This window comes from Phocoena phocoena, chromosome 1 (assembly GCF_963924675.1).
Source record: "Phocoena phocoena chromosome 1, mPhoPho1.1, whole genome shotgun sequence".
NCBI classification, from domain to species: domain Eukaryota; kingdom Metazoa; phylum Chordata; class Mammalia; order Artiodactyla; family Phocoenidae; genus Phocoena; species Phocoena phocoena.
This window is the reverse complement of record NC_089219.1, coordinates 58,155,729-58,299,907: the sequence shown is the minus strand read 5'-3', so window position 1 is coordinate 58,299,907 and position 144,179 is coordinate 58,155,729. Positions and strand designations below refer to the sequence as shown.

Here is a 144,179-nt window from a genome sequence, read left to right as displayed (position 1 = left end):
CCTGCATGCTGCAACTACTGAAGCCTGTGCTCCTAGAGCCCGTGCTCTGCAACTGCAATGAGAAGCCCACGCACCGCGAGGAAGAGTAGCCCCCACTCGCCACAACTAGAGAAAGCCTGCACGCAAGGAAGACCCAACGCAGCCAAAAAAAAAAAAACGATAAATTGGGCTGACAGTTTCTCACTCCAAATCCACTTCAACCTCTCAACTCTGGCTTTCACCTCTTTTAAAAGGGCCTTTTTAACCTGCTCCAGAGAAGAGCTACAAGAGAGGATGGGAAGAAGATGTGGAAAGAAGCTTAACATTTACCTCCTGTGTTTGCTGTGTTTGTGACTTTTTCCTTTGCTCTTAATCTCGTCCCAGCATAAATCACACATGCCTAATAGCAAAAAGTTTGAAGTCTGGAGTGGGCAGAGGAATCGGGAAACCTGATTCCAGATGAATTATAGTCCCCTAGGACTGGAAGGAACCAATGGGTCATCTACTTTAGCCCCTAAATTTACAGATGGGAGAAAGTGAGAGGAACGTAACAAATGCACGCTCACCTAGCCAACTGTGGCCAAAGAAGCCCAGAACCTTAGCCTGCTGATGTACACCCAAATAACAGCGTGAAAACAGCCATAGACTCACAGCACCGAAACAAACACAACACCCCAAAATATATAGGGGAATAAAGAGCTGACCTAAAAGAAACAGTACACACTCTGCTATACGTTCCCCTTTTCTTTTGGATACATTCTCACCGGGCTCTGATTGAGGAAGTTAATTAAGCAAATTATTATGGTGCTCTCTCTTGTCTTTTACTGAAGTCATGGAGGGAGGTTGGCAGAAGCGCCTAGAAGGTAGAGTGGGTGGAATTGGGAAATTGCTGTGTAAGATTCAGGTTGGTGATGATTCCACCAGTTTACTATTCACTAGGCACTAGAATTAAATGTAATAGTAGCTTGCATTTGTACAGTATATTCTAATTTACAAAGGGCTTTTATGACATTACCTCATTTGATCCCACTGATAACCCTTTAAGGTAGACAAGACAGGTATAATTATCCCACTTTATGGATGAGAAAACTGAGACTTGGAGAAATGAAACAACTTGGCCAAGCAAATTCGGTTACTAAACTACAGTCTGGACTAGAAAGTAGGTGTTCTTACTTAGAGAGCTTCAATTTTACAAAGGTCACACAGCTAAGTAGGACTTGAATCCCAGTGAGGCCGCCTCCAGAGCTTATGAGTTTTACCACCATGTTCTACTAGTCATGCAAAAGACATATGTTGAGTGACTCTTTTCTTAGTTCCCTACTCATTGTAAATATAACCCATGTGCTCCTGCTGAGACAGGGACTCATTAATGAAGGCATGCTTGGAAAAGGCTTCCAAAACCCTCTCCACACTTCAGCAAACACAAGTCTGTGTCCTAATTCCAGAGTCCCCACTAGCCCTAATTTCAGGGAAGATGAGCTAAGAGGAGGCTGGTGGACAGCCCAGTGATGGCTACAACCTTCAGGCTCTGGGCTCGTGAGAAGCTGGTGTGCTACAGTTCCACCCTGGGTCCAGTCGGAAGTAAGGAAGCCAGATGAAGGCTCTTTTTCCCAGGAGTCTTCTCTGTTGCCCTCTCCTTTGCCCTGTTAGCGCCTCTTCTGAAAAACTAGTAGCAGCTGCTAGCTGGTCTTGAAACTTGCCCAACCTGAGGGGAACGTGTCACAAAGTACACAGGGCCTCCTTGAGACTGGACCCCTGGGACAGGCAGCTCAGCCAAGCAGCTCCATAAATAGCACCGTCATATGTGAAAGGGGAGGTAGGTCAGGAAAACATGCTGGCTCTCCTCGGTGACTGCAAACCAGTGAGTCTAAATGATGAGTCTCAGGAAAAAAAACAATTCCTATTACACAGGTTTAACGCTGAGGAGTCCCTTTAAGGACTAATTCCTGTTACGAGTTGTTTAGGACTTTCTATTCTTCATTTCTTCACTCTCTTTTCTTCTGTCAGTCCCTGACTAACATGCCTTTTCCATCTTGTCCGTCAGATGATATTGTATAAGAATCCAGACAGAGTTTTTCTGACTATTTATAGAAGACAGTTGTGTTGCTTTAGCACGGGAACTAAAGTTTGGTTCCGGGTTATGTTACATGTAAAAAACTTACAGAAATGTGTTTGTTCTCAAATGTTCTCTCCCACTCCTGTCCCATCACATCAGAGAGGCCTCTTTGAGAAACATATCCCTTTCCCCTGTCCTTTTTGAATTAAAAAAATTTTTTTTCTGATTGCAAAAGCAGTTCATGCCAGTTACAGGTTTCAAGGACTGTATAAATGTATAGCTAAAAATGTACAAGTGCCTCTTAGTCTCTAGCCCAGAGATAACCACAGTTAACAGTTGATGTCTCTTAGGATGAAGGCTTTTGCAATGATGCATAGGAAAGGTCAAGAATAACGATAGCAGGTTTCTATAGGAGGGGACCATACAAAAAAGTTTCAAAGCAAAATCAAGGAGAGGTGGGAAAAGAGAAAAGTAAAGGAAATCAGCCCCAGTCTTTCAGCCTGGGTGATTGGGAGGAAGGTGTTGCTAAGGGAAAGAACTAGGAAAGACGTTTAGTCTGCTAGGCCTGGGTGGTCATGCTGTGTCAATTATTATCATTGTTCTAGGAGCCACAGTCAGGAATGCTTCAAAGCCTGCAGTTGGCCTCCCAGATGTGCGGTTTGGTATTCCAAACTGAGACCACTTCAGCATCTCAACAGGAATTCAAAGCTGAGAAGGAGGGATAAAGTTCAAATGTAGAAAAGACGGACTCACCTATGTGAGGAACCTAAAGTTTTCAATCATCACCTCCAGGCAGCTGCTCGGAACATTTTAGAGCTGCCATCCACAATTTCTATAAACTTACCCACAACCTTCTCAAACTCTAAACATTCTCTAATATTTCTTTTTTAATACATTTATTTATTTATTTTTGGCTGCGTTGGGTCTTCGTTGCTGTGCATGGGCTTCTCATTGTAGTGGTTTCTCTTGTTGCTGAGCACGGGCTCTAGGCACGTGGGCTTCAGTAGTTGTGGCTCGAGGGCTCTGGAGCGCAGGCTCAGTAGTTGTGGCGCACGGGTTTAGTTGCTCCACGGCATGTGGGATCTTCCCAGACCAGGGCTCGAAACCGTGTCCCCTGCCTTGGCAGGCAGATTCTTAACCACTGCGCCACCAGGGAAGCCCTAAACACTCTCTAATTAATGCAAAATCACCTTGAACAAAATGTAATTTGAGCCAAACAAACATCTTAAGGCTAGGGTAAGAGGTAGACTATTTCTAAGTTAGAAACGTGAATTCTGTCCACCTACTTTGGGGGTACATCATCTAATAATTGACAGCAGACCAAGAGTCAAGCTTTTGACCCCATCACTCTTGACACTATTAATGTCGCTGGTACTCATTGTTGTGTGTATAACCAGGCAAATTCCCATTTTAGGACCTTGACAAACAGGTCTCACTGGTCCTTCTCTTCTGAATCCAGTATCCTCACAGAGAGCATGTGTTATTAAGTAGGCTGAACTAATGCCAGTTCCTATGCACCTTGAATGAGGCTGGTGAGGAGAAAGTCAGCCCTTGGCCCTGCTGACTTCAGAGTGGGAGGGTAATTGCTGCTGACTTGCAGATCTAGATCCTGGGAGTCTCCTACTCCCTGGATTGCTCTCAATGGGGGTGATGATTGCTGTAACTGTACTTCTCTTTCTTTTTAATTATTGCAAAAGAAAAATAGGAATGTAGAGATAATATCGTTGTTGTCACTTGTTATTTAATTTTACTTTGCTATTTTAGGCTTTATCATTGGCTTAACTAAATGGAGAGCTTAAATTTTCTCAGCATAGCCCCAAGGGATAGAACAAGGATCAAAGAGAAGAAACGGAAAAGGAGGCAAGCTTTAGCGTTTCTAAAGGCAACAATCAAAGAGTGAAGAAGCAACCTCCTGAAAACGAAGTTCCCTCTCTCTAACAAAAGTCAAGTATAGGCAGTAGGATCTTTTGTTAGGATGTTGTTCTCATCTGAATGGAAAGACCTGGGGTAAGGTCAGATGTGACTTGAGCCACAAAGCTAGTTGACAAACTAGAGAGTTTACCAGAGGGTGGCATTAATTAGGGATAGTCTCCAGATTTCCAGGAAGGATTATACTCTTTAAAGGCTCATAAATTGAATTACAAGTACACCAAGATATGATCGAAAGCTAAGAGAGACATATGTACAAAAATTAGTGTGCCATATACTCACTCCCTATGAGAAATGTAACTACACAACGTATTGGATATGTCAACCAATTAACTGCATTATCAATTGTAAGGGTAAAAACACACACATTTAGACACATCTACAGAATCCTGGAAATATACTGTCAAGACTGTGATAATTAGGGATTTTATCACACTCTTGGGTTCTCTAGGAATATAGAACCAGCCTCATAACATGTAAGACTATTGAGCAATTTTAGCACCTTTTGGAATGTGTTTCCAACTTTCGACCCCAGCTAGCTTTCAAGAATAGGCCTGCCTTTACGTGTTTAGTAGAAACATTTGTTTTGAAAGGGAAGGGTTCACAGACTCTCTCTTAGGTCATTTCCTCAGTTACTAAGCTTATGCCTTACATTTTGATTCTTACTAATGCTCTTCCCAGAGAGTTCTGAGTTGAGTCAATTGTGAAAAAAACTGGCAGCTCACCCCTCTACTGACTATAGGGTATTCAGTTATTGAATGGGAAGCTGTACTAGATGACCTTTATGGTCCTTCTCAATTCTATGGTTTTATGGTTTCATGAACCTATTCATAGGGGAATAGAGGAAGGGATAGGAAAGGTTATATAGTTGAGGCAGGGGAATAAGGAGAAGGTTGAATCTGATTTAACTAACTAAAGAAACTATTTTTACTGAGGGCAGAGATATGGAATTATGTATGTTGAATTTTCTCCACTTTCATTGCTCATAGGCACTTGCCACATTTGGCAGCTAAAATCCAAGGAGGCTCTCCTGTGAGACAAACTAGGCAGCAGCTCAAAATCGTGTCTATGCAGCAGCCCCACTGCGTAAGGGCCCACATACCTTGCACTGAATTACCATAAACACTTTCTGATTCCACACAGAAATTGGTTTGGCTGCAATTCCATTCAGCTAAGTAACTTGCTCTGTCTAGTCATTCATTTATTCAATCAACTTTTACTGAGCAGTAAGCCAGATGAGGGCAGAGAGAAATAAGTAAGATACTGTCCATTCACAACCTAACAAACAAGTAAGATATAGAAGGAATGGTTTTAAAACAGGAAATTTTGTGTTTTGCTAAAGGAACATGCAAAGTACTGGGGTATTCATAGGATGGAAAGAGTACCTCCAAGAACTGCTTTAGTTGCATCTCACAACAAATAGGTTGTATTTTTACTTATTTCTATATACTTTTTATTCCTCTTGAGATTTCCTTTTTAACCTAGGGATTGTTTAAATGGATTTGTTTTGTTTATAAGTGCTTGGAGATTTTTCGGCAATCTTTCTTTTATTCTAATTTGATTTCATTGTGGTTAGAGAACACACTGTATGATTTCAACTTTCTAAATTTTGTTGAGGTTTGTTTTATAGCAAACCTCATAGGATATGGTCTATCTTGGTGTATGACCCATGGGCACTTGAACAGCGTGTGTATTCTATTGTTGTGAGGCAGAGTATTCTATAAATGTTGATTAGATCCTGTTGGTTGATGGTGTTGTTCTCTTATGTCCTTGCTAATTTTTTGTCTAGGTGTACTATCAATTGTTGAGAGAAGTATATTAAAGTCTCTAACTATAATTGTGAATTTGTCTATTTCTCCTTTCAATTTTATAGGTTTTGCTTCACACATTTTGAAGCTCGGTTGTTTGCTGCATACATATTTAGGATTGCTATGTCTTTTTGGTATAGTGTCCCTTTTATCATTATTTTTTTGTACCTGTCTTTGGTAATTTTCTTTTTATTGGAGTTTACTTTTTCTGACATTAATATGGACAATCATGCTTTCTTTTGATTAATGTTTATATGACATATCGTTTTCTATCTTTTCCTTTCAACCTACCTATTTCATTATAATTGAAGTGAGTTTCTCATAGATAACATATTTGGATCATATTTTTAAATTCACTTTGCCAGTCTGTCATCTGATTGGTGTATTTAGGCCATTTACATATAATTATTGATATGTGAAGGCTTAATTAAGTTTGCCATTTTATTTTCTATTTATTCTGTTCCATTTCTCTGTTTTCTTTTTTATGCCTTCCTGTGTATTACCTGAACATTTTTGAGAATTTCATTTCGATTTGGAGTATATTTCTTTGCATAGCTTTTTTGATGATTGCTTAGGTATTATATATGTTATATTATATATAATATAAGTTATATATATAATATATATAACATATATAACTTATATATATTATAAGTTATCTACTCATAACATCACTTTACCAGTTTGAATAATAAGAATGATTGAATTATAAGTGAAATTTTTTCCAAAGTCTGCAGCATTTAACTACAAGACATCACCTCAGGCACCTGAGAAGGTCTTGATGTCACTGAAATCCAGATTTCAGAACTTCCTCAAGTCTCCAGAGGTGCCTGCCTGTGAAATCCAGCTGTCACCACCACAGGAAAAAGAGGTGCACTGAAATGTTTGGGAAGCTACCAATTGTCCACATTTAAGAGCAAAGGGATAGATTAGATACTTAAAATTCAGATAGAACTTTCAAAATTCCAGATTTTAGCTGCATATACCAACTTGATAAACTTTAAAGAGGAAAGTTTAAAAACAGCAAAACTACATTATTCAAATTTTACCTGACAATTTTATTTTTTTGCTAGTATTTCATGTAAAGGGAAAAATGGGTCATAAATGACTCACACTGGATCATCAGACTGCAGGTACTTTGAGTGAGGCAACATAAATTTGCATACGGAAGATGTCTAGACTTGGATGTCAGATAGATGTGGGGTTGAATCCCATCTTTGCCATTTATAAGCTATGTGACATTAGATAAATTACTTAACTTTTTGGATACCTTGTTTATGATCTGTAAAGTGTGGTCAATCATTTTTCCTGTAAAAGTGAGGATTAAACAACACATGACATATATAAAAGGCTTAGCCTAGAGGAGATGAGCGACAAAAATGAATTTCTTTGTTATGTTTCTGTTGACTTTCACAGAGAGAAACCAAATATCTGTGTTTACAAGCAAATGGGTATTTCCAAACTAGGCCTCTCTCATCAACCAAGGTTTGTATTTGTTGATACCATCTTGACATATAAGCATGAGGTGGTTATCAGAGAGCAGAGAAGTGTGCTAGATATTTAATATTTTGGTAGCATTAAAGAAGTCCCTTCTTGGGACTTCCCTGGTGGTACAGGGCCAATGCAGGGGACACGGGTTCAAGCCCTAGTCCGGGAAGATCCCACATGCTGTGGAGCAACTAAGCCTGTGCGCCACAACTACTGAGACTGTGCTCTACAGCCCGCGCGCCAGAACTACTGAGCCCACACGCCGCAACTACTAAAGCCCACGTACAGCAACAAAGACCCAAAACAGCCAAAAAAGAAAGAAAGAAAGAAAGAGAGAGAGAGAGAGAGAGAAGGGAAGGAAGGAAGGAAGGAAGGAAGAAAGAAAGAAAGAAAGAAAGAAAGAAAGAAAGAAAGAAAGAAAGAAAGAAAGAAAGAAGAAAGGAAGGAAGGAAGAATAAAGAAGTTCCTTCTTAAAGGGTTTAAAAAACAAAACAAGATTTACTGATCACTGACTATGTGATGAGCAGGGGAGGGGCACTTTGACATCTGACATCATGGCTTCCTTTCACTGCACCCACCTAGTCATCTCCAAGATCCAGAGAGATAAAGAGTCAGGCAAAAAGGGACCTGACCTGAAAGTTAAGTCTGGGATCCAGATCAGAGTTGCCTAGGTAATTGTTTGACCTTGAAGAAGTTACTTAGCTTCTTTAAACCTCAGTTTTCTCATCTATTAAGTGGGACTAGACCTCCTTTGGGGAAGCTGTAAGGGTGAATTAGGTCATGTCCATAAAACACTTGAGGTCTTCGAAAGAAAAGCTTTTACAAACCTATAAACAGCATAATTAATGTCATCATTGCCATTATTGTTGTTGATGATGGGGAATAGTTTAGCACACATGCAAATTGCAGAATAGGGAATACTTGTCACAGAGAATATGAATCTGAACACTTTTCTATGGAGTATATCTTACCCCACACTCTTTTTTGCTGGCTTAAAACATCCCACTCCTACAGAAGTACTTTTGTTCTTAGAATTGGCATTTTGTTGCTAGCAATAAAATGTCTATGTAAAAGGTCCCAAAAGCCATCACCCCTATCTTTTGCAGTGGTTAAGAGTCCCTCAGGAGTGTCTTATGTGGAACTAGAAAACTTTTCACCTTTCCTGTAATGCAATACCTTCTTTAATAATCTAAACAGCTAATATTGATATGGCACCCAGTGTATTCCAGACACTGTGCTAAGATTTTATCAGCATTATCTCATTTAAATCTTACAACAGCCTAGAATACACTTTACTCTTTCACTTTCTTTAGTCTCTACTCAAAGGGCACCTACTTATGGGGTCTTTCATACCACCTTATATGAGAATAAACTGCTCCCTCACCCCCAGTGCTTTTACTTGACTTTGTTTTTTCCATAGTCACCACCTGACATAATTAAGTTTCTTGGTATATTCTTGTCTCCCATTAGAATGCAAGGTGTATAAGGATGGGATTTTGTTTTGTTAACTGTCTATCCTCAACAACTAATACAGCACCTGGCAGGTAGGTGTTCAAAAAAATATTGATTAGCAAATTAGTGACCCTATGAGTTAAGATTATACCATTTTACTGATGATGAAATAGAGGCTTTGAGATTTGTCCATAGTTACAAAATAAATGGCCGAGCTGGTACTGGAAAGAAGTCTATCTGATTCTAGACTGGTCACTAACCATTGACCTCATGCCCCACTGCCTTCAAGGAAGATCACAAAGATGATACTTTATTGCTGTTTTGCTGTGGCATGTTTCTGTTAGAAGAGTCATGAAGGTAATAAAAATGAGATAAAGGCAAGGGATGTGTCTAAAGTAACAGATAAACTGGGGAAAATAATTAGATTCTAGTAAATTGTCCTTTTCTCCCCTTCCAACACCTTTCATATGTAAAAAAGATATATCAGTCAATTTTCTCTTTGGGTCTAGCTAAGATGACCTATAAATATGGGGCCCCATGTTTCTCCTTTCCCTTATCTACCTTCTATAACTTCTCCATCAGTGTGCTGGGGCCACAAGTTCCTATAAGGAGAAAAGATGAAATAAACATTTTAAACATTTAACGTGCATTGCCACTGACCTAGACACACTACATTCTTTATCTCTACTACACACCGATTTACAGGGAGTGGGTATTTTAAATCCACATTTTATAGATGAGAAAACTCAAGGAGGCTAAATACACACTTCAAGGTGTCTCAGCCTGCTTTCAAAGCATGCTCTTTATCTGTCTGGATTAGTGAAGACAGTCAAAGACTGGAGTAGACCCACTGGGATTTTTCTACTAGATATCATTTGATCTCCTAGAAGATTGGTGACAAATGCCAGTTCTTGAGTATAAGGAGTACTCAAAACTGCAGGGGTTGCAACACCAGAGCAAAATGACAAGATTGGTATCTCCATACTTGGCTAAGATATGTCCTCATTGTCTCTACACTTGGTCCTCAGATGTTCTTCCATGTGGAAAAGACCAGGGTCTAGGATTAGGCATCTCTACCCTTGAGCCTTTACTCTTTTCTGGGAGGATGCCTATGCCTAAGGAAGAAGATCCCAATTAAAATAAGTTATCCTAGGAGTATGGTAGAGTCAGGTGAGAAAATGGATCTGACTCTGTAAGACAGAAGGAAGGAGTGTTGAGGAAAGGCAGCCCCAAGGAAGAAAAGGTGGTTAGGCTCCAGGGACAAGATAAGAGTTGGACCTAACACTTTCCTCCCCTCTCTACTTTCTTCCCATTTCCTCTCCTAATCCCCTCCTCCCCAACCCCTGGACCACACCTATACACAGTCTGTAAACCCCCTCCACACACCACTCACCCTCCCTACAGTGCATTGTGAAAGGACTCCCTCTGACAGAAACAGGCTCTGGGGGAAGTACAAACGCCTAATAAACATTAGAAAAGCTGCCAACCTCTCTGGAAACCTGGGAAGTGGAAATTTAAAACAAAGCTAACAATGCTTGGAAGAGTTTTTAAAGCAGAGGAGTGGTGTTGTCAGAATGCATGTACCTTTGTTTGACTTGGGATTTTAATGCAGTGTATAATTCTTTGGATACATCCTCTGAAACAAATGATTCAATTTCGGGTTTTAAAAAAAATATACCAACAACTACCCTGGTGTTTTGGTGTTTAAAAATAGCATGGTATCCTTGTATATGGAAAACTAGTTATGCAATAACTAGCTACCTTTCTTTTTTCGTATCTGAAGGATTTCTTTTACCTTGGGAACTTATAAAAGAAAAAACAAACAAATGATCAGTGATGAAAAAGCAAAGGGCAAGGCATATTCTAACATGCTCAATTTATAGTTTAAGTATTACTGAAACAGATTTAGATATACATAAATTCCATTTAATATGAAGACATACCTTTGGAGTGGGACTGGGGTTAACTGCATAGCTTAAATCATTAGAGAAGTTCTAAAAGCTGAAAGTTGGTGGTGTTTAGTTTGGTTTGGTTTAGTTTTGTAACTCATTCCTGGCAAGACATAATCTGATCTGAATTCATTTAGTGGCAAAAACCTGAACTAAGCTCATATGTTATGTGGCTATTTATAGTCTTTATTTCCCACTTAGTATGAATATTCATAAGTTTTTGTGCAGAAATAATGTTTGATTACAATTACGGGTCTGCTGTATATCCCACTAGAGTGTTACATAATATACTTTATATGCACATATTATCTTTCTTATATCTGAAAAATTCTGAAAACCTCTGGCAAAGGTTTTGGATAAGGAATTGAGGACTACCTTTCTTCACCCAGGTATTAATAGCTGCAAAACATTTTTATGTAAGGGGTTAGATGTTGGACATGATGATCTCTGAGATATCTTCCTGCTTTAAGTATAACACTTCCCCTCTTTTAAAGGGTGAAAACTATTGTTTACACAGGAAGAGCCTCCAAACACACAAACGATAACTCATAAAGCTCAGGCCAGCATCACCAAGGCTTATCTCTGATTCCGGAGAAATTCAGCCAGTGAGTGGCACCTATGCTGTCCTGGCATGAATCATCTACTTTCACTGTCATGATGCTGAACCTGGCTTTCGTCCACCTTCTCTCAGAGGCTGAGAGAAGCCCAGGCCATGTGTGTTTTTTGAGAATCTTGGTATGTTTTTTAAAAATGCTAAAATAGAGTTACAAAAATTGTGGTCATGTTTAAGTGGTTTTTAGTAACAGTTTTGTTAATAATGTATGATAAAAAGCTATGCACAAAATAATTACAGAATTGTCTTATTAGGTTCATTAATTTTATTAAAAATATTACACATTACAGGTGGTATGGTCCAGCAATGAAACACCAGTTTAAAACTGCGTATGAACATAACCCACTTTCAATTCTGTAAATATACCTCCAGGACAATCAAACATATAACCTCATTTGGAGATAATATCAAAAGTCTACACGGGAGGGCTTTGAACGTGAGCCCAGGCTCTGTGTCAGGCCTCCTGGACTGTCCCTGGATTGTCTGCTCTTCTATTTTAATGCTGATCTGCCAACTGCAAAGAACTCTCAATCTCTGAAGCTGCCCAAAGTTGGGTCTTTCCAGGATGGAGTTTCCCTGCATTATGTATTTCTATTGCTAAATTTATATTATTCTTACGTTTTGTTTCTGTACACAGTAGTAATAGAAGAGAACCACACATATCAGGAGCCATGACTCTCTCTCCAGTCAAAAATCCCTCCGAAGAGTAAGTCAGAAAGAGAAAAACAAATATTGTATATTAACGCATATATGCGGAACCTAGAGAAATGGTACAGATGAACCAGTTTGCAGGGCAGAAAGAGACACAGATGTAGAGCACAAACGTATGGACACCAAGAGGGGAAAGTGGCGGGGTGGTGGTGGTGGGATGAACTGGGAGACTGGGATTGACATATACACACCAATATGTATAAAATAGATAACTAATAAGAACCTGCTGTATTTAAAAAAAAAAAATCCCTCTGAAGGCTTTGGAATGCCAGGGACTCTTCTCAGACCTGTGGTGGAAGGACAGGCTGTTAGGGACCTCTGTGTCTAAAGTCTGTTGAAAAGAAGACTGTCAGGCTTCCCTGGTGGCACAGTGGTTAAGAATCCGCCTGCCATTGCAGGGGACACGGGTTTGAACCCTGGTCCGGGAAGATCCCACATGCCGCAGAGAAACTAAGCCCCAACTACTGAGCCAGCACTCTAGAGCCCGCGAGCCCCAACTACTGAGCCCGCATGCCACAACTACTGAAGTCTGTGTGCCTAGAGCCCATGCTCCGCAACAAGAGAAGCCACCGCAATGAGAAGGCCGCACACCACAACGAAGAGCAGTCCCTGCTCGCCACAACTAGAGAAAGCCCGCGAGCAGCAACGGAGACCCAACGCAGCCAAATAAATAAATAAAATTAATTAATTAATTAAGAAAAAAAAAAGAAAGCCATTAAGAAAAGTTTAAAAAAAAAAAAGAAAAGAAGACTGCCTTCTGAGCCAAGCACTGCCCGGAAGACTCTCCTCTTACTCAAAAGCCTTCTCCTCCTGGGTTATTTCCTGCCTTTCGCTGTAACTGTCTCCCTGGCAGAGGAACCACCCGCTCTGGTTCTCCAGGGCCAACTGACCTGGGGATTTCTGTTTAACTACTCCATGCCTATCCCATGTGGGATATTACTCCCGCTCTGAAGGCAAGGAGACTTGAGGCCGAGAGGAATTATGTAACTTGCCCCAGATCTTGTAACTAGCAAATGGCAGAACAATGACATTAAAATCCAAGCTTTATTCCACTATGCTAGATAGGCCAGGTAGTCTACTCCTTCTGTCTTTTACAAAGCGTTTGTAGCCGATTGTTTAATCAGTTACAAATCACCTAACTCCACTATCCTGTGGCCCACATTTCTCTCTCTTTCCCTCAAGAAATTCATGAAATGCTTTACTAAATGCCTTGAATTCTTTATGAAATGTGTGGTAACTCCATCATAAAAAGAAATAAAATTAGTTCATACACCAAGTATTTTTTGATGACCTGCTATGTGCCCAAAAAAGCCCTGTGTCTACCATGATTTATTCCTAATCAGTATGGGATCCTAGTGATCAGTTCTTCCTCTTTTTTTTTTTTTTTTTTTTTTTTGTGGTACGCGGGCCTCTCACTGTTGTGGCCTCTCCTGTTGCGGAGCACAGGCTCCGGACGCGCAGGCTCAGCGGTCATGGCTTACGGACCCAGCCGCTCCATGGCATGTGGGATCCTCCTGGACCGGGGCACGAACCCATGTCCCCTGCATCGGCAGGCGGACTCTCAACCACTGCGCCACCAGGGAAGCTCTAGTTCTTCCTCTTTTAGTAATTCACAAACTATTCCTTGAACATGCTATCCCAGAATCTAGCCCAGGATGATCACTGAAGTATTAATAACTAAGCTGTAGTTTGCAGAATTCAACTTTTTCACTTTTTTAGAAAATCAAACTATTCATGCATCCCCCCCCCAAACCTTTTTATTCTCCCTGATACCTTAGAGAGATAACCAAAATGGTTTGGCTCCCTCATTTTTAACTTCTTTCCATTGCTGCAATAAATCTAATCGCAAAGTATACTTTATTCATATTTTGACTTTTATTTTTTAATGGTAATGCTATTATATTCTTTCAGTTGTTTCTGAGGCAGCTATACTGCCTGCCTGTTTCTCCCAGAGTCTGCCCAAAGGGGAAAAATCTCTCTGACCCCAGGGAAGCCTTACTCCCGGATCTGGGATTTATGTGTTTTATTGTATACAATCAACCTTCTGTGTGATTTTTCAGCAGAGGCTCCTTTCACAGACTTGCTATCTTTAGCATTTTTTGGTTAGGGCTAACTGCAGTTGTTCTGTGGGAATGTTCTCATGATCTATTGCTGCATAACAAACCAACCCAAGACTTAGTGAATTGTAATAACAGTTTATCATTGTTCTATGGGTTGACTGGGCTCAGCTGGGAAGCTCTCACTTAGGATCTCTCAACTGGTTGCAGTCAGAGTCTACTAGCACCAGGGTGGGCTTCATGGCTGTGACCTGTGCAGTCACACAGGACCCCATTCTTAGAAGGGCCTCATGCTTGGTTCAATGTCCTGTTGTTGCCATCTTGATTCTCTAAATACATTTTGAACAGGGAGCCCAGAATTTTCATTTTGCACTGGGCCTTACAAATTATGGAGCTGGTCCTGGCTGAGGCTGCAGTCATCTGAAGACTTGACTTGACTGGATATCCCAAATGCCTCACTTACAAGGCTGCTAGCTGATGCTGGCTGTCGGTTGGGAGCGCCACTGAGGCTGTCACCTGAAATCCCCACACATGACTTCTCTGCATGGCCTGAATTTCTCAGTGACAGTATCTCAAGAGTGAGGTGCCCAACAGATCCAGGCAGAAGCTGAAATACTTCTTATGACTCAGCCTTGGAAAAACCAGAACATCACTTACAACACACTCTGTTGGTCAAGCAAGTCATGAAGACCAGCCCAGACACAAGGGCAAGTGCATTGGACTCCACCTCTTTTCTTTTTTTTTTTTTTTTTGATTGGGGGTGGTTGCGCGGGCCTCTCACTGTTGTGGCCTCTCCCGTTGCGGAGCACAGGCTCTGGACACACAGGCTCGGCGGCCATGGCTCACGGGCCCAGCTGCTCCACGGCATGTGGGATCCTCCCAGACCGGGGCACAAACCCATGTCCCCTGCATCGGCAGGTGGACTCTCAACCACTGCGCCACCAGGGAAGCCCCTGGACTCCACCTCTTGATGGGAAGTTGGAAGATCACATGGCAGGAGAGCACGTGGCATGAGACATTGTTTTGTTCATCTTTGGAAAATACACTCTGCCACAGGGCTGTTTGGGGCACCCCACTGCTTTGCCTTGAGTGCTCTGCCTCTTTCAGGCTTCCCTGAATGCGCTCTGCCTTGTTGGCAGGCATTCATGACCAAGTGTGGCTAGACAAGACAGCTTTGGGGCATCTGCCCTGGTTTTTGGTATCTGTCTCATATGATTAAAATGGGACTTGCTCAAAATCTCTTCAAACCAAGTATGTGCTTGGGGGATGAGAGGTGTGCTTAAGGGGGGTTCTGATCTTGAGGTGGGGTAGGGGCTGCTAGGAGGAACTACTTTTTGAGGTTTTGCCACAGTTCACGTTGAGTAAAAATAACGAGCTTTTCTAGATTACATTGCTAAAATCTTGCAGTTTTCAACTAAAAGGCCTTACAGTAGAGATGAAAGAAAAGAAGGTGTAGTGTTTGATAATCCTTGGACAAATCCCAATTCCACTACCTGTTAGGTAGGGAAAACTGAGAGCTTCAGTTTCTTTATTTATAAAGTAGGACTAATGATATTCCCTTAGGGGCTATTGTGATGATGAAGTAGGATAATATATTAGCTATGCAAATAGTTACTGTTATTAATAAGTATACAACTTGTTTTTGATTTAGGTTATTACCTTTTAGGTTCCCTTTGCCAAACTCATGGTTGAGTTATTAGACCTACCTAGATCCTCTGGGGTGACTTACTGGTGTAGACATAATGAAAACACCCTAAGAGTAGCATGGTCCTGCAGCCTCTATATTAGAAGTTGCTGGTTTCGGGCTTCCCTGGTGGCACAGTGGTTAAGAATCTTCCTGCCAATGCAAGGGACATAGGCTCGAGCCCTGGCCCGGGGAAGATCCCACATGCCGCGGAGCAACTAAGCCAATGCGCCACAACTACTGAGCCTGAGCTCTAGAGCCCGTGAGCCACAACTACTGAGCCCACGTGCCACAACTACTGAAGCCTGTGCACCTAGAGCCCGTGCTCCGCAACAAGAGAAGCCACGACAATGAGAAGCCCGCACATTGCAACAAAGAGTAGCCCCCGCTCACCGCAGCTAGAGAAAGCCCGCGCACAGCAACGAAGACCCAACACAGACGAAAATAAATAAATAAAATTAATTAATTAAAAAAAAAAGTTGCTGGTCTCTACCTTTCAATGTTGAGGGCTGACGTTTTGTCAACTACTAGTGGTAGTGGGTAATTAACATTTACTGAGCAGGGTACTTAAATGTGTTAGGGGCTTTTGATTTAATTCTCACTCAATCCTCTGAGATGAGTACTGTTTTATTTCTGATATTATAGATGAAGAAATAGTAGGTTGGTGAGAATAAGAAATTTGTGCAAAATCATCCATGAGATAAATAGTGGCCCAGGATCCAAACAGAGATCTCTCTAGCCCCAGGGCCTATGTTTCACCACTGTGTTACATGGCCTCTCAGACAGATTAAAGCATTCACATATTTGAATCCTTTGCGTGTGACCTGAGATCTCAGGCTCTTTCTAGCAACTGATTTGGGAGCTTAAGGCCCTAATATTTTACTATCAAGTCTGGTTGTGAGACCTTGTTGGAGAAGAACTCCTAAAACCATCTAATTTTTAGACTGCTGGTATAAATTTCCCCGGAGGATTATCTTGTGGTAGGCCAATCCCTTGTGCTTGTGGCTGGGTAGCTTTCAGCAAGGCCTCTCATCTGACATTTGGCATTTTTCCTAGCAGGCAGCCAAGGGGACTGAGTATTTCTCTGTTTTCTTTTACTTTCATTCTTAACCATTTCCTCTCAAAATAAACAAAAAAGAACTTGGGGATTTTACTAGTGGAAATGTATCTTAAAAAGCTGTTTCTGAGGGAAATTTTGTAGCTAGAGGGGAAAGGGGGGAAAGGAGATTTAGGGAATGGAGGAAACAGAGCCCTTAAAATTATTAACAGAATTCAGAATTCCCTTGAGCTAGAAAGGTTCCATCTAATTTTAAAAGTTGTTTAAATTCCTCAAAAGAGAGGTATTCTGTAAGTATAAATATATGGTCAGGCACCTCTTAATGAGCTATGGAGAATCTCTAACGTGATTATCTATTTGTGCTGTGTCCCCAACATTTCCCTTTAGCAAATGTTTACAATGACCTTCTCTTTCCTAACATTTAATTCCCAAACTTGATAAAAAGTAGAATTGGCTTAAGTTTGGATGCTTTCTCTTCCCTCTTCTACTCATTTAGAAAGGTGTTAGCAGCTATTCATAAACCACTGAAATGATTATTTGGTTTTAGTGAACCTCCCCAAGAAAAAACTTTTTCCTCCTTTTTTTTTTTTTTTAGCATGCCTTGCTTTGTTTTAAGTGTTTTACAAGTATTAACTCATTGAATCCTCACAAACCTAAGAGATCTCTAACAATTACATCCCTATTTAACAGATAAGAAACCTGAGGCTTAGAGAGGTTAAGAACCAGGCCCCAGGTCAGTGGGGTGATGGTTTGATGCGAGGGCCTTTTTTCACACAGTCCCAGGATCAAGACCAGGCTCTGCCACCTCCCAGCATGACTGGCCAACTCACAATTGCTTATACTGCCTGTAATATGCTTGAAGCTCTCACAGTATTTCAACCAATCCCAGTGAAATCTGACATTATTCCCATGAGAAATTAAGCACATTCCAGTTCCTAATGGACTTTCTATCTTCCCTCCTTAAATAGGCTAACAACTCCTTTTGCTCCTGTAGAGGTTGGAAAGGATTCTATTTATTCGTTCCTTCACTTGACAGACACTCACACACAGGCAGTATGGCATAGCGTCAGAGTGCGGACATTGGAACCAGACTACTTTGTCTGAATTGTGGCTTTGCCATTTACTTGCTCAAGGTCACACAGCTTGTTAGTGAATCGTTCTGTGCCTCAGGTCTCTTACGTAAAATGGGTTAATGATTACACTGACCTCACACAATTATTATGAATTTAAAATGAGTTAATCTATATTAAATACTTAGTACTGTGCATGGCACAAGTAAATGCTCAATAAGCACAAAGTATCATTGAACAGCTACTTAGGAAATAGAAGTATGCCAGGCACTGCAAATAAAAGCACTTGAAATCTAGTGAGAAATATAGGGCACATTCCGTCAATAGATCCACTCATGTGCTAAGCACCAGGCATTGGGGGGTATAACAGCTAAACAAAACACCCCCACCACAAATATTTACAAACTACTAGAAGAGGTAAGTAGACAAATAATGACAGTGCAATGTAATAAGTACTGCAAATAGAGTAGAAATGAGTTATATTAGAGCATAAGAGCGGGTAGGCGTGCATGACATTTGAAGGTTGGAGGAGGCTTCTTACAGGAAGTGAACTGAAGGTAAGACTTGATGGATGAGAAGGAATTTGCCACATATTACTAGAACAGGATGTGAATTGTAAGGTGTATAAAGAGCATGGAGCACGTGCATGGGATAGAGTGAGTAGTTTTACCTGGCTTAAGGAATCAGGTGCATGGGGCAGGAGGCAGGAAGAAGGTGAGGAGGCTGGAAAGAAGATACCACCAGATTATTAAAGGCCTTCAGGGCTTTGCTGAGGACTTTGGACTTTATCCTGTAAGTAACAGGGAGCCATGAAAAGCTGTCAAGTCTGGGAGTAATATGATCAGATAATCCAGACCTGATGAGATTTGAAGTCAGGGCCACAGTGATACTCCTAGAGAGATATGAAGGCCTGCATTGCAGTGCTGGCCATGGGGATGGAGAAGAAGAGGTATTTGGGAGATAATGCGAAGAATTGTTAGAGTGTGATGACTGATTAGAACAGAATGGAAGGGCAGAATATCCTACATTGCCCTCAAAAGTAATATCTTTTTAGCTATGATGGGTACTTAGTTGGAAAAGTTTGAGGAGTACAGGTGGCATAATGGAAAGAACATGAATTTTTGGAACTGCATGCAACTGAATTCAAATCTAGTCTCTGCCATTTGTTGGTTTCATGTTTAGTGTAGATAACAATCCTACTTCAAAGTCTTTTATATAACATAAGCATGTAAAACACCTAGTGCCGGGCACATAGTACACATGATCATTGTATTCTGGGATTATAAAATAAGACACAATCAGAGGTTCATGCCAGACAGCAGTGGTCCTTAGTCTTTTGAATGTCTTAACTATTCATTAAAAAACAAAAAACTTTACTGAGATACCATCACATACCATCAATTCACCCATTTAAAGTTTACAATTTAATGTTTTCTAGTATATTCAGAGTTGTACAACCATCACCACAAGCTAATTTTAGAACTTTTTTTTTTTTTGGCCAAGTGTCCTGTGGGGTCTCAGCTGTATGACCAGGGATTGAACCTGGGCCATGGCAGTGAAAGAGTTGAATTCTAACCACTAGACCACCAGGGAGCTCCCAAATTTTTGAACATTTCAATCACCCCACACCCATTAGCAGTCACTACCCATTCGTCCCCAAGCCCCTCCACGGGTGTAGGCTGCCACTACGAATTTGCTTTCTGTTTCTACATACTTGCTCTTAAATTCTTCAAAAGATCTGATGAAAGCAAGGTCTATTCTGGGAATATGCAAAATTTTGTATGCAATTTCTAGGAAAGCAGAGGCCCCAGCTTAAATTTAAAAGGAATACCCTTAACGAATTCAAACCCAATCTCTACAGACTTGGCACTAGAGGAAGAAACTCCCTGTGGTGACCGTGGGCAGCAAGGCCTTGTAGCCCTCACTCCTGTGTCGCTGCCTAACCTGAGATCTCTGCACACACACAACTTGCTCCAAAATTTCTACACATAATCTCCACATATGAATGTCAGCCACAAGGATCCATCTCCTATAACCTCACCATTTGTTTCTTCTGGCAGCAGCAGAAACCTAAGAGAGGGCTTCCCTGGTGGCGCAGTGGTTGGGAATCTGCCTGCTAATGCAGGGGACACGGGTTCGAGCCCTGGTCTGGGAGGATCCCACATGCCGAGGAGCGACTAGGCCCGTGAGCCACAGCTACTGAGCCTGCGTGTCTGGAGCCTGTGCTCTGCAACAAGAGAAGCCGCGATAGTGAGAGGCCTGCGCACCGCGATGAAGAGTGGCCCCCGCTTGCCACAACTAGAGAAAGCCCTCACACAGAAACAAAGACCCAACACAGCAAAAATAAATAATAAGTTAATAAACTCCTACCCCCCAACATCTTCTTTAAAAAAAAAAAAAAAAAGAAAGAAACCTAAGAGATTCCAGCCAGCAATCAAGAGTTGTGTCTCTGAAGATTGGTTTAAGCTATTGTGATAACGGCTCCTATTCATTGGGTGCTTATTATGTCTGAGCATTGCACTTATAATTAACTCTTCTGATTTTTCAATTTTAGGGATACCACCTGCACATGTACTATTTCAGTTTTTTGGTAGCTCCTGGTAAATAATATGATATCACCATGAAGAAACCTTCTGCCAACAATCTTTGTTTGGTACTGTTACGTCTAACCTACTTCACAGAAGCCAAGAACAGTCAGAGTACGGAGAGGGAATTTTTAGTGAAAAAAAGCAATGTTTGAGCTCCTATGGGATCAATAAGAATGCCTTTGCGCTCTCAATGCCTAAAGTATCAGATTAAAACTTCAAGAATGTGTTGACCTGGCTTCTTTCAGAATAACAAATGAGAATTTTGATTACAGAATATTTTTAAAAGATTTATTTATGGCTGCATCAGGTCTTAGTTGTGCCACGTGGGATCTTCGCTGAGGCATGCAAGATCTTTCGTTGTGGCACAGGCTTCTCTCTAGTTGTGGTGTGTGGGTTTTCTCTTCTCTAGTTGTGGCACACTGGCTCCAGGGCATGTGGGCTCTGTAGTTGTGGCACGTGAGCTCTGTAGTTTGCGGCACGCAGCCTCTCTAGTTGAGGCACGCGAGCTCAGTAGTTATGGCACGTGGGCTTAGTTGCCCCACGGCATGTGGATCTTAGTTCCCTGACCAGGGATGGAACCCGCGTCCCCTGCAATGTAAGGCGGATTCTTTACCACTGGACCACCAGGGAAGTCCCCAGCATATTTTATATTGTAAGCTTTATTACCATGTTAGTTTCTTCTTCTTTTTTAAAATTTATTTCTTTTATTTCTTTTTATTTTTGGCTGCGTTGGGTCTTTGTTGCTGCATGCGTGGTTTCTCTAGTTGCGGCGAGCAGGGCTATTCTTCGTTGCGGTGTGCAGGCTTCTCATTGTGGCTGCTTCTCTTGTTGCAGAGCACGGGCTCTAGGCGTGCAGGCTCAGTAGTTGTGGCTCGCGGGCTCTAGAGCTCAGGCTCAGTAGTTGTGGCACGTGTGCTTAGTTGCTCTGCAGCATGTGGGATCTTCCTGGACCAGGGCTCAAACCCGTGTCCCCCACATTGCACAGGCGGATTCTTAACCACTGCGCCACGAGGGAAGCCCAAGGGATTCTTCTTGGCAGAGAAAATTAGAAGCAATCTGAAAGCACATACAGACTAAATTACCTTCGTATTCATTGTAAGATCTGTCTTCCAGTTCGCCACTCCAACCTCATGCTCATCTGGCTACACACTCAGAGATTTTTGGTTTTGCTTTTGTTTTTTGTCTTGGAATCTACAAGCTCCTTCCTACTTCACGTTCTCTTGCTTGCTGTTTCCTCAGCTTTTTCTTAAAGTCTTTGCAAGGCTGGTTTCTTCTCATTGTTCAGGCCTTAGCTCAGAGGGCTTTCTGACCATACAATCCAAAACAGTTGTCCCTTCCTCACATTATGCTCTCATAGTAGGTACCATTCTCTGAAAATGATGTCAGTGACATTTATTTACTTGTTTATTCTTTGCTTCTTTCCACCAGCATGTAAAGTCCACGAAGACCAGGGCCTTGCCTGTTTTGTTCACCACAGAATCCCTAGGACTCAGAGCAGTGCTTGACATACAGGTGGATGTTCAATAAATAGTTGTTGAATTAAATGTTTATTATCAAAATGAATAAATAGTATTAAGTGTGAAATATATTTTCTGTTTTCAAAGGGGTTTATACAGGTGCATTTGGAACTTCATTGGATGTATTTAAACCTAAAAACTTGCAATTTATTGTAATGTCCAAAATAAAATGTTTTTAAAATAGTAAGATGAAAAATAACCACCTTTTTTTTCCTTCTAAAGTTTTTCTTTGGGTTTGACATATTTAAAATTAATTTAAATTAAAAGGAAGGGGAATACATGGAACAAAAAAATTAGTTTTAAATGGATTATAGGCCTAAATGTAAGAGCCAATACTATTTTAAAAATCTATAAAACTTTTAGAAGAAAACATAGGAGTAAATCTTTGTGATTTTGGGTTAGGCAAAGGCTTGTTAGATATGACAACAAAAGCACAAGTGACCAAAGAAGAATAGATAAATTGGACTTCATCACAAAAGACCACATCAAATTAAAAAGGTTTTATGCTGCAAAGGATACCACCAAGAAAGTGAAAAGTCAGCCCACAGAACTGGGACAAAATATGTAAATCATATAACTGATAAGGCCCTTGATCTAGAATATATGAAGAGTTCTTATAACTCAACAATTTAAAAAAAATATACTAGTTAGAAAATAGCAAAGATCTAAATAGACCTTCTCCAAAGAAGATATACAAATGGGCAATAAGCATGTTAAAGATGCTCAACGTCATTAGCCATTAGGGAAATACAAATCAAAACTACAATGAGATACCACTTCACACCCACTAGGATGGCTATAATCAAAAGACAAACACACAGGATATGGAGAATTTGGAACCCTCATAATTGTTGGTGGGATTGTAAAATGGTGCACGCTCTTTGGAAAACAGTCGCTCCTAAAAATGTTAAACAGAGTTACCATATGACCTAGCAATTCCATTCCTAGATATATATCCAAAAGAAATGAAAGCATATGTCCATACAAGTTCTACAAACAAATATTCATAACAGCATTATTCATAATAGCCAAAAAGCAGAAGTACCCAGATGTCTATCAACCGGTGAATGTATAAATAAAATGCAGTCTATCTATACAATGGAATATTATTTATTCACAAAAAGGAATGAAGTACTGATACATGCAACAACATGGATGAAGTTAGAAAATATTATGCTAAGTGAAAAGAAGCCAGTCACAAAAGACCACATGAATCCATTTCTATGAAATGTCCAGAATAAGCAAATCTATGAGACAGTAAGTAGATTAGTGGTTGCCCAGGGCTGGGGGTGGAAGGAATGGGGGAGTGATAGTTAATGAGTATGGGTTTCTTTTGGGGGTGATAAAAATGTTCTAAAATTAGATAATGGTAATAGCTGCACAACTCTGTGAATATCCTAAAAACTTTTGAACAGTACTCTTTAGATGGGTGAATTCTATGGTGTGTGAATTATGTTTCAATAAAGCTGTGTGTGTGTGTGTTTTTAAGAGTACAATGTAAGGGAAAAAAGGAAGGGAAGCTTAAAATCAAGAGTATCAACCTTCAAAGAAAGTTTGAGGTGACAAAATAGAGAATGTAATATTTCTATTTTTAGCTTTGATATCCTAACTTTAGCAAGAGCCTAGACTTGAATATTGTATTTAGCATTCCATACTCAGACACGGCGGATTTGCCCTTTTCTTCATAAGAACCACCTTTATTGATTTTGTTTTAAAAATGCATTATATAGAGTACACTAAAAATCAGATTCTCTTATTTACATTTATATGATACCTGTATCCAGTGTCCCCAAAGTGTTATAATAGAATAATAGTTTTCTTTTGCTACAGGTGGTAGCCATGAAAGACTTTGTTCTCTCTATCATGCCACTCACAAGTATAACAGGCTGTGAGGTCAGACTGTCTGGATTCTTCTAGGCAATATGAATTTGGGAGAGGCACTTAACCACAGTTTCCCCATGTGTAAAAGGGGAGTAGAGTAATATTATTTACTCCATAATGTTGTTCTGAGAATTAAAGGAAATGACTCATGCAAGGTATTCAGCAGTGTCAAGTGCATAGCAAATGCTCAAACTGGAGTCCTTGTTAGTAATTACTATTATAATATAGCAACAGTTAGTAACAGAGACTTGAGATTTAGAAATAGGTAAAAAACAAGTTGTAATGTGGTTGACAACTGAGTATTAGCATCCTAAAAACAAGTGAGGGCCGGAAGGAGGTATAATATTCCATTTCTCAGTTGCATTAACATCAGGCAACTATATTGGATATTTAATCAAGGTATTTGGATAGTTTTCAGCATTTACTGCTAGAAAACTCTAGAGAGCTTGCTATAGATAAGGCTGTGAAGTTGCACAAGTATTTTTCAGAGAACAATATGTGATTCAAGCAGCACTACAGAGAGCTGATATTTTAAGCTACATTTCTAATCAGTGATATCTTATACCATGTCACCTTACAACTCCTGCCATTCATTTGAATAAGTCTGCAAGAAGTCTCCTTTTCCTTCTCTCTTGAGGTTTATTTGGCCAATATTTTTTCTATTGAGAGTAGCAGGAACTTTTAAATATTTTTAAAGACTATTTTAACTTCTCAGAAGAAAGGAAACATTTGCAAAAATAATTACATATAAAATAAAATTGTGATATGTAAAAGAATTAGCATTTGGAGCTTTATTTGTATACTTTAAAAATGGGCTTTAAGGGCTTCCCTGGTGGCGCAGTGGTTGAGAGTCCGCCTGCCGATGCAGGGAACGCGGGTTCGTGCCCCGGTCCGGGAGGATCCCACATGCCGCGGAGCGGCTGGGCCCGTGAGCCATGGCCGCTGAGCCTGCACGTCCGGAGCCGGTGCTCCGCAACGGTAGAGAGGCCGCAGCAGTGAGAGGCCTACCGCAAAAAAAAAAAAAAAAAAGTTCCTGTATTAACCAAAATTCCAGGAGAGACAAAAGGGAGAGAAGGAAGTTGAAAGTGCTTACAAATTTTTCCCGTTTTCCCCAAACGTTTATTTATATTTTTATGTTATATTAATAGATAAAGTCCCTGAGGAGCATGACTGAAACTCAAAAATTCATAGCCATACAATTTCCCTACATGTAGCACATCTTTACGTATTCTTGTTGTAAGAGTGCTTGGTGGTCGTAAAGATCTGTCTGAGGACATCAGAGACCTGTACACAGGATAAAAAACAACTAAGGACAGGCCTGCCCCACCCCCCAGACTGTGGTAGGAGTGGGTAAGTTACTTAGTCCCTCTGTGCTTCATTTTCCTCACCTTAAAAAGGCAATAATAATACCTTTCTCATAGAGTTGACGTGAGGCTTAAATGAGATCACACATGTAAAGTGCACCAAGTACCTAATAAAATATCAAGTTTTAGCTCCTGACATTTTTGTGGCAGTGGTCAGAAAGGGGTAAGAGGGGGAGGTGTAGCAGATGTCTCAAAGATGCAGACATTAACAGCCCTTGGTAAAGAGAAAGAGGTTGTTAAAGCAGGGAGATCTTCCAAATGGCACTTGCGCTATTTTCAAAGGGGCATAAAGAGTACAGTCAAACACTCCTTGTCCTTTGTCTTGGTAGGAGCTACAAGAGCCAGAGCTCGTGGAAGGAGGTGGGGTCTCCGTGTGAGACGGGAGTGTGTATGGTAGGGACTGCGGCGACAGAGAAATAGGTGACTTTGAGGAATGGGGGCTGGATTTAGAAGTAAGAAAAACACTAGGCTTGCTGCCACATGCTTGTAACACGACTCTTTTATTTTCCCTGTTAAGGAACTGATTTAAATTCTGCTCAGAAATCGATAAGATTCCATTTGGCCATGTGACATACCCTGCCTGACATGCAACAATATTTAAATCTTATTAAATACTGTAAATTAACTTATATTGACTGACTTCTATCAGAAATCAGAGTCTGGATTAAAGAGCTGATGTCAAGAGTCTCAGCGTGGAGTTAGAACACTGGGTTAACTCCTGGCACTAGCACTTAAAAAGATACGAACGTGGTAAGTCATTTCACCTCTGAAATGGTTTCATCTGTGAGATGGGAAAACCACCTACCTAACAAGTTGTTGTCGACATTAAGGTTATTCATAGCACCTGGAACATAGAGATGCATTTTTCTATATTTTGTGTTAATGGAAAAAGGTTTTAAAATTATGATAGTACACTTACAGCGTTACCAAATATGCCTGAATACGCATTGACACTCTATTACATTAATGGACTTTAATATTCTCAACTAATATCAATGCTTTTAGTAATGACAGTTAATTCGCTGATATTATTTTCCTCCCCTCACTGCACCTCTCAGCGGACCACACATTCAGATGCTCTAAAATGTTATTTCTTGAGCACTTTTTACTGACACCCAATCCTTGGCTTGCCGGACACTAAAGGACAATTGGATTGACTCTAGAAAGTGATTCTACAAACAGTGCCTTTTCGAGGCTTGCCCAGCGTCTGGTTAGTGTTGCAGTGTCAGCAGTTTACTTCAATTAAAGCACTAGTGGCAACAAGGCGTTCTTCACACAAGAAAAGAGCGCAACACTCACATATGATAGTTCAACTTGTCTTTTGGGTTGATTCTGCTGCTCGAGTTCAGTCCCCGCGAGAGGAAGCGTATTCCGCCTCATATTAAACAGAAGAGCCTCACTTCATTATTGGGGCTGCAGGAGGGCGACTCCAGCAACCGATCAGCTAGGGACTTGACACAGAGCGGGTCCTGCCTTCGTGAGGCAAGTGCGGCACCTCAGCAACCCGCCAGCCCTGGAAGTTTGTGAGTCTCCACTTGTAAGACTGGTAGTCACCTTGACCTCCCGGACAGGTGGGGAAAGTTAGCTCTGGGCCAGAGGCGGGACGTAAAAGCGAAGGCTCAGAACTTTCCCGAGCAAAACAAGCCGTCACGTTTTCCTGTTTTCAGCGCAGCTCGAGACCCGGAGAGTTTAAGGGTGGCGAGAGCAGGTGGCAGGGCTCCGCCCACCACCACTCTTCTCCTCCCTCTGCTTGCTGCTCCACTCCCTCGGTGAGGTCCCGCCTCTGAGGCGCGCGCGAAGAGTTGTCGCGCCGTGTGTTCTGGGAATTGTAGTCCTAACGCTGGGAGCCGCCTCGGGAGAGGCGACTTCGGCCTACACACCCCATGGTACCGCGCGGCGCTGGCCGCTCCCGGATGTGTGCCTGGCGCCGGAAGAGAAGACGGCCCCCCTCTCTCGGCCCGGCCATCTTGTGGGAAGAGCTGAAGCAGGCGCTCTTGGCTCGGCGCGGCCCGCTGCAATCCGTGGAGGAACGCGCCGCCGAGCCACCATCATGCCTGGGCACTTACAAGAAGGCTTCGGCTGCGTGGTCACCAACCGATTCGACCAGTTATTTGACGACGAATCGGACCCCTTCGAGGTGTTGAAGGCAGCAGAGAACAAGAAAAAAGAAGCCGGCGGGGGCGGCGTTGGGGGCCCTGGGGCCAAGAGCGCAGCTCAGGCCGCAGCCCAGACAAACTCCAACGCGGCGGGCAAACAGCTGCGTAAAGAGTCCCAGAAAGACCGCAAGAACCCGCTGCCCCCCAACGTCGGCGTGGTTGACAAGAAGGAGGAGACGCAGCCGCCCGTGGCGCTTAAGAAAGAAGGTAAAGCTGTGGTGGAAGGTGGGGGAGACCCGGGATAGAGGGAAGGAGCGAGGGGACTGGCGGCTACCACCGGCTTCTGGAGCTCCGAGGGTCCGCGGGAGACTTGGCCGCCGATTTCTTCGCGTTACCCCCGCCTGATGAAAGCTAGGTCCTGCGAAGGTGCTGGGAGCGTGGTAGCCACAAGTTCAAACCGCCACCTGCAAGGATCCTGGAGCCACCCCTTCCCGCCTCAGGTTCTGAGCGGAGGAGCGTGGTCGGGATCCTGGGAGGCTGTTGTCTTCCCGCCGGATTCCTTGGCGGGCGAGCGCATGGGCCGAGGTTCGGGGAAGGGAGCTCCTTTTCGGAGCGTTTGTTGTTAACGGGATGGCGGGGCTTCCGCGGCTTCTTCCTGCTCAGAGCTTTCTCTCAGCCCGCCGCTCTGAGGTGCGGTTGTGTTTTTTAGGCTCCTGCCCTGCCGTCTTGTCCCAGGGTGGCGTGGGGTACCCCCGAGAAAAGCTGGGGGTCGGAGTTTCCACCTACGCCCCCCCCTACGTTCGAGCCTATCGGATGTTGTGGAGCAAGGTGCCCTTTTAGGTGCTCCCTGTGCTTTATCGTTACCCCCTCGCCCGCACAACTATTGCAAACTTAATAACTTGCTGGAGTGCGTCAGGCTGTTGGGAGGGAGAGAAATTTGGCCACCCTGGATTGAGCAGAAGCGGGAATTCTGAATGAAGATTGGTGATGGCAGGAAATCCTGAAGCTCGTCCTCGGGTCACGATCTTTTTCTCCGGCCGGACCCCCCGCATGCAGTGTTACATGTGGCGTGGCGTGGCCTGGCCTGGGCCTCGTGGTGCAAAGAGTGCCGAGGCTGTCACAGCGTTAGCTGCTGCAGAGCCCTTTGGAGTGCAGCTTTTTCTCACCATGTGCGTGAAGCATGGTCAGGATTTCATTGGCGGGTAGTAGTTGCTTCCAGGTCACTGTAAACTTCGCAGGATTGTCTTGAACTTGGTTTTTGCTCTCTCACTCGTTACTGGTTTGTCTTTTGTGATGGATGAAAAAGCAAAACAGTGGGGGATTAGAAAAAGTGTACACGATCCGTAGTAAGTAGGTGTAGGACTTAAGCTTTGAAGCTTTCCTTTATGTGTTGAAAATTGAAATTTTGCCACGTGCTTCTGAAAGGAGTTCTCATTAGCTTTAATCGAATTTGATAACATTCAACTAATTTAAATTAAAAAAATCAAAACAATTGTGTTAGGTTTTGGTTTAGAATTTTTAGAAAATACAGAGAGAGCTTTGTGAGGCTTGGGGTGAAGAACCTAGGTGGTAAATAAAACAGTTGTATTAAAATTACAGGTTGGGGAGGGAAGCACGAGTTGGGGTATTAGAAAGCATGTATATACATCGTTTAGGCTAAATATTCATTCAGCTAAGTTTTATAGCAATCTGTAGCACAATGTAATAAATCTAATTTCTATGTTAAGGAACACTGGTTTGTGTATTTATTTAAACTGCTCAAGTTTACCTCCTTCATCACACTAATCCAAAGAAAGTACGTGAAAAAATGGAATCTGAAGTGTGTTCACCCCTTTTGAATTTTTGAAACATAAAGCATGGTTTAAACCCCTCATATGTTTTGATCAGAAAGCCCATTTTTGAAATAAGCTCTTAGCGGGAACCTAGTATTTTAAATTACAAAGTTAAAAATTTATTTCATAAATATATGACCAGGACCGAGTTCAACATTCAGTAGTCTTTCCTTGGGAAAACTTCCATTATTACCTATCAACATTTTCCTTAGGTCAGCATTTCAGAGCACACTTAACCTTAAATTGCATAAAACACAAGCCTATAAAAATATTGAATGAAAAAAAATCGTTTTGAGCCTTACCTCTTAGCAGTCAATTCTGGGCATTGGGGAAGGATAGACCTGTAAACAAAGTCCCTGCCTCTTGTCATGGGATTGATTGTTAACCTGATCATGTGTTCCTTGCCTTTGAATAGAGGTCCTGGCACGATCCTAGACTTGCCTTAGATGTGTGTTTGATGTTTATATTCTTTGAATTTTGTAGTTTGTCTTTTGGCCATTTGAGGAACTTGAGAATTGACACCATCTACTCATTTGTTTTTTTAATGTTAGAAGCCTGGAATCTAGTGAAAATCAAGAGACGCTTGCATTTTTAAATGTCAGTCATTGGGTGGATTTATTTGTAAGTGTTGTAGATTCTGTAAGCCTGATACTGGATATTGGGGTGGGGAAGCAAGCCATTGTTCATTTGGGTGTGTGGCTTGGATATTACAAGGACTGGTTCCATAGCTCCACCCTAATACACTACCTCTGATGAAATTTATTTAAAATGCCTTGGTGTAAGATCTAAGATTTCTGGTCTGTCCTGAGAGTATATGGAATGGACCTTAAAATTTCACTGAAGAGTTTGACATTTACCGTTTGACTTTGGCTACCAGCAGCTGAACAATTGGGGGCATCCTGGTGGTGTTACACTTTCTTAGAAAGAACCAGAGTGAACCAACTTAATTTCTTGCGAAACCAATTCCTCAGGTGCTTTTTGACTTTGTCAGAAATTGTGGTTTGGGAATTAGAGCATACCTAAAATCTTAGTCATGAATTTAACCATCAATCTACTTATTATCTTTAAGGCTACCAGTAATGCATATTGGTTGCCTTTTTGGCCTCTGACACTAACAGGAAAAAAGTAATGAATGAAGGGGGAAATCAGTAAATGCTTCAGCCATCACTTAGTTTCACAAGTTTCTATTTCTGTGTCTTGCTTAAAAGGGGTCCTTTTGTGTATGTGGTTTTTAAAGATTCTTTGGAAACGAAGATACTTGAAAGGGCAAACCAAAAAATCTCCATAATAATAAATAAGTGGACTATTTCCTGTTGGTTGCATAACAGTATGTTTTAAAAGTTAGGTGTGGTATGTATGTATATGTATACATATATATGTATGTAGACTGCAACAGGAGAGGAAAATGGTACTTTTTTGCTGTTAAATAGCTATTTTCAACTATAGAGAAAATTTTTTAAACATTTTTTATTGAAGTATAGTTGATTTACAATGTGTCAATTTCTGCTGTACAGTGAAATGATTCATCGATTATACATATATACATTCTTTTTTCTAATATATTCTTTTCCGTTATGGTTTATCACAGGATATTGAATATATCAATAGTTCCCCGTGTTCTACAGTAAGACCTTGTTATCCATCAGAGATGTAATCTTAAATGCCATTTGTTTTCCTTTCAGTTTTGTAATTACATAGAATCATCAGTCTTTTTACTGTGTTCTTTTTTTCCCCCTCCAGATTATATAAAATAAAATAATGTCTTCACGGGTTTTTTGGGGGGTCTTTACCTGGTGATTGTGTTGGTTTGCTTGGTTATTATTTATGAATGGCTAATGTTGTTATCTTTGGTATCTTTAAAACCAAAATGTATCATTTGCTTAAAATTTCTTTAAATTTAGAATTTTAAATTAAGGGACTGGCATCTTGAAAAGTGAGAGAAATAATGGCTATCCAAATGACTTCCAGGTCAGTTATAGAGAATGCTTTAGGGGAAAAAAGTGATTTGGCAAACTGAATGGAAGTTTGAAACAAGTTTATTTAAATAGGAATTTTTCTGAAGTACCTTGTTACACTTTAGAGATGCCCAGTGTTAGCCTTTTTCAGTGGGAAGTGCTAGTTAATGGACTTAAAGAGTAAATTTTTTTTTTCTTTTAACAGCCTAGGCCTAGTTTTTTGTGTTGCAAAAAATAATTTGCTTACGTGGTTTTTTTAAAATCATTTTAGGAATAAGACGCGTTGGAAGAAGACCTGATCAGCAACTTCAGGGTGAAGGGAAGATAATTGATAGGAGACCAGAAAGGCGACCACCTCGTGAAAGACGATTTGAAAAACCACTTGAAGAAAAGGGTGAAGGAGGAGAATTTTCAGTTGATAGGCAAGATTGTTTCTTAATCTCTTCATGTTTTGTCAATTATAGAGAGACATCTTAACACAGATAAATTGAGCATAATTGCCAGGAAGCAGTGTGGCTAGTTAATTTTATCAGTTTTTCTAGCGAAACGTCTAAGTGTGTGTGTTGTTGTTCTTAGGACATTTTCGTAACAGTTTTTAGTATTCAAACTTAGATTTCTTGTAATGAAACACTTCAGTTATGAAGGTTACGTGTGTTTATTTTAGTTTTTATGTATATTGGTGAATAGCAGTTTTACTAGATTATAATGTGAAATGAGTAACAAGGAAGAAGTATATGCATTAGTAGTAAAGTTTTAGAGAATGTCAAAGTAATTTTCTTACGTTGGGGAGTTTCCTAGTTTTGATTTCCTTTGGGATATGAGCCAGTAAATATGTTCCTGCATCTTTGAGCCTTTGAATTTCCCTTCTTCCTTTTACCAGAAACCTTAGAAGTATATAATATTTTTTTATTTGTTACAGACCGATTATTGACCGGCCTATCCGAGGCCGTGGTGGTCTTGGAAGAGGTCGAGGAGGTCGTGGACGAGGAATGGGCCGGGGAGATGGCTTTGACTCTCGTGGCAAACGTGAATTTGATAGGCATAGTGGAAGTGATAGATCGTAAGTCTTATATTGGTTTTTATTATACTTTTATATTTGAAGCTACTTCTTTAATAAAACAAAATTTGAATTTCTAGAACTAAAGAGTATTATGTTAACTCAGTTTTGTTAGTTCTTTTTCACATTACAGTGGCCTGAAGCATGAGGACAAGCGTGGAGGTAGCGGATCTCACAACTGGGGAACTGTCAAAGATGAATTAACGTTGGTATTCTGGTTTTTTTAAATAAATACTTCTAATAAAATTGATCTTATACCTTACTAGAGGTCTGCCCGTTAAATTTTTACTTGTCCCTGGGACAAGGATGGATGCTCTTATCTCAGAGCTACTTCCTTACAAGATAATGAATGCTTTTTTGGGTATGTTTGGATTATAATGTATCAAATGACCAGTTTTTCTACGTTTCAAAAATATATGATATTAATTTTTCTTTTAATATGGATATATAGCTTTTATTGAAATCCTATTTTGAGGTTATTTGGGTATTATGTTATTGTATGTTTCTTATTTAATAGTTCTTATTCTAGCTATTGACCCCTTTGGTGATGACAAAAATTTGAAAAGCCAGTAAGGCTTTATTTTAGAACTAACTGCTGTCATACTACTTTTTGAGTAATGTACTTGAGCTATAACTTGGATCAGTATACATTTTTAAATTATTTTCTCTTAGTGGTCTACTGGGGAGTAAATTTAGTAGGAAAAGACATTGGGAATGTGAGAATTTTAAAATATTTCTGTGAAGACTTTCAGCTACATGTACATGGACCTAGATGCCTTTTTTTTCTTTCTTTCCTTAGAGAGTCCCCCAAATACATTCAGAAACCAATATCTTATAATTGCAGTGACTTGGAGCAATCAAATGTGACTGAGGAAACACCTGAAGGTGAAGAACATCCAGTTGCGGACACTGAAAATAAGTAAGTGATTTGTGTGTACGGTAGCGGTAATGCTCGAGCATTGAAATGTTTGGAGTTTAAAAAGAAAACAACCTGTAGGCTTAATGCTATTATCTATTTGCTTTTTAAAAGGAGAGACTTTATTGTACTCCATTCCCTCAAATAGTGTTTAGAGGAGTGGTTTACAAATGTATATGTTGGGCTCTAATGGTTTGACAAATAGAAGTGGTTATTTCTATTTGAAGTTACCATTGTCATCTTAAAAAGATAGGGAAGATATGTATTTTAGTAAATCCTGTTAACCCTAAGCACAAAAATAGCCGTTTTAACCTGAGAAATATTTGGAACTCATAGTTCAAAGTACTTTGGACTCTATGTAACTATACAAATTTTATTCTAATACAGTTTAAAATGAGAAAACATGACCATTTTAAAATTAGTTTCTCCATCTCCTTGAAGTTTTTTTTTCCATCAACATAGAATTTGGAACATAGCATTAATGGCTTGTTTTAAAATGTGTGAGGAGAGCAACACCAGAATATGTTGTCAGTTCACTAGAAGATGGTTTTGAAATTGTTTGTTCAAGGGTGGGCGAGAGTTTTAAAGACTCAAGTTATGCTAGTAGAAATAATTTAATGCCTTCCTCTGGTTTCCATCAATACAAGCAGAAGTTATATGCCAGGCATTTCTTTCGGTATGTGGTTTAAAGTCTTGCATTACAGATTATTTAGGTCAGTAATTCTTAATCAGGGCATATTCAAATCATTTAGGGAGGCAATGCTTTTCTGAACTTTTCTTTTTCTACAGAAGGAGTTGTTCTTACAGTGAACCACTATTAATGATTGGAAAATCATATTTTGTGGAGTTGTTTGAATAAGGAATAATAATTTACTATTGGAGAGAGTAGATAAAAATACATGGTGTTAAGTGATGTGTAGAACTTGGTAATATAAATTAATTTATACGAAACTATGGAGTCTTAATTTTGTGTGGTAAACAATGAAATTGTGATAGGTGAGACAGATGAACCTTACGTAACATTAAGTACTTTACAAAACTCAACATAAATGTTGTTCCCTTAATGAAGAGTTCATGTTTAACTCACTTTAAGATTAAGAGTAATCTGGGGGGCTTCCCTGGTGGCGCAGTGGTTGAGAGTCTGCCTGCCGATGCAGGGGACACGGGTTCGTGCCCCGGTCCAGGAGGATACCACATGCCGCGGAGCAGCTGGGCCCGTGAGCCATGGCCGCTGAGCCTGTGTGTCCGGAGCCTGTGCTCTGCAACGGGAGAGGCCACAACAGTGAGAGGCCCACGAACCACCCACCCCCTGCAAAAAAAAGAGTAATCTGACAAGATTATAACTGTTTACCAGAAGGAAAGGATGTTATTGATAGGGTATTGGCAGCAAATCCTTAGCTCAGTTCCCAGGACTAAAAAGGGGGTATTGGGTCAAAAGACCATGATGATGACATTAGAACAGTCTTACTCCAGAATAGGGGAGAATCTGAACATAGTATTATGTCTTGCATATGCAGGTGTAAATTTAAGAAACAGCTTTGGCTGAATTTGATTAGCTTCCTTATGTATAGTTCTAGAGCTTCTGTTTTGTCTCATTTGATCCTTACAATCCTACCCTTGACGGTAGGTGTCATGGTTTCATGACATGATAAAGGTATGCTGAGTTCTTTTCTTGGCTGTGGTACAACTTAGGCGTAGCCTAGGACCTTTTTTCAGTCTTTAGTTTTCTGATATGTTAACTGACAGGGTTGGACTTTACAGTCTAGATCTCATCAATTCAGTGTAAGCTTGGTCTGGGAAGTTTTAAGATGGGATTTGTCAAACAGTAAAGAGTAGTAGCACAGACAGGAGATATTTGAGCAAGGCTAACTGAATCACCTGCTATCTTTGGAAAGCAGTGCTCCCAAAATAGCAAACAACTTGTTTGGTGACAATTGGAAATTGAGATTAAATAGTGGATTCCTAGGCCCATGCTTTGTTTCTGTAAAAAGGGAAAGGGATAATATGTAATAGTTATAGCCTGAGAATTATATTTAGAAATAACTAATTTGGTGTTAAGCATTGAAACCAGTATTTTGTAGAAACTTCCATTACTAGTGAAACTGTAGTCTCCTTTTCATATACCGATTCGTTTGAAAGTTGGAGTATATAACATTAAGATCTGTAGAAATTAAAGATTTGCCTTAAGTGTTAAAGGATAGGGGAACAGTTCTTTTATATTCTAGAATATGAAACTTGGTTGCTTATGGATGTCCTAGATGATTACCTTCATATATGTTATAAATTTTGTATTGTGAAAAACTATGGAAATTTAAAAATGTGTTTTAGGAGAAGTTAGGTTAATGATTTTAATCACATAGTGTAAGTTTTAAAAACAGTAGTATGGTTTTAAAAAATGTGTTCTAGGTTTGATATAGCCAATTCAAGATTGTGTTACTGATAGATGATCATTTAAGAGTTTATGAAGATGAATTGTATGTTCCTTAGTTATCCACGCTTTCAATAATTCAAACATTGGATTCCTGGTCTCTGCCAAGTCACATGTTAGCCACTGGGTTACAAAGAAAACTGATTCTCCTGTCCTTGGGTAATCTAGAAGATTACCAACCAGCCAAGGTTAACTTCCTTACTTATAATTGTAAGTTATGTGATTTTATAAGCCCCCTTACCGCATGTAAAACTTAAAACATTTTCACACAGGGAGAATGAAGTTGAAGAAGTAAAGGAAGAAGGCCCAAAAGAAATGACTTTGGATGAATGGAAGGCTATTCAAAATAAGGACCGGGCAAAAGTAGAATTTAATATCCGAAAACCAAATGAAGGTGCTGATGGGCAGTGGAAGAAGGGATTTGTTCTTCATAAGTCAAAGAGTGAAGAGGTAAAATGAAGTTTTGTGGTGTTTGAAAATGTTCAGATGTCTTGAATTGCATTTAACAATTTTTATGTTAAAATTTCACATGGGTAATCTGTTTATAAAAAGTTTTACATAGGATTATTTGAGGCAGATAAATTGCCCCAAGAGGAAAATAAACTGCATTATCATATAGTCTAAGAAATTATTCTTTCAAATTTGTGTAATATTTTAAAAAATCTTAACTGGGAGTCATTAAGACTTGTATTAGGTTAGGTGGCTTGCATTTTTATGTGGGAAACTGTCTGCGTATGCCATATATAATATCCAGGAATCTTTAGTAAATGGTATTATCCTTCTTTACTGAGGAGTGATGTCTTGTAAAGACCAGAGAATTAATTTATGAGTTTCCTTTCCTTAGGAAACAAGGAAATTAATGAAAATATTTGAGAAAAACGTGTGTGGCTTTTGATTTGGTAGCTTCTATTTAAGCCTTGGGGCACATTCTTAGAGGAAAATCTCACTGCTGTATCCTTTTAGGGTTTGTGTAAGTATGAGATTTTAGTCACAAAGTTAAATTGAAATGTTATGAAGGCAACCTGTAATAAAAAGATTCAATAAAATCCACATTTTAATTTTCTAAACAAAAAAATAGCTGTGAAATAAACTTGGAAATACTTTTAAATAAAATAGAGGTTTGGAGATGATTTTTTTTTTTTTAACTTTTTTTGTTGCTGTTTGTTTTTGGTTTTTTTTTGCGGTACGCGGGCCTCTCACTGTTGTGGCCTCTCCCGTTGCGGAGCACAGGCTCCGGACGCGCAGGCCCAGCGGCCATGGCTCACAGGCGCAGCCGCTCCGCGGCATGTGGGATCTTCCTGGACCGCGGCACGAACCCGTGTCCCCTGCATCGGCAGGCGGACTCTCAACCACCGCGCCACCAGGGAAGCCCTGGAGATGATTTTTTAAACATTGACTTCATGAAGGTAGTATAAATGAGGATATTGTCAATTCCTGTAGGGAAAAAAAAACATCTTCCTTCATTAGAATGCTTTTGGTTATTTTTTTGTAGTTCTTGCAGACAAAGTTGTTTTGTGTATCTGTGTAAAACAAAGAGAATTCTTTATTTAAAGAACCATGGAAGTTCACTTCGGGGAGATTGTTCATTTGAACTAATTATTAAACTGTTCAGTTTAATGTGAAAGAGGTATACTTTGGCACCTTGGAGATAATTATTCATGACCTTTTTGGGGTCCCGATGGAACTTTTCTCCAGAATAGGACATAGATATAAAATGTTTTGATATATTGTATCATTAATACCCTGAAGCCTCTTCATGCATTTTTTAGACATCAGGTTAGGTGTCCCAGCTTTAAGTATTATTTTACATTGAGCTTTTAAGAAATAACTATTACACAAGGTGATGTATATAATTAGAAATTTTAGAAAATTATAAAATGTGAAATTGGTGGTGAGTAATCTTGAAATCAGGACATTTTCATTATCAAGCCACTTTTGTATGTTTGGACCCTTATAGTTATGCTGCCTTTGTGGTGTATGTACATGAAATCCAGCCTTACGGGCATATATGGCCTTATCATTTGAATACAGATTGATCCCAACTTAGAACTTTTTGGTTTTTTGATTTTAAAATGGTGTGAGAACAATGCACATATAGTAGAAACCAGAGTTCAAATTTTGAATTTAGATCTCCCAGGCTGAATATGCAGTGCTCGCTACTCTTTTGTGATGCTGGGCAGCGGCAGCAAGCTGCAGTTCCCAGTCAGCCTCCTGATTATGAGGGTAAACAACTGATACACTTAAAACCATTCTGTTTTTCACTTTCAATACTGCATTTAATAAATTATGTGAGATATTTAACAGTTTATTATAAAATAGGCTTTGTGGTTTTGTGTTAGATGATTTTGCTCAACTATAGGCTAATGTAAATGTCCTGAGCACATTTAAGGTAGGCTAGGCCAAACTGTGATGTTTGGTAAGTTAGGTGTATTAAATGTATTTTGGATTTAAAGATATTCAGGTTTTATCAGGATGCAACACCATTGTAATTTGAGGAAGATCGGTATGATAGGTCTTCAAGTTTGTTGTATACAGTGCTTTAAGTACTCTTTCTCTTTTATCTTCATCTTCACAACAAATATGAAGTAGTTAGGGAAAGAAAGAAACTTTGAGAAATGGAGAACTGAATTATTGACAGCTGAGACCAGAGCTCTTATTTCCTCATTGTCATACAGTGCTCTAGAAAAAAAACTTTGTAAAAAATTTATCCTACTAGTTAACTTGAAGGTTGGGGATGTAACCTGAACATCCAGACTTCCTCTTTATTATAGTAAAACCTTCAAGATGTTTTCAGTAGTATATCAACTTAAGTTTTTTTGCTTCTGTGCTCTGGAAACCTATAAATGCTTTTAATTGATAAATTGATATCATTGCAATAGCTAACGTTTAAAATCAGAGACTTAGTATATATCATTGACTTTAATTTGCTAGTGATTTTGTGGGTTTGCATCTGTGTTTTATGCTCCTTTATAATATTTTAAAAAGAATCTTCTGTTGCCTTTAAAGTTAACCTAAAGGGATGACATTTAATTTGGGTATTCGATGATTAAAGGAATGAAAATCTGTGTAAAAATACAAAATATATTTGTACTTAAAAGGTAATTATTAACAGTTGTAATATTACAAGCTATTTAGAAAGAGTGAAATATCTCTTCAGAAAAGAGGATTATATGTGTATTTAGAAAAATCAAAACATACTTTAAATTAGTATGAGAAGTTTCTAACTAGAAGATTAAAACCCATTCACCGCAAGCATACAAAAGAGATCAGACATTAAGCAGTGTAAAATTCTCTGGCCTTTTTTTTGCAGAGTCCATTATGTAGCTTAGGATCCTGGGTTTCCCAAATATGATGACTTCATTTTTAAGAAGGTTCCTGTGGTAAATTTAAGGCATGGTTTTATTTGGGCACAGCTTTTCAAGGTTCCTTTCTTATGTAACGTTGTGTTTCACTTGAATTTGTAGTTCTCCAATTTATATGGAAGAACACATAGTTAAATATGAACAGAAAAGCATTTTGAGAAGTTTATATATAATTTCTTTCCCAGGTCATAGTTGGAAGAGTATAGAGCAAAAGTTCTCTTTAAAACTTAAATATTCAATAATGTCTCTAATAGAAATATATACCATCTATCCAAGTCTTCCTCAGAGGTTCACATTGGAATGCTAATCTGAAGGGCATATTTTAAATGTACTTATTCATACTTCACTGCTAAAGATGATGATTCAGTAGGTGTGAGATGGGGCCCAGCCACTTGAATAGTTGTGATTATATCTCTAATCAAGACTTGCTAATATCATCTATAATTTAAAGTTAAGGGAACATGAAATAGAGAAAAGTGAAAGGAATTATTCCTCCTAGATTACTGTAGCTGATCCCAAAGCTTACTTATTACCTGTAGAGGTGTTTCTATATTTTTTCACACAAAGAGCAGGTTGGATTTTTGGTCTTTTTAGGAGAAAACTCATTTAGAAGTGTGCAACATTACTTTCCTATTAATCATCCAGTGGCCTTCACTTAAATTTTTAGGCTCATGCTGAAGACTCGGTTATGGATCACCATTTCCGGAAGCCAGCAAATGATATAACGTCTCAGCTGGAGATCAATTTTGGAGACCTTGGCCGCCCAGGACGTGGTGGCAGGGGAGGACGAGGTGGCCGTGGGCGTGGTGGACGTCCAAACCGTGGCATCAGGACTGACAAGGTAGTTTTAAGGCTTCTTTTACCCTTTTAAGTAATTCGAGGACCTCTTTCCATATATCACTGCCCTAGGTCCTTTTGGGGACATAAGTCGAAGAAGAAAAAGGTTGACATGCATGCCTTTAAGAAATTGCATTTTAGGTTATATTTTTTGTTTTTAAAGCCACTTACGTGACTGAATAGTGCTGCCAGTAGTTAAGTTTACCACCCTTCATCGAGTACTTATCTGGTGCCAGTTATGGTACTGTGCTAAAACAAAAACAAACAAAAACCCCACCATTTTACAGAAGATGAAATTCAGGTGAAGGGAACCAAGGTAATTCTTGGTCTTTGGTAAGGTCTGCCTGAAATGCCAAATACTTACTTTGCCTTGACAAATCTTCACTGCTTTTTAGGGCTCAGCTTAATAAAACCTTTGTTTCCTTTGTATAATTTTGTGGCATTGACTAATTGTTTTTTGTTCATGAGAGCTGTTCTGTAAGTTGGGATTCATTTGTGTCCTATTTTCTGTAATCTCCATTGCCTGTACTAAGTGTGACAAAAAACAAATTCTTCTGAAATACGTTGATAGAAGCCCTAGTAATTGGTAGATTTGAAATGATCTGTTGGATGCCAAAGTCCATGGTTTTAATGACTAGATGTTACTAAAATATTAGAGATAACTTGGGTTAGTTTATTGTCTCTTATGGTCTACCTAGGAAACAACCATAATGTCCTGAATTCTCAACGCCTGATATGCAAATTGGGGGACCCATCTGCTTGATTGAGTCTGCCAATGTTTGATTATAGTGGTAACTTAATATCCTAGATTTTATGGTCACCCATAACAATAGTGATTTTTTATTTCTTTCTGTGACATGGGTTCTTTTTAAAGGCATTGTGTATGGATCTTTTCAATACTTTTTTGTATTGTAAAAATTTGTATTTTGACTGTAAATAGCCATGAATGTGCTGCTTCAATAATTGTAATTGGTTTCTTAGCCTGCTGTCACATTGCTGCCATTCTTATTTAGCAAGTGGGGAAAATAAAAGGATACTGAACAACTGAGTAAGAATCCACATACCTACCTTGTGTGAATCTGCTTGTGTGATTTATTAGAAAAATAACCCATGCTGTTACTAGGGAATTTTCTGAGATCTTGATAGAAATTTAGGACAAGGCTTATTGCAAATATTTGTAGTCCTATTCTTTTTTTTTTTAATTGGAGTATAGTTGGTTTACAATGTTGTGTTAGTTTCTGGTGTACAGCAAAGTGAATCAGTTATACATATATCCACTCATTTTTAGATTCTTTTCCCATATAGGTCATTACAGAGTATTGAGTAGAGTTTTCTGTGCTATATAGGTCCTTATTAGGTATCTGTTTTATATATAGTAGTGTATATATGCCAATCCCAATCTCTCCCCAACTGTAGTCCTATTCTGATCCATAATTTTGCCTTTCAAAAGTAAAAGCTTTGACATATTTTACTTATTGTAATAAGACTAAGTTTTTTTCAGAATTCTGTGTCTAAATGTAGACACTGGAAATACATTAATAAGATTTGAAAATCTTTAATTTTGCTTCTGTTTCTTTTTCAGTCAAGTGCTTCTGCTCCTGATGTGGATGACCCAGAGGCATTCCCAGCTCTGGCTTAACTGGATGCCATAAGACAACCCTGGTTCCTTGTGGACCCTCCTCTTTGAGGCTTGCATGCTTAAGGATCCCAAACGACTAAGAAATTTAAAAAAAAAAAAAAAAAAAAAAAAGACTGTCATTCATACCATTCACACCTAAAGACTGAATTTTATCTGTTTTGAAAATGAACTTCTCCTGCTACACAGAAGTAACAATATGGTAGTCAGTTTTGTATTTAGGAAATGTATTGGTAGCGGGGATGTTTTCATAATTTTCAGAGATTATGCATTCTTCATGAATACTTTTGTATTGCTGCTTGCAAATATGCATTTCCAAACTTGAAATATAGGTGTGAACAGTGTATACCAGTTTAAAGCTTTCACTTCATTTGTGTTTTTTAATTAAGGATTTAGATGTTCCCCCTATTACAAACTGGTTTTAAATATTGGACATAATAGCAGTTTTAATACCTGCTTTGCATTTTCACACATGGTCAACTGAGACATGTAAACTTTGATTGTCAAATTTTATGCTGTGTGGAATACTAACTACTTTATGTATTTTAACTTAGTTTTAATATTTTCATTTCTGGGGATAAGGTCTTTTTTCACTTCTCATGATAGCTGTTATATATGCTAGATCTTTATATACAGAAATATCCGTACTTGAACAAATTCAAAGCACATTGGTTTATTAACCCTTGCTCCTGCATGGTTCATTAGGTTCAATTTATAATTGATTCACAATTTTAATTACATTTACTTTTAAAATATGTCACTTTCCTGTTTTAAAAACCAATCTAGACACCTTACTGGTGAAAGTTGTTTAAGCTACTTATTGTTGATAGACACATACTGTCAAGTGAAGTAGTTTTATGGGTGTTGGGTTTTTCCTCCTCCAGTAGGGTGGGTGGAACAAGTTAATTTGGCTAATGCGTAATATTTAAACTGCTCTGTAAAGTAAGTGGCCGCTCAGTATGATTTGTATGTGTGAAAGGTCCCAAATCAAAATTGTTCATCCATAATCAACCCTTCAACCCTTGTTCTAAAGAAACCAAAGGGCACTGGTTAGTATGGTAAGTGGTGGGGGGGGTATGTTAATTTTTGGAATTTGGAAAGCAGACAGCTTTACTTTATAAGGTTGGAACAGCAGCACCATCCATGAAATACATACCAAAAATTTTACTGTTTCTGAATTTCCTATATTGCTATTCATTTTGGTCTTAAGTTGATAGATTCCACAGAAAGTGATAAGTATCTTTTACCTCTTCCTCCGTTAGAAAATTAGGTTAATAATGGATTTCTTGATCGAGAGCATCACCACTGACTAAAACATACATGGAGAGAATAATCAAACAGGCTTTCTAGGACCTTTTTTTTTTAAGTCTTCTGCAACATTTATTGATAAACAGGAAAGGGGTTTTATTTACAGTTTTGAATATCTTTTTGTCACTATTAGTAATTTTCTATCTATGGTAATGTCCAGTTTTTAAAATACTTTATGATTTAAGACTTTAAATCATAAAATGTCTGTTTAGCTGATTAGTTCTCCCCTATACTTCTAAATGAGAAATTGTACAGTACAAGTGTTGTTCATTGGGATTAGATTGATTAACCTAGTTACCTACTAGTTTGACATCTTAGGAAGGAGGTAATTGTTTTTTTTTAATGATGGATAAACTTGTGCTGGTGTTTTGGATCTTATGATGCTGAGCATGTTCTGCACTGGTGCTAATGTTTAACATAATTTTATATTTACAAACATACCTGCTACCCAGAGGCAAGTATTAATTTAGTCCATATGGACTTTTACCCCTCTTGAGATTGCAACATACACACTCCTAAACACACTCATACATAAGTGTGTTTAGACTTAGAAGTATCTTAACACATTTCTGGACATGAATGTGTTATAAACCTCCTGATTTCTAGCAACATATAAAAAAACTGCTATTAAAAACCCATCACAAGTTCTATTCATTGTCAGCCATTGCTGGCATTCTGTCACTAGAGAATACACAGCAATATCTGGTATGTTGCAAGCTTTCAAGATAGCTTGGAATTTAAAAGTTGGTCCATTAGTTGTATCTGATGGATGTAAATTTGCCTCCTAGTTCACTTTGTGTCAAGAGCTAAAACTGTGAACCTAACTTTCTCTTATTGGTGGGTAATAACTGAAAATAAAGATTTTATTTTCATGCTCACTTCTTAAAAGTCATAAAAACAATCAAATAGGAGCCCATTTATCGTCATGTGTTTTCTGACTCTGTGTGCACCCCCAAGGGTAATGCTCATATTTCTTTTTTCCTCCTTAAACTTAGGTTTTGTTTATGTGGGGTGTTTATTAAACTAGGCTGTCAACATTTGGGAGGGATACCTATTTTAATTATTATAATAAGAAAGTTCTTATAAAATGAATTTCAAGGACTGACAAGACAATTGGCATTTCTTTTTAGCAAACCATGTTTTTGAGTGTGAAGGTTAACCATACTGAATGTCGGGGGGTCGTTTGTTTTTTGGTGGCTGATAGAATGTTCTAAATATTGATACTTTTAAATGGAAATAATGCCAGAGCTTATATTTTTTATTAACATGTTTCCAGTTTGCATTGATGATTGGGATGAGGTCTCTTTTTTTATAATTAAATGTTTTGAGACCTGTGCGGAGTTATGAAAGATTTTAATATGTGTTGCTAGGCACTGTATGTCTAAGTTTACTCAGTTTTATTTAAAAAGTGGAGGCAGGACATAATATCTAGTTGTAAATACATTTGGGGCTTGTTGGTGTGGGTGTGGAGGGAGAATATTAAGTGTTCATTTTGATTGTGTTATTTTTTGAATTGCTGTAGATGGTTGTCCTGAAATAGAAAAATTTTGTTATGCTGTTAGGGAATTGCATAGGAAGTCTGAATACGGTATATTGGATTTTTAAAATATATTTTTAAGAGCACTAGCATAATATGGAAAGAATCAACAAATAGTAAAGGGCTAAATAAAAACTTAGAAATGTGGAGCTACTAGAACTGGAATGATTTTGACTTTAAGGTAAGATCATATCAGGTATACCAATGGACATCTGTATCCCAACGTTGAAGTAATTGGTAAAGCAAATTTTCAGGCTCTCAGATGCCTGTAGTTCTACTTTGTAAAGAAAATAAGTAAATGCTTAGAAAATAGATTCTAATGCAGAGATTTGTAATTCTGCTGAGATTAACGTGTAAATAAATGTTTAGGGAGTCGGAACACTTAAAAGCCACATCTCCAGGTTCACTGGAGAAAGCCCAGAACGTGATGACTAGAATGCTTTACAGTAGTAACAAGGCAGTAAAATCCCTAGTCAAATTTTCAGTTCTAGTAAATAGTGAGATAATCTATAAACATTGTAAAACTATCAGGTTTTATCATTGAGCTGTATGTTAAGTGGCAGCTTTCAGAAATTTGGGCTCAATGATATTTTGCTCAGCCTGGGTTTACCTATGACATGTTCTCTCAGCTTCAGAATCTTGCTTGATGTAAGTTAGACAAATAGAGAAGTGATTGAAATAAGTCAAGCTGAGAGGAATTCATTAGATCAGTAATATGGGGAAAGGTTGTAACCTAAAGGATAAGCTTAATTTCAGAAAGTGATTAGGATATAAATTATTGAAATCATTACTAACATTGGAAATGAGTAATGAGTATCATTTAAATAAGTGCTATGTCTAAGCCAGGGGTCAACAGATTTCAGCCTGTGGCCTGTTTTTGTATGGCTCCTGAGCTAAGAATGGCTTCTACATTTTAAAAGGATTAAAAATTATTCTATAAAGATGTGTGTAGCCCACAAAGCTTAAAACATCTGGTCCTTTACAGAAAATGTTTGCTGACCCCTGATCTAAGCATCACTCAGGTCAACATATAAGTTCTTTTCTTAAAAAAAGTTTACTTCCAGGTACAGATTAAATCACCCTACCTCCTGGGAAGTTGTGAAATTAGAAGTATTAAAAAACATTTTTTTTTACCCCTTACCTCTAATCAGAATAAGGGCAAGATACTTGATAGCTTCTTAGTAAAGAAGATCTTGTTATTTAAAAAATTGTTTAGCTTGCAAATTCTGAAAACTTAGGAAAGTATAAATTTGCTAAAATAGTATATTTAGTGCCTGATTATAGTTTTTCACATTTAGTGGCACTTAACCACTTAGTGCTAAGATAATTCTGTTGTGCTAATTTTGACTTATGTTGTATAGGTAAGAAAACTAATGTCTCTTAACTCCATAGGTTGACTGGGGCGGGAATTAATGGCTTCTGAGGACTGCATTTCTCAGCTTAACCAGGAGGTTATCTGGGCAGAATCTAGCTTTTGTGCCATTACTTCCGTAAATAACGGAGTCAGTTGTTCGCTTCTGTCTTACAAAATAACTGGAAGTCAGTTCGCTTTGAAATGGAAGGAAAGAAAAGGTGAGAAACGGCCTGTTCAAGTTAGAAAATAATTTACTAAATTACATTTTTGTTGGAGATGTTAATTACATAGGTAGTGTTAAATCAGTAACATTTGTCCCTTTTGTTGCCCATTGAGGGTATGACAGTTCTATTGCACTTGAATGTGTATTCTGGCACTTGAAGGTGTACTCTAAGTCTTGTGCTTGGAAAACATAAAAGAGATACTTGCTGATAACTAATATGACAATTCTGGTTCATAATGGGTTTTTAAAAACTTTATGGACAGTACCTAAAGTGATGAGAATTGCTCTGAACTGATCTTGCTGTGGCTTTACTCCTTAAATAGCTGCTTTAGTGTTACTGGTATGGAAATGTGAAAAGCAAAGGGCTAGTGAATACTTAGGATTTTGTTATTTGGAGAACTGAGAAGTTATTTGGGAAGTAGTTTGTTTGGACAGTATTGTTTACACTATATACAATACATAGTATAATATACACTGTATATAGTTTACACTGTCACCTTAATTGCAATTGTAGTTGATTTCTCTTACAGATTTTAGGACCTAGAAAGAGCTTCAATTTGAAGAAATGGCACAGGTTTTCATCGACCTAGAATGGAGATTTTATGTAAAGTGATGCAGTTGAACTTGGTTCTTGACATTGCCCAGAATTTTGTCAGATTGGATCTCAAGTTTTTTGTTAGCTGATGAATAATATCAGAAATTATGGGAACTTTTACATGTTGAATTCGTTGTTTCACACCTTGGGTGTAATAATCCATAGTGAAATGTTACTTTGTTTGGCAGCCATACTGACAAAAGTTAGATGAGCACATGTTTAGACATTTTGTCAAAGTGCTCGGGTTGACTAAACACATCAACGAAGATGATAGAATCCTCCCCACCCCCCAACACTATTTCATAGCTGAAAATGTGTAGGCTTACATGACTGGCAAAATGAACTAAACACAGAAAACCTTTCTGTTTAGAGATACAGTGGTTTGTCTTTTCTGTGGAAATTCTGAATTTCCAGTGAAGCTTCCACATTTTTTTTTCCCAGTAAAAGAGGAGGACCTTTTCCTAAAAACTACAGATAATTTGGTTTCAGCTTGATCTTGTGTACTTGTCTATCAAGGCTTCACTTAGGTGCTACAGTTGTAGTAGCTTCTTAACTATGCCATGGAAGACTGGATTGGATAAAACTACTTTTCATGGAGGTGTTCATTGGTCACTAATCATACGAGGAAAATCAGCATACCCAGCCACGTATATTGTGTGTGCTTCAGACCACTGTGTTTTGTTCATAACAGTATCCCTTGAAGACTGAGTGGCACTTTGTCACTGTATCGACAAAATCCAGTAGATGAAAGTGTTTAACATTGAACAGTTGGATTGGCCCACCCCCACTCAGCCCCCCATTTTGAGTTAAAGGGTAGAGCTGGAAGTCACGTTGACAGAAATAGAGAAGTGCTTTGGAGGCTGTATGATACCAGGTGAAAATATTTGCTTGAAGAACTTAAATAACCAGCACCTCAATTACAGCAAAGCATGGATGTTCCCCTCACCTTTTTTTTCAGGATCATCAGTTTCTTGCTACTTAAGAGTTATTAAACTTTAAAAATAACTGCAGATTTTTAGAGGAAAAAGTTTGAAGAGTATCTGTAGCTGGAGAAATTACTGACTTATCCTTTCTAGTTACTTTATCTATTTTAAGTATGTCAAAAGTGGGGTGGTTTTTTTCTTTTAAAAACCATCTATATAACTGCTCTGAAAGCTATCCTGCCATAGACCAGAGGGAGTCTAAAGGGAGTGTTCATAGGTATGCAAAGGAATCCAGTCATATGCAGTTGTTAAAGTGAAAGGAGAGAAAAATTAGAAAACTAGTATTTTCTACAGTATTGTGAAAAGGCAAATGGTCTTTTAACCCCCTTTGTGATGGGGTAAAGTAAGATTTCTGCTTCTAAATGAACTCTTGTGACATCCTATTTTCACCTTGAGATTTTTTGTCTAGGGATGAGGGTCTCCAGGCTCTTTGCTTTGAATAGCACAGGAAAAACCCTCTAGTTAACACAGGCTACATTCTCAGCTAATGTGCAGGAGGATATATAGTTGACATTTTAGTAAGTGAATTAGATTTTGTTTCCTAAAGGAACAAGTGTGTTTCGTTACTAATAATTTCTATCCAATTTCAGAAGAATGTTTTTGCAGTTTTCTGAACTTGAGAAAATGTTTCGGCTTGTGGGTGTTCTACCTTTCTGGTGAAAATTCAGGGCCTTTGAAAACAATTTAGTCTCTGTGAGAATCTCATAACAGCTTTTATAAGTATTTCATTGGGTCCAATTACCTATGAGTAGCAAAATATGTGAAATTGGAAAAGGGAAGGTATTACAGGCCTCACCTGACATTCTCTTGCCTAGGCAAGGCCCAGATCTCTTGTGGAAGAATTCCGTACAGTTGTGGAAATTGAAAAGTGGCCAGAATTGATGTAAAGGAACCCCAAGGTAGCACATAATAGATTTGTATGTTTCTTGGAGATTCGGAGCCAAATTAAGAATGGTTTTGCCACTTGTAAATAAAAGAAAGGACGATTAACAAAATGTGGAGCCAATTACCATAGAATGAAGGAAAGGCATTTATGTTTCAACAGTTCATACAAGCAACACAATTGAGTCAAATGCAGCCCTACTTTTTACTTAAGAAATAACCATGTTTGGAAAAAATCAGGTAAGTTGGATGGGGTTATAGTTATTTTAATTAAAGAGAGAACACACTGCTCTGGTTACTTTTCTCTTTCTTTGAAAGGCATAATGTTTTCATAGTTTTAAATACTTACCAGTTTCCTTAAAATAATGGACTTTCTCAGGAGTGTTATGTCCCTTCTGTGGCCTACACAGTGTGCCTTGTATTGTAGGATTTAGATTAGCTGGGTAGATAAGTTAGCACATTCAGGAGTGCCAGATTTGTCCTGGTGTCATGCTTTTTGGGTAGATTTCTCAAGAACCAAGAAGGCTCTAGAACTTTAGAAGTACAGAGATGCCAGTTTTTTGTTACCTAGTAACAATAGCTTCAAAGATTTTTATGGACTCACAGTTACAGTCAACTACAGTCGGAACCCTAATCTATATAAATTTGTTGTGTAGTCACTTGCACAGAAAAGAATTAAAGTAGTTGAAAATTATGCTCTAAAACCAGACCGGTATCAGGTACTAATTGTGTGACTTTGGTTAAGTTACTTGTATCACAGTTTCCTCATCTCTATAGTGGAGATAACACCTACCTTAAACCAGTCATGGTGAGAACCGTCTTACACCCCTTAAAAACTGCATGTATTAAGTACTGTGTTAGAGGTCATTGATCATTATTAACAATTCCTGTTAGAATGGGAATAAGGCAAAATTTGGCTTTTTATATAAACTTTGTATTTCAAAGATCCATTGCTTCAGTTATTACTCTAACATCCCCGCCTCACCTAGTGTGGAAGCTACTTTGTCTTTTCTACCCTCTGACTGGAGTATTAAGGGTTGAAGTGCCAGACAGGCGGAGTATGAAAGAGACATGGGCCATAAAGAAAGTGGTGAGTGTCTGTCATTAGGACCCACTGTCTCAGGTCTTTGGAAAGAAATTGGTAATATTTTATATTTCATTGACTCTCCACTTCTAAGAGTAATAAGCCTTTGTGATGAAAGGAATGCGAAAGTGTAATTTAAAAACCTGTGGCTGGATGTAGTCACTGTTAGCATTTTGGTGTATATTTAGATTTTTTTTTGCATTGCTTTATAAAAGTGAGATTCTGTTCAGCCGTTTTAACCACTTCCATGTCAAACATTGTTATGTTTTTTTTAAAAGGCTGCATAGTATGCTTTGCATCAATTCTAAGATGCGTCCCAATTTCAGTCATGTTAAAATTATGTGGAGGGGGCGGGGAAGTGTGCACCATAGCAATCAATGGCATATTACAGTTTAATTTGCATTTTTTCCCTATTCATAGCAAAGTAATGAGGTGTCCCCTAAAATTGGTGGCGTCATAGACTCCATGAAATTCAGTGTTTGATAGTATGCGTGATTTAACCATGTCCCTACTGAAGGGCATTTAGGTTCCTCTCCCCATTATAATGAATGCTGTGATAAATCTTTTATAGACTTTATGATATTTGTACTGTTCTTTAGTCTACATTGCTAGTCAAATTTTATTGAATATTGCCCAGGTGCCTCCAGAAAAGAGCCAACTAACATTCCTGTAGCCAACCGCAGTTCTCTGATTAATAGTCGCTAATTTTTTCATTACTGTTGCTAATTTGGTAAGGGAAAAATGGTACTTAATTTTTATTTCTTTGATTACAGCTGGGGTTTTTTTATGCTTATCGGACATTTATATGTATTATGAGTTGCTCACTCCATTTTTCTTTGAAGTGTTGGCTTTTTTCATATTGATCTGTAAGAGTGCCTTATTAAGTATCTTGGCATGTCTTGCAAATACTTTTATCTAACTTGGTGTGTGTGTTTTGCAAAGTTTTAATTGGAAATTTATTCCTGTGTAGGCTGTGATGTAAAAATATGACTTGTTTCTTTCTATCCTCAGTTGGCCAGTTGATTAAATTGCTTTTTTTTTTTCTTTTAGGTTGAAGAAGAGGCCTTTCTGATCTCTTTTATTCTAGAGATTGATTAATTTGAGGGTTCACCTATTAGCCTTTCATAAGGGTGGATAATGTGAGTGTCTTTGTGTCCTGCAGGCTAGGAAGAGAAAAACAGGGCTCCTTTGGAGGGCCTGAGCAGTGATACTGGGACAGATGACAACTACGTCAGGTGAAAGAAAAAGCTTGATCGAGAAAACCAAGAATCAAACATGGGGGGATTGACTAGAATAGAATGTGCCTAGTTTGGCATTTCTTTGACTGGCCTCTGGGAATTGGAGAGTTGCAGCTGTAGGCTATTAATGGAAGCTGAGAAATTGGGACAGGGTGGAGGGGAAAAGGCACTAAAAGGGAAAGAACTGGATAACACCAGTTTGGCTTTCCTATTGCCTATAAGGAAAACAGGCCCAGGAAATAGAATTTCTGGCTTCTGGAAAAGAGGGCCCTTTTAATTCAGGGTAATGATCTGTGCACAGGAATTGGTAGAGATTCCCATGAATTCATTGAGAATGAACTTGGACTATTTGTAGTATTTAGGTCCCAGAGAATTAAGGAATTTGATGTGTTTCAGTAGAGCAGAGATTTCTGGGTTGGCTTTTGGATATAATAAGGAGAGAGGATTTAAAGAGTTGCAATTTTCCTGAGGAATGAAAGCCTGGCTATATGAATATTAGTGAGCTCTACCTAGTCCTGGTAAACTAGGCAATCTGATTTGGGATTTTGACTGTGTGTGGGCAGGAAGGGAGATAATAAAAACTTTGGGGCAAGGGCAGAATGAGGTTACCCATCCTGTCATTCACGGAAAGAGGACATTTTATCTGGCAGAGTGAGCAGCCAAAGGCATGTTCAAATATGTTTTTAATATAAGAAACTGCTACATGTATTACAATAGTGCTGTCAATAAACGGTAGGGTAGAATGGGGGTTGGGAATGAAGAGATTACAAGTAAATGCAATTGTCTCAATAAAGAGGAAGCAGGCACAGCTGGACTGGCTTCTGGAATAGAAGGAACAAGGTGGAAGTGGTGGCAGAAGACATCTTTTACTTTGTATTGATAGCCTACTATGGACCAGGCATGGTGCTGGAGATTGCCATGGTTCCTGCTTTCCAGCTATTTACAGTCCACTAGAGGAAGTAAGTGCATCATGCTAGGGGAGCACAGAGGAGGCCTCTGCATCCTTAGAAGGAGCCTTTAGGGGTCAAGGAACTCTCCCTTAAAAAAAAATTTTTTTTTCACCTTTTAGGAAAGCAAGTGAGGACTGCAGTACCACCTGGAATTTTAAGGGAGGGGAAAAGGTGTGGAGGGTAAAAGGGAGACTGGGGCCTGTGTGTTGAGGCCAAAGGGGTAAGGCAGCGGTCCCCAAACTTTTTGGCACCAGGGACTGGTTTCGTGGAAGATAGTTTTTCCATAGACGGGAGTAGGGTGGGGGGAGGGGGGATGGTTTTAGGATGATTCAAGCGCATTACGTTTATTGTGCACTTTATTTCTATTATTATTACATTGTAATAAATAATGAAATAATTATACAGCTCACCATAATGCAGAATCAGTGGGAGCCCTGAGCTGGTTTTCACTTGCCGCTCACTGATAGGGTTTTGATATGAGTCTGCAAGCAATTGATTTATTATGGTCTCTGTGCAGTCAAACCTTTCTGCTAATGATAAGCTGCATTTGCAGACGCTCCCCAGAGCTAGCATCACTGCCTCAGCTCCACCTCAGGTCATCAGGCCTTAGATTCTCATAAGGAACATGCAACCTAGATCCCTCGCATGCGCAGTTCACAGTAGGGTTTGCGCTCCTATGAGAATCTGATGCCGCCACTGATCTAACAGGAGGCAGAGCTCAGGCAGTAATGCCAGCGATGGGGAGCGGCTGTAAATACAGATGAAGCTTCGCGCTCGCTTGACCGCTGCTCACCTCCTGCTGTGCGACCCGGTTCCTAAGAGGCCATGGGCCGGTCCATGGCCTGGGGCTTGCGGACCCCCGGGGTAAGGGAAGAGTGACTAAGATGGCTATCAGGTAGTCAAAAGGAAAGTAAACATAGGAAAAGCAGGTATTGCAAGAAAGAAAAGTTGGCTCTTATTATCAAGAGGTGATAGGTTGGCCTGCTTCTGAGGTGGCAGCTTTGTCATGGCCCATTGCAAACAGTCAAGGGGCTCCACATCCTGGGTGCAGACAAGCCAGTACTGAAGCTGCTGAGATGCAGGGAACCATGGTATGGGGGTGCTACACAGCAGCTAAATAGAGTAGAATGGAGATGTAAGGAAGAAGCTTAAGCTTTTCAAATAAAGCTCGGAAGAACTAAACGTGTTAGTCTGGAATAGCAGGAGGCATGGATGAAGTGTTAAACATGAACAGACAGAGCAAATGCTCATTTCAATTTCTAGAGCTCTGAGGGACATCTGGTAAACCAAAGCTGCCTCAGCTCCAGTGTTTGAGTGGGATGGTGGTAGGGTGGATGACCCAGGCTTGACAGGGATTTAAGAAAAAGGTTTCTGGATCTTTCATCCCATTTGTTTGCAAAGAGTACTATTAGCATTTAGACTAAGATTCTTCTCTATCAGCTTAGCAGAAGTGCCTATAGTTAAGGGATAGAGGCAGTGATGGGTGAAGGGAGGATGATAAGCCAGAGGCCATATCTTTAAAGTTTTCCAAGTTCATGCTGGGGAAAAGAGAATTATCTTCCATGCTCAACTTGAACTGTCTGAGGACCAGCTCAAGAGTTTTCCTGAGGAAGGAAAGCAGAATGCCTTCAGAAGGGATGACTTATGAGTGCAATCTAGGCAGTTTGGTCTTAGACCCTGAGGTAGCCCCGGTCCTAAAGGCAGTATCAGCTGCAGTAGAAAGAAGAGGAAACACAAGGGGTCAGAGAAGCTTTGGCCCACTCTTTTACAAGACATTGGATTTCAGAGAGGGGAGGCTGCTTGCCCAGGGTCCTACAGTGGGTTTAGCAGTAGCTTTCCACCATCAAGCTGCTTTCACTGAAAAAGGGTGAAGGCAAAAGAAAACAAACGGGCAAAACTAAGGAAAAGGTACATTCTTAGGCTTCTACAAATAAGGACAACCATGACCATCTTGGGAGCCCTTTTATATTGGTGTTCACTGGGGTCTTTTATGCCTGCATATGTAAAACTAGGTCGATCTGTTTTGAAGGTACCCAGTAATTCTCACTAATATGTCCATCATTTAGAGTTGTGCTCTCCAATGTCATATGTGACTAATTACAATAAAAAGTCAATTCCTCAGTCATACTAGAGATACATCCCTAAGTAATCAATGGCCAATGTGGTTAGTATCTGTTGGATCAAACAGGGCAGCTATACATGTTCACATTTCTATCTCAGGCCTATTGGACGGTACTGATCTAGACATAAGACCTGGTTTGTAGTAGCTGCTTTATAAGTTGACCCTTAAACGATGTGGGGGTTGGGGTGCCAACTCCCCCGTGCAGTTGAGAATCTGCATATAACTTTTAGCTGGCCTTCCTCATCTGTGGTTCTGCATCCATGGGCTCATCCAGCAATGGATCATGTAGTACTGTAGAATTTATTATTAAAAAAAATCTGTATATAGGTGGACCCATGCAGCTCAAACATTATTCAGGGTCAACAGTAAATAGCTGTTGGATGAATGGTCCTCTGGACTGTCTGCCATTGCTAGTAAGAGTTTTGGTTTCCACTCTTGCCTTTCTCCTTTCTGGCCAACATAGCCAAGAAAGTTGCAGGAACCCAGATTGGAGTCTCTAGGTCCACACAGCAGAGGATGTGATCTTAAGGCTCTGGAGAAGGCAAGATGAGGTATCTTGAGATGAGATTCACCCTGAGTTGGCTTGCCTGCCCTCTAGCTGCAACCAGACCTGATGGTAGCACCCAGACGTAACAACCACTGGAGCAGGTGGCTGGGGAGATGGGGCACACTGTGCCACGTGGAGGCACATCGACTTTCCAAACTTCCAAGCTTTGCCACTCAGAGCATGAGGGAGCCACACCTCATCTTTAACTGATCCAGAGTCAGCTTCTCACCACAGGAGAAGGTGAGTGGGTGAAGGGAACTCGAGGGGAAAATGGAAAGAGAGATGTGCCGAGGCAGTTCTTCCTGAGGGTCAGTTATGGGAGGCTCATGTGAAGGGAGATAATCTATGTTGGAGGGTAAGTAGCCTTCATGGGCAGGAAGGTAGTCCACTGGGAGGACTGTCGAGGGGCTGGCTGGGTTTCCCGGTGTTGAGTCGGGGCCCTTGCTCCCCAGCACCTTGTACAGATCCACCCCTTGTCCTGTCTCTGCTGTGAGAGCTCTCGGAGGTGGGGGGCTCGAGGCACTGTATCCTGTGTCTTCCTCAGAGGTATAGTGACCTTGGACTCCTTGTCCCTTTTCTGGCCAGTTGGGGTGATGGGAACGTCTGAAGGCTGGGGTCACTTGGTGAAGGACTTTGTTGATGACCAGGGTCTCAGGTTCCTCGGGAGTGGGACAGTCTGTCAGGAGCCTATCCAAGGCCAGCTGCGTCTTCTCCTGAGAAAGGGGAGGAAGAAACTCATGTGGCTATGTTGAGTAAGTAGCCATGACGACCGACTTCTCCAGGGTTCCAAAAGGCCTGGCAGCCTGCACTGCCTAGTCAGCTTGAGGTGGAACACTGTGGGCCTTTACTTTGTGAGGTAAGAGAATCAGTTAACATTGCTGGGGAGGCAGGCAGGCAGGAGCCGTGGACTCCTCTCAACCCCAGCCAGTGAGCGATTCACTACCCTGCTCAACCTTCAACTAGACTTGTTTCTGGTGAGTCAAACTGCACCAGCTGCTTTTCCTCTAGCAGAGAGGGTACGAGGGTGTGCAAAGGAAGGGCTGAGCTTGCATCTGTCTGGGGATGAGGCACAGAAGAACTTAAAAGGGTCACACTAGGGCTGAATCCTGAGAGATGTATAGTATTTTCCAGGTAAGGAGGTGGTGGGCAAGGAGAATTGGTCTATTCTGGAACCTGCTAGTTCTTTCTTAGGACAGACACACTGAGGCTTCAGAAATAGAAGGAGGTCACATGTTGAAGGGACTTTTATGGGATGCTAAAGACTTTGGGCTTTGATACAACTACTGAAGGTTTTTTGTCAGGGTAGTATCCTTGTCAGTTATGCTCATAAGAAAGAACCCTCTGGAATAACTTTTGGAAATGATGTTCATCCTTTCTTCCCTACAGCTAATTTCAGTTGTTAACTTTTCTTGCTTTGTCTTTCTCGACATCTAATTAGTTACCAGCTCTTCAGTGTCATATCTTTCCTTTCCAAACTTATTACTGATTCCTGAGTCAAGTTCAAGCACTTTATTAACATTTCTTTTTACAGGCTTTATTGGGCTCTCTTTACGTCCTTGAAACTATGTTTTATGCTGACTGCTTGATCTTTCTGAAACAGATCTCCAAAGCCTGCTTTCATGAAGCCCCTAGTGACTGTTCCCTCCACTGGATTCCTACAACAGCAAAGAAGCCACCTGTTAGGTTCTTAGCACAAGAAGCTTTATGCTGTCACTTTTTTTTTTTTTTTTTAACATGTCTGTAAGCTATCTGCAAGTAGGGACCATGCCTTAAGGGAGGAGGAGAATAACAAAAAATAGCATTAGGACAGGGCAAACCCTGAGGACTAGTCCCAACTCGGACACTCTACAGCTTGGGAAAACTCAGTCTACTTGTCTGGCCTTTGGATCCCTCATCTGTCGGATGCCAAGTTGTGCAAGAATGGTTTGGTTTGGACTGGCCTCTGATGTCCCCACCCCTGCCTTGAGCATGGCAATTGTCCCCAAAGTGAATGACGATGCTGTCTTAGGGTAGACTTCTGCAAAGGGCGCTGAGCAGCCAGAGGGTACGTGTGTACTTTTCTTTCGGGAGCCTGCTTTTTCCCTATCGCTATGCAAACTGGCCCTGGCACATTGGTGTGGCTTGGAACGTGACTGGCAGCGGCCTAAGTGCTGAGACCACTGCTATGGAAGAGATCTCACTGGATGAGGATCACGTTGTTTTCACAGTGCGAGGCTCTGCCTTCTTGAAAGCTCTGGCAGTATCAATAGAGGCTGTTCCTCAGAGCTTTTACAAAGCAGCCCCCCTGGCTGACAAGTCCTGGGGCAAGGCGTCTTGGACCACTAATAACTCAGGTACATCATGGAAACTATTTTAAGCTTTTACAAGCTCAAAATAGATAACATCCCAGTGATCCCCTTTATGACTGGGCCTTTTCCTCTACAGCTTTAAGACCCATGGCTTTTTAGCCACATTTTAAGAAGTGGTAGGGGGATGTACAGTCTGAGAACTTAAAGCACATTTTGTTGGAGGTGAAAGACTGTTGTGTTTCTGATGTCTGCCCCAGCCTGTCACCAGGAGAGCAGTTTGGGTCTTTAAAAACAGTTTACCCCTTCAAGGGTCAAGTGACATGGGGTTCTGAGGCTGCCACAAGGCCATCATAGATGGCATGTTTAATTTTTTTTTTAATTTTCTAATTTACTGGTTATTTTTGCAAAAGAAATATATGCACATAGTTTTGTAAAAAAAAATTTTTAAGTTCAAAGGGAATTTGTAATAAAAATTAAGTGGGCTTCATGCCTACAGCTGCCTCCCCAAAGGCAACCACCATTATCAGTTTCATATTTAGGCTTCCAGAAATATCCTGTGCACATGTTGGAGATTGTGTGTGTGTGTATAAAATCATCTTTTTATACAAATGAGAACCCACTTTAGACAATTAGTACAAACTTTGCTTTTTTTCACTTTTAAATATATTAGAGATGTTAGACACATACAGATCTCATTTTTTTTTAGTAGTTGCATAACATCCTGTTGTACAGATATACCCAAATGTTTAACCTAGCCCCCTGGTGGCCGGTTACGTTATGGCTTCTGTTTATAATGCTGCAGTGAACATACTCATACTGTACAACTTTGGGCATGTGTATGGCAATTTCTGTTACTTTTTCCACGTGTTACTTTCTCTAACTCTTTGTCTTTCTCAGCATCTCTTCTAGGCTTTTATGGGCTCTTCAGTGGCTCTGCATGCCTCTGTATCCCCTCATGTCCAGGCAGTGGCAAATAGAGGCCATGATGCCACAGCTACCAGCTTGGGAGCCAGGTGTCAGCGACTGACCCAGAGCTGCTTCTCACTGTGCTATTTCAGGCTTTTAGGACATGGGACTGTGGAATCTCCGCATTGGAAGAGAGAGATCTTAGAGCTCAGTTGATTCAGTTCCTGGTACCTGAATCCCCTCTAATACTAGCAGTGGCATCCTTATTGAGTGCCTTCCCATAGGTCATCACAATATTGCCACCAAGTGAGGGCCCAGTGTGTGAACACCTCTTGAGTTAGTCTGTTCAGCTCAGAGGTTTTGACTGCTGGAAACACACCCCTCACCCTGTGCTTAAGATCTTTTAGAACGTATAGTATAATGGAGGACAGCACATCCTGCTTGTATGTGAATCCAGGGTCCACTTACTAGCTGACTAACACTGGGCAAGTTACTGAGTCCTCTGTCCCTCACTTTCCTCATCTGAAAAATGGGGATAATAATATTACAATCTCATAAAGCTGTTGTACAGATTAGGTGTTAATGCATGAAAATTTTTTTTTAAGTGCCTGGCATAGAGAAAGTAATGTATGTTATGTGTATATATAAATGTAAATATATTATTATGTAATACTGTTGTATATCATATATAATTATATGTCATGTATAATCAAATATATATCAAACATCTATCATATATACGACATATACACGCATATACATATACTGTTATTATTATACTGTTCTTGCTACTGTAACTTAACAGCAACAAAACTCCTCAATAGAGAGAGGAGACTTCACGTGTAAATCTTCCTGGGAAGAAAATGAATGATCTTTGCCTTGTATGAGCCGTGTGCTTTACATGGCATCTTACTTAGTCTTCACAACAATATATATGGGAGATACTGTCAATTCCTATCTTACGGAGGATGAAACTAAGGCTCGTGTCATCGGGCAAGCGCTCAAGGGTCATTGACATAGTAAGTGGCAGAGGTGGCCTTATTTCAAAGGCATTAAACTGCGGTGACTTAACTTCCTACGGAGGCAGACATGGCTGGGACCAGCTCTTTCTCTGAGAGGCGGCTGGTACCACTGGCTTCTGGATGAGGCATGGGTGACCGAAGAGAAGAATCTTGGAGGAGGAGGGCTATATGATGCGAGAGTGCGGGGCTGCCAAGGCGCCGGGTGATGGGAAGAATGTGGACACCCCTCTCCTCCCCTTCAAGGCCCTCCGTCAGAGACAGACCCTGCTGCCCGCTGTGAGCTGCTCTTCCCTCCTAGGACTGTGTCAGCCGCTCCCTGCGTGTCCTTTACTCCCAGCATGCTCCTCTGCCAGCTGAGCAACCTCTCCTGCCTTCAAACCTTTTCCTTGCACAATGGAATGACTTACTGGCTTCCTGCCAAGACCAAAATAGTCTGGGCTCTATTTATCTGTTCTGTGCTCACACAGGACGGGGAACATCACAGTAAAGCTTCAGTGCTCTTGAATTTGGATGAGCCAATGCTCAGACTAGTGCTTGGCAAATATATTTGCTTTTAAAATTTCTTTTGAAGTGAGCTGAGGTGAGGAGAGGAACAGAAGGCATAGAGAGGAATGAAAAGTTATGGGTCTTTTAGTCTTGGTCATAAGCTTCAGAAAATTCCTGTGCATGGGAGTGATGACTCAGATGGTAACCTAGCACTTATAAGCAGCTTATCCATAGGATCTAACCACCGGGGTTTCCCTGTACTACAATGAAAGACTTAGATGTACTGATCACCAGAACCCCATCGACTGACCACTAAGGCTTTATACCTTACCTCCACAAAGTTCTTGGCCCAAGTGCTATTCGCTGGGTCTGGAATTTCTTTGCTACACCACTGAGGTCTGAGGGCCAAAAGGAGAACAAATACCCTGCAGGTAAAAGAAAACAGTGGCATTGGTTAAGTGGGCACACGGTGGCCTGGAAGCACAGTGACTTCAGTGTAGGGGTATGCAAATGAGTAAACTGTAAACACTGCAGGAGAAAGATGATGCATCATCCAAGTCTGGACTAGTTTTCTGTGAAGTTTGGATAGATGATAAAGACTCGTGGTGCAACGACTTAGGGTTTGCTAAATAAACTATGGAACTTTTGCTCGGTGTGATGTTTAGCTATCACTAAGCAGCCAAACACTCACTCAACAAACGTTGATTGAATCCTTAATGTATGACCAGCACAGTGCCACATGCTGGGGATAAAACAGCAAACAAGAGGACATGGTCGATACCCTTGGGGAGACTACTATTTATATTTAGTAAATTAGAATGTTTATAAAGAGCTTGTCATGAAAACAAAGTAAAACGGGATACAGGTGGTATAAACAGCTTGGACATAACCAATTAAAAAAAATGCCAAAAAAAAAATACCAATATGGAAATAATCCAAACTATTAAAGTAGTTGTATTTGGTGATCAGAGGGTCTTTTTATTTCTTCTTTCCACATCTCTGGGTTTTTGAAAATATTTTAAGGTGAGTTGATTATGTGGAAGAAAAAAATCCTAAAAATGTTTCTCATATGCATATGACTTAACTATTTTGACTATTTTTTTTAAAAATTCAAGACCAATATGAAGCATTTTTAAAGACTTGGCTTTAACACACTTTGTTTAATAAGAAAAGTAAGCTTCTGGGATGTGTTCAACCCTTTGAAACAAGAGATGAGGCCATGTGACTAGGTTTTTTCCAAAGAAATGTGAGCAGAGGTACCTGTGACCTAGTATAGATCATGCAGATGAGGAAAGTACCCAAGGGATGGTGGGCCAATAAAGTGGAAGACAATTCGATCCCTAAATGACAGTGTGGAGCAGAGCTGCCAACCAATCTGGATGACATACCTTAGAACTATTATATGGGAGAAAAATGAGCTATTTTATTAAAGCCACTATATTTGGGGGCTCTTTTTTTTTTTTAACAGCAGAAGCCTCCACCCTAACTGATACTATTTCCCTGAAGAGAGGATGCATGTGATCCTAGTTGACTCTTTGAGTTCAACTTTTTCAAAGTCTACCTAAAGAGAGCTCTGCTTTGAATTATCTATCACATATGGGGGAACTTCAATAAATGGAAAACATTTCAGACAGGTTCAATGACTAGTAGAATGACTTTGAGCTAGTTTTATTTTAACCTCTTCTCCTATATTACACAACATCTGAAGAAAACTATTGAATAACTAACTCATTTTAAAAATTCTCTTTACCAAATAATACATGTTTAAAGAAATTTTAGGAAATACAGTTAAATAGAACTAAAAGCGCTATGATTCTATCCCCTGTTATAACCACCATTAATATTTTAGTGTATGTCCTTGGAGCAGAGAGTATTAACTGCCGTCCAATACCCATTTTCCCCTCTTTCTTAGAAAGGGGACCCTGATTTACTGGGACAACAATAAGCCCAGCTAAAAGGCCACAGTTTTAAGCCTTCCTTGCCTCACCAAGTTCTGGCTAATGAGAGGTAACCTAAAGTGCCATGTGTGACTTCTTCGTGTGTCTTGAAAAGGTGGGTGTGGGCACCTCCCTTCTCCCTGTAGTTGTAGAATGCAGGCATGATAACCATAGTTCCTGCAGCCATTGGACCATGAGGTGAACTTGATGATGAAAGCCAATGTCGGGATAGTGAAGCAGAAAAAGAAGGAGCCTAGGGCTCTGATGACTGGGGACCTCCTACACCAGCCGTTACCTGAGTTTATTTACTTTACCTGGGTGAGAAACTTAGCTCATTTGTCATATTTTTATGTTACATACAACCAAATTAAATGCTAACTAATATACCTTGCGTGTCTGTGGGCATGTGTGTATGCACTATTTTTAAAAAATGAAAGTACATGTTTTGCAACTTGCTTTTTAAAATGTAACATAGCAAATATCCATACCATTTAATTTTCTTCTCCATCTTTAATGAATGTATAGTAATAGCATGAAATATACTGATTTATTTAACCAATCCCACATTGTTAGGCATTTAGGTTGCTTCAAATTGTTTTCCTTCTATGAACGATACTTCAGTGAACATAGTTGCCACTAAATATCTGTATATACCTATGATATAGTTAGATGGGAATTGCTAGGTGAAATGTTTAGTATTTTTAAAAATTAAACATATACTGTCACCCCAAAAAGGTGAATACATTTAGTGTGCTACCAGCGATGTAGGAGAGTAACCATTTTTTTGACCCATAGCAGCAACAGCTATTATATGAAAAAAAAAAAATTTTACCAAAGTTGGCAGGTGTAATGAGCTTACTTTTGCCGGAAGCAACGCACTGAGAGAACGCCCACCATGATGACACCCAGGCAAATGCTTGGTGCCACAAATGTGCTCCAATTGGCTTTACCTGAAACGAAAAGTTAGCATACCCTGTGACTGAGTTATCGTCAATGAACATTTCTAAATACTGACTGTTGTGTGAACCCGCTGGGCTTTACCCACAGCTCCTGGATAGCTAGACTCAGGAACAAGGCCAACTCTCTTTCGCCCATTGAAGAAGGAAGAAAGGGCCCAAAGGGGCCAATACTAAGGTTCCAAGGAAGGAGCTCCAGCCCTACAAGGGCTTCTTCCTCTAATAGGTGCAGAAAGAAAGGGAGTGTGGTATACAAAGCACTGGTTGTGAACTGGGAGCCCTGGATTCCATTCCTAACTCTGCCGCTGACTGATGTGTGGACCTCAGATTCTTGATCTATAAAAGGTGAACGATGACATCTACCTTGCAGGTTGTTGTGAACATTAGAGATGGTGTATTTAAAGGGCACAGCCATGTACTTGAACAGAGGAGGCCTCAAGAAATGGTAGCTATCAATTTTACCAAACCATTGGATAAGCCCTCTGTCTACCTAGGGTCTTTGAAATTGTTCTGATTCCTTCCTATGACATGTAAATATTTCACTACGTGTTGGAAGTTTTCATTAATTCATCCAACATTTATTGAATGTAAACCATGTAACAAGCCAGATTAGGTGCTGTAATACACAGATGAATGGGGCATGGGCTCTGAAGACAGTCCAGGAGACAGATGTGTAAACATGTAAACAGTAAACCATGATGCCACGGGATACATGTAAAAACAGCATGTACAAGGCTGTGTCACAGAGAACAGCATGGGAAATGGCTTCACGAGCAGCTCAGGAAGGTTTCCCAAAAGGCAGGATGTCAAAAGTTTAGAGTTGGATGGCTAGGAGTTGGCTAAGTGGACAAATTAGGGAAGTGCCGCCTAGACAGCAAGCGCGGAAGGAGGAAAGAGCGAGTGCTTCAGCAACCGCAAACAGTCTGGTCTTGCTTTCCAGTATGGATGATGAGTATGCGACAGACAACAAAGCTAGATGGATGAACAGGACCAGGTCGTGCAGGGCTTGGTAACAAAGCAGTTTAAATTCTAGCTTGAAAGCCCGTGGGGAACCACCGATGGGTTGCAACAGGAGGTAGAATGTCAGCAACAGGGATCTTGTAGAAAGATTCTTCTGATAGAGTGAAGAACAGGGTGGGAGGGAGGGTGACCAGGGGCCACTAGCGGCCAGAGACCTGCTAGCCCCTGTGACAGGGGCTTTTCCCAGGGCTGAACAGGGGAGTTAATGCAGGAAACCTTGTTACCACCCCCACACAATCGGCACAATCTGACATTTCGTTAGCATCTGCCTTTCTTTCTGGGCAGATGGGACGAGTCTGGGGTACCAGGAGTAGAAAGATGCTGAGTCCTTAGTCCAATTAATTGCTCACAAGTTAACTTTCATGGGAGTGCTTGAGAAGAGGGCTTGTCACTTTTCCCAGTGGAGGAGTATCTGGCATAGAACAACAAAGTCCTGAATGATTAACTTGATACTCCATGTCACGAAGCAAGAACAGCTTGTTTTATGCTTAGAGCAGATGCAAACAGGGGCTGCCAGAGAGAAAAGCATAATTTAGCCAGTGGAGAGAAACTCATGTTAGCTGGGTCACTTCGTCACATACTCAAATTTAACTTAAGAAACTCAAATCTGTGTCTGATTTGTAGTTCTGCCACTTGCCACCTCTAAGACCTTGGGTAATCTTTTTGTACCTCACACCTGTAAAAAGGCAGCATAATCTCTCATTCTTTTATTCATTTCATATTGAGTGCCTGGTAGTATGGCCAGGTACAGGCGTGTAAAGCAGGCACATTACATGGTCGTGGGCAGGATTAAACGAGTAAACGTATGTGTTACATGTGTTGAATTGTGTCCTCCCACCCCCAAAATTCATATATTGAAGTTCTAACTCAATAAGTACCTCAGAAAGTGACCTTATTTGTAAATAGGGTCATTGCAGAGGTAATTAGTTAAGACAGGTCAGGCTGGAGTAGGGTGGCCCCTAGCCTGACATGACTGGTATCCTTGTAAAAAGGGCAATTTTGAACAAAGAGAAACACACGAGGAAAACTCTAAGTGAGATGAAGGTAGAGATCTAGAAACCAAGGAATGCCAAAGATTGCCCCCAGTCGCGAGGTGAGAGGCGTGGAACAGATTCTCTCACAGCCCTTGGAGGAAGCCAACTCTGTTGACACCTTGATCTCAGACTTCCAGCCTCCAGAACTGTGAGGAAATGAATTTCTGTTGTTTAAGCCACTCAGTTTGTGGTACTTTGTTACAAGAGCCCCAGCAAACTAATGCAGTATTCAAAGAGCTTAACACGTGCCTGGCACATAACTAGCTGATATGCAGTAGCTGTATTATTTTGGGGATTATTCTCATCATTCATTGAACAGATATTCATTTAACAAGTACTGTGTGCTGGCTGCCATTCTAGACCTTGATGATAGAGATTAAACAGATACTAGTCCCTGCCTGTTGGATTCAGAGTTTTGAATAGGGGTCAAGTATAGCGCATTATGAAGGAAATATGGATGTGCATTTGGGAAGGCTTTCTGGAGGGGGCAACATTTTTGCTGAGTTTAGAAAAACGAGTAGACACTGTCTCCAAGCAGACAATGTAATGGTAGGGCACTGTGGTTAGAGGAAATAGCAAGTGCAAAGGTATAGCAGCAAGAAAGTAATTAGTGAATTACAGAAAATCTGATAATCTCCATAGCAAGTAGTGGGAGTATAATCCTGTATAGGAATTCACAGTGGACTTGCCCTCTCTAAGGGTGGTTCTTACCTTGCAGACAAAATTCTCTTTCATTTCCTTGGGGGCTTTCACCAGCAGCTGTCAGAGCTGTCATCCATAGAATGTATGTCACTCTGGACCGCAGGCTGTCTATGGGATGAGAATTTGGGGAGACTCTATAGGGAATTTCTGAAAGAAAGATAAATATAAAGGTTAAGGCACAAATTAAAGGAAATATCTGAATGTGGGCTCTTACTCATTTTTATTTGTTAATGCTTCATTTAATTTGAAAGAGAAAAGCACATTGCTGCTTTAAAGTAGTCCTAATTCATTAATACTTAACACTTTAAAAGGCCCTAGGCACTGTCATTTATGAAGGCACCACTTCACAGCATATCAGAAGAATTACATTTTTTTCCTGTGGTAAAATCTTTTCAAAGAATTTTTATTATTTTGCTTTTGAAACTATTTAGCTGTAGTAACTAACTTCTTTTATTTCCTATGACTATAATGTTTCCGACATTTATCAGGTATATTTGAGAACTCCTGGGGAGGAAATTAAATGTACAAATTATTTTCAACGGGATTTTTAAGCAAGCTAAGTTTAGCAATTAATGAAATAGACATTTAGTAACATTTATTAATTCTGACTTTCTTTTTTATTTTTTGGTAAGTTCTGGGTACTGGTCTTAGTGGGTTTAATCATTGATCTGCTTCAATTTGACATAAAATCTAAAAAATGAGAACAATGGTACTTAAGATTTATTTTGGTAGTTCAAGGCTAGACTGTCAGTTCTTTATGCTTTTAACACCCCTGCAGGTTCTCAGCAAGTAAGATTTTGGTTTTTGAGCAATGTGTTTATGCTGTTTCTTTCCTCCAAGAGATATGAATATCTGTAGCCTTTAGTAAATAGGCAGTCTCCTCCTCCAGGGCTCTGCTGGGTGTGAGTTTTGGAGTGACCTCTCAAAAACTGAGGGGGGCTATAAAATCGAGGCAAGAGCTTTGACAGGTGTAGCCTACTGGTTTGCTCAGCAGACCTGTGTGTGTGCTGGTGATCAAAGTGGAAACTAGAACTCAGCACTTTGTGCCTCAACATTATTTACTGTCTCACAAACCCCAGGGCAAGTCAGATTTTGACCCTGTGTGCTGAATTTATTTCAACAGTCACACATATTTGTTGAGTGTCTGCCCTGGACAAGGCACCAAGGCACAGAATCTGCCTCAAAGAGTTCACCATCTAGTAGGGAAAACAGACCCCTTACACTCACTGACCCCTACTTACTATGTGTGACCAGCAAGATGGAACCCTGTATTATTGCATCCACTCCACCCAAAGGAGCTGAGGCCTGAGCAGATCATTTAACAGCTGTGACTATCAGAGCAATTTCTATATTTTACATCCTTTTGAGAAAAAGTACCATGTGGAAAATTCCCAAGCCTACTTTAACCTGATGAAATTGCTTGCACAGACTTCAGCTATATGATTACACTAAAATGTCTCTTATTCCCAAGGCAGGGGACTAAAACAATAATTTGGGAGAGACTTTCTGCTCATCTTGCTGCAGCAAAGCATAGGCGAGCATCAGGGAGTCAGTCGTCCAACTGTGTTAGGGCATCCTTAACTCCAGGAGTGAATGAGCCGTTGGAACACAAGGGAAGGAGTTTGAATGATCTGTTGGGCCAAAAAAGTTTACGCGTAAACGCAGATACATGCACATGTGTATATTTGAAGAATAAAAATAGAAACTATGGGGGAAGCCAAGAGGAGGGTGATGGTGTCAGCAGTTTGGTTGGCAAATAGGTTGAGATGAGTAAAGGAAGAAAGAAGTCATGCAGGAAATACTGGTTCTGCTGCCTTGTCTGGGCTGTGATCTCTGGCAGAGATAAAGGAGGCCATTCTGTTCTTGGATCTGAAACTTTAGGTTTAAGGTGGTTAAATGACAAAGGCACCAGTTTAGTGCCAATCATCTGAAAGGTCACCAGTAAGAAGATCAAGTGGTACCAGGCAAAACAGCTGCATGGCGCCTGGAAATCAGCTTTTATCTAAACATCTGCATTGGTTTGACAAAGCCCACGGCAGTATTAACCCATTTGTTACTCAAAAAATACTATTTTTATTAAGCACCTACTGGGTGCTTGGCTGTATTATAGGTAAGGGGGAGACAATGGTGAACTAACTGCCATGGCTTCTGCCCTCATGTTGGCAAAAACAGCCAAGTGATAAGTAGAATGTGTGTGCCCATAGAGCAGTGCACATGGCAGTATCAACAAACTTCCAGAGGAGTGGCTGTGTACCCAAATCACCTGGGGAATGCAGATGCCCGACCCCAGGGCTACCCCGCTCACCTGCCCAGGCAGGCGAAGTGTTCCTACTGCACCCTGCTTGTGCTGTTAGGGGCCGTGACAGAAGACGCCTCGGAACTCCATCCTCCTTTTGCTGATGTGGAGCCTCTCTGCTTTCTTTTTCCCTCCTCCTCAACCTACTGCCCTCTACCACTCTCTAGAAATGGCACTTGTGGATTTGCCAATGATTTCTGGTTGCCCAATGCAATAGTAGGTGTCAGTCCTTGATTACAGCACTGACATATCAATTTTGTGTACATTTCCATCTCCCTGGGTGCACTGTGAGCTCTCTGAAGATAGGGAACAGGTCTTTGTTCATCTGTAAGTGCTAAGAGGGAAACCATCTAAAACTGGTACAAAACAGGGCTTTGAATCTGCACCTTCTCCCCTTTAAACTTATTTTAAAATACCCTTACACAGACTTTAGATTCATCAGATTTGGTGCAAAAAAGGTAGGTAATTTCTTCAACATCTATAAGAGCAGATTTAAGAACCATCTAACCATGTTGATCTTGTTGTAAATAAGCATCTTGGTTTAAATTCTGTCAAAATGAAAAATTGGGGGGGAGCAAATTTCATATGAAGTATTCCAAATGGCTCATGATGAGATCAATTGATTCATCACCTTTGGGGGTGCATTTCAGAACTGACCCTGACAGTGGGGAGCAGTTCTGTTCAGTGATCTGCTGTATTTAACAATGGTGGATTATTAAGCTGATTATTGTAAGATCCTACAGTGGAATACTATAAAGCTGTTAAAAAGTCCACATGGATTGATGTGGAAAGATCTCAGTATGCATTATTGAGAGGCAAAAGTAAGGTGCAGATCAGAATACAGATGTTTATCCCAAATGTATGCATTAAGTTTTTTTCTGGACGAACACACAAAGAACTGCTAACAGCCTAAGTATGGAGGAAGGGATAATTTCCACTTTATATCTTTTTGAACTATTTTAATGCTTTTACTATATACAAGTATTATTTATGTAATAAGAAATTAATTAGCTTTAAAAGTCATAACTTTTAGAGAAGCAGTACTGCAGATCTAAGGTCAAGAGAGAGGACCAATTCCTCAGGTTTCCCAGGTAAAAATCACTCTGCAGGCAGCCCTCTGACACCTACATCTCAGGCTGGCTTTGTTACATTCTTCTTGGACCTAATAGTTCTCACGAAGGAATAAAATGGTTGCTTCTTTATGATAAATGCTCCCGAAAGAAAGCCAGCTGCCTATGAAATACTAAAGGGAAGCTCAAGCCAGGAAAAACAAAACAAAACTGAGTAAATCAAAGATTAGAACATTAAATCTGGCAAGTGACTTGGAACTGCTCGGTGAACGAGTGATGAAATCATTTGAGATAATGCTCCAGCCAGAATTTAATTGCTTTAGTCTTACAGCACAATTATGGGTCATAAGGAGTTACTTAAATTGCATTTTATCCATTTAAGGAGAAAATAATATGCTATGATGGTATTTGCAAGTGTGGTGATTCGAAGATTCTCCAAATGCATTTCCTGCAAGCCTCAAGGGTCTATATAATAGTATCAAAGCACGCTTATTGCTTTTTGAAATGCTATCTCCCCATATGAGTAAGCTCCTTGAAAGCCTCGTCCAGTAACTTCATTTCTTCAATTTGCTTGGCATGTAACACATATTCAGTAACTTTGTGTGTGTGAGTGTGTGTGTGTGTTTAGATGTCTATTTTTCTTCATTCAATTAATTTCACATATATTTATGGAGCACCTCCTAAGTGCCAGGTATGGTGCTAGCACTTGCACACCCTTGTGTTTTCCCAACATCTAAACAAGAAAGACCCTGCTGGCTTTGTTTCTCACACATACCACAAAGCTGAGGCTGGGAATTGGAGTCCTGTTCCTTCCAATATATCCTGTAATGGAGGATGCAGCCCATTTGCTCCCGGGCTGGAATTTCATTCCATGAAATTAAAATGCTCCCTTTTTCCTCTGAGATGGCATTAATGTGGGGGCCACTCAGTGGTGCTGTGAAGTAGAACACAGGAGGCTTTTGTCACCCTCCAAATCCAAACCATTAAACTACAGCAAAATTGGGCAAAAGGTCCCAAGACTCACCTTTGTGTTTAGAGTTACCCCGGATGGAGTTGCATCCTCCCTGGTCCCCTGAAAGTGCATGCACACGGATTTCATAACAGATGTAGGGTTTTATGTTTTCTGCAAGACATAAAGACAGACGCTACTCCGGGTGAAACAAGGATTTAAAGAAAACCACACAGACAGCTTTTGAAACAAAACTCACCTTCAAGGAAAAACTTTGACTTTTACAAATAAATTATTTGCTGTTTACAGAAAAGTAAGGGTGGTGTTTTGCAGACATACCACCGGAACGGCTCTTCTAATTCCCTAGATGCTTATCAGGCTCTGACAGGGTAGCATGGGATGACACATTCAGGCGTGACTAATCAGGTGTGCTCAGTGCAATCTACCCCCTTGTTCCCCCCCTTCCCCCCCTCCCCCCCTCCCCCCCTCCCCCCCTCCCCCCCTCCTCGTACCATGTTCCACTCAGATCTCAGTTGTTTCACAGCTTGGAAGATTAGGAAGATACCTGGGAATGTTAATACTCCTTCCTAGCTTTTTTTTTTTTTTTTGCGGTACGCGGGCCTCTCACTGTCGTGGCCTCTTCCGTTATGGAGCACAGGCTCCGGACGCGCAGGCTCAGCGGCCACGGCTCACGGGCCCAGACGCTCCGCGGCATGTGGGATCCTCCCGGACCGGGGCACGAACCCGTGTCCCCTGCATCGGCAGGCGGCCTCTCAACCACTGCACCACCAGGGGAGCCCTCCTTCCTAGCTTTTAAAGTGCCACACTTGGCAGTTTTCTGTCAGTCATGAAGTTTATTGGCAAGTCACTCTTCCCTTCCCGAACTCCCTATTTCCATGAATCTCAGATTTCTACTTCCTGTAAAGAAAAGTCCCCTCTCATAGATACTGCCCATGACATATCTTTAAACTCCCAATGAAAGTTTAAAGGAAAAAGATTATTTCTGTTAGGTACCTAACTGTAGTCTCACGTGGTCAGGGTAAGGCCTCTCTCCCATATTGTTCAATGCCCTGCCATAGGTAGGTCTGGTCCCCTACACTGACAATTGATTAGGGTTTAACATTTTCGTTTTTGGGAAGAAGAATTTTACATCACAAAATAATTTACTAGTGTGTGTGTTATATAAAAATCCATTGTCCCTTAAATATTCCAGCAAGTAGGTAGTATATGAAGCTCAGACGTGCAACCAGTACCGTCAGAAGGGACCATGAGGAAATCAAAACTCACACCATGGGTGAGTTCCAACTCGCATCCGTGAACCGAGTGAAATGGAGCGAGGCTGCAATCAGCTTAGTCCTGTAATCCAAAGATACTTTGTGGGTAGCCTCCAGACCCAGAAGCTCCGAGGGCAACACGGAATATGGAATCATTTCATTTGGGAGGGGCTGGTGCCTGGCTGCTCTGTCGCTAGTTCTGGAAGGGACCCACCAACCACCGTGCCATGTGGGAGTTCCAGATGAGCTCATTAGGCAAATGGTTTCGTTGCATTTTGCCATGCAAAGTGTGAGTTCAGGGCAGAGGCCTTGGGGAGCTGCTGCATCAGAAGCTGTGGGTTCCTTCTTATGAACAGCCTACCCTTTGGGGAGGAGGGAGGAAAATGTGGCTCCATAACTTAGCTGACATTTTCCTTTCTATGAAGAGCAGAGCCCTGGCAAGCTTGTTCCCCAGTTCTGACCTTAAGAACTCCTGTTTTACTGGCTAATTCTTACATGAACACCCCCTAATCATTGCCTGCTCCCTACCTCAAAACTTCCTTAGCCTTTGCTGCTGGTGGATGAAGCCCATACTCTTTTTTTTGTTGTTGTTTGTTTGTTTTGTTTTTGCGGTACGTGGGCCTCTCACTGCTGTGGCCTCTCCCATTGCAGAGCACAGGCTCCGGACGCTCAGGCTCAGCGGCCATGGCTCACGGGCCCAGCTGCTCTGTGGCATGTGGGATCTTCCCGGACCAGGGCACGAACCCGTGTCCCCTGCATCGGCAGGCAGGCTCTAACCACTGTGCCACCAGGGAAGCCCGAAGCCCATACTCTTAACATTTTCATTTCTTTCTACAGTCTGGCTCCAACTTCCAGGCTTATATCTTGAAACCCCCAGGCATGCACATATACCTGGCACCCTTGGGCAAAGGCTCTGTCTTCACATTTATAAACCACCTCTTAGGTGGTTTTTCTGCAGAAAGCTAAATTCACCTATTAAGTCTGGGAGAAGGCAAACATTAAATGATCAGCAATGAGGAGTAATCGCAGAGGAAGTATGATGGGACCATACAGAAGAGGGGCCCAAATAGCTAGGCATCAGGGAAGGTTTTCTAGACACTGTGATGTCTACATATTTGTAAAAGGAGTGTCTCTATAAGGTCAGAACTGTTTTCAGCAAGACAAGACAGGACTGACAGTTTCTAGCCTAGGCCACACCAACTTATAATCCAGGAGGTGGACTTCATTGTAGTCTGCTCCAAAACACCCAACTTGGCCCCAGCCAGATGCTGAGAAAAGACTGGTAAGGATCTGATGACAATGAGTCATCTTACTTATTGGAGAGGGTTACTTTGAATTCATGATAAGTATGAGTTAAATTTTAAGTGTTTATTTCCAGAACATAACATCAACACAGACTCATAGTTGATCAAGTGTTTTCAAGTGGGAGAACAACTTGAATTAATAGTTATCTTACCCAGTATTATTCATTTTAGTCAAATGAATATGTCATACTTAGGAAACATTTTATCTTCCTAAGTATGAAAAACATTCTCTCTTGTCATCTATTTTATGCATTGTGTGTAGAATATAGAATTTCTAAAAGGAAAGAACTGTAGGGACTATATAGTTCAAACTATCCCAAAGGGGTAAATCCTAATACAGTTTATAATAAGCTTTCACAATTATATAGCAGTTTAGAGTTCAGTAAATGCCTTTCCTACCCACTGTTTCATCTGATTTGACGGGCACAACAGCTCTAAAGGAAAAATGGTTCTACTGCAACAACTCTAGGGACAGAGGACACACTGCCTTGAGGGGCAATCAACTGTCCTATTAGAGACCATCAAGTATAAGGAAAGTTCTTTCTCAAAATTGAGCTGACATCTGTCTTCTTATAATTTTTATGCAGAGGGCCTTCATTATGCTCTCCAAAACAACAAAGGACACATACTCTTTCTTATATACACGTCGAAGCCAGTAACAGCCATCAACCACCCCCCACTGCCCCAATCCAGAATTCTCTTCTATGGGCTAAGTGGTTTCCACATTAAAAGTTCCAGACCCGGGCTTCCCTGGTGGCGCAGTGGTTGAGAGTTCGCCTGCCGATGCAGGGGACATGGGTTCGTGCCCTGGTCCGGGAAGATCCCACATGCCATGGAGCGGCTGTGCCCGTGAGCCATGGCCGCTGAGCCTGCGCGTCCGGAGCCTGTGCTCCGCAACGGGAGAGGCCACGACAGTGAGAGGCCCGTGTACCAAAAAAAAAAAAAAAAGTTCCAGACCCCTAATGGCTTACTCACTTTCCTCTGATGTTCACTGGATTATCCAGGCAGCACTCTTTTTATTTATTTATTTATGATTTATTTATTTATTTATTTATGGCTGTGTTGGGTCTTCGTTTCTGTGTGAGGGCTTTCTCCAGTTGTGGCAAGCGGGGGCTACTCTTCATTGCGGTGTGCAGGCCTCTCACTATTGCGGCCTCTCTTATTGCGGAGCACAGGCTCCAGACGCGCAGGCTCAGTAGTTGTGGCTCACGGGCCTAGTCGCCCCGCGGCATGCGGGATCCTCGCGGACCGGGTCTTGAACCCGCCTCCCCTGCATCGGCAGGCGGAATCTCAACCACTGCGTCACCAGGGAAGCCCTAACTAACCTAACTTTGATATGCAAATAATACCATTTCTCTTTGGGAAAATTAAAATAAGAAGAATTTCACTAATAGGTTTTTGGTAACGTATTCATCGGTAAGTAAGGGAGGCCTATGAGTACTTTAAACACAAAACAATCTTAGAAGCTGACTGTGGGGCTTCCCTGGTGGCGCAGGGGTTAAGAATCTGCCTGCCAATGCAGGGGACACGGGTTCGAGCCCTGGTCCGGGAAGATCCCACATGCCACGGAGCAACTAAGCCCGTGCGCCACAACTACTGAGCCTGCGCTCTAGAGCTCGCGAGTCACAACTACTGAGCCCCACTGCTGCAACTACTGAAGCCCACACGCCTAGAGCCCATGCTCCGCAACAAGAGAAGCCACCGCAATGAGGAGCCCGCACACCGCAACGAAGAGTAGCCCCCGCTCGCCGCAACTAGAGAAAGCCTGCGTGCAGCAACAAAGACCCAACACAGCCAAAAATAAAAAAATAAAAAAGAAGCTGACTGTGGCTAACAGAGTAAGACACTTCAGAGTTTGTGAATTAAGAACTTGAAAAAAAATAAACCTGAGACCTTGCCGTTTAATGTTTGTTTGGCAAATGTCAACTGCCTGCTGTGTGACTAGGACTAGATCGCTCCTCTGAGAGAAGAGGTTAAGGATTCTTTTCACTGGTCAGGAATGGCAAGCCCCATTTAGGGATTGCTATGATGAAAGCTAAAGGGCAAGTGTCACACTCTGATGGGAGGAAGATGTGCACCACAGCAATCATTTATAAAAATGATTAAATGAGCCTTTGGCTACCTTATTTTCCAATTGTCCAATGTGGTTTATGCTCAGGATTGAACGGTTGACTATTTGTGAGATTTCTTTTTCATTTAAATTCATATTGTATGATACAGAAATTTAGATTGTGCTTGCTCCAAGGGTAAAATGAAATTGTAAAAAAAAAAAAAGGAAAAGGCATTGATTAACTTCTGTCCAATTATTTGAATACATTTTCAGACACTTTCTATCACTTGATTTTAACCACTGACAGATTCAGAATTTGAGGACTAGAGACACCAATTATCATATAGATAATTCTGGATTTATCACACAACTAGTAAGTAGCAGAATTGGAAATGAAAGATCTTCTGGTTTCCTCATCTGTACAATGGGTATAATAAGTCTTGCTACACATGACTGTTCTCAAAATTAAATGAACTCCCAAATGCAAGGTGTCCATCACACTGACTGGCTACTACTTAGCTCTCAGCCATGTTTGTTGGGTTCATTATTCAGTCATCTCATACGGCACTGTATCAGGCACATAAGTTTTCCATAAATTCTAGAGTTTTTAGTTAATCAGTGAGTCTTCTATGGCTGCAGTGGTGCATCCTGATGGGCTCTAGGTCATCACTATCCTTCTTCTCATGCAGCTGCCTGTAACTGAAGGCATGACTCTGGGTTCCCACCTGCAATTTCCTCAAAAAACGTGAACTTAGAAACCCTCTAGAAGGAAGGTGGATAATGAAGTACCTGAAATCAGAGCAGACAGGTTGTAGGGGGGACTCCACAACCAGCCTAGAGGGGGCTGCGTGCTGGCCCCCGGATGGAGTTCCCTCCATTCCACCACATACTCCTGCACAGCAGTGGCAGCTTTCACTGGAGGTGTCCATGTCACCATGAGGTTGTCCACGCCCTCTGAGTTTGCTGAGACCTGTTGAGGAGCCAGCAACCCTTTATGGGGAAAGAGGGGGAGGGGTAAAAGTAAAATCACAGTGGATAAAGACATAGAAAACAACAACTCAACCCAGCAAAGTTGTAGCAAGAACCGATTTCTTTTAAAGAACTTCAGGTTCACAGATTTTGTTCATCCAGCTTCTCAGATCAGTGCCAGGACCCTATGTAGTGTTATTTATGAAATTATTTTCCCCTTCACCTTCCATTTCACTTCCCATTTCTGTGTCCCCAAAGGTACCTGCTCTAGTGAATATAATATGCATCCTTCTAATCCACCTCCCGTATGTTTATTTACATATATATGTGTCCTTGAGAATTAGTGTTGCTTTATGCTGGTGTGTTGAATTTTCATGAAACATGTTTGGAGTAAATCTAATGCATTTCCTAACTTTTTATTTCACTCAACATTATGTTTCCAGGATACATCCATCCTGCTGCTATATGAAAATCCAGCTCATTCCTTCAGACTGCTGCCTCAACCCTGTCTTTGTCCAGTCTCCAAGTGACAAGCAGTAGCTTCCTTCCAACTTTTTGCCAACACAAACAAGGATGCAATGAACATTCTCTAGCATGTCCTCATGTGTGCCTGTGCAAAAGTGTCTCTCTCACCCTCCTACACTGTTGGTGGGAATGTAAATTGGTAAAGCCACTATGGAGAACAGTATGAAGGTTCGTTAAAAAACTAAAAATAGAGCTACCATATGACCCAGCAATCCCACTTCTGTGCATATATCCAGAGAAAACCATGATTTGAAAGGATGAATGCTTCCAATATTCATTGCAGCACTGTTTACAATAGCCAGGACATGGAAGCAACCTAAATGTCCATCGACAGAGGAATAGATAAAGAAGATGTGGTACATATATATTAATACAACGGAATATTACTCAGCCATAAAGAGGAACGAAATAATGCCATTTGCAGCAATGTGGATGGACCTAGAGATTGTCATATAGAGTGAAGTAAGTCAGACAGAGAAAGACAAATATCATTTATATATGGAATCTAGAAAAATTGTTCAGATGAATTTATCTGCAGGGCAAAAACTGAGTCACAGATTAGAAAACAAACTTATGGTTATCAAGGAGGGAAGGGGTGGGTGGGATGAACTGGGAGATTGGGATTGACATATGTACACTACTATATATAAAACAGATAACTAAAGAGTCTGCTGTATAGCACAGGGACCTCTACTCAGTGCTCTGTGGTGACCTAAATGGGAAGGAAATCTAAAAAAGAGTGCATATATATATATATATATATATATATATATATGTATAACTGATTCAATTTGCTGTACAGCAGAAACTAACAATATTGTAAAGCAACTATACTCCAATTTATTAAAAAATTTTTTTAAATATCTTTATTGGAGTATAATTGCTTTACAATGTTGCGTTAGTTTCTGTTGTACAACAAAGTGAATCAGCTATAAGTATACATATATCTTCATATCCCCTCCCTCTTAAGCCTCCCTCCCATCCTCCCTATCCCACCCCTCTAGCATTGAGCTGATCTCCCTGTGCTACGCAGATGCTTCCCACTAGCTATCCATTTTACATTTGGTAGTGTATAGATGTCAGTGCTATTCTCTCACTTTGTCCCACCTTCCCCTTCCCCTCCGGTGTCCTCAAGTTTGTTCTCTACATCCGCATCTTTATTCCTGCCCTGCCACTAGGTTCATCAGTACCATTTTTTTAGATTCCATATATGTGCGTTAGCATACGGTATTTGTTTTTCTCTTTCTGACTTCACTCTGTATGACAGACTCTAGGTCCATCCACCTCACTACAAATAACTCAATTTCATTTTTTTTATGGCTGAGTAATATTCCATTGTATATATGTGCCACATCTTCTTTATCCATTCATCTGTCGATGGACACTTAGGTTGCTTCCAAGTCCTTGTTATTGTTAATAGTGCTGCAATGAACACTGTAATACATGACTCTTTTTGAATTATGGTTTTCTCAGGGTATATACCCAGTAGTGGGATTGCTGGGTCATATAATAGTTCTATTTTTAGTTTTTTAAGGAACGTTCATACTGTTCTCCAAAGTGGCTGTATCAATTAATATTCTCACCAACAGTGCAGGAGGGTTCCCTTTTCTCTACACCCTCTCCAGCATTTATTGTTTGTAGATTTTTTGATGATGGCCATTCTGACTGGTGTGAGGTAATACCTCATTGTGGTTTTGATTTGCATTTCTCTAATGATTAGTGATGTTGAGCATCTTTTCACATGTCGGTTGGCAATTTGTATGTCTTCTTTGGAGAAACGTCTATTTAGGTCTTCTGCCCATTTTTAGATTGGGTTGTTTGTTGTTTTGATATTGAGCTGCATGTGCTGCTTGTAAATTTTGGGGATTAATCCTTTGTCAGTTGCTTCGTTTGCAAATATTTTCTCCCATTCTGAGAGTTGTCTTTTCGTCTTGTTTATGGTTTCCTTTGCTGTGCAAGAGCTTTTAAGTTTCATTAGGCCCCATTTGTTTATTTTATTTCCATTACTCTAGGAGGGGGTCAAAAAGGATCTTGAGGTGATTTATGTCACAGTGTGTTCTGCCTATGTTTTCCTCTAAGGGTTGGATAGTGTCTGGCCTTACATTTAGGTCTTTAATCTATTTTGAGTTTATTTTTGTGTATGGTGTTAGGGAGTGTTCTAATTTCATTCTTTTCCATGTAGCTGTCCAGTTTTCCCAGTTCCACTTATTGAAGAGGCTGTCTTTTCTCCATTGTATATTCTTGCCTCCTTTGTCAAAGATAAGGTGACCATAAGTGTGTGGGTTTATCTCTGGGCTCTCTATCCTGTGCCATTGATCTATATTTCTGTTTTTGTGCCAGTACCATACTGTCTTAATTACTGTAGCATTGTAGTACAGTCTGAAGTCCAGGAGCCTGATTCCTCCAGCTCCTTTTTTCTTTCTCAAGATTGTTTTGGCTATTTGGGGTCTTTTGTGTTTCCATACAAATTGTGAAATTTTTTGTTCTAGTTCTGTGAAAAATACCACTGGTAGTTTGATAGGAATTGCATTGAATCTGTAGGTTGCTTTGGGTAGTATAGTCATTTTCACAATGTTGATTTTTACAATCCAAGAACGTGGTCTATCTCCCCATCTGTTTCTATCACCTTTAATTTCTTTCATCAGTGTCATAGTTTTCTGCATACAGGTCTTTTGTCTCCTTAGGTAGGTTTATTCCTAGGTATTTTATTCTTTTTGTTGCAATGGTAAATGCAAGTGTTTCCTTAATTTCTCTTTCAGATTTTTCATCACTAGTGTATAAGAATGCAAGAGATTTCTGTGCATTAACTTTGTATCCTGCTACTTTACCAAATTCATTGATTAGCTCTAGAAGTTTTCTGGTAGCATCTTTAGGGTTCTCTATGTATAGTATCATGTCATCTGCAAACAGTGACAGTTTTACATCTTCTTTTCCAATTTGGATTCCTTTCATTTCTTTTTCTTCTCTGATTGCTGTGGCTAGGACTTCCAAAACTATGTTGAATAATAGTGGTGAGAGTGGGCAACCTTGTCTTGTTCCTGATCTTAGTGGAAGTGGTTTCAGTTTTTCACCATTGAGAACGATGTTGGCTGTGGGTTTGTCATATATGGCCTTTATTATGTTGAGGTAAGTTCCCTCTATGCCCAGTTTCTGGAGAGTTTTATTATAAATGGGTGTTGAATTTTGTGAAAACCTTTTTCTGCATCTATTGAGATTATCATATGGTTTCTATCCTTCAGTTTATTAATATGGTATATCACATTGATTGTTGTATATACTGAAGAATTCTTGCATTCCTGGAATAAACCCCACTTGGTCATGGTGTATGATCCTTTTAATGTGCTCTTGAATTCTGTTTGCTAGTATTTTGATGAGGATTTTTGCATCTATGTTCATCAGAGATATTGGCCTGTAGTTTTCTTTTTTTGTGACATCTTTGTCTGGTTTTGGTATCAGGGTGATGGTGGCCTGGTAGAATGAGTTGGGGAGTGTTCCTCCCTCTGCTATATTTTGGAAGAGTTTGAGAAGGATAGGTGTTAGCTCTTCTCTAAATGTTTGATAGAATTCGCCTGTGAAGCCATCTGGTCCTGGGCTTTTGTTTGTTGTAAGATTTTAAATCACAGTTTCAATTTCAGTGCTTGTGATTGGTCTGTTTATATTTTCTATTTCTTCCTGGTTCAGTCTCAGAAGGTTGTGCTTTTCTAAGAATTTGTCCATTTCTTCCAGGTTGTCCATTTTATTGGCATATACTTGTTTGTAGTAATCGTTCATGATCCTTTGTACTTCTTCAGTGTCAGTTGTTACTTCTCCTTTTTCATTTCTAATTCTGTCGATTTGAGTCTTCTCCCTTTTTCTCTTGATGAGTCTGGCTAATGGTTTATCAATTTTGTTCATCTTCTCAAAGAACCAGCTTTTAGTTTTCTTGATCTTTGCTACTGTTTCCTTCATTTGTTTTTCATTTGTTTCTGATCTGATCTTTATGATTTCTTTCCTTCTACTAACTTTGTTTTTTTGTTGTTTTTCTTCTTCTTCTTTCTCTAATTGCTTTAGGTATAAGGTTAGGTTGTTTATTTGAGATTTTTCTTGTTTCTTGAGATAAGATTGTACTGCTATAAACTTCCCTCGTAGATCTGCTTTTGCTGCATTCCATAGGTTTTGGGTCGTCGTGTTTTCATTGTCACTTGTTTCTCAGTATTTTTTGATTTCCTCTTTGATTTCTTCAGTGATCTCTTGGCTGTTTAGTAGCGTATTGTTTAGCCTCCATATGTGTGCATTTTAAAAGTTTTTATTCCTGTAATTGATATCTAGTCTCATAGCGTTGTGGTCAGAAAAGATGCTTGATACGATTTCAATTTTCTTAAATTTACCAAGGTTTGATTTGTGACACATGATGTGATCTATCCTGGAGAATGTTCTGTGTGCACTTGAGAAGAAAGTGTATTCTGTTGTTTTGGGGTGGAATGTCCTATAAATATCAACTAAGTCCATCTGGTATAATGTGTCATTTAAAGCTTGTGTTTCCTTATTTATTTCTGTTTGGATGATCTGTCCATTGGTGTAAGTGGGGTGTTAAAGTCTCCTACTATGATTGTGTTACTGTTGATTTCCCCTTTTATGGCTGTTAGCATTTGCCTTATGTATTGAGGTGCTCCTATGTTGGATGCATAGATATTTACAATTATTATATCTTTGTCTTGGATTGATCCGTTGATCATTATATATTGTCCTTCCTTGTCTCTTGTAATTGTCTTTATTTTAAAGTCTATTTTGTCTGATATGAGTATTGTTACTCCAGCTTTCTTTTGATTTCCATTTGCATGGAATATCTTTTTCCATCCCCTCACTTTCAGTCTGTATGTGTCCCTAGGTCTGAAGCGGGTCTCTTGTAGACAGCACATATATGGGTTTTGTATCCATTCAGCCAGTCTGTGTCTTTTGTTTGAGGCATTTAATCCATTTACACTTAAGGTAACTATTGATATGTATTTTACTATTACCATTTTCTTGTTTTGGGTTTGTTTTTACAAGTCTTTTCTTTCTCTTGTGTTTCCTGCCTAGAGAAGTTCCTTTAGCATTTGTTGTAAAGTTGGTTTGGTGGTGCTGAATTCTCTTAACTTTTGCTTGTCTGTGAAGCTTTTGATTTCTCTGTCGAATCTGAATGACATCCTTGTGGGGTAGAGTAATCTTGGTTGTAGGTTTTTCCCTTTCATCACTTTAAACATATTTTGCCACTCTCTTCTGGCCTGTAGAACTTCTGTTGAAAGATCAGCTGTTAACCTTATGGGGATTCCCTTTTATGTTATTTGTTGCTTTTCCCTTGCTGCTTTTAATATTTTTTCTTTGTCTTTAATTTTTGTTAGTTTGACTATGTGTCTTGGCATGTTTCTCCCTGGGTTTATCCTGTATGGGACTCTCTGCGCTTCCTGGACTTGATGAACTATTTCCTTTCCCATGTTGGGGAAGTTTTCAACTATACTCTCTTCAAATATTTTCTCAGACCCTTTCTTTTTTTCTTTGTCTTCTGGGATGCCTATAATTCGAATATTGGTGTGCCTAGTATTGTCCCAGAGGTCTCTGAGACTGTCCTCAATTCTTTTCATTCTTTTTTCTTTATTCTGCTCTGTGGCAGTTATTTCCACCATTCTATCTTCCAGCTCACTTATTCGTTCTTCTGCTTCAGTTATTCTGCTATTGATTCCTTCTAGAGTATTTTTAATTTCAGTTATTGTGTTGTTCATTACTGTTCGTTTGCTCTTTAGTTCTTCTAGGTCCTCGTTAAATGTTTCTTGTATTTTCTCTATTTTATTTCCAAGATTTTGGATCATCTTTACTATCATTACTCTGAATTCTTTTTCAGGTAGTTTGCCTATTTCCTCTGCATTTATTTTATACTCCAATTAAAAAAAAACTGACTCTCTCTCTCTCTCTCTCTCTCTAAATGCACAGAATTTCTTGATTATAGACTAAATTCACCTATTTCACTAAATACAGCCAGGGTGATCTCTAAAATAGTCAGTTGACACTCCAACAAGAAAAGCATAAGAAGTTCTCATTTCCCCACCAGCACTTGGTATTTTCTGACTTTCTCATTTTGCCAATCTGGTACATGTGAGGTGGTATTTAATTGTGGTTTTATTTTCATTTTCTGATTTCTTATGAGGCTGAGCTTCTCTTCCCATATTACTAGCTGTGTGACTTTCCCCTTCTCATACTTCACTCATTTTTTCTGTTGTGTTTCCTGTCTTCTTCCTGACTTGCAGAAATAGCTTTTATATTCTAGATATTAATCACTTGTTAGTTTTCAACACCAAATATATCTCACTCCAGTCTTTCAATCTCTGAAAACTTTATGATGTGTTTGTTGCACAAACATACTTTGATGTGGGTAAATTTATCCACAGTTTGTGTATTTTGAGTCTTGTTTATGAAATCCTTTCATTCTGGGGTCACAAAGATACTAAACTACATTTCCACCCATTGGCTTTTGGTTTTACCTTTCACATTTAGGTTTTTAATCCAAATCTAGGTAAAGCGTATTTTTTTTTAAGGGAATAAACTTTATTATTTTTTCCACACAGTGACTCCATTTTTCCAAATGTGGTTTCATCCCTGTCCCACACCAAGTTCCACACATTCATGGGTTTGTGTCTAGGTCAGCTTCTTCACCAGAACACACTGGTTACATTACGAGGCTCTGTGACACCTGACTCTCTGGTGGTTAAAGTCCCTCCTCATTTTGCTCTTCTTTTTTCAAAGTGGTCTTGGGTATTCAAGAAACTTTATCCTTCCATATAGCTTTTAGAATCAGTTTATCAGAGTCCTCAAAAATTTCAGCTGGTACTTTTATTGGAATTATATTAAATTTATAGCTCAATTTAGACAACATTAAATTGTCCCATTTATAAATATGCTGTCTATTTGAAATTATTTAGGTCTCCTTTTATATCTTTTAATGGAATTTCAAAAATTCGTCCTTAAAGTTTAATGCATTCTTTTTTAGGTTAATTACTAGACACTTTATACTATTAGTTTGCAATTTAAATGGCATCTTATTTTCTACTGCTTTCTCCAGTATTAATTTGTGTATGTTATTCTTATTCTGGCAGACCTGCTAAACTCTCTAATTAGTTCTAATAATTTGTCTATTGCCCTTGTTAAAATTTCCATGTAATAATCTTATTAGCTGTACACTTCAAATATCTTCTCTCTTCAATCTTTGAATTAAATCTTATGCTTTTTTTTTTTGCTTTTATATTGTAATTTTACAGAGAATGTTCCTACATATCTTAATTACAATGATGCTTGCTGCATGTTTTTGGTAGAAAGTCTTAGCAAAGCTAAAAAGTTTTCTTTTATTCATAGCTTTCAAATAGATTTTATTTTTATAAAATACAATTTATTTGGGCTTCCCTGGTGGCGAAGTGGTTGAGAGTCTGCCTGCCGATGCAGGGGACATGGGTTTGTGCCCCGGTCCGGGAAAATCCCACATGCTGCGGAACGGCTAGGCCTGTGAGCCATGGCTGCTGAGCCTGCACGTCCGGAGCCTGTGCTCCACAACGGGAGAGGCCACAGCAGTGAGAGGCCCGTGTACGGCAAAAAAAAACCCACCACCAACAACAAAAAAAACTATTTATTTACTAAAAACTTTGTTTTACTGAATACTTTTCTACATCTGTTAAGAACATATCCTTTTTTTTCTCTTTCAGTATTAAAGTAATGAGTTACAATGATGCATTTTTCTGATACTGATCTATCTTTGTATTTTTGGGAGCAACACCTGCTTGATCATTCTGCACTCATATTCTTTTCTCCTCATTTCTTTTTTAATAGACTTTATTTTTTAAAGCTGTTTTAAGTTCATGGCAAAATTGAGTGGGAGGCACAGAGATTTTCCACACACCGCTGCCCCCATACACACATCACCTCCCCCACTGTTGACATCCTGCATCAGAGTAGTACGTTCTATAAGATTCTTGATAAATATTTTAGAATACTTTATTCCTTTCATTTACTTTTTTTCTCTTATTGGGACTCCTTTTAGGTGGTTGTCATTACTTTTCTTTTTCTTCTTTCAGTGTTTTAAGTCTTCTCATTTTTCAAATTCTTTTCCCCTTTTGATGACTTTTCAAAGAGTTTCTCATCCAATCTTCCATGTACTCTTTCAATCTTCAGATGAGTCCTTTCTGCAATCCAACCCATTGGGTGAGTTCATTATTTCAACAACTGAACTTTCCATACTGAATCTCTATTTGGGCCTTTTCCACAACCACCTATTTCTGATTTATGTTCCTAGCATCCTCTCTTATCTTTCTAAGGATACTTATTATGCTCATTCTAAACTCTTGCTCTTTCTGTTGTGCTGGTTATACTTCCTACCATACAGGTAGTCCCATTTGCTGCCTTTCTTTCTCAGAATTTGTGCCCCTCAGATTTCTACTAATTTTCTCCTTTGGGATCATGTTTTATTTTCTTGGATTGATCAGCAGCCTTGGCCTTTATTTTTCTGTTGGGGGAGGAGTGAAAGTTTTGCCAGAGCTCATGTTCCTCCAGGTAAGTTTAGGTGGGGTGGAAGAGCTTTTCAGAGAGGAAAGCCAGGGAGCCTGTAGTGATTCACCCTAAGCTCTGCCTGTCTCCTGTTCCCCGTAGGTGTACCTGGCAGCTCCAGAACCTACCCATGTCTCTGTGGATGGCACTGCTTTTCATGGGGGGTAGGGCTGTTATTCTCTTTTATAATTGCCAGGCCATGGGATGGGTGGCAGAAGAAAATCTCAGGCACTCTTTGTCAGGTTCCAGGGCTTCCTTGAAGTTACTCTGCCCTGCCCTCCAGACTTTCCTGCCCATAGTAAAAATGCCCAGGAGATGGACATCTCAGGGCAACAAGGGGAAGAAAAAGGAGTGCAACCAGCAAGTGCTACCTCAGCCCTCCCCCTTCATCACTATTACCCATCCACAGGCACTCAGCCATTCTGTTCTGTCTCTCCTGTGGTTATCTTCAGGGAAGGTTTGGTGGTGAGAGCCTGGAACTTCTGTGTTAGCTCCCTTGTCAGGAACTTGAATTCCCCAGCCCTGGTTCTTTATCTTCATTTGCCTTGGTATCTTATTTTCTGGCTATGTCACAAGTTTGCTTTTGTTTTGTTTTGGAGAATAAAATGTATTCATTCAGTAATATGTATTGAGCACCTAGGGTTTGCAAGACCCTTTGCCAGATGATGGGCTAAAATAGCCAAAGAGCCTTTCTAACCACTGCTCTCTTTGCAGTTAGCTAAGTAAATCAACCTGGCATTGCCTAGCCTCTGAGTCACCACACTTGGCAGGAAACAGCCTGAATTTCCTCTCCATCATGTTTGCCAGGGCATGCTCTCTCCTTTAGAACTCTGCTAACAACTCACCTCTCTGACACCTTTCAAATTATTCCTTTAGCCTCTATCATTCAACTTCCCATCTCCATTTTCACTGAGAACTTCTAAATAGAGTTATGGAGTCATAAGGTATTTGGAAAACGTGCCCACCTAAGAGACAGGTGGCTTGGTTTTCCAGTCCAGCTCTGCCACTAATTGTGTATATGATCTTGGCCAAGTTACATCACCTCCTGGGGCCTTAGTCTCTGACATCTGTGTGGGCCTCTATTTATGGCTGTACTGCTTTCTGTTTCTTGCCATAGTTTCAAGAATTCTTGAGCACAGGGACTGGTCTGAAATATTAAATATGTTTTACTTGTTGACTGGTGGGTTTAGCACACATTCAATTTTCATCATAAACCAACAAAATCATTCTAGTGCTTCTTGATATGCAATGCTGTGGCATATACCTTTTACAACAAAGTTGTCCCTACTTTCTCAAAATCAACATAATTCTGCCTCTTGGGGCATTATTTTTCTCTTCCTAGAAGGAAAGCTATTTACGTGAGTAGTGTGAACATATATTGCAAGAGAGGGAGACAAAAATCATGGTACGCTATTCCTACAGATCATGCAGAATTTGCATAAGACAAGAGGGCTCCAGGATGGGACCATGTGGTTTGCAAATCTGTCCTCCAGGTCTCGCTGGGGTGCACAACTACTCTTATTGGATGGTTTAGGTGTGGCATTAGGAGAGACAATAGGCTCTTGAGATTTCTGGGAGTAGGACCCTCTTAGCCACAGCTCGGTTCTAGAGAACTGTTTCAATATCCTACTTTACCCACCCCTCCACGTTCCTCCTTATTGAGCCTCACCCTTATTTAACACCTTCCATTATGAGAGGAAGAAGTGTGTCTCTTACATCTTTTTTGCTATTGGATCCCATCATCTTTCAGCTCCCCAGGAACTTCATTCCATTAATGATCCCCTTTCCCCTTTCCCTTCAACTCTTTCCCCCCACATTTCTCCTTTTCAACTTACATGCCTGCTCAGATCTCACTTTAAAGCAAACCCTCACGCTCGCACACCTGCACTACTTTGCCTGGCTAACACCATCTTGTCTCTCCATTTCTGTTCACATGTAGCCTCCTCTATAAGCCCATGCTTCAGCTTTTCTCTGTTTCTAGAGTGCCCTGTGCACACCTCTAATATTACACTTATCCTGTACTGCAGTTTACTTGTTTATATGTCTATCCCTCCCACTGGACAAAATATCAAAATATAACTGTAGGACCTTGACTGTATTTTTTACCTCTTGTGAATTCCAGTTACCTTATATAGTAATCTCAATAAATTTTTGTTGAATCAATAATGTAGAGGCCAACTCTAAAATAATGAATGTGTCATTTTGAGAAGCTGTTTCCAAATCTAAATAAAGAAGCTGGAATGGGCCCAGAAACTTCAAGAAGCTTATATCCTCAAGACCCATCTGCACTGAGGTTTAAAGAAGTAACGTATTTTGACATACTACATCTTAACAAGAGCAGGATACTAAACAGTGGTAAGATCTCAATTTCCCCCAACAGAATTCCCTTTAAAACTTATATACATAGTACTTATTCACTGAAGAAAAAAATTTTAAATATAAAAATCACCTGTAATACCATATTGTAGATATGGTTTCTGTTAATATTTCCATGTACATTCTCCTAGATTTTTTTTACTATGTTAAAATGTGTATTTGTGTAAATATATTTTTTAAATGACATCATACCATGTATACTTTTGAAAGCCTACTTTTTCACTTATTATGTGCATATTTCCATGCTAATAAAAACATAGCTACAATATCACTTTAATGCTGGAGTGGGATTAAGGTGAGTGAGGGTCATGATATATTTAACCAATCCATCCTCTATTATTAAATATTTAGGCTTTGAGGTGTTTCATTATTTCAAAAACATTTCAACAAACATTTTTGTGCTTACATTTTTTTAAGCTCATGCCTTATTATTTGCTAGGATACATTTCTTTTGTTGTTGTTGTTGTTGCATTGGGTTTTTATTGCTGTGCACGGGCTTTCTCTAGGTGCATTGAGTGGGGGCTACTCTTCATTGAGGTGCATTGTCTTCTCATTGGGGTGGCTTCTCTTGTTGCAGAGCACAGGCTCTAGGCACGTGGGCTTCAGTAGTTGTGGCACGCAGGCTCAGTAGTTGTGGCTCGAGGGCTCTAGAACGCAGGCTTGGTAGTTGTGGTGCACAGGCTTAGTTGCTCTGCAGCATGTGGGATCTTGCTGGACCAGGGCTTGAACCTGTGTCCCCTGCATTGGCGGGTGGATTCTTAACCACTGCGCCACCAGGGAAGTCCCGAGGACACATTTCTAATGGCAAAATTTCTTGATCAAAAGATATGTTCATATTTAAAGTTTGTTAGTGTTACCAATTGCCAACTTTCTCTTAAGAAAGTTGTACCAATTTACACACCTGCCAGCAGTATACAAGGGTATATTTTCCCCACACTCTCACCAATATAGGTTATGCTAATTCTACTTACTCTTTCTCGGTCTGGTTTGATTTCTCATGTTTTTTCAAAATTTGCATCTCATTGATTGCTAACTAGGCTAAAAATTTCATATCTTTATTATTACTTTTATTTTATATTTATGTTTTGAGTAGCCTGTTCATATCCCATGATCTCTTATTTGAAAACTTATATATATAATCAATCATCTTTTTACCAAGAATGTAGCATACACTTTTCTTAAATTGCTCTTTGCATTTTAAAGCCTTATTTATGGTGTTTTAAATTTTTTTACTTTACTATGCATAAAGTTTGAGATTTTTTTCCCTATAGTTAATCCATCTTTTCCTTCAGGTTTCATGCCTTCCCCACATGAGGCAGAGATTACCAGCTACCTACCAAATACTCCCTCCTCAGCTTCTTTAGCAAGGGAACAATGTATTTCTGAGCCTCCTTTGCAGTTGGGTGTGATCAGGTGACCAGTTAGGGTCAACGACTGCAAGGGTTGTTGTGTGACCTGGGGCAAAACTCCTGAAGAGTGAGAGTTGAGGCTTCTCCCTTCTTTTCTGTTGCCTAGAAGGAAACAGCTAGAGCTCCAGCAGCTATCCTGGACCACTTCCATCTTGTGGATGGAAGTCAACTTGGCAGTGGGTACAGAAGGAAGGGGCCTGGAGTCCTCACAATGTTATGAAGCTGTCACACTAACCCTGGGCTGTCCACCTCCAAATTTCTTTTATACAAGAGAATAAATAAGTCACTGTAGTCAGGCCTTTGGTAAGAGCAACTCTTACTCCTAAGACCGATTCCTAACTCATATGCCAACCCAAGGTTATATCAATATTTATTTGTATTTTTATCTACTATATTACCTCTTCATTTACAGATGTACGACTGAAATGACATATAACCAAGGTTCGACAGTGTCTATAAGATAATCATTTTTGGTAGAAGCTTCTTCAAAATGATAAGTGCTAGACCCCCATGTGCATAAACTGTTACACTGAATTTTAAGGAAGGATCTAATTATAGAGTTTTATTCTATCAGGCATTTTTTGAAAAAGTTAGGCCAATGATCTTGACTTGAAATACTTTTATTATACAGATCTTGAGAAACAGCTTTAATACCTATTTTTTTTGACGAATTACGGGCTTACATCCTAAGTTAGTTTTCAGGGGATGCAACTATAAAATGTGTATAGTTAGTTGGGAGCTTTGCAGTGTAGATAACTGGATACATATCTAAATTTGTGTAATAAAGAGCTGTATTATAGCAAAATTGTACTATAGTTCCATAACAGCCAGAATTTCATTTTAATACTATTGGTTTTAAAACATATTTTGACTATAGGTATGGTTTTTCTAGAACTTGACAACACATATTATTCTTGCTTCTGGAAAAATGAGCCAGATAATAGCGTTCAATTTAATGTAATGAATATTTCCTTAACTAGTATTTATTAGGTACCTGCTATGTATTAGTCTCTGTATTTAATCTCACAATGACCTGTAATTCAGGTAATAAAATCCCTAGTTTAGAGAGGGGGAAATTGAAGCTCAGAGGTGTTAATTCACTTGTCCAAGGACACTCACTGGCTAAATGGAAATTTCAGATGGCCTCTGAAGGCCGTTGACTCCAAATTCTAAACTCCTGTGTTACTCATACCAGGCCCTGAGCTGGACCTGAGGTAGATAAGAGTTTAGTAAAACAATCTCCTTCAAGTAATATTAAAGAAAATTTGGTACTTACCTGCCCCACACAGGTCTGTTATGTTAATATGAGTGGGCAAGGAACTGCCTTTCGAGTTAGCTGCAGACACGGACACAGCCCAGTTCCCAGTTCTGGGAATGACCCAGGTCCAGGAGGTGCGTTCTGTGATGTTCTGTAGTGTGGCTTTTCCCCCTGCTACCTCCTGCAAGGTCACTTGATAGTGGAGGATTTTTCCTTTTGCCTCTGATAGGCTCAGATTCTGCAACAAAACACATCTCCTTACTATGTACTCTCAGACAAGGTCACTGGATGCTCTATGCTAGGACCTCGTGACTGCCAGCAGCAGGTGGCTACACTGGAGTGACCTTTTTATTTACATCTCATCTCCTCCATTGCACACTTTCATGTCTCCATCCAGCCCCGCCACTTAGAAAAAGAAATCAGTTAACATTTTTTAAAGCTAATTCTTAAAAACATATTGATTTTCCTTTCTTGCTTCAAAGTGACACTTCCTAATAGGAGAAAACTCAATTACATTCAATGGAACAAGTGAGGGATCTGGACTCAGAAGATCTGGGTTTGAGTTCCAGCTCTACCAATCACCAGCTGTGTGACCCTGGGCAAGGCATTCAGACCCTCTGAGTCTCCATTTCCGAATTTGTGAAACACACACACGTATATATTTTTACATAGAAAGTGAAATGCTGCTCCTGAAATCAAAAACAAGCTTCTTAAGAGCTAAACTAGTAAAATCCATACTTAGTGAATTGGATTAGCCATCTGTGCTAGGAAACTAAGACACTGTTTATAAATGTGTGACTAACAAGTTTTGGAACTGCAAGAATTCCAATTGAGATGGCTTGGGAACAATCCCAGAAAGTAAGCAGAAAACTAATTATTTGTACTGTAACCCTGTTTGGACAAGGACCATGGGAAACAGAAGCATTGGAAATGGGGAGTTGCCAAGGCCTGTGTTGGCAGTGCCTGTCCATGCCTAGTGCAGGGAGAGAAAGGCATTGCTCACCAGACTTAAGCATCACAGTTTTCTTGACAAGGCTCTTCCTTCCATGGGGTGTGGGGTGGCCTCAAGCCGCTGAAAGACACACCTTAGGATTGGCAAATGCCCCTTTCTCTGGTTCTCTGCTCCCTAAGCAATCTTTTAATAATTTGGTTTCCTATGTCATTTATCATCATTTATCTGTCAGGAGAGGCTGGGCTAACGTGAACATCTGGTTCACTTAAAATTTGTATTTTTCACTTAAAGTGAAAAAATTGGCCTTCTGATTATAATTTGGCTTCTGAAATAATTAGCACGCTGGGAGAGGATGTTCCTATCTGCTGACTCAAGCCTTCTGGTTGGCCCAACAGCTGCAATTCTCACTATAAATTAATGCATGAACATGCAGCTTTCTATATTTCAGGCTCTAGGAGCTTGAATAATGCAGATCATGCCCTAGGTACCCTTCTGGATCCACAAGGCCCAAGACTGGATCATAAACCATGGTCAACACACTGGGTGAATGCCATGTTGTTGGGGGCATTTTTGGGCGCACGTTCAGCCATTCCCTAGAAGACATCCTGTTGTCCTGGCAAGAACCAAGAAAGTTAGCGCTGCAAACGTCCATCACAGCTGATCTCATAGGCCCATGGTGTGGATTAAAACAAGTGAGTGCTTTTGACATTGTGATGTTCTGAACTGTTATTAATAAACATGCCTTTTGTCATAGGAGAAAAAACAAGATAAATTAAAGCAAAAGCTGGCTAGGGAAGACCATTCCCTCAGCTCTCTCTCACTCCATTCTTCCCTCCCTGTCCCTTGTACAGCTCCAGAGGGAGGACTGTCACCCCTATCCCAGGCACCCCACCCAAAGGCACTCCCCAAGAGTTAACTGGGCTCACAAAGCTCCCCATTCTTGCCAGGAACCCAAGGGGCAATAGGGAAACAGCCTGCATTACCACGCGCTCATTATTGTTCACAGACACCTCAGCAATCTCATGCAATCCAGCGGTAGAGTGCTGACAGAAGGGAGGAAACGTCAAGTCCTCTTGGATCCAATGAACCTACCTAGAGACCGCTGTGGAAATCCAGCTGATCCCAGTGATGTAGTAAACAGAGGTGTGGGTTGGAAAGATGAGTAGATGTTCCCAGAGGGCAGGGAAGGGCTTGGACCCACTTTGCATTAGTTTTGAGTTGCAAATATCAGTGAGAAGGTGAGGATGGGGCCAAGGAGTTAGACAAATAAATATGGTAACCCTTGAATTATGCTTGTATAAAATGTCAAGCTCCAGTTTGGCGATAAACATCTCTCAGATAACTGGTCTCCTTAACCAAACTGGAAAATGGGTCTAACTTGTCCAGCAGGGTCCATAGAATAAAAGATTCAATGAGTTCAATGAGCCAGTGGGAAAACAGGTATTTAGCTGGAGGGGCACTCAGTCTCCTGAAGCAACTAAAAAGAGTGTGATTAGGTTGGTTAAAAAACCCCCAGTAACATCAAGTTTGCGAATCATGTATATAATGCATTACCCCTTGATGACACCTGGCCCTGAGGGAATGGACTATCATCCCAGAACAACAGAACAGGAAGGGGTTCTACAGATTAACAATGAATTCAGTGTTTCATTTTATCAACGGGGGAAACTAAGCCCTGGGGACAAGAGATGACTTGCTTAAGGCCACTCAAGGGACAGATAGAGGGGCTGAGAGTGGAATCCAGGGCTCCTGACTTCTGGATTCATGACCCCTCCACTCTGACTCACTGCTCCCTCTAACGGCAAGCGTGAGACAATGAACTGGTGAGTACGAGCGCCATGTTGCATAGTTGGATCCCCATTCACCCTTCTGGCCCAGAGTTGCAAAGAAACTGGAACATCAACAGTGGGCAAGAGGTCAGCAATTTGGGGAGAGTGGAGATCCAGAATTCTTTTTTTCCAGAGCCAACGAGCCCTGAGTCAGAAGGAGAGAAGCTCTGAATCGAGAAAAACCTTGGCCTGAGGAGCCAACTGGGTCTTCTCAGATAAATTTATTTTTACTCTAGTGTTTGTTTATTTGGGTGGGTGAGAAGGGGGAATCTATCATTTATTGGGCCATACCATGAGTCAGAAGCTCTACATCCTGTCATATTTATTCCTTATAACTCCTCATTCTGATGAGGGTGCTAAAGCTTAGAGAGGTTAAGAATCTGACTCAAGAAGTCCCTACAAATCTGAAAAAAAAAAAAAAAAAGCTTCTGAAGAACCTAGGGGCAGGACAGGAATAAAGACGCAGACTTAGAGAACAGACTTGAGGACACGGAGAGGGGAACAGTAAGTTGGGACGAAGTGAGAGAGTGGCATGGACATGTATACACTACCAAATGTAAAATAGATAGCTAGTGGGAAGCAGCCACATAGCACAGGGAGATCAGCTTGGTGCTTTGTGACCAGCTAGAAGGGTGGGATAGGGAGGGTGGGAGGGAGGGAGATGCAAGAGGGAAGAGATATGGGAACATATGTATATGTATAGCTGATTCACTTTGTTATAAAGCAGAAACTAACACACCATTGTAAAGCAATTATACTCCAATAAAGATGTTAAAAAAAAATTAATTAGGGCTTCCCTGGTGGCTCAGTGGTTGAGAGCCCGCCTGCCGATGCAGGGGACACGGGTTCGTGCCCTGATCTGGGAAGATCCCACATGCCGCGGAGCGGCTGGGCCCGTGAGCCATGGCCGCTGAGCCTGTGCGTCTGGAGCCTGTGCTCCGCAACGGGAGAGGCCACAGCAGCGAGAGGCCCGCGTACCGCAAAAAAAAAGAAAAAAAAAATTAATAAAAAAAAAAAGTCCCTACAGAAAAGTAATGCGAGATTTTAGTGCGCCCCCTGGTGGATATGAGAGAGGAGGGCGATATCCAGACGGAGTCTGGGGTCCCTAGGAGCATCTCAAGGGTACTTCTTGTCCCTTCTTGGGCAGTGCTGAGAGTGGGTTTCAAGCCAGTGGTCCTACTGTTGTTGTCACCCTCTCCTACTGGTAAGAATACACTAAAAAGGAAAAGCTGTCCACTGCCTCTCTCCCTTCAGTCTTCTTTCTGCTCTGCCCTGTGGAAAATGATCTAAACTTAGTGAGTGTAGCCTTTCTGACTTCGCTTTGTCTGAGAAGCAAAGAGTGAACAGCTCCCTCATAAACCATTATAAGAATTCTGCTGCCTGAAAAGGCTTTCAGCATCAAAAATAACTTGGTGAATGTAATCCAAGAAAGGACAAAGTCTGATGCATTTGTGAATGTGTGCCCCGTTTGTGTTTTGAAGTATATTATAGGAAAGGTGTTTCTGTGAATTGATAAATCATTTCCTCTTAAGACTTCAAAAAAACTACTGTACTTATAATAAAGTAATATTTTACTTCTGAAATTTTCCTGATGCAAATAATAACTTTTAAAAAACTGTTAGAGCTTAGCCTGTATCAGAGAAGAGAGTCTGTAATCAAGACCCCTTGGAAAGCTGGGCAGTTTGAACACTATTAGTCACAGCTTTATCTGTGAAGAGTTTTTTGGTTTTTTTTTGGTTTTGGAACACTGCTGACTTGGTTCTTATTATTCGGGAAGATCTTTTGCTTTTCTGCTCCACCACCTAGCAGCCACATGACCTTGGGCAAGTTATTTCACCTCTCTGAGCCTCAATTTCCTCATCTGTAAAATGAGGATAATTCTATATGCAGCATAGTAGGCTTATTGGCGGATTCAATGAGCTAAGGGAAGTAAACTGTTTCAAAAGAGTGTTTGGTGCATGAGAGATATGAAGACACTTGGTGGGTACTCTTCTCTCACTTAACTCTAATATAAAAATCAACATAATTGGCACTTTTCCCATCATACTTATATGGCTCTTCTATTAATCTTCTATTAATCTTGACCTGGCTTATACCACAGCTCTCTATGGAAGTTTCACCAATGTCATACAGTTGATTACAAAGTATATGCAATTTGTGGGTTTAAGTCTGGGTACCTTGACTTCAGAACTTATGACTGCCTTCAGCAACCCCAGTCCAAAGTGAAGACAATCCTCACCTGGAAGTTTTAAAAATCACTGTACTGGAAATTTCCATCTGTGGATCTATCTCCCCACTAGCCTGTCAGTTCATCTTTGCATCCTCAGTGTCATGACCAGTGTCCGCCTCCTAAGAATGACCTGGCAAACACTTTTCACAATTCTTATTTTCATACCAACCTCATGTTATATATACTTTTATTATCTGCACGGTACTCATGCGGCAAGTAAGGCACAGAGAGTTTAAGCGCCTTGCTCAAGAACACAAAGTAAGTGGTAAAGCTGGAGCTTGAACCCAGCTAGCACAGCTGCTCTATCTGGAGAATAAAGTCTTAACTGCTGGCATGCTGGCACGTAGTAGGCATCCCCCAGGTGTCCTGCTACTCTGAACTGATTTAATTGATAGTCATACCTCCTGGTCGTTACCCGGGCATAATGATGTCTATTTTGTTTTACAGCTAGAAAACAGCAAAATAATGGAAACGTTTTAAGAGCAAAGCTTTAACTCCCCTTCCATCTCTGTTTTCTATCTTCTGTTAATTCTCTGCTACTTACTCTTATCTTTGTCACTGACCACATTCTGCTATCAAACCCAAATTCCCTGCATTGCATCTGGTACAGTATGTGTGACTAGTAAGCAAGAGAAAGCAACCTGTTCTGTCTGAAAATATCTCCAGAAATGCTGTGCCAGCCTGTGATGAGACAGGGTTGGGAAAGGGAAGGAGAGAGAGTTGAGTACTGCAGCAAAACTAATCTTCCCATCTGCTGCTTTTGTATTTAAACATTGATTCTGAGGCTGGATACCTCCTATAATTATATAAGGGCCTCAGGCTCCTGGCAGCCAATCTTCCCTGGGGATTTACAATAGACCTTTGTCCTCCATCAATATAAACCAGGTTACAAATAATACTTTCTACTTTTACTGAATCCCTTTCATATGAGGAGGCCAAAGAATTCATCCCTTCAGTGCAATGTGATACAGGTTGGAATATTCTTCTTTCACCAAAGACAAAGACAGGGAGAAAGAGACCAAGTGAATGTACTGAATAAGCCGTTTCTGGTCTCAACAGTCTGAGGCTGTGCTGTAAACTGGTGTATGGGGCTGGCTCTTTTCTCTTTCTTCTTGACTTCTATGGTTCGAGGGTAGCAGTTTATCCAAATGAATTACTTCATTGAACAAGTGAATATAAAACACCCAGTTTTTTCCCCACCTTTGGAACCAAAAGATTCCCTATCCCTCTTCTATCTTGCTTGTTAAGGCTCAGGAGACTGGTTGTTGTCCACTACAGGAGGGAGCTCTGCAGCCTTCAAAATGGGGCTCTCCTGACCTGAGACGGGCTGCTATCTAGAGGGTGAGCCCCTGGCCACTGTGCCATACTGGCACTTAGTAGACACACCAGTTGTCAAAGACATAGTAGGAAAAAAAGAATGTAAAATAGCTCATTCATATTTTTTAAATCAATTACATGTTGAAATGATAACATTCCAAATATATCTGTAAGTAAAATGTATTATTAAAATTGTCCCCGTTTCTTTTTACTTTCTAAAATGTGGCTACAAGAAAGTTTTTTTTTTTTCTTTTTTTTTTTTTGCTGTACGCGGGCCTCTCACCATTGTGGCCCCTCCCGTTGCAGAGCACAGGCTCAGCGGCCATGGCTCACGGGCCCAGCCGCTCCGCGGCATGTGGGATCTTCCAGGAACCGGGGCACGAACCCGCGTCCCTCGCATCGGCAGGCGGACTCCCAACCACTGCGCCACCAGGGAAGCCCTACAAGAAAGTTTTAAATTATGCATGTGGCTTGCATCCGTGGCCTGCTTTATATTTCTATGGGATAGCACTTCACTAATGTGATCCTTCAAGCCGAAGTCATGTCCCCAGGGGTTCTCCTGTCAAATGTTCTCCCACCCTTGTCCTGACTAACTTGTTCTTCTGGGGAGCTCCAGTATTAACTTCTCTCTTTTTTTTTAGGGTCAGAAAACTTTAATAACACCTGGACAGAATCAATACTAACAATTTAAGGGGAAGTTTATACGTGATATTTTCTAAAGATTTAAACTATTCCAAAAGATTTTATCCTTAAAATTGTTTAAAAAAACAAGCTAACAAACAAAAACTTCACCCTATTTAACCCTCAGCAACTTGACTGTGGACTCACTTTACCCACACCTCGAAATCCTTCCAACCAATTAAGAAACTAAAAAGCAGAAACTCACGTGGGATTCTGACTGTCAGGCCTATCTTTCGATGTGTAGACTCTCCTATGCCCTTTGTCCTTCTGATGCTCCATCTTTTAACTGCAGTGACTCGCTCATTGCCTGAGCTCCACTTTGTTCTATGGTTCACAAAGTTAGTCAGCTGCATGGAGAATGGACGATGCTGAAATCTGCAGTATTACATTCTGAAAGGTCCTCTCTGACTCCTCACTCCTTCCCCTGCCTGGCCATCATCCCCCCCAGCCGAACCTTGAACCCCTCCTTGAACCTGAGGGCCCTCACCACCTCCTTGCTATTTCTGTCCTCCTGCTGGACTGTGAGCTCAAGGTCATGGAGCCTGGACCTGGCTTGTTCACTTCCATATCCCCACATGCAGCACGGGCTCTAGGCCTAAAGAGGGGTTTTCATGTATGTGTTTGCTTGAATGAATAAATGAATGAGTGAGTGAATGAAGGAGTGAATTCAGCTCCATCTGCACACAGGTATTTCTCTTCCAGACCCATGGCCCAAACCACCATTTCAGAAAGTTTGTGACTTGCTATGATCGAGACAGTGAGAGGACGCTGAAGAAATTTACAGAGGAAATTGGAAAGGTTAATGTGGCTTTAACCCATCGTCATAGCTTTTCATACATCATCCCCATATATATTCGAGGTGACTTTCTTCTTAAAGGATAGAAGCTGTATTAACTGAAGGAAAAGTGTGCTGGAATCATGGATTGAAATTCTTTGTCAAAGCAAAGGAAACGGTATGAAAGTTTGTGCAGAAGGAGATGATAGAGGGAATCTGAGGGAAAGAATTGGTGACACTCCTCCCCCCACCCCTTAAAGGGCTCTAACGCAACACTGAGGCTGTTGGTAACACAGCAACAGTTTCTACCTGTTATTGCGTTTACTGTTTTAACAACACCCAGGTGTTTTTGCTTGATTCATAGATTAGGTTCTACTTTTTGGCTTCAACATAGAAAGTATTTTTTCTCTTAAAAGCAACTATGGGGACCTCCCTGGCAGTCCAGTGGTTATGACTCTGGCTTGCACTGCCGGGGGCATGGGTTCGATCCCTGGTTGGGGAACTAAGATCCTGCAAGCTACGTGGTGTGGCCAAAAATTTAAAAATAAAAAATTTTTAAAAAGCAACTATGGCAAAAAATAGTACAGGATATTTTTGAGGAAATGGAGTTTTTCGGAGAAACCAAGGTGTGGGAAAATGAGTAACTATGTGGGAACCAGAACATCAAAGGTCTCCTTTACCCTCAACATATTCGCACATCCACCTTCATAAATACACACGCATATAGATACATTCACACACATTCACACTCAAACACCCACACATATACACCCACGCTTATACCCACATGTATCCCACACTCACTGAGGAGGGTGATTCACATGTTGGAATTTAACACCTAATGTGATGGTGTCAGGAGGTGGGGCCTCTGCAAGTTGATTAGGCCCTGAGGGTGGAGCCCCCATGGGTGGGATTAGCACTCTCTAAGAGACCCCAGAATGCCGTCTAGCCCCTTCCACCACGTGAGGATAAAACAGAAGTCTGAGACACAGAAGAGGGCCCTCACCCAACCATGCTGGCAGCTGGATCTCAGACTTCCAGCCTCCAGAACTGTGAGAAATTGATCTCTGTTATTTATAAGCCCCTAGTCTGTGGTATTTTATTATACTAAGACACATACATGCATAACATACATGCCCGCACACTCACACACGTACTCACATATACACACCCACACACTCACATCCCTCCCATGCATACAAAACTCCCACACATTCACACACATGTGCACTCACTCACATATACAACACACACGCACACACACCACTCCAGACACGCCCATCACACATCCTCAACTCCCTCCACACACACCGGGGCTGTACCCATTCAGCACCAAGCTGTTCTCCCCTAGTGTAAACATCCTACAAAAACGAAAGGTCATCTCACTTCTCCCTATCTGCAAGAGAAACGTGTTCTCTCTGTGTTCACAGGCTGATGGGGTTTTACTTGGGGCTTCCTCTAGTGCCAAAGCCCCAAATTCCCCTTTGCAGTGGTGGGGTGTCCCCCTTATCTGGTTTCCCAGTATTGATCAAAGTGAAAAAAGAAAAATCAGCCACCACACACGTCTTTGCTTCCTTTCCCCAGTGTGGTCTGACTGAGGCCCCACCACAAAGCACTTGATCCGGCTACAGTGTTTCTTTCTAGCCTGAGGTTTAGATGAGTTCCTTGTGTCACAGCACAGCCCGGTGCGTGAGACTCCCAAGCCTGCCTAAGGGGGGCAAGAGGAATCCCCAGGTGGATGAGTGGGAGAGGGGTGGTTCCAGAGGGCAGTATTTCCGCCCAGGAAAGGCTTCCAGCACAAGCACCACATCATGGAATCCTCTCATGGGAAATCACTTCCCCTCCCTAGACCTCAGTTTCCGTGTTTGTAAAACGAGTGTTAGAACTGCATGCTGCTTAAATGCCCTTTGGCTCTAGAGGTCTGGGATTCGTGGTTCTGGGGTCCAGAGCAGGACTGTTCATCTCAGCAACTCCAGCCGGGGTTTAATTGCCTCTCCCAGGTGGGTGGAGAGGCAATTGAAGAAGCCCAGGATTCGACAGAGAAGGACTAAATCCTGTAATGACCCTATAAAACTGAAGACTGGGTCCAACTTTCCTTTCTCAGGCTGGACAATCATTGAAGGTTTTGAAGGTGCCCTGTCATGACTACCATCTGGCACAAGGTTATAGAAGCTTCTAGTATTTACATTTTTGGTTTCTTATTCAAATCGATTCCAGTCCAAAGCATCCTTCTTGGGCCCACAATTCTGGCTCCACAAAAGGAAAGATTTTCTAACTTCTCAATAAGAGATGCCATCAAGGCATGGGCTTCCTCCAAAGCGATTCTCCCTGTCTCAGAAGGTCCCAGATATCTGTCCGTCCTGGCTGGGCTGGGAGCAATGTTTATGAGAGAAAGCATGGACTAGAAGTGCTTTAAAGCCTCTTTGAATTTCAAGGCTTCATTTTAGAATCTAAGCTTCGTGAGGAAGAGCGACAGGATCAAGATGAGTAGCAGAGAGGAGTTTGCATACGCAAGCTTGCTAAGCATTACCTGTTGGCTAACAAATAGTTATTTTGACTTTGCTCTGACGTTGGTTTCAGGGTACCCTGCTCGTGCCTGTTCTAAATTCTCTCTGTGACAGTATACACAGATATAGCACCAGGCACGTTGCTTACCCTGTTAGGATAAAAATCATGATGCAGTATCATTTAATTTTTCCTTGGTGGCCCCCGTTATTTTTCTGCGTTTGTGTCTTCTCATTGACTGGGCCCTACAACGGCCTTGTCAGCTCTGCAGGTACCAGGCTCATTACCCTCATTCTACCGAGAGATACCCTAGAGCAGAGAGGAGTGAAATGGGACCAGAACAGAGTATCTTTTCTGATAACTGTAAAGCACATTTTGGGAGGAGGGAATCTTTATGGGAGGAAGAATATTCGTTTTAACCAGTCGCTTACTTCTGAAAACGAAAACCAATAGCCAGGAATTGAGCTGGGTTCTTCTATACTATTTACAAATCATGGCTGCTCTAAATGCCTTGCTTTAGGAATAATCTTGCTATTAACAATGCTTTATTTTAAGATAAATTTTAAGCTGCAGTTTTAGTTTCGAAGGGAAGAACTTGATTATGACTCACCAAGCTATTTATAGTAGACTCCTCTTATGCCAGACATTTTGTGTGTGTGTGTGAGAGAGAGAAAGGGAAAGAGGGAGCAAGAGCTCATTTCTTAAAACCGAATAAGATTGCAATTATCAAAATCTATCAAGCTAACCCCACCAGGGGACTTTATTAGTCTGACTTCTGGTTTCATGCTCATCAGCTTCATAATTCCAAAACTGTTTATTTGCCCTTAACTAGAAGAACTGTCGTAAAAGGGATGTAAGTTTTGGGAAATAAAACCTCTTCTTATGAACATGCCAATCAGTAGCTCAATTCAAATAGTATTTTTTTGGACAAAGATGAGTCATGCTGTAGCAGAAAGAGCTCTGGATGGGTTTTAGTCCCAGCTCTGCACTTAGTAGGTGGGTGACTTTGAGAAGAACCTCCTTTCTTGGACTCTCAGTGTTTTCATGTGTTAGTGGGGATACCAGTATGTACCTCTTAGAGTTTTTGTAAGGATTAAGTGAAATGATAATGCCAGCTTTCAGTACTCTGTAAAACTTTTACATTTTGTAATAACATTAGGCCTCATTGTTTTCTGGAAGGTTGTTCAGTTTACTACTGTTTTGCTACTATTCGTAAAGGCTGCTTCCTTTTCCTATTCCTATTATTTTCTACTATTATTAGTATTCCTGAGGTAGAGCAGCTTTTTTTCCATCCTTTCCCTTTTCAATGACCATAGAAAACATATTGTTTTCCATTTGGTTTTTTTTTTAACATCTTTATTGGAGTATAATTGCTTTACAGTGGTGTGTTAGTTTCTGCTTCATAACAAAGTGAATCAGCTATACATATACATATATCCCCATATCTCCTCCCTCTTGAGTCTCCCTCCTACCCTCCCTACCCCACCCCTCTAGGTGGTCACAAAGCACCGAGCTGATCTCCCTGTGCTATGCAGCTGCTTCCCACTAGCTATCTATTTTACATTTGGTAGTGTATATATGTCCATGCCATTCTCTCATTTTGTCCCAGCTTACCCTTCCCCCTCCTTGTGTCCTGAAGTCCATTCTCTACATCTGTGTCTTTATTCCTGTCCTGCCCCTAGGTTCTTCAGAACCTTTTTTTTTAGATTCCATATATATGTTTAGCATACGGTATTTGTTTTTCTCTTTCTGACTTACTTCACTCTGTATGACAGACTCTAGGTCCATCCACCTCACTACAAATAACTCAATTTCATTTCTTTTTATGGCTGAGTAATATTCCATTGTATATATGTACCACATCTTCTTTATCCATTCATCTGTTGATGGACACTTAGGTTGCTTCCATGTCCTGGCTATTGTAAATAGAGCTGCAATGAACACTGTGGTACATGACTCTTTTTGAATTATGGTTTTCTCAGGTTATATGCCTAGTAGTGGGATTGCTGGGTCATATGGTAGTTCTATTTTTAGTTTTTTAAGGAAGCTCCATACTGTTCTCCATAGTGGCTGTATTAATTTACATTCCCACCAACAGTGCAAGAGGGTTCCCTTTTCTCCACACCCTCTCCAGCATTTATTGTTTGTAGATTTTTTGATGATGGCCATTCTGACTGGTGTGAGGTGATACCTCATTGTAGTTTTGATTTGCAAGAAACCATACTCTTAAACATCCACAGCTTTAATTTCCCCACAAATGAATAAGTGAGGTTGCATGGTCACTGTTGGGCATATTGTATGAATCAGAAGAGGTGTACTGAGTGGGGTCAAAGGGTGGACATGCTCGGGGATGGGAGGGAACCTTGATCCGACTGGTGGGTGAGGGAAAGATGTGATTGTGTGGAGGCAGGAAGTCAGAGTTCTCACCCTTGTTTGGGAAAAATAAATGACACAGAGTCAAGCATCATGAGGATCTGGCTGAGAAAATGAGCTCCAACACAGACTCTGAAGGCTCACACCAAAGCCACTATGGAAACAGAAGGTCTTTTTCTGGCCTTGAAACTTATCATTCAAATATGTAATTCTCTTCATATGTCAATTATATCTCAATAAAAACAAAACAAAAAACCCAAATCTATAATTCTCCTGAATTTTAAGTGGACACCGCAAACTTACCTTCCAGAAAAGAGAAATCTGTTGTCTATTGTAGTCAATGTGCTGTCTCATGTACCAGACATCTAATGTTCCAGTAGGCTCTGTTTTGAAGGGGAAAAAAAAACAGTTTCATATATACATATATATCTATACAATAGGAAGACTTTGGAAGTCAATTGGTTATTCATTAAATAATTCAGGGGGAGTAGGATTATAGGATAATTTCAGTTTTCTTTGTGTCCCAGTATCTTCCTTTTTCTGCTGTTACACAATGAACATGTATATATCTTTGACTACAGAAGTCAGAAAAAACAAGGTTACCTTGAAGACAAATTTTAAAAAATGACAAGGAAATTAGATTCTTAACTTACTCTTAAAACATGTATTAGTAAAACAACTCAAAGAAAGTACGTCTGGTTAATTCTTTTTTATTGGAATGCAGAAAGAATTCTCAATAGAAAAATAAACATAAATCATAAGGGAAACATTTTTTTGATCCTGTAAAAATACAAAATACAAATGATGAACTTTGTGTTCATCTCCGTTCCTGAACTTATGCTGGACTATAATTATTTGGTTTTATGATCACTAGACAATAATCTATTAGTAAGGAGGCCTATCTCATTCATCTTAATACTCCTCATACCTAGCACAATGCTTAGAATGTAACAGACTCCCAGTTACTCTTTGTTAAATGATGAATAAGCAAATGAAAAAACCAGGCAATATTATCTACTTGATGCTGAAACACAGGCTGAACTCATAGAAGAAATAATCACCAATCCATAAGACGATGGTCAAATATTACCTAATTTAATTTGAGAAAGTCAATAGAACATACTTGAAAAGAAACTGAATAAGCAACTCCTGTGTCTAAGAGTGTGTGTGTGTGTGTGTGTGTGTGTGTGTGTGTGTGTGTATGGGTCAAGTAGTTTTATTTCTCCCACTGTCAGATTTGTTTTGATTTACAGCCAGGGGTGGAATCAGCAGAAGCAATCCCTGAAAACAGGCTTCAACTGCACCAACCTTATTTGTGTAACAGTGACATTCAGAGTATATTAGGGTGAGGCTATCTTGCGGTTCCTTTTGGAGCAGCAAGTTCCATTTAACCAGATGGAAATTTCCAGAAACTAAGTCCCATCTGGAGAGCAGAAGACAAACAGCCAGAGAGGGTAGAAGAGAAAGAAGGACAGGGAGGGAGCACATGTCCCAGCTATGGGCAGGCCCTTTGTGGGCCCATTCAATTACATCTCCCGTCCTCCTCAGCCCCGTGATGCACTAGCGTCAGGGCAGTGGTTAAAGTGTGAGCTCCAGAGCCAGACTGTCTATGGGCAAATCCCAGCTCTGTGATCTTGAACAAATGTTTACCATGTCCTCAAGCCAGGTTCCTCATCTGTCAAATGAGGACATTAATTCTACACATCAGATGGGGCTGTTGTGAGAATGTAAATGAACGGAAGAGTGCTGACACATGGTAAGTACTCAGTAAATTTTGCTGCTGTGTTTTCTTCCTTTGAGAACTGAAGTACTGAGAAGTTAAGGAACTTGATCAAGGTTCCAGAACTAATCATCGGAGAAGCCAGGCTTTGAACACAGCTCTGTTTTATCACATAGCCTGTGCTCTTTTCTCTGCATTATGCGGTTGCCTGGCTCTGTGAAGGGTTATGATTTCTCTATAAAACTTTCATCCTCCATCAGGTACACCTTTCTATTCTCTTCCTTTGTCACTTCCTCTTCCTGCCTCTCTCACCTTTGTCTCTCTTTTTTTATTTCTAAACATTCACTTCTTTTCTTCCCCTTCTCTTCCCACCAGTGGTAGTATTTACCCTTGCAGCCAGGAATTAGAAGTAAGAAATGTATACAGAAGACATTCTGAAAGTGCTCTCAATCGTTCAGGATTACAGGGAGCCAGGAGTCAAGCTCAGAACTTTTTTTCTGCTAGTCCAGCTGCATAAAAGGAAAAAAGCACAGGCAACAGAAGGAAAGGGGGCCTGACATTTATTAACCACCTACCATGCGCCAGGTAACCTTTGGACACTTTATATGCATGATCTCACTTAATCCTCACACAAGGCAGAGGGTACATGTGATTATACCTGTTTTGCAGCTGAGGACAAGGAGGTTGACAAATGCTAAGTGATTTACAAAAAGCGTGGAGCTGGTGATGGCAAAGCTAAGAGCCGAGCCCAGGTCTCACTGTCTCCAAAGACCCCGCTCGTCCATTACAGTCCACCGTGTTGAGCAAAGATCTGAGCACTCCACCAACTAGATAATCCAGACATTGACTACATAATCAGGATTTGGAAACTTGGGTGTGCTCAATGTCAAAGCCAGTGGACGTGTTCCATGGTGCTAAATGTCTTCAGTAAATTACATATTGGTAAGAAATTTAAAGGGAACACTCATTGTCTCATTGCCTCTCATTGTCACTCATTGCCTCTCATTGTCACTCATTGCCTCTACAACCTACCAGATTATTACAGAGCTAAGAATCAAATTCTAGAGTCATATTTTGTTCAAAGGATAAATTGAAATTTTAATGGTGCCCACTTGCAGCATAAGCCTCTATGGGAGAGAAATCATTAACCAAATCTGTATGAGTGTCAAGTGTAAAATTTCATGACCAGGAATGTCAAACCATTTCTGCTTAGAGCAACTTAAGGGCTAATATTAGAGACAATCTTTGACATTCAACTGTCATAAAATCACTTAAAGTCCTAACCTCAGTGTTATCTAACAAAAGACAGATAAAACTACTATGGGTAGACGAGAAAAGGTAAGTCAAAGGCCCATATGTCCAAGTGACAAAAAAGATGGGTACAAATGATTAAAAATATGAATATTGAGAAATGGAAGTCAGTTCTCCTGAGATGAATGTACCTTCAAGGTAAAGGAAAAAACCATTGGGTTAAAGAGGAGGGAATCACCAATATGAAAAAAGAGGACATCCTAAATTAAGCTGAAGATCAGTTTAACTGACCTAACTGACCTCGAAGGTTCTTTCAACTCTAAATCCCAAGATTCTAGGATTCTGTGAAATAGCACATGTGGTAAATAAATCAGGGCCAAGCCATGTGCTACTTCTGAGGTTAGCATCCATCTCTGAAGCCAAGGCAAGTGCAAGGGTGTAAACAAAAGCAATTGAATTGCAAGTGGAAAGCAATCCCTCCACAGAGATTTTAGCAGGCAGTGGAGTGGAGTAGAAAGATCTCTAAGAACAGTGAAAATGGAGAATTTAACACAAAGTAAATATGAAAAAGGAATATCTTGAGAGATTTCAGGTAGTGGGCTAAATTGAACCCATGAGAATATTTTGGTCCAAACCATGCTCCAAGCAGGACAAGATAGAGATAAGTCATTTGCCATCTTGGTTACTCCACGTCCACTCTTTGGGCTGTGATACGTTTCTCTAAAATCTAGTTTCAAATAACTCAAACAGATTTACAAACACCCATTTGCTTAAACAATTTTTTAGTGGTACACTCTTGCCTTTATATGTTACCACCTGCTATGTCTCCATGGGAAGCCCTACACAGATGCTCCCACCCTTCCTCCTCTTTGATAACTTTCAACACTTGGTTCACTCTCTCTTTCCACTCCTTTCTGTCACTATTTTTGGTGGCTCATCATCCACCCTGGTGTTCCTTCCCAATGGCTGGTACTGTCCCTCCCTCCACCTGCTCACTTCCAATGATCTGATTCTCTCAACTTCTTCACTGAGCAAAAGGAAGCAATCAGACAGGGATTCCCTAATCTTTCCACCCTGGAAACTTTCGAACTTCCCCATCAATTCCCTAACACAGCACCCCTACTGATTTTACTGTGGATGAAGCATCCCCACTTCCATCAAAGACCAACCCCTTGAGTTCTGGATCCCATCCTCTTGCTTCGTCAAGGATCTCTCTCCCACCATTATCCTACTTCCTGTATCATTAATTTCTCCCTCTCTGCTGGGCCCTTATCATCACCTTGCAAATATACTGTATTATCTCTGATCCTAAAAGCAAAAACAAATAGGGAATTTCTTAATACCACATCCTGCTCCAGCTACTGCCCAACATCTCTGCTCTCCTTCACAGAATGTCCTGAAGAGTTGTGAATTGTCACTGTCTTTATTCCCTCACCTAACATTCACTCTCAAGCAATGCCAATTGATTCTGTCCCCATCACACTACTGATGCTGCTCCTGGTTGGCAATGAATGCTATTTTGCCAAATCTAATGATCACCTCTCTATTCTTATTTCATTGGATTTATTGGCAGCATTTGACATAGCTGAATACTCCACCATCTTTTCTTTTCTTAAAGAAACATAACCTTTCAACATCCAGATCACAAGTGAAGAGCTTGTTTCTTAATAGAAGCAGAAATGTTTCATCCATACTAAAGTCAATGGAGGCCTCATGTTAGAGTGCCAAGGGAAAAAAGTGAGTTGCAAAAGATTACATACACATATAATTTTGATTAAGCTCAAAAATAAGCAAAACTAATCACTGTTTAGAAATACATACATTTCTGAAAGCTACGAGAAAAAGTATGAGGATGATATAAACACACAGTCCAGAATAGTGGTTACGTACAGTGAAGCGTGACACGGTAAGAATATATCGGTAATCTTATAGCATTTAAGCTGAATGGTGGGTTTCTAAGTGTTCATTTTATTGTTACGCTTTGTAATGAGAAAGTAGCTTAAACTAGGATAGTCAGAGTAGCAATGGAAAGAATGAATGCATTTTGAATGTTTTAGAAGAGTCAACTGCTGGTATGAGGGGATAGGAGAAAAGGAGAAGTTAAGGATGATTTCTGCATTTTTGACTTGAGTAGCTAGGAAGATGGTGGTGTCAATTACCACGATAGGAAAGATTGAAACAGAGGCATTTTGGAAACATTTTGCTTTGGAGAAAAAAATAAAAGTGTCTGTTTAGGCTATGTGAGGTTTAGAATGTCTGTTGACATCTAAGTGAAGATATGGAATAGGTGGCTGGAACACAAACCTGAAGTTCTGGAAAGAGTCCAGGACAGAAACTATATTCTATCTTTCTCTCTCTCTCTTTACCTACCTATCTAGTTTTAGAGCCATGAGACTGAATGAGGTCAGCTGGGAAAAGAAGGGGGTCCAATATAAAGCCCTACAGATTGAGATTAAAAAGAGAAAGATGGCCAGCAAAAGAGACAAAGGAGAACTGACCAACATGGTAGAGTAAAAACCAGGAACAAGGGATTTCACAGAACTCAAGAGAATCAAGTACTTCTAGGAGAAAATAGCTCTTTTCTTCTACTGCAATAACCTTGGAGACCACATGTTCCAGATGGAGGAAGGCCACAAGATTCCCTTTGGACTTTGCAGGTTTTTCTTGGTGTCATCTCTTCCAGGAATCTTTCCGTGATGTTTCAAGATAGACTATAAGCGCTTGAGTCTGAGGATCTGACTGGTTATCATTATGTCTGAGCACCTGGCATAGTTCCTGATATACACACATTCCTCACAGATCATCCAGAGAAGTATTTTTTCCCCCAGTGGCTTCTTTTGGAGGGCTTCATGGAAAACATTTCTTCCCATTTGGGTGATCACTACCTTGTCAAATAGTTAAGTTCAGGCATTTACTTCTTCCAGGATAGATGTTGGGCTTAGAAGAGACCACAAGAAGATAAAAGGGTAGGGACACTCACTGGATCTAAAACATAACATTTTCCCTCTAATGAAAATGTTCGTAGGTAAATCCCTTTAGAATGTAAAGAACCATTCATTCTCATTTCCTGAAGCCTTAGGCAAAAAGATGCAAGTATAATAGTTTCAAGTTTAGCTAGTTTAGGAGTCAGCAAACTATGGCCCATGGACCAAATCTGGCTGATTCCTTATTCCCTGTTTTGGTATAGCCAGTGAACTAATAATAATGGTTTTCACATTTTTAAATGGTTGAAAACAAGTCAAAAGAAGAAACATTTTTAGTGACATGAAAATTTTATAAAATTCAATTTTCAGTGTGCAAAAATAAAATTTTGGACACAGCTTTGTCTATGTATTTGTATACTGTCAATGGTTGCTTGCCTGTGATAACACTAGATTTTAGTAGTTGTGACAAAGATCATATGGTCTGCAAAGCTGAAAATATTTACTATATGGACCTTTATAGCAAATGTTTGCTGACTCCTAAGCTAGACTTACCATCTTGCTTGCTAACTGAGATGGTAAAATAACCTCTAGTATTTAATTGTTCACACCTAACCTATCCTAGCAATAGTTCAAAGTCACAAATGAATGAATAATTGTCTAGCTTCTTAATGTGAACATGGGTGGCTGCAGCTGGTAGCCTTGCATTTTCTCCCTCTTTGGGATCTCTCACCAATCACCTATGCCACCACCACAGTGGGGGAGGACTCCTCCTTTGCTGCTCTGGCACTAGTATGAGCATTTAACACTTCCTTTATTAACTGTTCACAGTCACATTTAGCAAGACCAAACATATAAATAAGACTGAAAAATGGTGAATGAACAGACAGAAACACCTAACTGATAATACAGCTCTAAGGAGTGGTTCATTCATCTTTATTTTGGAGTCTCTTCCTGGGTGTTCAAAATGATGAGGGAGTGCCTTCCCCCCAACATCTGGGCATCTTCTCAGGCATGTTTGGACACTATGCAGCCCAAATTCAGACTGTTTTCCCACTAGAAGTAAAATATGATTGCTTGTTTCCCAGTATCAGGCCCACTGATAGCTACTGATTGCTGGACTGTCCTCCTAAACATAAGAAAGTTATCTCTTTCCTTCCACCCCTTACTTAGTGGTCATTTAAAAAGTGTTTTTCATGGAGGACCATGACAAGAGTTGAATTTAATGACATGGGAAAGGGCCATGTGAAGTGAATAATACCCTCATTCTCTGCTGGAGTGCTATAAATAACTGTGCCCAATCCACCAGGAGATAACATATTGCTCTGTTTTGAGTAGCCAAGGCTGCAAAGAAAAAGCTCTACCATAAGATCATTCAGTTTTAGACAGTAACTAAAAAAAAAAAAAGAAAAAAGCTTACTAGTACTTACTAGTATTTTTTTTTTAAATGCCAAGTTATATATCCGTACACATCTCAGGGGTCAAAAGGAAATAGTGTTAAAAAAAAATTCACACCTTTTAGGTTTACATCAGTTGATGTTTCATACAGAAACTGATGACAGGAACAGCGGTTAGAGGTGAAAACCATGAAGTTTAGAGTAAGAGAAAAGAGAACCTGCAACAACCCGCAGAAAGATCAAACACAAAAAAGGGAGATTCAGACACTGAAAGGAAACCAGCAGAGCTTGGTAGCATGGTGTATCTCAGAGAATGCGTTTCTCTCTTTATGAATGTTTGCAATTACTCTGAATAAGCCAGCTTCCTTGGTTCAATTCATAACCATCTACGAGTTCATAACCGTGACAAGTTGCTGCACTCATTGTTATGATGGTGGTTTATTTTATAGGATATGAGAAAGTTACCATCCTGGGTTTTTAATGCAACAGATAAACACTTGAAAAAAAAAGAAAGAAAGAAAAACCTTTTCATACATCTCTAAATGGGTCATTATCAAGTGTGAGTAAAAATGATAAGAATTTACAAGCCCAGAGTTTCCCTAGTTTATACTTTAGCTTAATGTGATATAACTTAAAAATTTTCAGTCTATTTACTACCTTGGACTTGGACATAAAATATGGCCCATTTCCAAGAATTTTATCTGTACTATGTATAAATAAAGTCTAAAAATCCATGAGGTATTTTTAAAATGCATTACTTTGACATTGTAATAAAAGGATAATAAGAGTAAGCTCCGGAGTATAAAAATGACACACATTTAAACAGAGAAAAAATGGCTCAACATTAATTGAAGAGATTTTTATCATAAAATGAGAGGAATAAATTATAATTTGCTGAATGAATTCATTTAAAAATATTTTTTAAATAGCGAAATGCAATTATTGTCAGAAGAAAGGAAGAGTATACAATTATTCTATAATTTATATATTATTTATTTTATTAATAGTTTACATCCTTGAAAGTCATTGGAGTATCACTGATAAGTGTCATCAGTTACCAAAAATCACTAGTAGCTCACAGAAAATGAATGTAGCTTAATCATTAGGCTAGTTTACATGCACACATATCTATAAGTTTCACAAATAAGGACTTAGCTTTTCTGACATTAATGCTTCAAAATCTCCAGATAATAAAGCAACAGATTATATGTCAATTATTTTTCCTCTGAAACAAATTTTCATAAATTATGAAGCTGTACACTGTATCACTGAGTGCTTTTGAAAACTAATATTCAGATGGCTATTTCTTATATCTCCAAAGATTTAGTATTGTCATAAAGTTCATATAAGCATTTTTGCTTTTTTGATTATACTTCAATAAAATTGTCTTCCCAATAATAACCAAAAAGAAAAGTCCATCAGACTTAAAAATATATTTGATTTCCTCTTTATAGCTATGGGCAGTCTAGTGGTACTCATGTGAGCAGTGAGTATCAAAGGTTTGAAGAAGTGCAGTGCTGTAACATTTGGAGGAGAAAAGATTGCCAGATGTTAAACTTTATTTTAAAATGTTATCTCCAGAGTTTACCTTTTTTCAAGCTTTTAGTATGGCTTATAAAGCCATATTAATTTTCATAGAATCAAAAGGGTAAAATGTATCAAGGTTTAATGATAAAGGAATGAAATTAATTACTGGTTGCAGCTTTGTGGAATAAGAGAAAGTAACTGAGAAAGTAAGTGAAATAGAAATAAGAGATATAATCAAACATTACTGAGGCATAAACTTGTAACCAGCATGATAACGTGTGGCAAACACGTTACCTAATGTTAAAAAATTTTTAGCGATATAAACATATCTCCCTGGACAGCTTCAATACTTAAGTCAATGTCAAAATGAGCTTGTTAATTAATGCACTCATACTTTTTGATTCAGTAACAGTTCTTTAGAGATTCTATTCCAAGGAAATCATTACATCTTCCTCTCTCTCTCCTGTCTTTCCTCCACTCTATCCACCTCCCTCCCCTCCATTTTTTCTGAGACACATACCTTCTTCTGGTGTTTGTGTTCTCAATGATTCACTCCAATCACTCCAACTACCTTTATAAAGATGTAACTTAGAGGAAATCTGAAATTCATATTCTGTAAAGGGTTTCAGATCCAGCAAATCATGTCTTCCTTTGGCATTTGTGGCATTAACCTTGAATCCAACAAGATTTTAAAAAGTGCCTGTTAATACTAAATTCATTTAAATAAAGGTAGGAAAACCAGACCAGATAACGCTTTTTACTTTTCAAATCTGTCATTCAATAAGAAGAAATATCAATGACTGGGTTACTGAATACACGTGATGTTAATCTGAAACAATAGCTTCTCATTAATAAAACAAAAAACTCCTGGGTCTAAGAATCCATCTATATGGATTCCAAGGGAGATCCTGAAACCAGCTGAAAAACAAGATTGAAAACTACCAGTTTTCAAAAGGGCCTTGAAGAAGCTTGTTTCTACACTAGAGATTATTCTTTATTTGGTTACAACTAGGATGTGATGAATGTTTTAACAAAGACATAAAACTGGTCCCAAACAGAAACATTTAATTATATAAGAAAATTATATAGGAAAAATTATAGGTGAAAAATTTAATTATTATACCTCTCTACATGTGGAGCTGATCCTTTGTTATTATTATAAGCCATTATATTTTACAAAATACTGGAAGGAATTATAATCTTATATTTTTTACTGTAAAAAATTTAATGTTTAGGGAAATTCATGGTGGGCCAGTGGTTAGGACTCCGTGCTTTCACTGCCAAGGGCTGGGGCTCAATCGTGGCATGGCAAAAAAAAAAAAAAAAAAAAATTAATGTTTACTATTACATCAAAATGTGAAGCTTTTTCTTTGGAATATTCAATTCAGATAAGCCCCTCTTTGAACATTCCCTAATATTTCTCTTTCCAATATGTTAAAAAAAATTACTAAAAAGTAGTAATGGAAGTAATGATGGGGTGGGGGTAAAATAACAAGGAAAAATGACTCACTAGAAATAAATTGTAGAAAATTAATGTGGATTTACAGAAGCCTGTGGCTTAAAAAATTTTGGAATCAGTGATCAAACTTTAAGATATTTCTTAATAAACAGAAGTGTAAGTGACTGGTGTGTCTCAAATGTGTATGTGTACTTTTGGGCTAAATATTCTTAAAACTCCATATTTTGCTGGTATGAAAAGAGAGATCTGGGCATTGCTCCTAAGAACCCCTCCCTGGTTTCCCCTTCACTCTAGAGACCATTACCATATTCCAGGACCTGCTGTTAATGGGCCGGTATCTGAGTCGATTAAGCAGCACCAGCCCCTCATCTCTCCACTGAAGGGTACACCTGCTCACGGAAGCGTTTACAAATTTGATTCTGATGTCCCACGGAGGAAGAGGCCTCACTGGTAACCAGGACAAAAAAAAAGTGTGACTCAGGCTCCATAATTGGAAATTGTCTTATGTATTGACATGGGCTTATAAAGAGTTGAACAAATCTCATTTCTAAGATGCATGGTTACTAAACTTGGTGAAATAGACAAGAGAGTAGTCCCTGGCTTTTAGAAAGAAGAAAAAGTTGGATTCATTTCTAAATCATTAAAGTAATTCCCTTTAATCTACCCTCATTTTTACTAAACTACGATGAACATCAGTAATAATTTCGATTCCATTTAATTCAATGATTAAAAGAAAACCAATGTGCCAAAACCCAGGAGTTCCAGTGGCTGAGAAGGTAGAGGTGTGGTTAGTGGTGATCACCATAGAAGGAGAAGAAATATTGGTAGGAAAAGCCATAGGAAAGAGAGCAACAGAGGAATAGAAGAGAAGAATAAAAGGGAAAGAAGGTGGCTAGAGATGATCAATGTAAACAGATGGAAGGTAGAATGGGCAGAACTTTGATAGGAAAATATAGAGTAGATACCGACATTCAGACTCACAGTTAGCAGTATGTGTGCAAAGAGGTGCTTTGGGAAGAGAGAAGAGAGACACATAGTGTGAGGCCAGAACTTCAGGCAGGCCTGAAGCCCAGTCCTACATGGGATGTTGAGACCTTGGGAATGCCTGGGATTGGCCTCTGATTCAACTGGGCCAATTACATTTGCTCAGAAATGTGCTGGGACTGGCTCACTCTAGCTCCCAAGCTGATGAGAGGGGTGGAGGTAGGTATTCTCTGAGGAAAATGGATTGGTACAATGATACACTTCCTTTATAGGTGGCACCTGGCTGCTCTAGCCCTGCAGGCCCACATGCAGCCTATCTCAGAACAATGGAGTAGCTATGGGGGTGAAAAGACACCTGAATAACCTCACATGACCCTTGCCTCAGTCAGATGGTATCACTGGCAGCCAGTGCCTTCACAGGATTTGGGGCCAGGGGGCTCTTATTTCTCCAACAGAGAGAATAATGTTCAATATCCCATTTTGAACATCTCTCTATAGCTCTAGAGACATACATCCTTTTGCTTGCATCAAAGAAACATCTATCCTTTGCCTATGCCTACTGCCCACTTTCCGTGAACCACTGTCCCTTTTGAAACAATCACACATAGAACATTCAAATGATTTAAAAAATAATATTCACGTGCTAAAGATCGACACTTACAAAAAGTGAAATAATACATACCTATGTCCAACAATGTGAATGAGGATGGGAATGAAGAAGCACTCCCAAGACTATTGATAGCAGTAACCTTGGCTGTGTAACTAGATTCAGGTGATTCAGGGGTTAGGTTAATTCCAAGGTCCAAATGATCACAATAGTGATCATTACATTGCTTCTGCCAAGTTAAATTTTTGGGTCCCTTTAACCTGTAAATGAAAGACGATTGTGTTTAGCAAGATACTTTATGTGCTGTTGCCTTCTTAGCACAAAGGAACAAAATGTTCATATATTTAAAATTCCTCACATTTTTAAGGTCAGTTTTACTACTAGGGCATACACAATGGGAATATTTGTATTCTGTGGTCATAAATAGGACCATACTTCACCCCTCTCTTTTTTTTTGGTAGGACTGAGACTTTTTGACATTCGTATGGATGAGTAACCATCTCTACACTGTCTGAATTCCCAAAACCCTGGCTGACATCTTAGCTCCTTAGGACAGATCCAATCATCCAAAGGATCCATGGCCACCTTGGCATTTACTGCACAGAAATGCCAAATGCTAGTACAGACCAGAACCCTGAGCCCCACTGCCTTTTCCTTATCTCCTACTCACTTAGGCATAGTGCTACCAGCGGGATCTTTGGAGAGGATTACAGAATCAACTCCAAGGAAAAGAATCTCCCAGACTCTCTCTTTTTGTGAACGCTCAGGTCAGGCAAAGGTGCTTTAAAAAGAAACTCCTCCAAGGCAAATGGAATGCTACCACAAAAAAGAGTCTATTTATAGACTCTAAGAGTCTATACCATGACCCTAAGAGTCCACAACTGCAGAAAAGGAAAGGGATATAATGCAGCCAGTTTAATCCTATAAAGCAGGGAAGAACGACTACAACATGGGCCTTGGATGCCCTGAAGAGAACTCTGAGTTAGTCACACTTTAGATGAATAAGCCAGTTTTACTTGATGAACACTAGAATTTTTTTTAAAGTATCTAATTATCTAGAGGTGTTTATTGCTTCTTCTCTCTGGTAAAACTAGAACTGTTCAGTACTTCTAAATGTCATCTAAGAGAAGACCTACCAAAAAAGCTGCAAAAATACAGTCTCACTCACTGTAAAGTATAAGCAGTATACAGGTGGGTGTCTTGTCCTCTATCCCAGGTGCATCTCACGGTCCCACGTTCTCCCTTCTGTATACAAGATAAGTTTTGAGGCTGTTCTGGAATAACTTTAAAAATAAATAACAAAACCACCTATTTTAAATAGCACACAGGTGATACTTCAATTACATTGTTATTATTTGCCAACAAGATAACAATACTTCCCCTATGTCTCCTATACCCAGAGGAGCTGGGAGCCATTTCAGATCCCATGAAGTTCAAATTTGCCTCCTAGGCATGAATTTCTTCCAATAACCATGGCAATAATAGTGAATATGGATCAAACAATTATTATATGCCAAGTCCTATGCTCAGTGTTTTATGTGTGGTTTTTCTCAATTGGAAATCATAGCAACTACATCAAGTACCTAAGACTTAGAGATGAAGTATCTTGCCCAAGATTACAAAACGATGAAGTGGCAGAATCAGGTCTCCAGCCCAGGAGTGGCTGACTTGAATCCAAGCCTTTCACCACCATATTTTACTGTTCTCCCTGACAGGTGAACATCCAGTGCTAGCTCCATTACCCCGGTTGATGATGAGTTTACCTTTTTAGAATGAAGCCCATTCAAATACTAGAAACGTTTGAAACTGAGGGGCTTTCTTTCTCCATTGACCTGAGATTTGTTGCCAAGGCACTTTTACCCACTGGCCCTTAGTCATGTCTTCCTGGGCTGTACCACCTAAATCTAATTTCTGCAGCATCACTTGGAGCACTTAATGAACATGTATAAATTAATTCTTTATGTACACAGACACTGAGAACCTTCCACGGGCTAGGCAGTGTTAGCTGTGGAAATGCAAAGGTGAACAAGGCAGGCATGGTCCCTTCTATCACAAGGTGTGTATTTTTAAATGAAGCCATTTTATAGTCAAAGACAGAACTCAAAGCTAGGAGTTTCTCAGATTTAATGGAGATAAGAGAAAATACTCTGTTACTGGGTCATCTCATTCTACCCTAATACTGAGACCCAGATGTAGACAGAGGCTTCCTTTGGGTGAGATAAAACAAGGGTACCACCGAAGCCCTAGACACTGTCTGCTCAGAAAAAAAGAAAGCTGTAATTGATGGAATAAAAGCTTTTTTTGTCCTTGGCACACACCATAGATCTGGGGACAGTAAGTACCCACTGTGTGATCTTGCCCAGATGAGCTTCTCAGAGCTTCAGTTTCTTCATCTATAAAGTGAGTAGAACAATATGTAGCTCATAGAGTTTTCTTTAATGGAATAATAAACTCTTTCTTTTCCTAGGATAATAGACTCATATGTGTATATATAGATATACATATATACATGTATACATTTATATGTATACTTTATACATCTGTATATACAACCGCTTATGACTAATACTATGTTAACTTTTCATTTTATGTACAACTTCTTGTTTATCTTGGAGGTAGTCATTTTCTTGTTTTTCCATTTGTTTAGTTTCTTTATTATTAATATAATTCCAAACTTTCAAGTCAATTATCTGAATCACTGTTCAACATACTCAGAAGCACTGAGAATTCTATTTGTTTCATCTGCTTGGAGACCAGTTTCCGGGAGCCTTGGGAACTTTCCAGTAAGATGGGTTTGCCTCTATGCCTGTACACAGCTATCTTTCTGGAACTGCCAGACCTCAGTGTCCTGGAAATTCCTTCTCTTTTTATTTTCCCTGTGTTGGATCTCCTGTTTCTTAGATCCAATGCTTTCTTCTTTCTTGATTTAATTACTTGTGCTGGTGGAGTATATCCTCCAGTAGTTCCCTGGGAAAGGTTGCAGGAGAGGAAATATTTTGAACATGGCTAAAAATGTCATTATTCTACCCTCACACTTGACTGATACTTTGGCTGAGTACAGACTGTGCTTAATGGGGTCTCTTTTCTTTCATTCTTATGGATTCTCAAAGAGATCATAACTTCTGGGAACTTTTAGTTTTTATTTTGGGAAACATTTTTGAATTATTTCTCTGATAATTCTTATCTGTTTTTTTCTTTCTAAAAATCCCTAGTTTCATAGGTTGGACCTTCTTCTCTAATTTTGTATTTTATCTCCTATATTTTAAAACTCCTGATCCTTTTGCTCTAATATGAGGAAAAAAACCTCCTCAGTTTACATTTCTTCCCTCCTATTGAGTTTTTCATTTCCACTTATTTTTTGGTGGGGGGGATGTTTTTTATTCTCTGAATATTTCCTTTTTATAGCATCCTATTTTTGTTCTACATGCAATATTTGCTCTTAATTCCTAAGTGTATCAAGGATAGATTTTGTTTCTTAACATTTCTTCTTCCTGAATACATCTGTTTCTTCCACTTTGCTTCTATGCTTTGTTCCACATGTTTGTTTCAGTTTCTGTTCTCCATGTTAGGCATTTTCCTCAGATCCTTGTTTTTTTTTTTATTTTTTTTATTTTTGGCCACCCTGTGTGGCTTGTGGGATCTTAGTTCCCCAACCAGGGATTGAACCCAGGCCCTTGGCAGTGAAAGCGCTGAGTCCTAACCACTGGGCCGCCAGGGAATTCCTGGATCCTTGTATTTTTACTCATATATAGGAGGGGGAACGCTACATTATAGATTGGAGCTCTGTGGATATGTCAGTTGAGGGACATTTGTTGACTCTGGGTTTCACTCCAGGGTGATCTGACTAGGGTTTCTTAGGAACCTCTATTGCAAATAATTTTAGATATTTCCTCTTAACCTGGTCTGATTTCCAGAAAAGGATTTTCTAATCTGCCGGGAGGAGGGTACAGGTCTGAAGGGAGCTATATGCCAACATCCTTTTCATCCTTCTGTTTTTCAGTGCATACCACCAATCTCAACTGAATGGGCTGAAACTAGCTCAGTGGCCCTCTGATACCAGGCCTCCAGGGCTATGCCATTGTAGAAAAGCAGCAAGTAACTGGATACATGAAATTGGGATGGGAATCTGAGAATCTGTTTTTTAAATAGATTTTTCAATTAAAATCTCCCATTTTTATCCCCACTGCTACCCTCACTCCCAGCAGTATATGGTATCACCAATTTCTGTCTGTCTGGGGTGGGAGCTTCTGCATTAAATCAGGTTGCATCTTGAAGTTTCTCACTGCCAGCTGTAGGCTAAGCCAATTATCACTGGCCCACCTGTTTTCCAGCTTCCAAAACTTTGTTCCTGTGTCTCCCCTCCCATTCCTTTTGTCCTTTAGGGTTTGTGCCCCTAGAAAACTTTTTTTTTTTTTTTTTTTACTGCATCTTGGCTTTATTTCACAAGGAATGAAAGTAAATGCATGTGTTCAAACCAGCATCATTACCCTAACGCTTCATACAGTCTTCTGATGACCAAATGAGATAAAGTACCTGGCACTTTTGCTTAACGAAAAAGTTACTCACCCTCACCTTCACTCCTAAAAGTCTGCAGAGCATCTCATTTTAAAGACCACAGCTCTTACCCACAAATCAAGTCAACTTTCTCAGTGTGAGTTCCCTGGACCATGAAATCAAGGTGTCTACCTACTTCAGCCCAGGACTTGGTTTGGGCAGAGACTGTCTGTCCCAGGAGAAACCAGATGTGATTCTCTTCAATACAAATATATAATAGCCGATGCTAAGGAAAGGTCAGAAATCAAAGTCTCTGAAAATTAAAATGGTTTACCATGTAATGAATTGTTGTGCGTATTATCCTTATTTTTTTTTTTTTGCGTTACGCAGGCCTCTCACTGCTGTGGCCTCTCCCGTTGCGGAGCACAGGCTCCGGACGCGCAGGCTCAGCGGCCATGGCTCACGGGCCCAGCCGCTCCGCGGCATGTGGGATCCTCCCGGACTGGGGCACGATGCCCTGCATCGGCAGGCGGACTCTCAACCACTGCGCCACCAGGGAAGCCCCTCCTTATTATTTTTAAAAGCCCTACTTACTAGGTGAAATAAAAGGTCTTAGAAAAACAGCTTTCGGAAATACCAACAGCTAAACATATATTGAAAACAACTAAGCAAGGATCCATTGTCTTTCATTTATTTCCTTGATTGTCCAAGTAGTTAGTGGCCCAATCCTCTGAGGTTAGGTAGAGCACTGGTTGTTTAGTTACCGCACAATTTGCATGAGCTCCAGGCAGCAGAGCAGCACAAGCCCAGGAAGGGGCCAGAAAGAGAAGGCTTAAAGGCCATTCACCCATTCCCAGTTCTGAAGAACCGGTCAGCTTTATGACAGGCCCACTCAGAGTACGCAATGGCACTATGGGCTACTGCTTCTCACAAAAAAGAAAATGGGCTGCTCACTCCCTCACTAGATAGGTTTAAGCTTACTACACTGGGTGAAACCAACATTCATTGTGTCTCTTCTTGGAATGACTAGCCATACTCAGAAAAAGGTGTTGCTTCCAGTCAGTTCTTCACCTCGAAGGTGCTAAACTTGTTCAAAGAGCAGCCATTTGATAGTGTGGTTACCACCTGAGGATACAGCACAAGCAACATTCCAGCAGTGTCACCCAACTGAGCTGCATTGGGCAGACACCCCCCACCATCTCCCTAGATCTCCTGATGCTGCAAACTGTCACAGATGTATCCACAACCTCTGGATGGAAAAGTAAACAAATGAGGGCTTCCCTGGTGGCGCAGTGGTTGAGAGTCCGCCTGCCGATGCAGGGGACGCGGGTTCGTGCCCCGGTCCGGGAAGATCCCACATGCCGCGGAGCGGCTGGGCCCGTGAGCCGTGGCCGCTGAGCCTGTGCGTCCGGAGCCTGTGCTCCGTGACGGGAGAGGCCACAACAGTGAGAGGCCCGCGTACCGCAAAAAAAAAAAAAAAAAAAAAAAAGGAAACAAGTGAAAAGGGGTTACATCACTCTCATGCACCTAAGCAAAGATAGGAAATGGAATGGAATGGCTTAAGGACATCTGCAAAGATACTGACTTTCAAGGCCATTGTTAGCCCCCTAAATAAGAAGAAAACACCTGCAGCACTGTGGACACCTGGAACTGACATCACAGGGCTGAGAATGTCTGATACCAATATGGTATGATGGGCTGTAAGATTGTGAATTACCTGGATGAAATATTCAGGTGTTCTGAGGACAAGGGAGGTGAGGACTAATGGTGATTTTAAGAAAAAATTTTCACTTTGTCTATAACCAATGCTTATACTTCCTTTCAAGAGAAACAGGCTCAGCGCTCAGCATGCTGCACACATGAAGGAAAGAGTAAAACCGATGGAACTGCAACCCTAGCGCTCGTCACTTAAGTGCCTCCTCTGTGACCGGTACTAGGTTAAGCACTTTGCATACAAGGTGTCATCTAATCACTACAACCATCTTATGAGGTAGGTGTTAGTATCTTCATCACACAAATGGAGAAACCGAGACTCAGAGAATTGAAATTGTCTAAGAGTCCACTGCTAGTGGCAGTGTTGAGATTCAAAGCCTAGGTACCTTTCACTACACCACAGGCTATCAGAGCTGAGAGTACGTGACCCATAAGTGGTGTGAACAGGAGCCCCTGATCTGGAAGAGGAGTACAGGACCTAGTTTATGCCTCCGTGCCCACAAATGATTTGCTTAGACGTTTGCTTGGTGTTCTGCTCAATGCTTGTGGTTGACCTCCAGGAAGACCGCCTGGTACCGACCACCTTCTTATAGGTCACAGAGAAGAGGATGGAAGCCTCTTCCCTAGAAGAGGGAAAGAGACTCTTTCCATCCTGAAGAGTCTCACTGAGGTCTATGTCACTCTCTTTATGAGAGGGACCCTGTCCTTGCATCTTGGTCAGTCAGCCTACTGCAGCAATTCCTCCCACTCTTCTTATGCCTCTCACCTGCCCCTTCGGAGCTTCCCTGGATCCACAGAGGCACAGAGTGCCGTGGGATCGCTCAGGGCCTATGTATGCTCACTGGCTTGCTGGGCTGGGCCTTTAAGGCTGCAGGCTGCAGGCTGCAGGAAGGTGTGCTGTTGGCTCACCCTGTGCACTGTGGCTCAGGCTGCAGACGCCAACTCTGACATCTTAGTTCTTTCTCCCCACGGCTGCATGGAGGAGCCCACACACAGTGCAAGCAAGCAGTGCGGGGGAGTTGGTGCTCTGTGGGTGAACTCTGACCGATGGCAGACTGTTAATTCTTTCACGTGTCACTCTATTTCTATATGTTCTTTCTGGGGATGTCGCTACTGACCAAGAAACCAGCTGTATCTTCTGTTGATGCCAAGGCCAGCTCAGTCACTTAACCACCTCGTGTTTGCTCTGCTCCTTTCCTAGTTCATTCCCTCACTCTTGCTTCTCTAGAACTGTACAACTCCCCTCCCCCCATGAAGTCTTAGCACGTCAGTTTTGTCTCATGCAGTTTTCTAGAAAACCCAGGAAAAGATACTAAGTATGATGATAGTTCTCTCTTAACCTCTGCTAAGTCTGATAACCAGTGGTCAGGAGTGAGGTGGATGGAAGAACTATTTTTTGTGCATTAAGTCAGAGAGAGGAAAAGTGCTCAGCCTTGGGTATCAGCCTGGGCTGCATAAGTCAAAAGAGACATCTCTCTTCTTCTTGGGGGGCAGTGGCTTTGAACAATTCTCATAAGTAAGAAGGCATGAAGACTCAGCTGTGGAGAGCCATTTTCCTGCCATTGGAGCCCACGGGCAATAGGTAAATGGTCTTAATGGCCAAAAAGAGGAGCGAAAGAGAGAGGGGAGGAGAGGGGTGGAAAAGAGAGAAGGAAGAGGAGACTTACTAAATGTGATCCCAGTTCTATTGATTTCTGGACTTCTTACATTGAGGTGCTCATGTTACTATCAAGATTAAATGTATCCGGGACTTCCCTGGTGGCGCAGTGGTTAAGAATCTGCCTGCCAATGCAGGGGACACAGGTTTGAGCCCTGGTCCGGAAAGATCCCACATGCTGCGGAGCAACTAAGCCCGTGTGCCACAACTACTGAGCCCATGTGCCACAATTACTGAAGTCCACGTGCCTAGAGCCCGTGCTCCACAACAAGAGTAGCCACCGCAATGAGAAGCCCGCACATCGCAAGGAAGACTAGCCCCTTCTTGCCACAACTAGAGAAAGCCCACGTGCAGCAACAAAAACCCAATGCAGCCATAAATAAATAAATTTATATTAACAAAAAGATTAAATACATCCTTGTGGTGGGAGAAGAAAGAACACTGTCTTCTACTTGGATTTCTGCTTAATCATGACGAATACAAGAAGATCACCAATTTTTAGGAATTCAGGATGGAATGCTCACCACCAACGGAGATCTCTGCCCCACATATTCGAATCTCGTCATTACTGCTACAGGCCAGTTTGCAGACAAACAGGGTTGTACCCAGGGGAAGACCTGTGACTTGTGAGCTGAGTGAGTGACCATGCTGAAAATAGATTCTTCTGTCAAACTTGTAGAGGATTAACTTGTTAAAACTGGAGAATTGCAAGCAGCCTTGTTTGGTCTTCAAAGAGCACGAAATGTTGACAGCTGACCCAAGTGAAATTACATGGGAAGGCTGCACAGTCACATCCCCTCTCTTGCACACATCTGCAATAAGACACAAATGCAAAAGACATAAGATGGCATATAAGAAACCCACTGCAAGATGGAGGGTTTGTGTAATTCCCCAAAGCTGGATAAAACTAACCCTGTCAAATGATGGAAATATACATAAGCTACATTGCTCTGGCTGTATTGGTGAAGCACAATGAGGAGAGAAGGCAACCATATTAAAGTCTAACTGTATTTGAATTAAAATGTACATCCTTCTCAAAACAGTAATACTATAACCAGAACTATAAATAGGAAAGTGGTGAGAAAATAGGGTTGGAAGAACATTCAGGAGCACAGTTCTAGGAAAAACCAATCTCTCTTATATGCAAATTATTCACCAGACTACTAAAAATCACTTCCCAGAATAAATCACATTTGTTTCCATCCCCACTTATGATTTATAACACTTACTTCAATACTCATACCAAAATGATTAACAAGCTATTAGAAATGTTTAAAAGGCTATTACAAATGTTAAAGGGCAGATTTGGGAATAATTCCCTCTCTTGCTATATTAGAGGTATAAAGTATGTGTAATCTATTATTTTATAACAAAGAGAAAATATTTAGGGGCTCTGTATGTGTAGTTTGCATCAAGGATGGAAATCAAGTCTTACCATGGTATTCCTTCAAGATGTAAGACCCTAGGTAGGATGAACCATTGCCCAATACAGCTAATACGAAATCACATGAATGTATTCTTCTTTTAAAAAGAGTTCTCCATATTATTTTCTATATGCCAGGTCCCACAATAAACTCTTAAAGAGAGGTCATTCTTACTCTCTAGGAGGTTTTGTATATGTAGATAGGACAACTAATCAGAAATTAGCAGTTTTGGGTAGTACTCACTACTGCTGATGAAAAAAAGAAAAAAAAAAACCACAGAATTATAGACTCACCTTGAATTTTTAGATGTGATATAAAGCCTCCACTGAAAGCCTTTTTTGGTAATTATCAGATTGCTTGTATCAACTACCATAAACAAATTGGTAAAAAAGTTATTCAAATCAAATAAAGGAAATACTGAATTCTGAAAAGTTTCCATTTTTATTTTCAGAACTAAGTCTCTTTCTCTCTCTTATCTTACTTATATTTTTGTTTTCTGTTTCTTTGATCCTAAGGGGCCAGAAAGTAAAAAATAAGATGCCAATAAAAACAGCAAAGAAAATGCCAGCCATTATTTTTTTAGCGGAGCTGAATCCATCCATGAATACCCTCTGTTAAAATGCACTATAATGTAAAACATTCATTCATGATGCCTAGCTTGATACCTAGCCATTTTGTTAAAAGGAAAAGATATCATTGGACTCTTAATCATTAGTATTAATGAAATAAAATACATATTAGCAACAGACATAGAACCAGACTTATCCACTTAAACTTGACAGAAGATTGACTACAAAAGACCAACTACCAGAACATTTACCACAAATGCATATTTCATCTATAACTGAGAATTTAAACCAAAAATCCCTCCACAGATTAAATTACAGAAATATCTTACCTATTTTTGCTTTAACTAACAGCCACACGACGATAAAAATAAGTGCCAATGGGCACCCGTTAACTGTATGTGCCATGAACAGTCAACTCTGGGATACACCTCTGTATTTTTCCTTGTAAAAGAAGACAAATTCATTCATGTTAAATACATTCACAAAATACCAGAACCAATACTATTCAGAGGGCTTAAAATGCCCCTTTAATTTTCTTCACGTTGTTAAGATTTTTTTGTTTTTAATGAAGTTTACCTTTAAAACTAGTAAACTGAAAATCTTAGCCACCTCTAACCCCCATGTCATTTAAGCTTCTTGGGGTCAGCAAAAGGTGGGGGAAGAGATCTGGCCTTTGGAGTCCTTTAGAACTGGTTTAAATACTTTGAGACTATTGGGCAAGTTACTTAACCTTCTGAGCTTCAGTCTCACACAAAACTTTTTTCTTCCAAACAGGGCTGCATCATCATAGTCAAACGCAGTAGTATTAAATTCCAAGAGTAGTGAGAATTTCTTTCTTTTTATTAATTTTTAAAATTTAAAGTCTTTTACTGAATTTGTTACAATATTGCTTCTGTTTTATGTTTTGGTTTTTTGGCCGCAAGGCATGTGGGATCATAGCTCCCTGACCAGAGATGGAACCCACACCCCCTGCTTTGGAAGGCGAAGTCTTAGCCACTGGACCACCAGGGAAGCTCCAGTAGTGAGAATTTCTGATCTAGTTATGTGTAACAGGAGATTAAAAAGTGGCTCATAGGCCCGTAAGCCATGGCCACTGAGCCTGTGCATCCAGAGCCTGTGCTCCACAACGGGAGAGCCCACAGCGGTGAGAGGCCCGCGAACCACAAAAAAATAAAAAATAAAAAAAATAAAAAAATAAAAAATAAATTAAAAAAAATGGCTCATAACCACACACACCCTGCCCCCCCACCAAGAATTCAGTGAAAGATTGATCTCTTTGGCAGTAAGAAAAGAATTCCAAGGGTTCTTAGGGGTCTGTTTGGGTTTTCTATAGAAGTTCAATTTTGTTTGTTTGCTTGTTAATTCATTATTTATTTATTTTACTGAGTATTTTTACCTTGAATGATTTGGAAAACACAAGCTGGTGATTTCTGTTTGTTTCCAACTTTAAACTTAAGGAATGGCTTTAGCAAATCCCTAAATTCTATTAAAGGTGGGCCAGAAATTCATGAAGCAGGCTGAAAAGCTGTGTGATGTTGGGCCACTGGCAACCAGCCAATGCAAATGTTCACCTCGCATTCCCATACCTAGAAATGGGCCAGAACGTACTGGAGAGCCTCAGAAAAATTCACTTATTCATTCAACAGTGATGGCTACCTTTCATCTGCCAGGCACCGTGTTAAGTGCTAGAGATACAACAGTCCTGCCCTAGTGGGCTTCTAGAAAGTGTCCACTTGTTCTTTCCTTTTTTGCGGTACACGGGCCTCTCACTGTTGTGGCCTCCCCCGTTGCGGAGCACAGGCTCCGGACACACAGGCTCAGCGGCCATGGCTCACAGGCCCAGCCGCTCCACAGCATGTGGGATCTTCCCGGACCAGGGCACGAACCCGCGTCCCCTGCATCGGCAGGCGGACTCTCAGCCACTGCACCACCAGGGAAGCCCCACTTGCTCTTTTGACTCCTCTGCCTCTAACTCAATCATCACTCAGGGAAGCCCCCAAATAATATCAGCATCTTTTCAATAATCTTTGCTGGTGGCTCTTCCTCCTCCTCCTGTTAGGTCTTGGAGGACCTCAGTGTACTCAAGACATATTTGTCTCTACTTCTAGTCTCTCCCGAGGGATCTCCTCTGGTCACCTGGCTCTAGATACCATCTGTATGCTAAAGACTCTCTGATGCTTATCTTCAACTCAGACATTGCTCTGGGCTCTAGTCTCATACGTATGTCTCCTTGGCATCACTTCTTGGACATCTAAGAGACTGCTCAATATTAACATATTCAAATTGAATTTTTGGTCTCCCTTCTCCAAACTGGTTCTTCCTCCAGCCTTTTCTACCTCCGTGAATAACATTTTTATCCCCTGAATTGCTCAAAAACCTAGACGTCATCCTCGATTCCACCCTCTCTCTCATGCCCCACAGCCAAACCATCACTAAGTCCTGTCAATTTTATCTCCTGAATACATCACAGATCAGTCCACTTCTATTTCTACCATCCTCATCCCAGTCCAAACCACTGTCCTCTCTCCCCTAGATGACTGCAGTAGCTCCTTAATGTGCCTCTCCATCCATCTTTGCCCCTTTCTAAGTCATTTTCACATAGCTGACTACCTTTTAAAAACATACATCAGATTATGCTACCTGCTTCATATCACCTCTATTTAAAACCCGTCAACAGGGCTTCCCTGGTGGCACAGTGGTTGAGAGTCCGCCTGCCGATGCAGGGGACACGGGTTCGTGCCCCGGTCCGGGAGGATCCCACATGCTGCGGAGCGGCTGGGCCCATGAGCCATGGCTGCTGAGCCTGCGCGTCCGGAGCCTGTGCTCCGCAACGGGAGAGGCCACAACAGTGAGAGTCCCGCGTACCGCAAAAAAAAAAAAAAAAAATCAACAGGTCCCCATTGCTGTTAAAAAAAAAATCCCAAGTCCTTACCATACATGACTCTCTCAGCCACTGCATGGCTTCATGTCTCCTATCTTGCCACCATCATTTGCTCTACGTTTTTGCCTTGCCAGCTCTGCTTCATTCACACTGGCCTTCAGACTGTTCCTTGAGCAAGACATGCCCTTTGCTGCTCCGGGGACTCTGCGCTTTTCATTTCCTCTGCTAGAATCCTCTTCCCCTGGCTCTTCTTAGTGGCTGACTGGCTTACATCTCTCAGACCTCAGATCATGTGTCACTTCCTCAGAGAGCCCCTCCCTGACCACTCAGCTAAAGTGGTCTTGGCCATCTCCTTTCTACTCATCACCTTATTTACTTCATGATACAATCTGTAGCTATCTTATTTATTTATTTGATTGTCTTATTTGTCATCTGCCTTTGTGCTAGAGTTTAAGCCACCATGAGAGCAGGAACTTTGACTGTCTTGCTCACTGCCGTATGCGAGCACTTGGCATTGGGAAAGAGTACTCAATATGTCTTTTTTGAACGAGAGAAGGGAAGGAGGGATGGAGGGGCTATAGACAATTCCCTATAAACGTCCCTGTGGTAGGCAGCATAATGGCCCACCAAAGATGTCCATGCCCTAATCCCCAGGCCTGTGAATATATTATGTTGCACAACAAAGGGACTTTGGAGATGTGACTAAAGTTAGGGACCTGGAGGGGAGGAGGTTATCCTGGACACCCAGATGCGCCCGATCTAATTACGCGAGTCCCTAAAAGTGGGTGAGGGAGGCAGAAGGGTCGGTCAGACAGCTGTAGAGCGAGGACTGTGCTGCTGCCTTTGAAGATGGAGGGAGGGGGTTATGGGCCAAGGAAGGTGGTGCCTCTGAAATCTGGAGATGACCCTCAGCTCACAGATACTGTAAAATGTATTCTCTGGGTCTTGGTTTAAAATGTTTGAGAAACACTGATCTAAACTGAAATCCAAGAGTTTTGCTCTCTCTAAATCATGAAGGCCCAGGTCATGGCACACAATGGCTTCTGTGAGCTAATTCCTGTCTTCATTACCAGCCACATCCACCACTGATGACACTGTTGTCTAGTAACACAGAGCTGCACATCCCATGCCAATACATGCGTCTGTGTCTTTGTTCATGTTATTCTCTTACCTTTCCACTGTTCTTAGACTGGCTAAGTCTTTTTTTTTTAGTGAATGGTATTTTTTTTTAATTTATTTAATTTATTTTTGGCTGTGTTGGGTCTTTGTTGCTGTACCCGGGCTTTTCGCTAGTTGAGGCGAGCAGGGACTACTCTTTGCTGCGGTGCACAGACTTCTCACCGTGGTGGCTTCTCTTGTTGTAGAGCACGGGCTCTAGGAGTGCGGGCTCTAGAACGCAGGCTCAGTAGTTGTGGCGCACGGGCTTAGTTGCTCCGCGGCATGTGGGATCTTCCCGGACCAGGGCTTGAACCCATGTCCCCTGCACTGGCAGGCGGATTCTTAACCACTGCGCCACCAGGGAAGCCCCAGATTGGCTAAGTCTTACTCATCCAGCCCAACTCAGCTCCGGCACCTTCTATTCAGTCATTTATTCAACAAATATATATTTAGCCATTGCTATGTGCCAAGGACTTGGGAGAGAGTGGAGAAAAAGACAGACAAGGTTTTAGGTTTCATGGAACCAACATTCTGGAGAAGGTAGACAAAAGACAAATAAATAACAAACAGATACCTTCAGATAATGATGAAAGAATAAGAGAGGCTAAGGGGAGAGAGAACCCGAGGAGGAGAGAAGCCAGTCAATGAAGGTGTTTCTAGGAGGTGAAACTTGAGCTGAGATTGGCACAGGCCAAAGACTCAAAAAGACTTCCTGACAGAATAAATGTTGAGTGCAAAGCCTGGAGGCAAAGGAACAAGCTTGCTGTGGTTGAGGCATAGAAATAAGGTCAGGGTAGCTGGGGAAAGTGACTCTGGGGAAAATGGTATGAAATGAAATTTGAGAAGAAGGTAGGAGCCAGATCTACCATGGGCTTGTTTGCCATGGAAGGGAGCCTGGATTTTACTCTCCAATCTATGGGAAACCATTGGTATATCATTAGAGGTTTTATTTATTTATTTAACTGGGTTTTAACTAGGGTATCACAAGATATGAATTACATTAAACACACACACAAATACAAAAGCAAACAAACAGAAAAACTAGTCTTGGCTCTGTGTATGGAGGCTGGAGTAGAAGCAAGCAGACCAGTTAGGAAGCACCTGGGGAGGCCCAGGTAGGAAATGATGGTGATGTGGACCACAGTGATAGCAGCAGAGATGGAAAGAAGTAGCCAGATCTTAGCCTTATTGATGTCTTCAGGTAGACTGAAGCCTCCTACTAGTATCTTCATAGCATCCTGGCATCCTCCTATCTTAGCACCTGTTGTATTAAATAGGACTAATTTCTTCTGGTATCAGCTTGTCTCCTCCATTAGCTTGCAAGTTCCTCATGGGCAGAGGCCACAATCCGTAGCACATTAAAGGCATGTGCTGAACTGAATGAAATTTAAATGGTTTTTCTGTTTTTACTTCTGGTTTAGTTTAATATAACTACAATACATTAAAAGTACATTAAATCTTATTCTGCTACATGGTGTTCGACATCATTAATAAGTCTTTTTTTATTGTAGCTACCTTAGTTTAGTTTAAAATTCGTTAGTTTTCATTAAGCCTTGGAATATTCTGGCATAAAGGAAATTATGGATTGAATTAGAAGATAACTGAATGAACAGATATATAGGGATTAAATAGGTTTCTGCTTCTTAACTGCAAAGGGTATCTACAGGGTATCTTTCAATGTGCCTTGCAACTTATGAAGCGATAACATTCTCCAAATAGTAAAATATTCAATAGTAAAACATTACTTGGTTATTATAAGAATTTAAAAAATGTATATATCTGAAATATGTATATATATGATAGATATATACACACACCTATATATGAAATAGGCAAAATAGAGGATAAATTTGAGTTTATATAGTACATTGATTCAAACACAAACATGCTCATTTCCTCTGAATGACCAGATAAAATAGCTGCTTCATGTATAAGAAACTCAGAACCCCAAAGACCTTCAAGTAAATGAGGTATCTTCCAATAAAATGAAACCTCCTATCAACTGTAAACATCCTTCATACAGTCTGCCTGGAGGGTCAATATTAAAACTACAACTCTGTCTTGAATCAGAAAATCAAAGAGTGTGCTATGTCACTGACTCATCACTCAAGTGGTGACAATTTCCAGACAGTGAAAACAACATCTCAATGAGGGGGGCGGGGACCAGCCAGAAATAAAGCAACTGGCAGGAGGGCAGAGACAATTCCCCCTCAGTGAGCCTCTCTTTCCCCACTTCTCCAAGAAGCACAAAATAAACAGCTAAAATCATATTTGACTAGGCTAGGAAAAACCCTTACCACAGGTGGTAATTTCATGTAGGCAAGAACTCTTCCTACTTCCACATCACTTTTCTTCTGTAGCACCATAGTAAGCTCAAGGGGCAGCATGGTATTGTGGAAAAGAAAAGGGCTAGTGAATCTCAGTTCTACTGTGTGCTGTTAACTGTCAGGGGGCCATTTCCTCATTCATGCAATGAGTTCAGGAATACCTACCTAGACAAAGTTACTAGGAGGATGAATATGCCAGTGTCATGGACCCATGAGAATACCTAGCACAGGGTAGGCACTCCACTGAGGCTAGCTCCCATTTTCCCTTCTGGGTCCAGCTTTTGTATCTCTTTTCTAAATCGTTTACAACTTTCAACGTATTGGAATTCTATGTTTTGTTAGACAAGGTAAAAGGTCATATGTTAGGCAGTCTTAGCCCTGGCTATCAAAGAATTTAATAACTCAGAGGAGGAAGGAACCTCAAAGGTTAGCCAATAATTACCATGTCCTACTGCTCCTTTCCCCTCCTAAAAGCTGACATTTGAGTCTGGGCCACCAGAGAACAACCAAGTGATTGTTCTGAATGTGCATTAAGGCTGTCTGCCTTATAAATACGTGCCGTTAATTACCCAGTTGACGCAATGAGGCAGGGTACAAAATCATTCTCTTCTGCCAGCAAAGCTACTGACAGACATATCTTACTGGTGGCAGATCAGTACAGAGACAACACTTTGGAGGTCATGTATTCTACATTCCTCATTTTTTTTTTTTTTTGCGGTACGCGGGCCTCTCACTGTTGTGGCCTCTCCCATCGTGGAGCACAGGCTCTGGACGTGCAGGCTCAGTGGTCATGGCTCACGGGCCCAGCCGCTCCGCAGCATGTGGGATCTTCCCGGACTGGGGCACGAACCCCTGTCCCCTGCATCGGCAGGTGGACTCCCAACCACTTCGCCACCAGGGAAGCCCTACATTGCTCATTTTATATACAGATAAACTGAGCCCTAGAGAAAAGAAGGGACTTGCCAAAGGTCCAAAGGTCACATTAATAGCAGAATCCAGATCAGAACAGAGGTGTCCCAATTTCTAATCCAAGATTACTTCTAGCAGGTAAGATTGCTTCTGATCAGTTGCAACTATAGCAGTATAAAACTAGAAATAACGCTAATATTAACACTGCCCTTAATACTAATGCTACAGTTTGTTGATCTTTTATTATGTTTGATGTACATTACATACAATCTTTATGATACCCATCTAGTAAAGCACTTACAATGACTAATGCTTTAGTTTTCAGAAGGTTGAATCACCCACCTCCCTCAAAAGAAGGTCAAACAATAAAACCCAGTGTACATACAATAGTAACCATCTCTAATGACCTATTCCACTCTGAGGATGGAAGAGGAAAATCAGGTCCACCAAGTAGCTAACTTGCAACTCAGCCACTGGAGCCAACCTTCTCTTCCCCATACCTTTCCATGGGCTATGTCATGAAAAAGAAGAGTTTCCTGACCAAAGCATCATCTCCTTTTTGCTTCTGAGTCTACCATTTGTTGAAAAAATCGAACAAGCCATAACATGGACAAACCCTGGCCTGCCAGCCTCAGATCATCAAATCACCCCCTTCATAATGTCATGTCAGATGGCTTAAAGGGGAAGGAAAGTAACCACATCAACCCCTTCTGCTTTTTCTTCTTTCTAGCCAACAGTTCCAACCCCCATTACATGAGCCGAATTGGACGCACACCTGTTTTCCTTTCTTATGCAGCTGCTGAGGCTCTCTTGAACCTTCTCTCATCTCACTGGTTAGCATTTGTAGTCCTAATTTTACCCATTTACAGGAACTTTCTTCTCTTGCTTGAATTCAGGAGACTTCTGAAGTTTGGGTCCCTCTCTCTCTCTTTTTTTAAATTTTAGGGTGTTTTCTCCTTTCCCGCTTTATGACCTCTTTATAATTTTTCTTAACAAAGATCCCCTTATGCTTTTTTCCCTTCTTTCCTGTTTTTCTGGAATGTTCTGTCAGACCTATTCGTCTCTATTTCCAATTCAGATATATCACCCTGGACATAATATACTGGCTCCTGAAATGTTGTGTGTAAACAAATTACATTTAAAATGCATTAGGGAATCTTATCAGGCCCCAACCCCAGAGTCATGTGTACTGTGAACTGTCTTATAAATTGAACAAGCCTTCCTACAATAGAGCAATAAACAGGAAATAAAGAAAGAAGAAATAAGACGTGGATGGAGTCTTGAAGAAACAAGGTACTTTCAGATCAGTTGGTGTTATTTGCTATGTTTTTTCTTTCTTCGATTAGCTTCACAAGGCTACAATTTTCATGGCACTTGTTCAATTAAGTTTCAACAATCCAATCTTCTCTAATTTCACTCTCTGCATCCTTCAATAGCTATAAATAAAATAAGCCATCTTTTACTGAAAAGGATGATATACTGGAAAGAGCCTGGTATTTAGGGCCAGAGGATCATCCTGGGGTCAGGTGTCATCCTGGTTTCTCCACTTCTACCTGTGTCATCATCACAAGTAACTCTGAAAAAATGGCAATCCACATTTATTGAGAAAATTAGATCTCTTTCACTAACTTTTCTTCCTTAGCTTATTGGAAAAGTCTCTCCTTTGACACATTTAACCTTGAAGTCTCTATTCATGGACAATGGCATGGGAGTGGCAGGTTTATCCTTGAGTCTTGTAAAATCCTGGCAAGTTTTGTAGCTTCAACCCCTGAGTCTTTTCTTAGAGCTATAAGGCATTAAAAGTATTAAAGCACATTACAATTACTTTGTTTTAAGAGTTTTCTCGGAATTTCACAACTATCTTAATATAATTGGAGGCACCCTGGGTCTAGGGGGCAGACAAAGACTAATGATCACCATGCTACAATATTCCTCAAGGTTTCTTCTATAAACTAAAAATTCAACCGAAATCTCGACACTAATAATCCCATATCTCAGCACCTCTGCCTGTTTTACTTAATATTTTCCTTTTCTTCTGCATATTACTGCAAAAGGGATGTAAATTAAGATTCTAATCTTAATAATCTTTTATAGGCATTTACTTAGCAATTTATCACAATGCAGAGCATGTGACTGAGTTGTTAACATTTGGTCTTCTACTAAATAAAGTAACTATTGGTATCTCTATTCTGCAGGTGGAGAGATCTGCAAGTTGATCACGATAATACAGAAAAACCAGAAGTAAATTCAGAATTAGATAAATTAGAACTACCTTCCATGCTTGAGTTTCCTCAATTGTAAAATAAAAATAAAAATAGCACCAAACTCACGGGATTATTGTGGGAGTTAAATGAGAAGCTCTTAGCAAAGTGCCTGGTATATAGAAAGAGCTCAATAAATACTATCATCCATTATTATTATTATAAGAAAAAAGATAATATCATTTACTTATCAAGGACATTGTTAGAATTAAGCTAGACAGCCTTGCTTTTTGACCTCTCTCTTGGCCCATTCATCTGGCTCATCACTGAAGAATTAATTTGATTAAAACTAGATCCCATACCTCCTTCATAAAAGGTGACTTCATGCCACTTATAATTTATGACATACTAACTGTTCTCATAATTATTGTCTTCCTAAACAGTTTTAACTTTTTTGAGGACAGGAACTGAGACTTACGTTTCTTTATATTACAATGACCAGCACAACGTCTTGAACATAACAGATGTTCAATACATATTTATACTTTAAAAACACATTGTTACCATTAGCAAAGAACACCACAATGTTCCAAGAACGAAGGAAATTGGACAAAGCTTCTTTGGGATTTGGCTTTCTTTCCAGATTAGCCTGCACAAATGTACATGCAGAAGTTGAGAGCAGTGCTGTGAGTGTAATTGCAAAGATGACAAATAATTGGCCAAAGAACAAAGCAGGTACAATTAAAAAAAAAAGTCCACAGTTGAGAAAGGATGTACATCTACTGTACTTACAGGATTCTTCTCCCATAAAAATCTCACATCTGCTTTAGAATTTTTTCCACACTAGAACTCATTCTAAGGTAAGAAAGATTCAAAGCTTGCCAAAATTTGGGAATTTATGTAAACATCATGACAGTCCAGAAACATGATACATGATAAAAGAATGCTGCAAACTCTTTTAGAGCCTTTTGTGCCCAAGAAAGTGACAGTAATGAACTGAGAATTTCACATTAAAATGGAGGGAAAGAGTATCAGCTCTCAGACACTAAGATCCGTTCAGTTATATGCTGGACAGAGAAACAGGGCACTGTACCATTCCTTGTTAATGGGAACCAGAATCTAATGTTTGTTTGCCCAAGTGGAGGTGGATATAATGTTTTGAGTCAGAGGTGCAAAGGCAAGGAGCACAGAGTCTGGAGCCAAAAACCTGTAACTCACTACCTCTGTGAAAGTGTGAAAGTTTCCACATCTGTAAAACGGGAATACTTATAACCAGTTCACTGAGTTTCTAAAGAATTATAGAGGATAACAGTGATACCCAAGGGCCAAGTCCATAGTAGGTGCTCAACGAAGACTTTTATCCACACAGGATATACTCCTAGGGGATTGTAACAGACATTCGGAGTTTTGCCTTGTTCTTTAGAGATACCAGGAAAAAACTTTTTGTATGCATTTGCATTGCTATTCGTAAAACCTGGATCTAATCGCAGGAATACTTAATCTCCTCCAATGTTTGTATTTTACTGCCCCTCAACCAAGTGAAAAGAGCCTCTCTAAAGAGACATTTCACAGATGAGAAAAGCGACTGGCCAGGCGGCTCGCCCCAGAGCATTCTGCTAGTGACTAGACAGGTGGGGACTCTGCGTCTACAGAGGCCCCAGGAAAGTGCTGCGGAGAAAGGGACAATTCACCCCCATGCAAGACTAAGTAAGACTCCTCCATATCTTATTCACAAAAGATCCACTTCCGAGCCGCGAGTCACGCCCGTGGGCCTGGACCCAGGCTGGCCCCTGACGGGTACCCGCTGCCGTTTCCAGACACCAGCACTCCCCTCCTCACGTTCCCACCGTTCTGCGAACGCCTTGGAAACTCAATCTGAGCGCCCCTCCGCTCCATCTGGCCAACCGCGACCCGGCACTCTCAAGCGAACGTCCAGCCCACAGTGAGGACCCAGATGAGCAGAGGCCGCCCCCAAACCCCCCTCCCCGGGAGAAGCGAAGCACGAAAGCCGGGGGTCCCAAGCGTCCGCGCCCCACCGATTCCCCGGCCACTCACCGCGCGTCTCCAGCCCGCGGGCCCGCTGCGGGGCGGCGCGGAGCCGATGGCCCGGGTGCTGCGGGACGCACGTGCGGCGCAGGCAGTGTGCGCTCCGGGCGTTCCGGTGCCCATGCGCGCCCCGCCTGTGACCCCGGGGTGGGCGCTCCGGCGGCGCAGGGGCGCGCGCGGACGTGAGTCGGGCGGCGCCCGGGCCGAGGAGAGGGATGTGGCCGTGGTCGTCGGCAAAGGGAAAGCGGCTGCACTGTCAGCTGTCGAAGCGGGCCGGCCAGGGTCCGGTTCCGCTCCTGGCGGGCTGTGCCCGTGCCGCCCGGAGCAAGGTAATTACCGCGGCACACGTCGGGTTCCCCTTCTATACAAGGCGGGTAGGGAAAGCCTCGCTCCTCAGCCGGGGTGGTGAGGTGAATTAAGCACCAGGGTATGAAAAGCACGGCCGAATCATGTTCTCGCCCTTCACCGCCACAGGGAAGCGGCACTTCGTTGACACTCTGTAGAGAACTTTACTCAGAGATGTTCTTCTGTGCTTGCCCAGCACTTACCACACCCTAGTGCTGCGGTCACCAAAGCGGGCTGTGTGTAAGACTGGATGTGAGAAGAAAGTGCTAGAACTTTCATTTGTGTTTGTAACTAAAAAGTAAGAAAGAATTCACATTAAATAGGTGGCATGACCCTGACTCTAAATGGTCCCATGTTCCATATGTTATAAGTGGGATTCTGAGGGAAGAGGGAAAACTGTCCAAAATGCAGAGGGGATGACAGCGGTGCTTTTACTTATGACAATACTTCATTGATGCTAGGAATTCAACTCTAAGACGTACTATTTTTTTGTGTGTGTGTGTGGTACTTGGGCCTCTCACTGTTGTGGCCTCTCCGTTGCGGAGCACCGGCTCCGCACGCACAGGCCCAGCGGCCATGGCTCACGGGCCCAGCCACTCCGCGGTATGTGGGATCTTCCCGGACCGGGGCACGAACCCGTGTCCCCTGCATCGGCAGGAGGACTCTCAACCACTGCGCCACCAGGGAAGCCCCGTACTATTTTTTATACACTAGTAAGAAAAAGAACTGTCTTATAAACTTGTGACATAATGCTTTCTTGTCACTTAGAATATTTTTAATTGAAATTTTTATTTTTAAAAAATTTATTTATTTTATTATTTTATTTTATTTATTTATTTTGGCTGCGTTGGGTCTTCGTTGCTGCGTGGAAGCTTTTCTCTGATTGCCGCGAGCAGGGGCTACTCTTCGTTGAGGTGTGTGGGCTTCACATTGTGGTGGCTTCTCTTGTTGAGGAGCATGGGCTCTAGGCACGTGGGCTTCAGTGGTTGTGGCACGTGGGCTTCAGTAGTTGTGGCCCATGGGCTCTAGAGTGCAGACTCAGTAGTTGTGGCGCACGGACTTAGTTGCTCCACGGCATGTGGGATCTTCCCGGACCAGGGCTCAAACCCATGTTCCCTGCGCTGGCAGGCAGATTCTTAACCACTGCACCACCAGGGAAGCCCCTAAAATTTTTATGTTTTAAAAAATATCCCTTTTAGATTTATTAGACATATGTGTTTGCTATCAGTCTTGCTCATTTGAAAAGAAAAAGGAAAATAGAAGCAAAATAAATTTGGTTAAAATATTCTTTAGATACATTCGCGTTCAGTCTGCAACATTCCTGATGACTTTTTTGTTTCACTCAATATCATCTTCAGTGACATGAGTATTAATAAAACCACATTTCTTAAAAGAATGTCCCAATGTTACCTCTGGGATGTTCTTCCCTTCCACTGAAACCAATCCAGGCTTGCTGAGTATGTGCAGAGCCAACTCCATCACCATACTGTTTGGGCAGTAAGCATAAGACACCTCCCAATTTCTTTTTAATAGATCATTATTGGAGTATAATTGCTTCACAATACTGTGTTAGTTTCTATTGTACACCAAAGTGAATCATCCATATGCATACGTATGTCCCCATATCCCCTCCCTCTTGAGCCTCCCTCGCATCCTCCCTATCCCACCCCTCTAGGTCATCTCAGAGCACGGAGCTGATCTCCCTGTGCTATGCTGTTGCTTCCCACTAGCTAACTATTTTACATTTGGTAGTGTATATATGTCTATGCTACTCTCACTTCGTCAAGGCTTCCCCCTCCCACCCCATGTCCTCAGGTCCATTCTCTATGTCTACATCTTTATTCCTCCCCTGCAACTAGGTCCATTAGTACAATTTTTTTTTTTAGATTCCATATATATGCATTAGCAAATGGTATTTGTTTTTCTCTTTCTGACTTACTTCACTCTGTATGACAGACTCCAGGTCCATCCACCTCACTACAAATAACTCAATTTTGTTTCTTTTTATGGCTGAGTAATATTCCATTGTATATATGTGCCACATCTTTATCCATTCATCTGTCAATGGACACTTAGGCTTCTTCCATATCCTGGCTATTGTAAATAGTGCTGCAGTGAACATTCTGGTACATGTCTCTTTTTGAATTGTGGTTTTCTCAGGGTATATACCCAGTAGTGGGATTGCTGGGTCATATGGTAGTTCTATTTTTAGTTTTTTAAGGAACCTCCATACTGTTTTCAATAGTGGTTGTATCAATTTACATTCCTGCCAACAGTGCAGGAGGGTTACCTTTTCACCACACCCCTTCCAACATTTATTGATTCTAGATTTTTTGATAATGGCCATTCTGACTGGCGTGAAGTGATGCCTCATTATAGTTTTGATTTGCATTTCCCTAATAATTAGTGATGTTGAGCATCTTTTCATGTGCCTCATGGCCATCTGTATGTCTTCCTTGGTGAAATGTCTATTTAGGTTTTCTGCCCATTTTTTATTTGGATTGTTTGTTTTTTGATATTGAGCTCCATGAGCTGTTTGTATATTTCGGAGATTAATCCTTTGTCCGTTGTTTCATTTGCAAATATTTTCTCCCATTCTGAGCGTTCTCTTTTCATCTTGTTTATGGTTTTTGTTGTGCAACAGCATTTAAGTCCCATTTGTTTATTTTTGTTTTTAATTCTGTTACTCTAGGAGGTGGGTCAAAACAGATCTTGCTGTGGTTTATGTCAAAGAGTATTTTTCCTGTGTTTTCCTCTAAGAGTTTTATAATGTCTAGTTTTACATTTAGGTCTTTAATCCATTTGGAGATTATTTTTGTGTATGGTGTTAGGTAGTGTTCTAATTTCATTCTTTTACATGTAGCTGTCCAGTTTTCCCAGAACCACTTATTGAAGAAATGTCTTTTCTTTGTTGTATATTCTTGCCTCCTTTGTCATAAATTAGGTGACCGTATGTGCATGGGTTTATCTCTGGGCATTCTATCCTGTACCATTGATCTATATTTCTGTTTTTGTGCCAGTACCATACTGTCTTGATTACTGTAGCTTTGTAGTATAAGCTGAAGTCAGGAAGCCTGATTCCTCCAGCTCCGTTTTTCGTTCTCAAGATTGCTTTGGCTATTCGGGGTCTTTTGTGTTTCCATACAAATTGTGAAATTTTTTGTTCTAGTTCTGTGAAAAATGCCAGTGGTAGTTTGATAGGGACTGCATTGAATCTGTAGATTGCTTTGGGTAGTAGAGTCATTTTCACAATGTTGATTCTTCCAATATAGGAACATGGTGTATTTCTCCATCTGTTTATGACATCTTTGATTTCTTTCATCAGTGTTTTATAGTTTTCTGAGTACAAGCCTTTCTCCTCCTTAGGCAGGTTTATTCCTAGGTATTTCATTCTTTTTGTTGCAACGGTAAATGGGAGTGTTTCCTTAATTTCTCTTTCTGATTTTCCGTTGGTGGTGTATAGGAATGCCAGAGATTTCTATGCATTAATTTTGTATCCTGCAACCTTACCAAATTCATTGATTAGTTCTAGTAATTTTCTGGTGGCATCTTTAGGATTCTCTATGTATAGTATCATGTCATCTGCAAGCAGTGACAGTTTTACTTCTTGTTTTCCAATATGTATTCCTTATATTTCTTTTTCTTCTCTGATTGCCATGGCTAGGACTTCCAAAACTATGTTGAATAAGAGTGGCGAGAGTGGACATCCTTGTCTTGTTCCTGATCTTAGAGGAAATGCTTTCAGTTTTTCACCATTGAGTATGATGCTTGCTGTTGGATTGTCATATATGGCCTTTATTATGTTGAGGTAGGTCCCCTCTATGCCCATTTTCTGGAGGGGTTTTATTATAAATGGGTGTTGAATTTTGTCAAAAGCGTTTTCTGCATCTATTGAGATGATCATATGGTTTTTATTCCTTAATTTGTTAATGTGGTGTATCACATTGATTGATTTGCATATATTGAAGAATCCTTGCATCCCTGCGATAAATCCCACTTGATCATGGTGTATGATCCTTTTAATGTGCTGTTGGATTCTGTTCACTAGTATTTTGTTCAGGATTTTTGCATCTATGTTCATCAGTGATATTGTTATATAATTTTCTTTTTTTGTGAGATCTTTTTCTGATTTTGGCATCAGGGTGATGGTGGCTTCATAGAATGAATTTGGAAGTGTTTCTCCCTCTACAATTTTTTGGAAGAGTTTAAGATGGATTGGTGTTAGGTCTTCTCTAAATGTTTGATAGAATTCGCCTGTGAAGCCATCTGGTCCTGGACTGTTGTTTGTTGGCAGATTTTTAATTACAGTTTCAATTTCATTACTTTAATAGGTCTGTTTATATTTTCTAATTCTTCCTGGCTCAGTCTTGGAAAATTGTACCTTCCCAAGAATTTGTCCACTTCTTTGTGGTTGTCCATTTTATTGGCATATAGTTGTTTGTAGTAGTCTCTTATAACCCTTTGTATTTCTGCGGTGTCAGTTGTGATTTCTCCTTTTTCATTTTTAATTTTATTGATTTGCTTCCGCTCCCTTTTTTTTTCTTGATGAGTCTGGCTAAGGGTTTATCAATTTTGCTTATCTTCTCAAAGAACCAGCTTTTAGTTTTATTGATCTTTGCTATTGTCTTCATTTCTATTTCATTTATTTCAGCTCTGATCCTTATGATTTCTTTCCTTCTACTGACTTTGGGTTTTCTTTGTTTTTCTTTCTCTAGTTGTTTTAAGTGTAGTGTTAGATTGTTTATTTGAGATTTTTCTTGTTTCTTGAGGTGAGATTGAATTGCTATAAACTTCCCTCTTTAGAACTGCTTTTGCTGCGTCCCATAGGTTTTGGGTCACTGTGTTTTTGTTGTCATTTGTTTCTGTGTATATATTTTTTTCTTCTTTGATTTCTTCAGTGATCTCTTGGTTTTTTAGTAGCACACTGTTTAGCCTCCATGTATTTGTGTCTTTTACAGTTTTTTTCCTGTAATTGATTTCCAATCTCATAGCGTTATGGTCAGAAAAGATGGTTGATACGATTTCAGTTTTCTTAAATTTTCTGAGGCTTGATTTGTGATGCAAGATGTGATCTATCCTGGAGAATGTTCTGTGTACACTTGAGAAGAAAGGGTATTCTCCCACTTTTGGGTGGAATGTTCTATAAATACCAATTAAATCTATCCGGTCTACTGTGTCATTTAAAGCTTTTGTTTACGTTATCTATTTTCTGTTTGGACGGTCTGTCCATTCGTGTAAGTGGGGTGTTAAAGTCCCCTACTATTATTGTGTTACTGTCGGTTTCTCCTTTCATGGTTGTTAGCATTTGCCTTATGTATTGAGGTGCACCTGTGCTGGGTGCATAAACATTTTTATAATTGTTATATCTTCTTCTTGGACTGATCCCTTGATCATTATGTAGAGACACCTCCCAGTTTTGAAGATGTTAAATATGAAAAATGTACATCTTAGACATGACAAAGTACAGTGGATTGCTTTTATGAGACTGTGACATGTAGTTTACATACTTCAGCAATTTATCTACGTGAATAATTTGATAAAAACAAATCCTTAAATTATAGAATCTTAACATCACTGCCTAGTGAGCTGGTGAGTCACTGTGAAAATTATTTGCAACAAAGTTAAAAGAATCTAGTTAAAACTGAGCTATTATTTTTTTTTTTTTTACAAAGAAGGCAAATATTTTAAACTCGCTGATCTTTTCTGTAATAATGTGTCTCTTAGTAGTATGTTACCTAATAGATATTTTTGGAAAAAAATAAAAAACAAGGCTTTTTTGTCCCTTCAAGTAAAGATAACATTTCAACACTGAGTGAGAAAGTGCTATAAAGAGAACATTTGAAAACAAATATTTCAAAACGTTACCACTATTGTGGGATTTTTTTTTCTTTTTGCTAAAAATATGTAACTTTGTCACCTACAAAAAAATGCTTAAAAAACTTGGAAACAATTTACTATCTTTTTCAGTCTTTCAGTTGAGTAATTGAGTGAATTTTCAACCCAGGTGTTAAAAAATATGAAAATGCAGCAGCTTCTGCTCAGTTTGAAAGGACGACTAATCAATATCAGGAGTAATAAAATTATGTAACCAAATGTTAATAAAAAGCTTATATAATTCATAGATTAGCTTATTTTTCTACAATTTTTAGTGAGAAGAAAGGCTTCTTATTTTGTTAATAAATTATTCAAAAAATGAATTTTACTCTCATTTTAAAATTAATTTCTATTTTTGTGTACATTTTACAATATATATGTTGGAAATTTATATTTATAATATATATTTATGTATATATAAAAATTTTAAGTAAATCTTTTAAAAAGCTGACCATATATTGGGAATATATTCTCAAGTCCCTTTTTTCTTAAGGCATGCACAATCTAAAATGTTTAGAAACCACTAGTCTGTTAACTTCTAACTGAAGCATGTTATAAAATTGCTAAATCAGACACAAGATGGTATTCCAGTACATCTGAGCTATTTTCTGTAGGGGAACAGATGAGAGGTATTGGAGAAAGGACTTGAATCAGTTAAGCAAGCAAAACAAATTATGAGAAAACTATAAGATGCAGGCAACAATGATAGCCTTCATTATTCTCTTCTTTTCCCTGGATGCAAATAAATCAGAAGATGACTTATCTTACATAAGCATTATTAGAGAAATTATCTTCTTCTAAGTTCATCAGTAGCTCATTCAATTTAGGCTTAAATATTGAGGGAAAGCTCGTGTTAATAGTTATTGATAACAGGGGTTCTCCCATCCTCCCTGCATCCTTCCTGTTATTGTAAGCTCCAGGACTGCAAGGAGTCCTGTCTTGTTTGCCCCCTTATCTCCAGCACCTGGCACAGTGAGCAGCACAGAATAGGGGCTCAACAAATACTTGTTGAGTTGAATTGACTTGCTCTGGAGAGATCTCATTCTCTTTGGTCAACCAAAGTTATAAGTGGTATTGAATCTTCAAACTTTCAACAGAGTTAAAAAAGAATAGTTGGAAAATTATATATAGTTTTGCTTAGCATGTCAGTGACCCTTCCATATGGAATTTAACCCTCTGTAGAGGTCTTTCTGTTTTCTTTTTTCCTTTCTCTTCCTTTCCTTCCTCCTCTTCTTTGAATCTCTGGGGAGTTTCCCTAGTAGATACATGGTGGTTGTCAGTGGTTGCCTATCTAGTTAGAGAAAAAAAAATCTTGCTTCTGTATTTTCTGAGAACAAGCCCTAGACAGTTGAGAAAGGCTGGTGAAGCAAGAGCCTAACATACAAACCAAACTATCAACCTATGATGATTAGGATGATTATTTTTAAGTCTTTGGATATGAGATGGTCATCTGTGTAGCTATAGCACTTGCAAATCAAAAGCTCAATTAAGTGAATAACCACACTGACAGTGACAAAGACTTTTCTAGGAAATACTAGTTCAGTTTCCATTTCTGGTATTTTTCCATTCCTTTAAATGTCTATTTTGGTTCATTGTTGATATCAGAAGTCCTGAAAGTACTTAATCATACTGTGCTATGAACAACTGAGTGTCATTTGTCAGAATAAATATTAAGAGATGGTTGCCAACATAGTGATTTAGTGCATCAGACAAATGCTGGCACCACTTAAGCTTGATAATAAGTTTTGACATACATTTTAACCTTTTACTTTAATAAGAAGATTAGAATCTAAGATTAATTATTCATTCTTACTGCTTCACTTTGCAAAAGTTCCATTTCTGAAAGTTTTTGCTTAATTATCAATTTTACTCATCTGTCCAAAGTGTTACACTGATAGGACACCAATGTAACTCCTAAATATACTTATAGTCATATGTTGAAAATATAAAATATTGTAGTGTAAGGTTCTTAGATTATTTGTGATCCCCAAAGATTCTTAAAATGCAGAGTTGTAACTTTTCCACAACTGACATTCAGCAAGCGCAGATGTTGTTTATAGATGAACAAACCACATGGAAAATGCCGTGTCTTAGATAGGAACAATGCATTTACAAGAGGTTTTTAGGTTGCCAGAAGCCTTATTAAATGAAAATAAAGCTTAAAGAGTAAAATGAGACAGGAGGCAAATTTAAAACACTGACAGCCACAGGCCCTGCACAATATAAGTTTGATTCGCAGTCTGGCTTGGCTCTTCTCAACAGCTAAATCTAAGAGACATATGACACACAGGATTCACAGATCCCATCATATAATGGCTTGTAACCTGGGCATCAGAAGCAGAACTTGCGGTGGCCCAAGAGAAAGTTCTTAGGTTCTTCTAAAGAGGAGAGTGGTTCACATAAAAGACAAATTTCTTACAAACATTCCTACATAAAATCACACAGTAGATTCTTATTTATTTAATTAGTTAGTTAGTTATAGATTTGCTCAATGAAAATCTAATGAAGGGCACTCTGGAACATAGATGCTTGGTGAGCATTAACATTCTTTTCTATGTATCAGTCTTTTAGGCTCCAAATATCTCTTTGCTCCATGCTTTCCATACATAAAAAATACTCTCTGGAATGGACTTGAGGACACGGGGAGGGGGAGGGGTAAGCTGGGATGAAGTGAGAGAGTGGCGTGGACATATATACACTACCAAATGTAAAATAGATAGCTAGTGGGAAGCAGCCACATAGCACAGGGAGATCAGCTTGGTGCTTTGTGACCACCTAGAAGGGTGGGATAGGGAGGGTGGGAGGGAGACGCAAGAGGGAGGAGATATGGGGATATATGTATATGTATAGCTGATTCACTTTGTTATACAGCAGAAACTAACACACCATTGTAAAGCAATTATACTCCAACAAAAATGTTAAAAAAAAAAATACTCTCTGATTTCTGTAGTGAGATAACCTCCAATCCTGTCCCGTCAGTGTATCCAGTTCAGAGCCAAGCTTTCTGGGTAGTGAGCAACAGTGGTTTGCCTAGTGAGCTATGACTACTCTGGTCCACTGCCTATAACCGCCAGACACACATTACCTGTACCCCACTCCCTCACCCATGATGTAAAGTGGTGGAACAGGAACAATGAATGCTCCCCTTTGGAAGGGAGAAAAATGTGAGACACCGGAAGTCATTGGTCTGAGCCACTGCTATCTGCTGGGTGATGTATTAGTGTTTTTGATTTTAGTCTACAGGACCTCTGTTAAAACTGAGACAGAATCTCAATTAAGTATCCTTTGCTACAAGTCAAACACAAGAGAGTAATAATAGGGTAAATTAATAATTTGACCTTTCTTTCTAGTCCCTCCCTCCAAAGTAATAGTTTTTTTTTTGGTTTTTTTTTGCGGTATGCGGGCCTCTCACTGTTGTGACCTCTCCCGTTGCAGAGCACAGGCTCCGGACGCACAGGCTCAGTGGCCATGGCTCATGGGCCTAGCCGCTCCATGGCATGTGGGATCTTCCCAGACCGGGGCATGAACCCGTG

The 144,179-nt window shown here is 40.4% G+C and overlaps 2 protein-coding genes across 8 annotated transcripts; one reads left to right on the top strand and one right to left on the bottom strand.

Annotated features, from left to right (window-relative positions):
- The first annotated feature begins 27,124 nt into the window (after positions 1-27,124).
- SERBP1 (SERPINE1 mRNA binding protein 1) lies at positions 27,125-43,508 on the top strand. 4 transcript variants are annotated; one of them, XM_065889572.1, is made up of 8 exons: positions 27,125-27,566; positions 31,358-31,508; positions 32,006-32,146; positions 32,277-32,348; positions 32,988-33,062; positions 35,760-35,937; positions 39,517-39,690; positions 41,269-41,436. In XM_065889572.1, the coding sequence occupies exons 1-8, from the start codon at positions 27,254-27,256 to the stop codon at positions 41,323-41,325; spliced, it is 1,161 nt and encodes a 386-aa protein (XP_065745644.1). In that variant the 5' UTR covers positions 27,125-27,253; the 3' UTR covers positions 41,326-41,436. The 4 variants fall into 4 exon arrangements, with proteins under 4 accessions (XP_065745644.1, XP_065745635.1, XP_065745627.1 ...); XM_065889563.1 differs by having other exon boundaries at positions 27,143-27,566; positions 32,259-32,348; XM_065889555.1 differs by having other exon boundaries at positions 27,145-27,566; positions 32,943-33,062; positions 41,269-43,508.
- A 10,375-nt stretch (positions 43,509-53,883) lies between these two features.
- Positions 53,884-123,349, bottom strand: IL12RB2 (interleukin 12 receptor subunit beta 2). Of its 4 annotated transcripts, none has more exons than XM_065873094.1 (15): positions 123,235-123,349; positions 121,437-121,724; positions 114,217-114,331; positions 113,124-113,308; positions 111,762-111,904; positions 110,519-110,669; positions 101,486-101,565; positions 88,539-88,758; positions 74,229-74,429; positions 68,887-68,985; positions 68,638-68,796; positions 64,506-64,643; positions 61,644-61,734; positions 59,179-59,272; positions 53,884-54,858 (listed from the first exon to the last, which is right to left on the bottom strand). In XM_065873094.1, the coding sequence occupies exons 1-15, from the start codon at positions 123,308-123,310 to the stop codon at positions 54,319-54,321; spliced, it is 2,580 nt and encodes an 859-aa protein (XP_065729166.1). In that variant the 5' UTR covers positions 123,311-123,349; the 3' UTR covers positions 53,884-54,318. The 4 variants fall into 4 exon arrangements, with proteins under 4 accessions (XP_065729166.1, XP_065729160.1, XP_065729176.1 ...); XM_065873088.1 differs by having other exon boundaries at positions 54,319-54,879; positions 59,185-59,272; positions 123,235-123,310; XM_065873104.1 differs by lacking the exons at positions 68,638-68,796; positions 68,887-68,985 and having other exon boundaries at positions 54,319-54,879; positions 59,185-59,272; positions 123,235-123,310.
- Positions 123,350-144,179: the final 20,830 nt, after the last annotated feature.

What these genes read in the sequence shown, in the direction of transcription:
- SERBP1 (XM_065889548.1), top strand. Translation starts at nt 27,254, where the DNA reads ATGCCTGGGCACTTACAAGAAGGCTTCGGCTGCGTGGTCACCAACCGA. An exon ending in CGTGGCGCTTAAGAAAGAAG is followed by an intron (nt 27,567 to 31,357) that starts GTAAAGCTGTGG and finishes AAATCATTTTAG; the next exon opens with GAATAAGACGCGTTGGAAGA. An exon ending in GGAGAATTTTCAGTTGATAG is followed by an intron (nt 31,509 to 32,005) that starts GCAAGATTGTTT and finishes TATTTGTTACAG; the next exon opens with ACCGATTATTGACCGGCCTA.
- IL12RB2 (XM_065873088.1), bottom strand. Translation starts at nt 123,310, where the DNA reads ATGGCACATACAGTTAACGGGTGCCCATTGGCACTTATTTTTATCGTC. An exon ending in GTTAGTTAAAGCAAAAATAG is followed by an intron (nt 121,725 to 123,234) that starts GTAAGATATTTC and finishes GTCTTATTGCAG; the next exon opens with ATGTGTGCAAGAGAGGGGAT. An exon ending in ACAGCAGGTCCTGGAATATG is followed by an intron (nt 110,670 to 111,761) that starts GTAATGGTCTCT and finishes GTTGGATTCAAG; the next exon opens with GTTAATGCCACAAATGCCAA.